The sequence below is a fragment of the Salvelinus fontinalis genome, chromosome 19, assembly GCF_029448725.1.
Source record: "Salvelinus fontinalis isolate EN_2023a chromosome 19, ASM2944872v1, whole genome shotgun sequence".
Taxonomy (NCBI): domain Eukaryota; kingdom Metazoa; phylum Chordata; class Actinopteri; order Salmoniformes; family Salmonidae; genus Salvelinus; species Salvelinus fontinalis.
Window position 1 is genome coordinate 24493698 of NC_074683.1, and position 144179 is coordinate 24637876.

The window sequence follows — 144179 nt, forward strand, 5'->3', positions numbered from 1 at the left end:
GAGGGAGCAGGCGAGCAGTACGCTGATTTGGCCTCAGTCCAGACTCTCTCTCTGACTTTCCTCAACCTGGTAGCCACTCATACAAACAGCTTCCCTCTTCATTACTTTTACTCCTGTTAATTTACAGTACCATCCAGACTTCTCAACAAGCTTCTCTCAATATGTTGAAGTGTGTAGGCTAGTCAGTCATGGCTACCCATGTTGTAGTTTAGTCGGGTCAATTTAGTTTAAATTGTTGACAGGTTGATTTCTTCAAGTAGGTTAGGCTATACTGGTTCGGGTAATACTGTAACCTACGTGTTTGCTGAGGAAAATATTGTTTCGGAATAAAAACATGTTCTGATCACATTATGTGCAAGACAGCTCATACAGACATGGACTATGCGTTGGACATGACACCAGCCAGACAATGTTTAATAAAGCACTCAAATCAGATTTACAATCACAATTGAGTGGTGGTTAGCATTTCATAGATTGATATATGTATGTATGTTGTGTTCGAAGACAAACCAGAGTGATGTATATGAGAAGTATAAAACTACAGTTCAGTTTAGAAAAACCCAAAGCACCAAAAACGACTAGAAGAAAGAAACCTAGCAAATCATCAGAGCTCCAAAGCATGAGACATATAAGAAAGCAATTCAACCTTTTTGTTCCACAGACAGACAGACAGCGCTAAGCCGGGAGACATGTTACATGTAATGCAATCATTATTTCAATAGCTCAATGTTGTCGTGTTTTGTGTTGTCATCAATGACATGATATACTCTGTCTTCTTGGATCATTCGGACTTTTCTTCGCATACTGACAAAAAAATATGTCCCCCTCACACCTTCCTCATCCTTTGTTCATTTTTCTCCTTTGAAACGTGTTAAATCCTCTTGTAGTGGAAAATAGCCAGATTACAACTTGTTTGTGTTTCCTTTAAAAGAAATAAAGCATAACAGAGCACCCCATCATAAAAGCACTTTGGTATCTTAAAGACATCCACTTCATCCCATGTGCAGTCTCTAGCTGCTAGATAAATATCCACCATTTTTCTTTAGAGTGCTTCTAACATAATGCTGTGCTAAGACCTTTGTGCATCCTAAATGACACCCTATTTTCCTATATAGTTCACTACTTTTGACCAGAGCCTGGGTAAATATATAGTAAATAGGGTGCCATGTAGGATGCAGTCCCTGTCACTCTTCCAGTAAAGTCCCTCGCAAGTCTCGTCCAACTGTACACACACTCAGCACTGTTAAATGAACATTTTGTTTGTGCAAAAAATAAAAATAAAAATACACACACAAAAAAGAATTATAAACAAATATAATACAAAACAAAGCAACAACTAAAAAATAATCTACATTCAGCTACAACAGTTTTGAAAAAAAAAACGTGCAATAGTGCAATTTCAGTTTTCTGTCTGCAAACACTTTTCTTTCTATCTCCATATGTTGTCCCATATGTCATCATTTAGGGTTGCAACATTCTGGTAACTTTCCCCAAATTCCCAGAATTCACATTTGGAGGATTACAGATTTCTTGCTTATTCCCTCCTGATTCCAGAAAACTTGGAATTTTGGGAAAGTTGTGGAATTTTGGGGAATTTGGAATTTTGCAACCCGATCATCATTGCACAGGGACGCGTCTTGGTTGATCAGTGGCGGCTCCTCCGCATATTGCTTCTCCCCGAGTTCCCCCGGCTCTGGTCCCAACGCCTCACCTTCCTCCCCATACGGTCCTTCCACTTCTGTGCAATGGAGCCTTCGATGAGCAGAAGCCTACAGACAGGTGGTTGGCATATGAGTTACAATGTGGTATGAATTACATAAAGCTGGAAGTAGGCTACAGTAGGTCCTACTGCCCTCCTTAAAAATGTACAACAGGGTTGGAGTCAATTCCATTTCAATTCAGGAAGTAAACTGAAAGTTCCATTCCAATTCAATTATGAAATTTGGAATTGACAGCTCTGCTGATGTACACAATAATATATACATTATTGCATGAATGATTGTTGCTAATAGAGATACAGTAATACGACTGGCTAAAGACGTACCTGGATCTCTCTTCGTTCTCGTAACCCATGATGATGTACTCGTCGTTGGCAGTGAGAGGAGGACAGGGACAGCCAGAGTTGTAGTACAGTGTGACTGTATCACGAGGGATGTTCACTAAGGAAGACTTCAGGATGTCTTTGACCTCCACGATGGCACTTAGATCATGATTTCTGCTTCTAATCTCCTTCACCCTCGCACGAATCACTGGGAGGAAAAGATTAAACATGATTTTAGTTCATTTGATTATTTTAGGATCCTTTACATTTGAAAGGCAATTTGTTTGACTGAACATTCAGGGCCGGTTTCCTGGATATGAGTTAAGCCTAGTCCAGGACTAAAAAGCGCGTTTGATGGAGATTCCATTGAGAGTGCTTTTTACTCCAGGACTAGGTTTAATCTGTGTCTGGAATAACATCCAGAGTTTTAGGACAATGATAATATCATGTAATCCAATTTGTAAGTCGCTCTGGATAAGAGCGTCTGCTAAATGACTTAAATGTAATGTAAATGTAATAATCAGCTAACTATATCTCTCTCATTCTGGAATCTTCTCTCACTCACTCACTTCAGAACTGCAAAAATAATTGCCTAAAAAATCATACAGAAAATAACCCACCATAGTTGTAATTACTCTTTAGGTAGGTCTTGAGACCCAGTCTTACCGACTTGCACTTGCATCGATCTGAAACAATAAAAGGATGTGATTCATTGTAGAACATCTGGTTTTTGAACAGCAATTTTACATTCTTGAAATGAATGTAATGAAAAACATATGACATCAAAATCTATATCATATTCTAACATAGTACTGTACAGAAAAGATTCTTCAGCACTAAATTCAATAGCCAAAAATGTTGTAGACATACATTTCTAAGCACATTAGGTTACAATTTCAGTATGTTAGGATAAAAACAGCTCCATGCAAAAGTATTCAAATGTTTAGATAAAGCAAAGAAAGTTTGAATATAATTTTACCATTGTTGGCTCCTTTACAGTTGACATTGTGAGAGTCACTTGGAAAGTCAGGAGTTGATTCTGAATAAAAATAACTATGATGAGAACATTTTCACTGAAGAACAGTACAATATATCAACTTCACAAGTAGCCTCTAATAAAATAGGCAACTGTGGTTACATTTTTTTGTCACTTTATTTTGGGAACATATTCAAGGGTCACATGGATCTTACCAGGTGAGCATTTTGAGGGGTCTTGATAATAGGGGTTGTCTGAGGAAGAGAGGAATAATATTTACTTACAAGTGGCTGATGTAGAGAATTGTACAACATCATCATCATCATCATATTTTCCCTTTGATCTCCCTCTCTTTATATTATGTGAGGTATATTTATTCACAATATCTATTTCAGAAATACACCATGGAATCATCATAATCACCCTTATCCTACCTGGTCCTTCTGCTTTGACAATGGCCTCTGGCGAGATACAGACTCCCCGGTCATAGACTGGCAGATCCTCGCAGGCCAAGCTCTCTGGCCAGGTGTGATTATACCGCTTCATCACCGGTTCACAGCCGCACTTCGCCCGTTCACACACCGACTTGCAGGGCTTGATAGGGTCGTGTTGAAAGTCAATAGTGCATATTGGAGCGTACATGGCGCACAGGAAGAACAGTAAATCTGGACTGCACTGAGTGCCAAGAAGCCCTTCAAACTGCTCAATCGCTAGGACTGCGTTCGCCTGGGTGCTGTGGTGGAGGTGGTTGGGCATTTTCGTCATGTTCCAGGGCATGGACTTGCACAGTGGGATCCGGATGGGCTCGCATGCCGCTGCGGACGCTCTGGGTATCCCAAACAGACAGGTAACCGCGAGGAAGGAGACGAAGAACTCGTGTGAAAACATGATCCTCCTCAGTTATATTCAGACAGGTGGTTTAGGATAACAAAATTTAAACAATGAAATCTAAATGCAATGCCTTGTTATGAAGTCGGCATGGATAAACTTCAATGCAATCCTAAAATCTATAGCCCTAAAGTCGCTGTCGAAAGTTGTCTGTCTACCTGGACGTGTCCAAACTTAGCGTCACGTAGAAGGAACGAAAGTCATCTTTCGTGCGTAAAACCAAAACAACAAAGCCTATTCGAATCGAATTCCTAGCGGGAGATAACGTGGAGATTCCTTTAGTTTTCCCACTGTTCTTTTGTTGCTTATTCCATCGGCGCGTGTGTGATCATATTGCGGGTGGAAGTGGGCTGGGGTGGTGGCTCCGCTCTCTCTATCCCTTCCTCCCCAGACCAGTTTGCGCTGCAGTGATTGCTCGCTGGAATCGCAGTGACCGCACAGTGCGGGACCAGCTTTTTTACCCCTCCGCATCATCATCATGGCTCAGTCTGACCCAGGACACTCCTACTCTCCTGCTTCAAGCCAATACCAAGCAGGGCTGGATAGCTTGTCCCACAGCCTTCTTTGAAATGCTTGGTCGTTATGGAATAGGCTATATAGCCTAACTAATTTCAGTAGCTAGGCCTATTCATTTCTATTTGGATTAAAAGTAAAGTCATGAAACCCTTATAAAGTCACACATCTAAAGACATATGAGGACAGTGCTAAGTACACAAGAAACTTTAATCAAGCCTAATTATTAGTGTAAACACCACACAATTGTCTTTGATGAGAGTTAATAGGATCATTGGCTGTTGACAAGATTAAGAATGTTAAATAGCATCCTTTATGCAGTGTTTAAATAATATACAATGAACAGCATGGAGGATTATAAAGGGATCGTTTACATTACATGTGACCAAGAGGTCATATAGGGTCAAATAGTTAATTATAATTAAGATACAGTATTCACCATTTCAGTGTTCACTATTTAATTAATTACCATTTCAGAGTTTTCTGGATCCATACAAAATTAGGCCAAATAGTGGAGCAAATTACTCTGTTATGAAAGCTTCTTAAAGAGCCTTTTCATTTAGTTTCTCACAAATGCTGTACCAGTGGAAAAGAGAGCAGATTTAGGATTTAAGATTTGTAGATCAAAGGGTCGTCTGATTACCTGTCAGCCATTATTAGAATATTCACATTTGTTCCTCCAGTCAAACCTGAACACGGAAACTACTGATCGTGTGTGTGTGTGTGTGTGTGTGTGTGTATGATCACGTGACTGAGGGGGTGTTTAACATGATGACCAGGGGAACGTCAATGTGAGGGCTGCTGGCCGGGACCCTCAGAGCGGAGGAACACTTCCCCACTAATATTTTGACAGCAAAAAAAAAAAGAAGCACGAACCAAGTGACTAAGACCAATATTGGCCTACGAAAATACAACTGTTCTAGGAAAGACCTTCAAGTTCTAGACAACCTTTGTTTCAGAATACTGAGAAGCCAACTCAATAACACAATAAGACAATCAGGTCAATGTGAGTTTGACAATTAGCTGCCAAGTGTGACAGCTTGAACTTTTGTGGACAATTCTCTAAACGAATGTCTCAAATGCAAACTCAAGTTAAAATGATTAGGCTAATCTTAGTACTGTATGTCTGTCTGAGTATGTATAGCATTTTGTGTGCAGTTTGTGTCCTGAAGTTTAGATTCAAACATGTCAACAACAAAGAAATCCCACATTAGGCCAGTAAGTGGATATAGCCTAAGATTTATTGGTCACGTTATGGAGGATACACGGTTCATTGAAACATCGAAAACATATAAAAGTGGTAAAAGGAGAGCTATTTATTAACATTCAATAATTATGAAAGAATGTTTATTATATACCGTACAGACAGGTACAATGGAGTGGTTATGCCAATGCATTTAGTTAAAAAATTATTCTATGCTTTATACAAATATCAACCATCTGTTACCACTTTTCATAATATTTAAGTTTAATACCAACATTTTAGCTTAGCTCCAAATAATATAAATGCTATGGTTTCTCAACAGTTTGGCAAATATCTCAAAAGAACGCAAGAATGTAATTAACACAAATTCACAAATACACATACTGTAATAATCAACAGATGATGATGGTGAATGTAATAACTGTGGATCATCATTTTTCCAAAAATCTGCAATTAGTTTTGCACATTGCAATGCTTCACTTTACCCTTAATAGCAATTTTAGTGTTACATTTTTTTAACCCATTCAATATTTAGAAACTGAAAAACTAAGACAGTATTCAAAAATGTAATTAAGTAGTAGTGTACCACTGATCATTGTCAACAAAGCTTACATCAGATTCATTTAAGTAAACAAATTACTCATTCATACAACTGGGTGAAAAGAAAAAACCCTGATCCCACAAAACCAATAATATTATTTTTTGTTTTCTTTAAGACAGAAAATGAAACACAGCACACCCACAATGGTCATGTCATCATATCAGACTCTCAAGTTGTCCAGAGCCATATATTTATATTCTCAGTATAGGGCTCTGGGGCTGCCTGCATGCATCAAGCGTCTCAGAGTAGGAGTTCTGATCTAGGATCAGGTCCCCTGTCCATGTAACTGCTGGGTGTAACCCTAGCTAGCAAACTGTCATGGTCAAAACATATAGACTAAATGGTTGCTAAAATGGGAAGACTTCTGTTCATGATAAGAAGTTGCTCTGCTTTCTTGGCATCGAAATCAACCAGACAGGTCCTACAGGCCCTAGTTTTGTCACACTTGGACTACTGCCCAGTTGTGTAGACTTGTGTGGCAAAGAAGGACATAGGAAAATTGCAGTTGATCCAGAACAGAGCAGCACATATTGCATTGAAAATGTATACAGAGGGCGGATGTCAGTGGTATGCATGTCAATCTCTCTTGGCTCAAAGTCTTTTTTTGCCAGGTGTTGATTGGTTAAAGGTATCAAACTGTTTGTTCAAGCAGTTGGCACATAGTTCAAACATTCATTGGTACCACACAAGACATGCAGCCAGAAGTATCTTCACAGTCCCCTAGGTCCAGAACAGAGGCTAGGAAATGCACAGTATTAAATAGAGCCATGACTGCATGGAACTCTCTACCACCCAGGATAACTCAAACTAGCAATACAACCAGATTAAAACAAATGGATAAAAGAACACCTTACGGCACAACGGGGACTGTGAAGAGACAGACATTTTTATATATTTTGTATTATATTCTGCATTGTATTAAGTATTGTATTATGTAGTGTATTCTGCATTGTATTAAGTATTGTTTTAAGCATTGTATTATGTAGTGCATTCTGTAGTGTTATGTATATTATGTATTCCATTTGTTGTTTTGTTTCCTGTTTGGACTGCAGGAAGAGATTAGCAGTGGGATCCAAATAAAATATTAAATCAAAACTGATCTCAAATTAGCACTCCTACTCTGAGAAGCTTGATACATAAGGCCCCTGGTGTTGTCTTCTTCACTCTCTGCATGCTAAGGCTCCAGACAAAACCGCTTTCTCTCGCTAGGCAGGGAGCGTCCCCGCCTGCCTCTCTCTCTGCTAGCCTCCCTGCCTCTCTCTCTCTAGCCTCCCTGCCTTTCTCTCTCTAGCCTCCCTGCCTTTCTCTATCTCGCTAGCCTCCCTGCCTTTCTCTCTCGCTAGCCTTCCTGCCTTTCTCGCTCTCGCTAGCCTTCCTGCCTTTCTCGCTCTCGCTAGCCTCCCTGCCTTTCTCGCTCTCGCTAGCCTCCCTGCCTTTCTCTCTCTCTCTCCAGCCTCCCTGCCTCTCTCGCTAGCCTCTCCTCCTCTCTAGCCTCTCCTCCTACTCCTCCTCTCTAGCCTCTCCTCCTCCTCTCTAGCCTCTCCCCCTCCACTCCTCCTCCTCCCTAGCCTCTCATCTCTAGCCTCTCCTCCTCCTCCTCTCTAGCCTCTCCTCCTCCTCCTCTCTAGCCTCTCCTCCTCCTCCTCTCTAGCCTCTCCTCCTCCTCCTCTCTAGCCTCTCCTCCTCCTCTTTTCACCTCCTCTCAGGGCTTTCAGGTTGAGGAAGGCACACTCTGCTTGTAGACGGCGTGGTATGCGTTACGGAGTAGCACATAGGGGAAGCAGGACTCCAGAAGGTCCATGGTCAGGAATGGGGACTCCTGCACAATCTGGTAGAGAAAACACATGGATGGATAAGGATACAACCCAAAATAAACACTGTGAGAATAAAGTTACACATAGAATTCATCCCAAATGGCATTATTCCCTATTCCCTATATAAGTGCACAACTTTTGACCAGGGCCCACATACGGCTCTGGTCAAAAGTAGTGTGCTATATAGGGAATAGGTTGCCATTTGGGATGCAGATTAAGTTTAATCACACTTTTGTGATCTTGCCTTGTTCTCTATGTTATCGGGGCAGAGTATCCCAATGGATAAGACAGAAGGGTGTGTGTGTGAGTGTGTGTGCGTGCCTCCTTGTGTGTGTTCTATCCTATGCCAGGTCCACTGCAGGATAAAGACTGTGGCTGATTCTTCCTTCTTTCCATTACAGTTGTCTTTCTATTCAACAACCTCCCTCCTGTAGATTATTCTTCAAAGGAAAGCAAATCCCACAGACCAATGAGTAAGTATCTCTGATCAAAAGACCATACATGTGTATGCATGACTGCATATGTAATTTTCGATACAGTCAGAAAGAAAATAGTGCTCTGCTCATTTTCCAAGGAAAATAGTGCTCTGCTCATTTTCCAAGGAAAATAGTGCTCTGTTCATTTCCCAAGGAAAATAGTGCTCTGTTCATTTTCCAAGGAAAATAGTGCTCTGTTCATTTTCCAAGGAAAATAGTGCTCTGTTCATTTTCCAAGGAAAATAGTGCTCTGTTCATTTTCCAAGGAAAATAGTGCTCTGTTCATTTTCCAAGGAAAATAGTGCTCTGTTCATTTTCCAAGGAAAATAGTGCTCTGCTCATTTTCCAAGGAAAATAGTGCTCTGCTCATTTCCCAAGGAAAATAGTGCTCTGTTCATTTTCCAGTAGAAAGAGGTTATGCGATTCTCTTCCTTTTCTTTCTACTTTGGACTGGCCAATGCTAGTGAGAATGTTGACCTTGGAACCAACTGGTATATTACATGTGTTAGTTAGGTGATGGCTAGATGATAATTAGATGATGTGACAATGTGTTAGATGATGGCTAGCTTAGTCATAATGCATGTCAAGTTCAAAGTTCAAGTGCTACAGTATACAGTAAAACTCCAATCTACTTGGACTATTGTAATCCTTATTTATAATAACCCTAACTTTATTAATCTGCAACTCTTAGTCATTCGGTTTGATATAGTATCATTCATTTTTAGTATAGGACTCTCTCCTAAATGAATTTCCCAGGTCTCCTTTGAGAAACATTTCTTCTGACCTAAACAGGACTTCCTGGTTAAATAAAGGGTTAAAATAGAACATTAATCTGCATCCCAAATGGCACCCTATTACCTATATACTGCACTACTTTTGACCATGGCCTATAGGGCCCTATATAGCAGTGCACTATATAGGGAATAGGATGCCATTTGGGACTCATTCATACAGTATGTGACTCACCATGTCCAGGAGCAAGTAGACAGATTCTCTGTTCCTTGTTGTGGTTTTGTCAGTCTCCTGGCCGATCTTCAGCAAACTGGAGGAGGCAAGCTGCACAGGAGAGAGAACAGTTTAAATCAGTTTCAACTGACTGTGTAGAAGAATGGTAAAGAACTAGAAGCTTTAAGAACAACTTAAAAATGGGGCGGCAGATAGCCTAGCGGTTAAGAGTGTTGTGCCAGTAGCCAAAATGTCAATGTTCCCTTGAGTAAGGCACTCAACCCTAATTGCTCCTGTAAGTCACTCTGGATAAGATTGTCTTCTAAACGACTCAAATGTCAAATGTAAAGTTTAACACTGAAAGAAGCATGGTGTCTTTTCACAATGTTTCTACAAGTCACCAAGCTGCACCGGAGAAAACAACTCTCACACCAAGGGCCGGTTTCCCAGACACAGATTAATCCTATTTCTGAACTAAACAGCAAACTCAAACTTTTTGTCCTGTAAGATTTATCTGTGTCTGCGGAAACCGGTCCCAAATGTATAGAAGCACTTGTGTCTCTTCTATCCGTTTCACAATGTTACTAGACATTTAAAGCACAATGTTACTAGACATTTAAAGCACAATGTTACTAGACATTTAAAGCACAATGTTACCAGACATTTAAAGCACAATGTTACCAGACATTTAAAGCACAATGTTACCAGACATTTAAAGCACAATGTTACCAGACATTTAAAGCACAATGTTACCAGACATTTAAAGCACAATGTTACCAGACATTTAAAGCACAATGTTACCAGACATTTAAAGCACAATGTTACCAGACATTTAAAGCACAATGTTACCAGACATTTAAAGCACAATGCTACTAGACATTTAAAGCGCAATGCTACTAGACATTTAAAGCGCAATGCTACTAGACATTTAAAGCGCAATGTTACCAGACATTTAAAGCGCAATGTTACCAGACATTTAAAGCGCAATGCTACTAGACATTTAAAGCGCAATGCTACCAGACATTTAAAGCGCAATGCTACCAGACATTTAAAGCGCAATGTTACCAGACATTTAAAGCGCAATGTTACCAGACATTTAAAGCGCAATGTTACCAGACATTTAAAGCGCAATGTTACCAGACATTTAAAGCGCAATGTTACCAGACATTTAAAGCGCAATGTTACCAGACATTTAAAGCGCAATGTTACCAGACATTTAAAGCGCAATGTTACCAGACATTTAAAGCGCAATGTTACCAGACATTTAAAGCGCAATGTTACCAGACATTTAAAGCGCAATGTTACCAGACATTTAAAGCGCAATGTTACCAGACATTTAAAGCGCACTGTTACCAGACATTTAAAGCGCACTGTTACCAGACATTTAAAGCGCACTGTTACCAGACATTTAAAGCGCACTGTTACCAGACATTTAAAGCGCACTGTTACCAGACATTTAAAGCGCACTGTTACCAGACATTTAAAGCGCACTGTTACCAGACATTTAAAGCGCACTGTTACCAGACATTTAAAGCGCAATGTTACCAGACATTTAAAGCGCAATGTTACCAGACATTTAAAGCGCAATGTTACCAGACATTTAAAGCGCAATGTTACCAGACATTTAAAGCGCAATGTTACCAGACATTTAAAGCGCAATGTTACCAGACATTTAAAGCGCAATGTTACCAGACATTTAAAGCGCAATGTTACCAGACATTTAAAGCGCAATGTTACCAGACATTTAAAGCGCAATGTTACCAGACATTTAAAGCGCAATGTTACCAGACATTTAAAGCGCAATGTTACCAGACATTTAAAGCGCAATGTTACCAGACATTTAAAGCGCAATGTTACCAGACATTTAAAGCGCAATGTTACCAGACATTTAAAGCGCAATGTTACCAGACATTTAAAGCGCAATGTTACCAGACATTTAAAGCGCAATGTTACCAGACATTTAAAGCGCAATGTTACCAGACATTTAAAGCGCAATGTTACCAGACATTTAAAGCGCAATGTTACCAGACATTTAAAGCGCAATGTTACTAGACATTTAAAGCGCAATGTTACCAGACATTTAAAGCGCAATGTTACCAGACATTTAAAGCGCAATGTTACTAGACATTTAAAGCTCAATGTTACTAGACATTTAAAGCACAATGTTACTAGACATTTAAAGCACAATGTTACTAGACATTTAAAGCACAATGTTACTAGACATTTAAAGCACAATGTTACTAGACATTTAAAGCACAATGTTACTAGACATTTAAAGCACAATGTTACCAGACATTTAAAGCACAATGTTACCAGACATTTAAAGCACAATGTTACCAGACATTTAAAGCACAATGTTACCAGACATTTAAAGCACAATGTTACCAGACATTTAAAGCACAATGTTACCAGACATTTAAAGCACAATGTTACCAGACATTTAAAGCACAATGTTACCAGACATTTAAAGCACAATGTTACCAGACATTTAAAGCACAATGTTACCAGACATTTAAAGCACAATGTTACCAGACATTTAAAGCACAATGTTACCAGACATTTAAAGCACAATGTTACCAGACATTTAAAGCACAATGTTACTAGACATTTAAAGCACAATGTTACCAGACATTTAAAGCACAATGTTACCAGACATTTAAAGTCTACCACTCTAACCTTGCCTCTTGGATTTTAACTAAACACTGCAGGGTTTCAAAGAGGACGGGGCTTGGGCTGCATCTCACATGGTATCAGACTGGAGACAGCATTACATATTTTAACACGGTTGTAGTAATACAATATTGGAGCGCAATACAAAGTAAGAGACAACATTTTATGAGGAATAATTCCAATGGAAACACAGAGGGGAAAACAAGGTTGGTGGTGTGCTGTACCCTCCTCCGAAGCGATGCAGAAAAAGCCCCGGCATCCAGGAAAACTCATTTCAGATATTAAAATAAAAAATGATTTAGAATCGCAGAAGGTTTATGGAACATTACTGTTTATCAATCCCGGTCATGAAAATAAAAAATGAAATAAAATAAATATCCTGCCTCTTCCCACGCTGTGTGTAATAAATTCTTACACGACCTTGGCTCTGTCCCAAATAGCACCCTATTCCAGGGCCCAAAAGAAGTGCACTATATAGGCAAGTGTGCCATTTAGCATACACTCGCTAGCATTTTGAAAAACCCACCAGAGAGATTAAATAGAAAACAGATGAAAGAAGAGAGCTGCTTATAATAAATAATAAGAAAGGGTGGAGAGAAATGTGTGGTATAAACCAAATGGGCTATTACTATAAAACGTACTGCTAGGAACTCTTTGAGGCGGTCCTCGATGCTGCCCTTGTGGATGGTGAATAAAGCTGCAGCGATCTGGTTAATAGCTTTAGCCAGACAGTGGATGTTGTTGCAGTGACCTGTGAAAGGATGACAGACAAGTAGATATTAGTGTCTCGACTATCTTTAAACACTGTGGGTAAAACTATCTACTATATCTTTCTACAATGTTAACTTGAGACTAAACCACATCAGTCCATATACATGTAACAACAAATGAACATAAAATGTCCTTAATACAATTAAATGTACAATATCAAACAAGATAAATCATAAGACAGTTATGTATATTCTTCTGTATATCAAATTATATATACATGAACTTAATTTCCTTTAAAGACTCAGACATTAGTTAGAATCTAAATATTGCACAATGTTCTCATTTGTGGTTGTGTCACAGCACTGTTAACAAGGACTATTATGAAGGAACCATATCAATAAGTATAACAACAAATAGACTTAAAATGTACATAGAACATTTACTTCATGTAACAGGTACCTTCAATAGCAGGGCTATACTGGGACATGACGTTGCTTGCCAAGGTGGGCATAGAGACTGCCACAAAGACCATCAGCAGGCACGCTATCTTGTACTCCTCCTCAGGACTGATGTTCTCTGTTACCAAAGAAGGGAAATGTCTGTTAACAAACCATCACCATGACAGCTTAACAGCACGCCTTTATCTTGGCATCATGACATAGAGAAAAATATATATAAAAATAGCAGTTTGGGGGAAATCGGGGGGATCCAATTTGGATATTATCTGAACACGAAGACCCTCTAGCCAAGACAAACTGCAATAAGGCTCCGTAATTAACTGTAATTTATATTAACAGGACAACACTGGGAGATGATTCAACTATGTGGAACCAACATGGGGTAGGAGTGCCTCCCAAATGGCATCCTATATTGCACTACTTTTGACCAGACCCTTATGGGTCTCCCTATGGGCCCTGGTCAAAAGTAGTGCACTACATAGTGAAAAGAGTGCCATTTGCATCCTAGGAGATGAAGTTGAGGGTTGATAACTATTTTGATATTAAACAGAGGTTTGTATAAGAACAGCAGGGGCATAATAGACATGTCTTCGCTGGCCAAAAGGCCTGCAGGGCTCTTAATGGCTCTGACAGAGTTAAAGCAATGTTATTGAGTATTTTCCTTAGAGCAACAGAGAGAGGCTGGGAACTTGAGGAGAGCCAGTGGCTTCGTCCCAAATGGCACCCTATTCCCTATATAGTGCACTACTTTTGATCAGACACATATACAGGGGATAGGGTGCCATTTGGGATGCAAACAGAGGAATCTCTGGGAATAGGGTAACATTTGGGACATAGAGTGCATTCGGAAAGTATTAAGACCCCTTGACTTTTTCCACATTTTGTTAAATTACAGCCTAATTCTAAAATCGATTAAATAGCTATTTTCCCCTCAATCTACAAACAATAACCCATAATGACAAAGCAAAAACAGGTTTAGATATTTTTGTAATAAACTCAAAACTAAACTGAAATGAGACATTCACATAAATATTCTGACCGTTTACTTAGTACTTTGTTGAAGCACCTTTGGCAGCTATTAAAGCCTCACGTCTTCTTGGGTATGACGCTACAAGCTTGGCACACCTGTATTTGGAGAGTTTCTCCCATTCTTCTCTGCAGATCTTCTCAAGCTCTGTCAGGTTGGATGGGGAGCGTCGCTGCACAGCTATTTTCAGGTCACTCCAGAGATGTTTGATCAAGTTCAATTCCGGGCTCTGGCTGGGCCACTCAAGGACATTCAGAGACTTGTCCCGAAGTCACTCCTGCGTTGTCTTGGCTGTGTGCTTAGGGTCATTGTCCTGTTGGAAGGTGAACCTTCGCCCCAGTTTGAGAGCCTGAGTTCTCTGGAGCAGGTTTTCATCAAAGATCTCTCGGTACTTTGCTCCGTTCATCTTTGCCTCGATCCTGACTCATTTCCCAGTGCCTGCCACTGAAAAACATCCCCACAGCATGATGCTGCCACCACCATGCTTCACCGTAGGGATGGTGCCAGGTTTTCTCCAGACGTGACACTTGGCATTCAGGATCTTGGTTTCATCAGAACAGAGAATCTTCTTTCTCATGGTCTGAGAGTCCTTTAGGTGTCTTTAGGCAAACTCCAAGCAGACTGTCATGTGCCTTTTACTGAGGAGTGGCTTCCGTCTGGCCGCTCTACCATAAAGGCCTGATTGGTGGAATGCTGCAGCGATGGTTGTCCTTCTGGAAGGTTCTCCCATCTCCACAGAGGAACTCTGGAGCTCTGTCAGTGTGACGATCGGGTTCTTGGTCACGTCCCTGACCAAGGCCCTTCTCCACCGATTGCTCAGTTTGGCTGGTCGGCCAGCTCGAGGAAGAGTCGTGGTGGTTCCAAACTTCTTCCATTTGAGAATGATGGAGGCCACTGTGTCCTTCGGGACCTTTAATGCTTAAGATATTTTTTGGAACCCTTCCCCAGATCTGTGCCTCGACACAATCCTATCTCGGAGCTCTACGGACAATTCCTTCAACCTCGTGTCTTGGTTTTTGCTCTGACATGCACTGTGGGACCTTATTTAGACAGGTGTGTGCCTTTCCAAATCATGTCCAATCAATTGAATTTACCACAGGTGGACTCCAATCAAGTTGTAGAACCTGTCATTATGGGGTATTGTGTGTAGATTGATGAGGACTTATTTTTATTTAATACATTTTAGAATAAGGCTGTAACGTAACAAAATGTGGAAAAAGTGAAGGGACGCACATATGGAATGGACAGCACTTTGTGGATATGGCTGCAGGCTACATGACTTGACAAACTAATACCAGTGTGTATAAGCATCAACATGTCCTGTTAAGTAACACGTCCCTCAGGGGTGCTGGGGTGTTAAAACATTACCTAAACAAAGCCTGGCGTATCTGTTGCGATTATGAAAAATTGACAGGACATGTATTTATTTTTAATTTATGAAAACATTGGTTTGATACATGACTACAACAGGGAATGTAGTTCTAATGCTTGTCCAACTCTCTCTCCCTTTGCCATTATTAACGGATATATTTTCAAACTCTGAGATGTCAACAGCGAATCAGTCATCCCTATACACAGTGTGTGGACATGTAACTCAGGCTATGAGGCATATGATAGCCATCATCATTTCAGCTCAACAACTAAACATATCCATTCATTCAAAATGTAAATTGTAAATGGCTGATTGACTAAATCCAAGATGTGCAGCAAACTAGTTCACATGTGTTCTTGTTACAATTAGTCATTATTCAACAATAATTTCATCGAATACACAATCATAGAGACGTCCTCAACAATGGTGCGTACAGAGAAATGGACTTCCATGTATCAGCTGTGTTAGGACGCGCCATACACTGCTGCATATCTTACCTGACTTCTGGGAGGAGAGGGCCACCACTAAGGCAGGGTCTATCTCACAGGGCAGGCCTGCTGCAGATGACAGCTCATAGACATTCATGGCCACCTGATGATCAACATACAGGACATCAGAGAGTCAGTCTGCTTCAAACACAACAGCCATTTATATATCACATTAATAATATGAATAATAAATTCCACTTAGCAGATGCTTTAATCCAAAGCAATTTACAGTACAGTGTATGTGATCCTTGTGGGAACTGAACCCACAACCTTGACATCATGAAGCATCATTTAAAGGTCCTACTGTGTCTCTCACCTTCATGTCGGTCTCTCTGGGAATGTGATCCTTGAAGTCCTCCACTGAGCTCACCAGGAATGGGATGTGGCACGACAACACCTGTTGACAAGAAGATAATGTGTTACCTTAATACTAAGCCAGAAATATTTGATTTAACTAACTTCAGCACAGGATGAAATATGAGAAACCAGCTTTAAACAACTCAAGATAATTGTGTACTCTATATGATGCCAATTAAGTGGGTGAAAGTTAACCCCCTAGAGTTGATTGATGCACCCTTGCGTCAATATAATTAACATAATGAAATAATCTCCATACAAATCTGTCTGTTTAAGCTAGAGATATCATACGGCTGCGATGTAATCCACTGCATCCACCGATGTCGGCCTCAAACGAACACAATGTGTTTTCCGTTTTGATCTAAGACCTCCACAAGCCCCAAAGGCAGTGGTGGAAAAAGTACCCAAATTTCAAAAGTACCCCATTTTAAATGTACTTAAGTATCAAAAGTAAAAGTATAAATCATTTAAAATGTCTTAAATTAAGCAAACCAAAGCAAATTGTCTTGTTTTTTTTAATTTACGGATAGCCAGGGTCACAGTTCAACACTCAGACATAATTTACAAACGAAGAATTTGTGTTTAGTGAGTCTGCCAGATCAGAGGCAGTAGAGATGACCAAGGACGTTCTCTTAATAAGTGCATGAATTAGACAATTTTCCTGTCCTGCTAAGCATAAAAAAATGTAACGAGTACTTTTGGGTGTCAGGTAAAATGTAAGGAGCAAAAAGTACATTATTTTCTTTATGAATGTAGTGGAGTACAAGTAAAAGTTGTCAAAAATATAAATAGTAAAGTAAATTACAGATACCCCAAAAAACTACTTAAGTAGTACTTAAAAGTATTTTTACTTAAGTACTTTACACCACTGCCCATGGGACACGTCTGAAGTCGGTACCGCCAATGTGCCAACTACTGTCTGTAGCTTCTGAACTGTTTGGGCTACAAACTAATATGAATCCACATGGAAAGGGGAGATTCTCACAAACAAGATGGTGTTCCCCGTTTTGCTCTACGACCCCCACAAGTGTCACAGGACTCATCTGAAGGTAACCTTGTACCGGTAAAAAGAAATGAATGGAAGTAGTTTGGTACCGTACCAAAAAAGGGGCTTTTGTAAAAATCGGAGCTTTTGTATATCTCCTAGATATAGGACAGACACTTTAAAACCTTATTCGTTATGATATCTTTTTTTACTCTCTGTTTTGTCATTCATGAATGTGTTTCTATGAGCTATAGCAGTATTATTATCATTATAATATATATTTTTTATATTGCTACAGGGGTCCTACATTTCAAAATCAAATAACTAAATGATCTGTGGTATGACCATCTTAAAACTATTCCATGTTAGCTTAGTAGAACCCCCCAAAGGCTTAGACTTTTAGGGGGTTTAAAGAGCCGACTTACATCTCGGAGTGCCTCCTGAGCCAGCGATCGGAATGAGAGGATAACGCCGATGATGGTCATCCGTTTCAGAACACTGTCGACTGCTATAACACCAAGACAAAAAACATGTGAGCCTCACAGACAACGGACATGTCTCTAGTCATTTTACTGGTATGCAAATAAGATTTAGATGTTATGTTATGTCACTTTTAACCTTCAGCAGCCACAATCAAAGGTCCGTACGCATAACAGTTTTATTTATGGGAGAATGTATCATGTATCTGTTGCTTATTTGGCCCTTGGCAGCACTGCGCCTAGTGTCTGTCTAGCACAGCAAGACTGACCAGGCCAGTAGAAATACAGACAGACTACCCACATGAGAGCTTCTTGAACAGAGCAGCCATTTCTCCAGGCTTGTCAAAGCTGGTCCTCATCTGGGTCAAAACCTCAACGTTGTCCACCACCAGTTTCTGAAGAGGAGAAGAATAAGTTGAGGGAGACAGGGAGAGGAGTAGGAATGTGAGGGAAAGTGAGAGGGAAAGAGGAAGGAAGAGAAATAGGGATATAAAATGTATTAAATTAACTTTTTTCCTCATCAATCTACACACAATACCCCATAATGACAAAGCGAAAACAAGTTTAGAATTTTTTGCAAATGTATAAAAAAAAATATATACAAAAATACTTTATTTACCTAAGTAAATTCAAACCCTTTGCTATGAGACTCGAAATTGAGCTCAGGTGCATCCTGTTTCAATTGATGATCCTTGAGATGTTTCTCTTGGAGTCCACCTGTTGTAAATTCAATTGATTGGACATGATTTGCAAAGGCACACACCTGTCTATATAAGGTCCCACAGTTGACAGTGCATGTCAGAGCAAAAACCAAGCCATGAGGTCGAAGGAATTGTACATAGAGATCTGAGAAAGGACTGTGTCGAGGCACAGATCTGGGGAAGGGTACCAAAAAGAAACTGCAGCATTGAAGGTCCCCAAAAACACAGTGGCCACACAAACTGAGCAATCAGGGGAGAAGAGCCTTGGTCAGGGAGGTGACCAAGAACCCGATGGTCACTCTAACAGAGCTCCAGTGTTCTTCTGTGGAGATGGGAGAACCTTCCAGAAGGACAACCATCTCTGCAGCACTCCACCAATCAGGCCTTTATGGTAGAGCGGCCAGACGGAAGCCACTCCTCAGTAAAAAGCACATGACAGCCCGCTTGGAGATTGCCAAAAGGCACCTAAAGGACTCTCAAGACCATGAGAAACAAGATTCTCTGGCGTGATGAAACCAAGATTGAGCCCTTTGGCCTGAATACCAAGCGTCACGTCTGGAGGAAACCTGGCAGCATCATGCTATGGGGATGTTTTCAGTGGCAGGGACTGGGAAACTAGTCAGGATCGAGGGAAAGATGAACGGAGCAAAGTACAGAGATATCCTTGATGAAAACCTGCTCCAGATTGCTCAGGACCTCAGACTGGGATGAAGGTTCACCTTTCAGCAGGACAACGACCCCAAGCACACAGCCAAAACAACGCAGGAGTGGCTTCAGGACAAGTCTCTGAATGTCCTTGAGTAGCCCAGCCAGAGCCCGGACTTAAACGCAATCGAACATCTTTGGAGACCTGAAAATAGCTGTTCAGTGAACACGGAGGCCTACAAACCTGACTCAGTTACACCAGCTCTGTCAGGAGGAATGGGCCAAAATCCACTCAACTTATTGTGGGAAGCTTGTGGAAGGCTACCCGAAACGTTTGACCCAAGTTAAACAATTTAAAGGCAATGCTACCAAATACTAACTGAGCGTATGTAAACTTTTGACCCACTGGGAATGTGATGAAAGAAATAAAAGCTGGGGGGGGGGGGGAAATCACTCTCTCTACTATTATTCTGACATTTCACATTCTTCAAATAAAATGGTAATCCTAACTGGCCCAAGACAGGGAATTTTTACTAGGCGTAAATGTCAGGAATTGTGAAAAACTGAGTTTATATGTTTTTGGCTAAGGTGTATGTAAACTTCTGACTTCAAGATCTACTTTGTGCATGACACAAGTCATTTTTACAACAATTGTTTACAGATATATTATTTAACTTATAATTCACTGTATTACAATTCCAGTGGGTCAGAAGTTTACATACACTAAGTTTTATTTTTTTAATTTTTTTTATTTTATCCAATTTTCTCCCCAATTTTCATGGTATCCAATCGCTAGTAATTACTATCTTGTCTCATCGCTACAACTCCCGTACGGGCTCGGGAGAGACGAAGGTCGAAAGCCATGCGTCCTCCGAACCACAACCCAAACAAGCCGCACTGCTTCTTTAACACAGCGCGCCTCCAACCCGGAAGCCAGCCGCACCAATGTGTCGGAGGAAACACTGTGCACCTGGCCCCCTTGGTTAGCACGCACTGCGCCCGGCCCGCCACAGGAGTCGCTGGAGCGCGATGAGACAAGGATATCCCTACCGGCCAAAGCCTCCCTAACCCGGACGACGCTAGCCCAATTGTGCGTCGCCCCACGGACCTCCTGGTCGCGGCCGGCTGCGACAGTACATACACTAAGTTGACTCTGCCTTTAAACAGCTTGGAAAATTCCAGAAAATTATGTCATGGCTTTAGAAGCTTCTGATAGGCTAATTGACATAATTTGAGTCAATTGGAGATCTACCTGTGGATGTATTTCAAGGCCTACCATCAAACTCAGTGCCTCTTTGCTTGACATCATGGGAAAATCAAAAGCAATCAACCAAGACCTCAGAAAAAAATTGTAGACCTCCACAAGTCTGGGTCATCCTTGGGAGCAATTTCCAAACGCCTGAAGGTACCACATTCATCTGTACAAACAATAGTACGCAAGTATAAACACCATGGGACCACGCAGCCGTCATACCGCTCAGGAAGGAGACGCGTTCTGTCTCCTAGAGATGAACGTACTTTGGTGCGAAAAGGGCAAATCAATCCCAGAACAGCACAGTAAAACGACCTTGTGAAGATGCTGGAGGAAACAGGTACAAAAGTATCTATATCCACATTAAAATGAGTCCTATATCGACATAACCTGAAAGGCCGCTCAGCAAGGAAGAAGCCACTGCTCCAAAACCACCATAGAAAAGCCAGACAACAGTTTGCAACTGCACATGGGGACAAAGATCGTACTTTTTGGAGAAATGTCCTCTGGTCTGATGAAACAAAAATAGAACTGTTTGGCCATAATGACCATCGTTATGTTAGGAGGAAAAAGGGGGATGCTTGCAAGCCGAAGAACACCATCCCAACCCGTGAAGCACGGGGTGGCAGCATCATGTTGTGGGGGTGCTTTGCTGCAGGAGGGTCTGGTGCACTTCACAAAATAGATGGCATCATGAGGCAGGAAAACTATGTGGATACATTGAAGCAACATTTCAAGACATCAGTCAGGAAGTTAAAGCTTGGTCACAAATGAGTCTTCCAAATGGACAATGACCCCAAGCATACCTCCAAAGTTGTGGCAAAATGGCTTAAGGACAACAAAGTCAAAGTATTGGAGTGGCCATCACAAAGCCCTGACTTCAATCCTATAGAACATTTGTGGGCAGAACTGAAAAAGTGCGTGCGAGCAAGGAGGCCTAGAAACCTGACTCAGTTACACCAGCTCTGTCAGGACGAATGGCACAAAATTCACACAACTTATTGTGGGAAGCTTGTGGAAGGCTACCCGAAACATTTGACCCAAGTTAAACAATTTAACGGCAATGCTACCAAATACTAATTGAGTGTATGTAAACTTCTGACCCACTGGGAATGTGATGAAAGAAATAAAAGCTCAAATAAATAATTCTCTCTACTATTATTCTGACATTTCACATTCTTAAAATAAAGTGGCGATGCTAACTGACCTAAGACATGGAATTTTTACTCTGATTAAATGTCAGGAATTGTGAAAAACTGAGATTAAATGTATTTGGCTAAGGTGTATGTAAACTTCCGACTTCAACTGTATATAGAGAGAGTGATAGAGACCTCCTGAGTTGTGAGGGGATTATTTGGGGAATCAACTAGGGATCCTAATTCCAAAGACTTTCCCCTTTGTTTGAACAACAGGAAAAGGCCCTTACCACCACCAGATGTTGAACTATGCTGTGATCTTACAATGTGTGTGTCCCAAATGGCACCATATTCTTTATATAGAGCACTACAGAGCCCTACGCAGGGAATTGAGTGCCATTTGGGACACACTCAAAAACAATTAGAGGCGTAGAATTTTCTGTGATGGGTGTCTTGGCGCAACGAGCCAAAGGATTATTTTTGAAATGTTGAGACAGTCATGTGTGCCGCTCGCAATGCCGCACATGTCATCCACTCCTTCAGTTTGCTTTGAGACTATTCGCCAAAAAAGTAACTTGATGACCACGACTCGGTGTGTACAGAGACTGAATAAAACCAATGCTTAATTCCTACATCTGATTGTGAATCAGATACCAAAACAATTTTATTTTCCCAAATTGCTTTCAGATGTGGAGGGAAACGTTTGCATGTTAGAGAATCATAAATATGTACCAGAGCTACGTTGACACACCAATGTGTGCTCTAGAGACTAAACAAATTATATTACAATCCAAAGACCGGTTTGAAAAAACATGCATAATATTTTGTCAGTCTGCTGCAATAAAATAATTTAACATTGATTATCATTCTTTAGGTAAATGACATTCCAACAAGAACTCGTCTAAAACAGTTTCGCAACACTAACAAAGACATTAGTGTCATGTAATGCACACTACCGTTCAAAAGTTTGTGGTCACATACAAATGTTCGTGTTTTTGAAAGAATAAAAATGTGCTTTTGTCCATTAAAATAACATCAAATTGATCAGAAATACAGTGTAGACATTGTTAATGTTGTAAATGACCATTGTAGCTGGAAACTGATGATTTTTAATGGAAAATCTACATAGGTGTACAGAGGCCCATTATCAGCAACCATCACTCCTGTGTTCCAATGGCATGTTGTGTTAACTAATCCAAGTTTATGATTTTCTGTGAAGGGAGTAGTACACAGCGCTGTACGAGATCTTTAGTTTCTTGACAATTTCTTGCATGGAATAGCCTTCATTTCTCAGAACAAGAACAAGACTGACGAGTTTCAGAAGAAAGTTCTTTGTTTCTGGCCATTTTGAGCCTGTAATTGAACCCACAAATACTGATGTTTCAGATACTCAACTAGTCTAAAGAAGGCCAGTTTTATTGATTCTTTAAAATCAGCACAACAGTTTTCAGCTGTGCTAACGTAATTGCAAAATGGTTTTCTAATGATCAATTAGCCTTTTAAAACGATTGGATTAGCTAAAACAACGTGCCATTGGAACACAGGAGTGTTGGTTGCTGATAATGGGCCTCTGTACGCCTATGTAAATATTAAATTAAAAAAGTTTCCAGCTACAATAGTAATTTACGACAATAACAATGTCTACACTGTATTTCTGATCAATTTCATGTTATTTTAATGGACAAAAAAATGTGCTTTTCTTAAAAAAGGACATTTCTAAGTGACCCCAAACTTTTGAACGGCAGGGTATTTCTATAAGGACTGATTTTGTGCCTAACCATAGTACCTTTTAATCCCAGTTAGAATAAATCTAATCAAAGAGATTTTGCAGCTCTAAAGTGCAATACTAAACCAAATAATACGCCATGGAACGCAGAGGTCTACGTATGTACAGTACGTCTATTAGAAGTGATTTTGGTTCTGATATAAGTTTATCAATATGCTGGCTAGCTGCTTTCCTAACACTTACCATGAACCCATTTTGTCCCAGTCTAATATACCGAACAAAAATATAAACACAACATGTAAAGTGTTGGTCCCATGTTTAATGAGCTGAAATAAAAGATCTCAGACATGTTCCATACGCACAAAAAAAATATTTCTCAAAAAATGTGGTGCACAAATTTGTTTACATCCCTGTTAGTGAGCATTTCTCCTTTGCAAAGATAATCCATCTGCCTGACAGGTGTGGCTAATTAAGCTAATTAAACAGCATGGTCATTACACAGGTGCACCTTGTGCTGGGGACAAAAGGCCACTAAAATGTGCAGTTTTGTAACAAAACGCAATGCCACAGATGTGTCTAGTTTTGAGGGAGTGTGTAATTGGCATGCTGACTTCAGGAATGTCCACCAGAGCTGTTTCCAGAGAAGGGTAATGTTCATTTTTCTACCATAAGCCGCCTCCAACGTCATTTTAAAGAATTTGGCAGTACATTTAACTGGCCTCACAAGCACAGACCACATGTAACCATGCCAGCCCAGGACCACCACATCCGGCTTCTTCGGATGAAACTGTGGGTTTGCACAATCGAAGAATCTCTGCACAAACTGTCTGAAAACATCTAATGGAAGCTCATCTGCGTGCTCGTTGTCCTCACCAGGGTCTTGACCTGACTGCTGTTCGGCGTTGTAAACAACTTCAGTGGGAAAATGCTCACCTTCGATGGCCACTGGCACTTTGGAGAAGTGTGATCTTCACGGAAGAAACCAGGGTTTCAACTTTACCGGACAGATGGCAGACAGCGTGTATGGTGTCATGGCGGCAAGTGGTTTTCTGGATGCGGGGAGGTTACTTTATGGGCAGACTTAAGCTACGGACAACAAACACAATTGTATTTTAACAATGGCAATTTGAATGCACAAGGGATACCGTGACGTGATCCTGAGGCCCATTGTAGTGCCATTCATCCGCCTCCATCACCTCATGTTTCCGCATTATAATGCACGGCCCCATGTCGCAAGGATCTGTAGACATTCCTGGAAGCTGAAAATGTCCCCGTTCTTCCATTGCCTGCATACACACCAGACATGTCACCAATTGAGCATGTTTGGGATGCTCTGGATTGCTGTGTACGATAGCGTGTTTCAGTTCCCGCCAATATCCAGCAAATCGTAGTCACTCCAGATACTGACTGGTTTTCTGATCCATGCCCCTACCTTTTTTTTTAAACACATCTGTGACCAACCACCATATTTGTATTCCCAGTCATGTGAAATCCATAGATTAATGGATTTATTTCAATTGATTGATATACTTATATGAACTGTAACTCAGTAAAATCTTTGAAATTGTTGCATATTGAGTTTATATTTTTGTTCAGTGTAAGATCTAATCAAAAAGACTTTGCTGACCTTACAGAATTCAGTCGTCCTCTTTTTTTAATAGAATTCTTATTAGTTACCCAAAATTCAGTGAGGGTAGGGAACCTGATCCATCGTCAGTCAGTCAGCAGTCAGCAGTAAGAGGTTAGCCGTAACCCACACTGCCTCTGCTCTTCTCTGGGAAACACCTTATTAACGAATAATGAAGAAACAACAAAATTGCTCCGCTGTGGGTCTGGCTCTGTTTCCAGGGGAAAAAAACTCTGCTTCTGGAAAGAGCATCTAACCTCTATTGGCTCTTACAAGGCAGTATCTGAAATGGCACCCTATTCCATATATAGTGCACTACTTTTGACCAGAACCCATAGGAGACCGCCATAGGGCCTAGGTCAAAAGTAGTACACTATATAGAGCAGGGGTGTCAAACATACATGTCCAATCCAGCCCGTGGGTGGTTTGAGCAATTTTTTTTTATAAATAATAATAAAACAAATCGATATACTTTAACATTAGTAAAACCAAATCGAAACTGTGTAGAAATGATAATAGACCTACATTCATACAATTTACTGACTGTCCAGCACATTGGCAATGAAATATTTAAAACATTCAGTGCAGCCCTCCGGACTTCATTGAAGACTGATTTACAGCCCGACGCAAAATGAGTTCGACACCCCTGATATAGGGCATAGGGTCTCCTTTTGGACGCACACTAGGAATTAGAGAAGCAAGAAACCAGGGTCGTGTTCATTAGGCACCAAACGGAACAAAGTGGTCCTAAACTGGCATGAGACTATTTAGACCAATAAAACAATATATATATCTTTTTTTTTTTTTTTTTTGCTATGGCGGAGTGCCCTAATGAACATGACCCAGCCTGCCCTGAGTTAACCCTGGATTACCTCTGGGCCGCGACCTGTAACCCCTGACCTCCATGCCCCCTCACCTTGAGCTCGGCCACCTGGGAGGAGATATGCCACATGAGACTCTCACTGAGGAACTTCATCCCATAGGGCCCCAGCAGCTCTGACAGGGACCGCATCTCTGAGAAGAGAAGAAGAAGATAGGAATAAGATGACTTTATTGTCCAATAAATGTCCAACGGAAATTTGGCGTTCTGCTTTAAACCAACACAAGATGTCTTCTTCTGTATACATCGTCTGTATACTTAAGGTGCTTTATCGTCCACAAATGTCGAACATACATGCGTTTTTGTTTTATCCCAATCCTTCCGACATATGATGGTAATGTTTTGTCAGTGATTCCTTGTGTCATCCAACACTGCTATGGCTATAAAAAAGCAATGTTTAAATATGCTAGATAGTAAATCATCAGACTCACTCTCAGTAACATGAATGTATATTGGTGTCTAAAAGGACAATATAACTAATGAAGCTAACCTGAGATATCAGAGTATTCCTCTGCATTGAAGGTGAGCTCGTTCTCCGTAGGCAGGTTGACAAAAGCCTTCATGGCTGGGAAGTAAGCAATGTGTCCGTTACTTACTTGGCGCAGTAAGGTCTCCAGATACCTGTAGCACAGAGAATGTATGGTGTCTGCGTCATTGAATGGAAGGCATGATCAAGGCTGGGATTCAAACCAATCAATTTCTCAGATGTTCACAGAGATCCCGTTCACTGCCTTCCTGAAGACAAACAATGTATACGAAACGCTTCAGTCTGGTTTTAGACCCCATCATAGCACTGAAACTGTACTTGTGAAGGTGGTAAATTACCTTTTAATGGCGTCAGACCGAGGCTCTGCATCTGTCCTCGTGCTCCTAGACCTTAGTGCTGCTTTTGATACCATCAATCACAACATTCTTTTGGGGAGATTGAAAACCCAAATTGGTCTACACGGACAAGTTCTGGCCTGGTTTAGATCTTACCTGTCGGAAAGATATCAGTTTGTCTCTGTGGATGGTTTGTCCTCTGACAAATCTACTGTAAATTTCGGTGTTCCTCAAGGCTCCGTTTTAGGACCACTATTGTTTTCACTATATACACTGCTCAAAAAAAAAAAAGGGAACACTTAAACAACACAATGTAACTCCAAGTCAATCACACTTCTGTGAAATCAAACTGTCCACTTAGGAAGCAACACTGATTGACAATAAATTTCGCATGCTGTTGGATGGAAATGGAATAGACAAAAGGTGGAAATTATAGGCAATTAGCAAGACACCCCCAAAAAAGGAGTGATTCTGCAGGTGGTGACCACAGACCACTTCTCAGTTCCTATGCTTCCTGGCTGATGTTTTGGTCACTTTTGAATGCTGGCGGTGCTCTCACTCTAGTGGTAGCATGAGACGGAGTCTACAACCCACACAAGTGGCTCAGGTAGTGCAGTTCATCCAGGATGGCACATCAATGCGAGCTGTGGCAAAAAGTTTTGCTGTGTCTGTCAGCGTAGTGTCCAGAGCATGGAGGCGCTACCAGGAGACAGGCCAGTACATCAGGAGACGTGGAGGAGGCCGTAGGAGGGCAACAACCCAGCAGCAGGACCGCTACCTCCGCCTTTGTGCAAGGAGGTGCACTGCCAGAGCCCTGCAAAATGACCTCCAGCAGGCCACAAATGTGCATGTGTCAGCATATGGTCTCACAAGGGGTCTGAGGATCTCATCTCGGTACCTATTGGCAGTCAGGCTACCTCTGGCGAGCACATGGAGGGCTGTGCGGCCCCACAAAGAAATGCCACCCCACACCATGACTGACCCATCGCCAAACCGGTCATGCTGGAGGATGTTGCAGGCAGCAGAGCATTCTCCACGGCGTCTCCAGACTCTGTCACGTCTGTCACATGTGCTCAGTGTGAACCTGCTTTCATCTGTGACGAGCACAGGGCGCCAGTGGCGAATTTGCCAATCTTGGTGTTCTCTGGCAAATGCCAAACGTCCTGCACGGTGTTGGGCTGTAAGCACAACCCCCACCTGTGGACGTCGGGCCCTCATACCACCCTCATGGAGTCTGTTTCTGACCGTTTGAGCAGACACATGCACATTTGTGGCCTGCTGGAGGTCATTTTGCAGGGCGCTGGCAGTGCACCTCCTTGCACAAAGGCGGAGGTAGCGGTCCTGCTGCTGGGTTGTTGCCTTCCTACGGCCTCCTCCACGTCTCCTGATGTACTGGCCTGTCTCCTGGTAGCGCCTCCATGCTCTGGACACTACGCTGACAGACACAGCAAACCTTCTTGCCACAGCTCGCATTGATGTGCCATCCTGGATGAGCTGCACTACCTGAGCCACTTGTGTGGGTTGTAGACTCCGTCTCATGCTACCACTAGAGTGAGAGCACCGCCAGCATTCAAAAGTGACCAAAACATCAGCCAGGAAGCATAGGAACTGAGAAGTGGTCTGTGGTCACCACCTGCAGAATCACTCCTTTTTTGGGGGTGTCTTGCTAATTGCCTATAATTTCCACCTTTTGTCTATTCCATTTGCACAACAGCATGTGAAATTTATTGTCAATCAGTGTTGCTTCCTAAGTGGACAGTTTGATTTCACAGAAGTGTGATTGACTTGGAGTTACATTGTGCTGTTTAAGTGTTCCCTTTATTTTTTTGAGCAGTGTATTTTACCTATAGGGTATGTCATTCGGAAACATAATGTTAACTTTCACTGCTATGCGGAGACACACATCTGTACATTTCGATGAAACATGGTGAAACCCCAAAATTTCCCTCCCTGGAAGCCTGTGTTTCAGACATTAGGAAGTGGATGGCGGCAAATGTTCTACTTTTAAACTCGTACAAAACAGAGATGCTTGTTCTAGGTCCCAAGAAACAAAGAGATCTTCTGTTGAATCTGACAATTAATCGTGATGGGTGTACAGTCGTCTCTAAATAAAACTGTGTAGGACCTCGGCCTTACTCTGGACCCTGATCTCTCTTTTGACGAACATATCAAGACTGTTTCAAGGACAGCTTTTTTCCATCTAAGTAACATTGCAAAAATTAGAAACTTTCTGTCCAAAAATGATGCAGAAAAATGTATCCATGATTTTGTCACTTCTAGGTTAGACTACTGCAATGCTCTATTTTCAGGCTACCCAGATAAAGCAATAAATAAACTTCAGTTAGTGCTAAATACGGGTGCTAGAATCATATTACTTCAGTGCTAGCCTCTCTACACTGTCTTCCTGTTAAGGGGGTTAAAGAGTTAAGGGGGTTAAGGAGTTAAGGGGGCTAAAGAGTGCAGGGGTTAAATAGTTTGGGGGTTAAGGAGTTAAGGGGATTAAAGAGTTAAGGAGTTCAGGGGGTTAAGGCGTTCGGGGGTTAAGGAGTTAAGGGGGTTTAGGGGTTAAAGAGTTTAGGGGGGGGTAAAGATTTAAGGGGGGTTAAGGGGTTTAACTTCTCTAGGGTAGAGGGCAGCATTCGGAATTTTGGATGAAAAGCAGGCCCAAATTAAACTGCCTGCTTCTCGGGCCCAGAAGATATGATATGCATATAACTGGTAGATTTGGATAGAAAACACTCTAAAGTTTCCAAAACTGTTAAAATAGTGTCTGTGAGTATAACAGAACTGATATGGCAGGCGAAAACCTGAGAAAAATCCATCCGGGAAGCAGTTTTTTATTTATTTATTTATTTTCTATTCAATGACATTACAGTATCCTTAGGACTCAAATTGCAGTTCCTATGCCTTCCACTAGATGTTAACTGTCTTTAGAAATTGTTTCAGGCTTGTATTCTGAAAAATGAGGAAGTAAGAGCAGTCTGAATGAGTGGACCCTAAAGTGTGTCAGAGCTTTTTCATGCGCACGACTGAGAGAGTGCCTTGTTTACCTTTTATATTGACGACGTTATTGTCAGGTTGAAATATTATTGATTATTTAGGCTAAAAACAACCTGAGGATTGAATATAAACATCGTTTGACATGTTTCTATGAACTTTACGGATACAATTAGGATTTTTTGTCTGCCTGTTTTGACTGCGTTTGAGCCTGTGGATAACTGAAGAAAACGTGCAAACAAAACTGAGGTTTTTGGATATAAAGAGACTTTATCGAACAAAAGGAACATTTATTGAGTAAATTAATGTCTGCTGAGTGCAACCATATGAAGATCATCAAAGGTAAGGGATTAATTTTATCTCTGACTTGTGTAACTCTTCTACTTGGCTGGTTACTGTTTGTAATGATTAGTCTGCTGGGCTATGTTCTCAAATAATCGTAAGGTATGCTTTCGCCGTAAAGCATTTTTAAAATCTGACACCGTGGTTGGATTCACAAGAAGTTAATCTTTAAACCTATGTAAAATATGTTTTGTTTTCTGAATTTTTATAATGAGTATTTCTGTATTTGAATTTGGCGCCCAGCAGTTTCACTGGCTGTTGAAGAGGTGGGACGCTAACGTCTCACGTGTTCAGGGGGTTAAAGAGTTATGGGGGGGTTAAGGAGTTATGGGGGGGTTAAGGAGTTAGGGAGGTAAGGAGTTTGGGGAGTTAAGGGGTTAGGGTTAAGGGCTCACCAGTTGGTGTAGAGGCTGGTGATGGTTGGTTCTCCGTGACTGTCCAGATGTTGTGTCTGCTGCAGTAGCACATTGTTGAACACCCTGGTGATATCTATTTGAACATAGTTCTCTATGCTCTGGAGCACAGTCATGTAGGCCCTGACACTGGTCAGCAGCTCAGACGGTTTGGCTATCTCCTGGGTCGACTGGTTATACATGGTCATCCCCACGATAGACCTAGAGAAGGAACAAAACACGATCAGTCAATCACTCAAAGGCACGATGAACAATTCTTTATATTTCACTGACAGAGATGCAGAGAGGGAATTCATCATGTCCAGGAATTTGATATTTGACTGACAGATCCAACAGTTAAGATTGGAATAATAGGGATCAATCAATCAAATGTACTTATAAAGTCCTATTTACAACAGCAAATGATCCCTGTTACTGTTAGTTACATGGACTCCAGGGAGTTTGGGCGACTCTTCAACAACGTTCAACAATGGCTGTATTGTTTTCCCTAATGCCTAACCTTTCCGTATTTCTACGTAGATAACTTGGTGTGGAGTGGGCAGATCTGATCCAACATGGCAGGGTTAAAAAACTATGGCGCAACAAGTGGTAAAATGCTTTTTCACACCCTGACCGAGCATTAGGAACATTTTGTAAATAACTAGCCACTTTTCCCTTCTGTCTGAAGTGTGCTGGGAACTGGGAACCTAAGAGCAGTAAAACTTTTATCCTGCGCTGATCTGGAGGAGCAGGGCGGAGTGGTAAGTGGCGGTAATGGGGTATGTGTGTGAACCCTCTACTCACTGGGAAGCCTGGACAGTGGAGGGGTTCACGGCACTGTGGAGAGGGGCCAGCCAGCCAGCGTACGCACGCACGCACGCACACACACACACCAGCCAAATCACCAACGTCACAACCCCAACTCCCACAGTGGAAAATACCTGTTACTCTCCAGCACAATGTTTATTTCATTGGACCGGTCAGGCCCCATTCTGGATGCATGTCAAAAATCACTCTGACCCAAAAAAAACGTTTGTCCTTTGGACCAATAAATCACAGATAAAATCATAAACCCCAGAGTTTTTTGTTAAACTCTGGAGATTTGAATTAAAATGAACAAATGGATGACAATGTTCCTTGATTTATAACAATAAACTAAGCCTCCTTTCTTTTGCATGAGCTAGTCAATGGATTGGTGTTTGGGGAGGAGAGACAGGTTTCATAACTGACCAGCTAACGTTACAACACAGTGGGAAGCAGTCAGACTATCTGCAGGAATTCACTCATAGCCTCCTGTGAGGATTGGTGTTTTAATAGGAGAGTGGATTCCCTAAGTTTGTGTGTGTGTGTGTGTGTGTGTGTGTGTGTGTGTGTGTGTGTGTGTGTGTGTGTGTGTGTGTGTGTGTGTGTGTGTGTGTGTGTGTGTGTGTGTGTGTGTGTGTGTGTGTGTGTGTTCGTGCACGATCATACATATGCGTGTGTGTGTACTCACTTGGTGAAGCGGATCTCCAGGTGTGAGGTGAGGTACTCCCTGGGAGTGAAGGTGTGTTCCCATATCACCATGTTGGGTACATAATTGATGGAGAAACACAGCTCGGATAGAGCTGTGTGAAGCTTATCCAGGCTAGGAACACAGACAGTTAGGCAGACATTAAAACCTAATTTCGTTCAGATTAAAGGGGAAATCTGTGACAGAGCAGATGGATTAAGTTCCTCCAGAACCACAGCTAATGTTGTTTTTACACATCACTTTTTTAGCCCAGACCTGAATCTATTTGATCCTAGCCTTGGCCATGGTATGTTTCTATGCAGCTTACTGGAAGCTGTGAATTAGGAGTAGAGTAGTAGAGTTAGAACCAAATTCAAGTGGAATACCCAGAGCAGGGAGGGCAAGTGATGGCAGTAAATCTTAGCATGGTATTTTTAACACACAGTGGAAGATGAGGTTGCAAAACCATGTCTGCATCCCAAATGGCATCCTATTCCCTATGCAGCGCATTACGTTTTACCAGTGTCCCCACAGAGCTCTGGTCAAAAGTAGTGCACTTTGTAGAGAATAGGGTGCCATTTGGGACACACAGACCATGACTTACAAAACCATCCAATAACAGTGCGCTGTTGAAAATATCTGAAAGTGGAAAGGTGGTCATGGAGGGGGAGGGGGACAGGTAGCCTAGTGGTTAAGAGCGTTGGGCCAGTAACAAAAGGTCGCTGGTTCGAATACCCGAGCAGACTTGGTGAAAAATCTGTCGATGTGCCCTTGAGCAAGTCACTTAACCGTAATTGCTCCTGTGGCTGTATGGAAAAAAGCTTCTGCTAAATGACAAAAAATGTAAATGTCTCCATTTCATCTTTCCTTGATTCCTCGAAATTGGAGGAGAATATCCAAAGTTACCTTCCAGTGGATGTTCCCCTCCAACTTGTTTTGAGAAAGAGCAGAGGACGAATCGAGCATAGACACATTGGGAGAGTCCCTAACCTTACTTAGGGACCCTACAGAGTGTACACTACTTACTTGGTGACCAGCAGCCTGTTCTTCCTCATGCTCTCTACTCCAGGCTTCTCTCTCTCAGGCTCTCCTTTCTTCCCAGTCTGCTTCTTTGACTTCTTGTTCACCGCCTGACTGATGGTTTTGGCACAATGTTTTGGCAGCAGCTGCAACAGGAGCACAGCAGGGACAGGAAAACCCCTTTAACACCCACAGACCAATAAGGAATGAAGTGACAAATTATGTTTCCAAGGCACTTAGTTGGAACGTGCACGATGTAGGCTATATCGTGTTCTATTTACTAGGCTTGGGCGGTATACCGTATACAAATAATTTTTTTGAAGTTTTTCAATAAATGTGAATATTTGTAGCTACTTAAGATATTACCTGCAGTCAACTTGTGCAATACGTTAGGAGATAAAGCAGACTGCATTCTTCATTTTACCTGTCACATTATTTTAAATGATGAAGCTTACCATAGTTCCCCAGAACAGTTGAGCCAGTCGGGTGTTTGTTAGTAAATAGCACAACAGGAGACAGCAGGAGCTGGTGAACCCAGTGTTCTATATCCATCAGAGTCTCTGCTGTGCGGCGCATATGAGCTGATTAACTTACACTTGGACACAATTCACTACTAAATGTTTGCCATCAGATATCTTAATGTCTTTCTGCCAGAAGTCAAAGAGATCTGGATGAGTTCTGTACAGCTGCCATTTTTTCCCTGTGCTTCCTACTAGTGTTTTCCTCCTCCGTTCTTCTCCCATCTGCTCCATGTACACACGCTGCTCTTCTTTCAGTAAAGCATGCATCACAATTTTCTCCATGTGCACAATTTCTCCCGTCCACTTTCACTTGTAAAATGTCCAAACTCACTGAAAATGACATTCAGTAACAACAGGCTATGCTTTTATAACTTTATGAGCTGGATTTGCCGGTCTTTGCAATTAGCTTATGTTTGGTTTCGCACGTTAGCATTTAGCTAACAGCGTCTATATGATTTTGCTATTAGTTCGTGCTAATTCTGTTAGCATTCTGGCAATAGAGGCCCAATGGGCTTTTCTTGTGTTTTTAGCGCACCCTTGTGTGTTATCTGGTAATACAGTAAATCCCAGGATGCGAGAAGGATGGTATAGCAATATGAAAATCTGGATATCGCCGAAGCCTATTTACTTGTACATGACAGAAATAGAATTTTGAAGAGTATCTGACTTAAGACCTACATTGAGTCATCAGTTGAAAAACTTAAATGGCTAGTAAATAGGTCCAACATACTAACATACAATAGTTCCAACACACAGATAACAAGGCATGAACTCAATGTACCTTACGGGCTTGTTTTCCAGACTCAGATTAGGCCTAAATTACGAGCCTTAACCTGTGTCTGGGAGACCGGCCCTTCTCAGTAATTATAATAAATGAGATGGCTAGGAATGACACGAGAGCAGACCTAGACCACTCCTAACAAACAGTAAAAAAAAAAAAAAATGTTAAAATACATTACACATTTCGTAATGACAGAATGCATTTGAAACTTCACGCACAGTAAAACTTGTGTATGACTTTGGCCTAATTATTTTATCGACAGGAGAGGGAAAAAGGTACTTGTACATTAATAAGCAAAGACGAAGACGGCCTTAACGATGCGTAATAAAATAAAGACGGCCTTAACGATGCGTAATAAAATAAAGACGGCCTTAACGATATGTAATAAAATAAAGACGGCCTTAACGATACGTAATAAAATAAAGACGGCCTTAACGATACGTAATAAAATAAAGACGGCCTTAACGATACGTAATAAAATAAAGACGGCCTTAACGATACGTAATAAAATAAAGACGGCCTTAACGATACGTAATAAAATAAAGACGGCCTTAACGATACGTAATAAAATAAAGACGGCCTTAACGATACGTAATAAAATAAAGACGGCCTTAACGATACGTAATAAAATAAAGACGGCCTTAACGATGCGTAATAAAATAAAGACGGCCTTAACGATATGTAATAAAATAAAGACGGCCTTAACGATACGTAATAAAATAAAGACGGCCTTAACGATACGTAATAAAATAAAGACGGCCTTAACGATATGTAATAAAATAAAGACGGCCTTAACGATACGTAATAAAATAAAGACGGCCTTAACGATACGTAATAAAATAAAGACGGCCTTAACGATACATAATAAAATAAAGACGGCCTTTCTGATGCGTAATAAAATAAAGACGGCCTTAACGATACGTAATAAAATAAAGACGGCCTTAACGATACGTAATAAAATAAAGACGGCCTTAACGATACGTAATAAAATAAAGACGGCCTTAACGATACGTAATAAAATAAAGACGGCCTTAACGATACGTAATAAAATAAAGACGGCCTTAACGATACGTAATAAAATAAAGACGGCCTTAACGATACATAATAAAATAAAGACGGCCTTTCTGATGCGTAATAAAATAAAGACGGCCTTAACGATACGTAATAAAATAAAGACGGCCTTAACGATACGTAATAAAATAAAGACGGCCTTAACGATACGTAATAAAATAAAGACGACACTTGAACAAGCCTATTTCACACCATAGCCTGCTGAATTTGCAAGACAACTCGTCTTTCATTTTGATTTTGGCACAAATTAAAATGTGGCACTGACTCGCCCATAGACTGATGTTTCAGCATTGTATCAATTAAGAGTTCAGCCTTCGACTAGCCACGTGCGACATGCACGAGCAGTTACAAGCCTGCTCGAGTTAGCGGCAGGTGGACGAACAATATCCACCATTGTAGTGTGGCTGAAGCCTGATCTGGAAAGTGAAGCTAACTGAAGCTGGCTAGCTTAATTTTTTAGAAAATCCTGAGTAGATCAAGCTTGTATCGTAATATAGCCCTCTGGTCACTTAGTGTGGACTTTGATTAATCACAATGACAACAGAACCTCACCTGGTCGCTGAGCGTGCATTGCTCGGTGCAGATGTCTGTGATGAGGTTGCGGGCCTGTTTAGCCATCTCATCCAGAAACATGTTGCACAGGGACAAGCTACGGTCGCCTATGTGATGCCTCTGTAGGAAGGAGGGGAAAAGGGAAGGACATTTTATCCAGGGTAAAGCAGTTTGCACTTTAGGAGATTGGCTGGTGGATGGTTAGGTGAACGGCTGTTTGTTAGTCTGGTTAGTCTCCTTCAGTATTTGTCAATGCCAAACAGATCTAGGACCAGACTAGCTGTTTGTGAATAGCAAAAAGTTCTAGGTAGGTAGAGAGGTCTGAGTGAACCTGTCATTCATAGGTAGCCAACACTTAACAGTACACACTGAATGAACAGCACACACTGCCACGCTCTAAAACTGGTCACACAATCTCTACAAACAACTCTGGTCAAACAGAATAACTCACAGAATAGGGCGGCGGGCAGCTGAGCGGAAACGGAGGAAAACTAAACTTCCGGAGGACCTATCATGCTTCCACTTCCTCCTCTCTACCTTCTCTTCCTCTTTGTCCGTGCTAAAGCTGCTTTCTATCACTCTAAATTTCAAGCTTCTGCCTTTAACCCAAGGAAACTGTTTTCCACCTTCTCTTCCCTACTTAATCTTCCACCTCCTCCAACCACTTTGAAAAGAAGGTCGACAATATCCACTCATTCACTCAGCCTACGGAGTCCACTGGTCCGACTCTCACAGAACTACCCTACGCCTTGACCTCCTTCTCCCCTCTCTCTCCAGATTAAATCCTGCAACTAGTAATGTCCAGCCGCCTGACAACCTGCTCGCTCGACCCCATCCCCTTCATCTCTGGAAACCTTCTCCCATTCCTCATCAAGATGGCCAATGTTGCTCCCCTCCTCAAGAAACCAACTCTTGACCCCTCTGATGTCAAAAGCTATAGACCAGTACCCCTTCTTTCCTCTTTCCAAAAACCTGAGCGTGCTTTTGTGAGTGAAATGTTATGTTTGTGTATCAAATCAGTGCTTCGAATCCCCGAGCTGACAAAGTAAAAATCTGCCGTTCTGCCCCTGAGCAAGGCAGTTAACCTACTGTTCCCCGGGCGCCGAAGACGTGGATGTCGATTATGGCAGTCCCCCGCACCTCTCTGATTCAGAGGGGTTGGGTTAAATGCGGAAGACATATTTCATTTGAATGCATTCAGTTATACAACTGACTAGGTATCCCCCTTTCCCCAAATCAATGCTACTTTTCTAACCAATTAGATAGGTTCATGCAGGTGACTGACTGATTGTGTATGGAGGAATCCTCACTATCACTGATAAGCAACTTGGCAGGACTCCCAGAATGTTGCTATGGGAACAACCAAGGTATCTCAGTTTAAAGGTCTCAACTTGGAGAGAGAAATCCTCGTGAGCTATCGGTCAGCCACATGTGCAAACCACCGGTAATGATTAATTAATTATGCAAAATCATGCAAATATAACTTTGTCTGTGTTCAGTATAGCTGTATATAAGACAACTGCTGCAACTGCACCAAGGGAGCTTCTGATAGACCTGTACGGTGTGCAGAGTTTGTTGTTGACATGACCATCGACAACACCCTGTCATTCTCTGCAAACATCAAAGCAGTGACTCGCTCCTGCAAGTTCATGCTCTAGTCCACAACATCCATAGAGGTCCCCTGTTGCTCAGTTGGTAGAGCATGGCGCTTGCAATGCCAAGATAGTGTGTTCGATTCCAGGGACCACCCATACATAAAAATGCATGCATGACTAAGTCGCTTTGGATAAAAGTCTCTGCTAAATGGCATATATTACACTGAGTGTACAAAACATTAAGAACGCCTTCCTTATATTGAGTGGCACCCCCTTTTTCCTTCAGGACAGCCTCAAATTGTCGGGACATGGACTCTATTAGGTGTCGAAAGCATTCCACAGGCATGCTGGCCCATGTTGACTTCAAAGCTTCCCACAGTTGTGTCAAGTTGGCTGGATGTCCTTTGGGTGGTGAATCATGTTGAGCGTGAAAAACCCAGCAGCGTTGCAGTTCCCAATTACCCCATTCAAAAAGGCACTTAAATATTTTGTCTTGACCATTCACCCTCAAATGGTACACATACACAATCCATGTCTCAAGGCTTAAAAATCCTTCTTTAACCCGTCTCCTCTCCTTCATCTACACTTATTGAAGTGGATTTAACAAGTGACATCAATAAGGGATCATAGCTTTCACCTGGATTCACATGGTCAGTCAATGTCATGGAAACAGCAGATGTTCCTAATGTTTTGTATACTCAGTTGATTATTATAATAGAGTATGACCCTTCCTCACACAGGAAGCAGCAAAGATCCTAATCCAGGCTCTGGTCATCTCCAGTCTAGACTACCGCAACTCTCTGTTGGCTGGGCTCCCTGCTTGTGCCACCAAACACCTGCAACTTATCCAGAATGCCGCAGCCCACTTGTTGTTCAACCTTCCCAAGTTCTCCAATGTCACCCCGCTACTCCACACACGCCACTGGCTTCCAGTCGAGGCTCACATCCACTACAGGACCATGGTGCTTGTCTACGGAGCAGCAAGGGGAACCTCCCTATCTTCAGGCTATGCTGAACTGAAACCCTACACCCCAACCCAAGCACTCTGTTCTGCCACCTCTGGTCTCTTGGCTGTCCCACCCCTACGGGTCAGCTCAGTCCATTGTTCATTTTGGATTTAGTCGAGTCTTAGTCATTTTGACAAAAATATAATTAAGTCTTAATCATTATTCAAATGACAAAAATGTGACTGAGTCTAGTTATTGTCGAAACGACAAAAGCAGCAGGCAATTTTAGTAAACTAAATGCCCTTTCATTTTAGTCACATCACATTTGTATTGTCTCATCAACCTATAGTAAACAAAATCACTGACTTCCATGTGCAGAAACACACAATACATAGCCTTGTCCTACCAACATATTTTTCTGCATAACATCATATTCTCTTCCCAACAGCAGAAATATGACAAACATATACAGTGCTGTGAAAAAGTATTTGCCTCCTTTCTGATTTTCTCTATTTTTGATATTGAACATTAACAGATCAAGCAAAACCTAATATTAGATAAAAGGGAACCAGAGTTTAGATATAGCAAAAAATATATTTAGTTATTTTAGTTATTTTAAAAAGTTGTGCAACACCCAATTCCCCTGTGTGAAAAAGTAATTGCTCCCTTACACTCTAACTCATTGTGCCACCTTTAGCTGCAATGACAGCAACCAAATGCTTCCTGTAGTTGTTGATCAGTCTCTCACATCGCTGTGGAGGAATTTTGGCCCACTCTTGCTTTAACTCAGTGACATTTGTGAGTTTAAGCATGAAGTGCTTGTTTCAAGTCTAGCCACAACATCTCAATTGGGATCAGGTCTGGACTTTGACTAGGCTATTCCAAAACTTCAAATGTGTTGCTTTTTAACCATATTCATGTAGACTTGATTGTGTGTTTTGGATCATTGTCTTGCTGCATGACCCAGCTGCGCTTCAGCTCACAGACGGATGACCTGACATTCTCCTGTAGAATTCTCTGATGCAGAGCAGAATTCATGGTTCCTTCTATTAAGGCAAGTCATCCAGGTCTGGAGGCAGCAAAGGATCTCCAAACCATCACACTACCACCACCATGCTTGACCGTTGGTTGAAGATCTGATAACATTCGGAATCAAAAATAGAGAAAATCAGAAAGAGGGCAAATATTTTTTCATGGCACTGTATTAGAATATATGAGAATTATCTGGCCATGTAAATGCCTATTTCAGCCTACATTGATATTACACATTACATACAAAACAAACAGACACACGCAAGCACAGACAGAGAGACAGAGAGAGAGAGAGGCACAATCACCAGATGGTGGTGTAAAGTATTTGCAAAGTAGTATGGGTTACACCTCCATCACTCATCCCGTCATTGACATTGTTATCATCATTTCGCAGCCACATTGATGCCTAAAAGTATAACGGGAGCTAATGACTGTTTCATCCAATGATGTAGTTGAGTCACTAAACTAAAAGTCTTTAGACCCAGTGCTTGAGTCCTGGTCCAAGTGATCAAGTCTGAGTCTCTGGGTCCACATTAACTCAAAATAAAGATATTTACCCAGTCAGATATAGTGTAGTGGCGAGAGGAATTTAGTCAATCAATTGTTTGCTCTCCCTTTCCTTTCTTTTATGTTCCACAAAATGTTTGCATATAGGCTGCATATAGGCTACTGGTAACGTTACCAGGGCCACGTTCAGTTGAAAAATGTTCTCGAATGTTGAAGATAGAAATACCATGAATAGAGCCAACGTTATTCGTTACTCAACATGTCAGAGAGGCAGGTTTGTTCTACATTGCATATTTCTATCTGAACGTTCTAAACGCTGCGTTCTACTGAACGCGCCCCCAGGTTGTTAGCTATATCTAGCTAATAAGGTAACCTGACTGAACAAGGTGTAGCCTAAACCAATGGTTAACAGTCCTGTCCGCAAGTAGCTAAGTTTTAAAACAGCCCGCGATATGCTTAATGAATGTAAAATGCAGCCCACCAATGCATGATAGAAAGAAAAAAAAGTAGTGCCAGTATTATGGGTCATGTCTTTTGAACGGTAACCTAAGGGCTATTTTCTCTGAATAAAAGAGCGGGAATTGTCTACTTTGGCTACATAACCTATATATGAAATGCAGTGGGAAAAGTGGGAGGGTTGAGCGAGACTACATTTACTGTTTGGACATAGGCGGCAGAAAAAGCGCTTAGGCGGTCCGCCCAATACTTTTTTTAATGCAGAAAAAACACTGCCAATGGTGGAACCATCTTCCCCCTGAAGCTAGAACAGCCGATTCCCTGCCCATCTTCCAAAAACATCTGAAACCCTACCTCTTCAAAGAGTATCTTAAATGAATCCCATGGCAGTTTGCTCTTTAAACCATTCAGTTTGGTCTTTTTGAAAGCCATAGAGGGTGAGGGAGTTATTTGTTCCCCCAGGCATGGAAGACATGAACAAAGGTTGAAATTTAAAGCTGTGAGTGACAGGTCTCATTTCTCCCTCAGGCAATTGCTAACCGGCAGACTCTATATTAATACTGTGTGTGTGTGTGCTCCTTACACAACATACTTCAATTATTATCTAGTCACTCAACATTTTCCGAGAAGAGTTCACATGGAATAGCTTTCTTTCTAACAATTGTTGCATTTTCATTTTTGTTGAAATGATTATGGCCTAAAAAGGTTAAAATGCTGAGGATTTTTCAAAATAAATAAATCGGATGTAAAATGACGTTTAGCTACCAAAAGAATAAGACAAACATTTTTAATCAGATGCCTTTCGCTGAAGTTCTGTGACCTTGGTTGCGTCCCAAATGGCATCCTATTCCTTATGTAGTGCACTACTTTTGACCAGGGAACTATGTAGGGAATAGGGTGCCATTTGAGATTTATGAGGCCCAGAGGTGGGGACCAAGTCACTATTATTTGAGTCACAAGGTCCAAGTCTCAAGTCGAGTCCCAAGTCCAAGTCGTGCATTCTAAGAGCAAGTCAAGTTGAGTCAAGTCACACGCTTTTTCAAGTCAAGTAAAAAAAAATGTATACAGGCAACGACTTGTTCAACTAAAAATCTGTCTATTTATGGAGGCTACTAGACAGCCCTTTATTTAGTCTACAACACATTGATTATGTAATAATACATTAACAACCAATTCCAAACACAAGCTTCACAAGTACATTTTGACATAGCAAAATACCAGTAGGTCTATGTTAGTAATTGTTGCTTGATGCCCCATTGCTGGTGAGCTTGCAAAGTAAACAGTTCATATTCTTGATCCCCAAATCACTTGATTTTCAGAGCCGCATATTTTTTATTTTACCTTTATTTAAATAGGCATATGAGACTATTTTATTTGATATGAATTTATGATTTGATATTAATTTGTCAATCATCTCTCCCTACAATTTGACGTTTGTGCTGCACCCGATCCTATAGCTGTACAGCAAATCAGCAAGCAGTTCACTCAGCAGTTTTCAAACTTTTTGACCTGCGAAGCCCAAAAAGGATTGGTTCAAAGCTTGCGACCCCTCGTGCATGCGCGCACATGGCGAACACAATCACTCCGCAAATGTAGCCTGTCATTACAGCCATAAACGGTGATGCATTTTCAAAACACAAGATACAGAAATAAACTGCGTTTTACATTTGGAGCTGAAAGTCATTCATGTTAGCAGTCAATATCAACTGGGGATATTATGTCACTGTCACTTCTCTGGAGGTCAGAGCAAGCAGGATCATAGGCTTAACTGTATGCAGCGGAGGTTGCAGGATCGGATGGAAAGCATGATCTGTCTGTAGCCTTTTTCTTACTCATTAATTCTCCAGAATGTAACATCTTCCTCCCGTAAGTATTGAAGGTAGTGCGATGTTACAGCTATCTTTAGACATATAGCCAGTACCAAAACTGAGGTATACAATTATAAACCACCCAAACTAGGCCTATCTGAAATTTGAAAATGATCAATGAAATCACCAGCTTGTTGTGGCAAAGATGCGTCCGTAGCAGATTGCTAAACGGTACTTTATATGGATAATATGAATGTAGGTATGCTACTCTCTTTTTGCCAGGCAAAACTGGAGAATATCAAACAAGCGCTTTCTGGTCACTAATTTGAATATGTGCGTCTGCCTTTGCACGCCAATGCTGGTGACTGGTCAACAGTTAAGACGCACAACATTTTGGTTCTGAAGCACAGATTAGAAGTTTTTGAAACAAGAATTTGGTCCAATGCCGTAGGCTAACGTTAGGTGACCAGATCGAATAAGCAAAGGTATAAATATAAAACACAAACAGTATATATGTACCCTATTAAAATATGTATGAAAAAAATATATTTTCCCATTCAGTTTCACACTCACAATCCCCCAAAACCTTCTCACTGTGCTAGCTCAGCCGACCTGTGTTGAATGACAGTTTGCAGGTTCAATCAGAGGGCAGAGTGTGCGTTTCACTAGCCAATCATTTTTTTTGCAATTGCGATACTGTCTCTGGCTGCGTGTAGAGCAATCCACGAAGACTCTGTGCCACAAAATGAGTGACAAGACGTTACAAAACCTGCCCAGATAATTTAAAGTAATCAGTCTCAAGTCAAAGTCGAGTCCCGAGTCTTGAGGCTCGAAGTCCAAGTCATGTCTCAAGTTATTTTATTTTATATCAAGCCGAGTCTCAAGTCATCAAATTTGTGACTCGAGTCAGACTCACATCTCTGATAAGCCCTGGTCAAAAATAGAATAGGGTGCCATTTGGGAAACAGACCTTTTACAGTTAATACAAACCACTGTAAAAAGTTCTGTGCAAGATGGAAATATTCTTGGAAACATTTAATGCTTTTCCAACATAAATAAAGTTTGCAGCTGCCCAAAGCTATGAGGAGTGGACATAGGAAGAGGAACATTTTGAAAACACGCTGAGAGAGGGAGTTTTGTGAAATCCAAGCCTATGGCTCAATAAATCTATTTTATTTCTCTAAGTGCACTCAGACAGCTCCTAAGCAAAAGGCCCTCCTTTGACCACTCTGCTCAGCCACATGAGAACGCCCATTGTGCCACTTCTTTTGGTACTGTTTGTCAACCAATTAGGAGTGAAAATATGCCTTATTTACCAAACTAAATGGATATTGGGCTCCATGTTTGACAGGAACAAACGTGAATGTGCCTGTTGTATTTCAGCAGAGAGGGAAACAGAAATCTGTTGTGGAGGCTGAGTGAGCGGAGGGCTTCCACATCCCCTTGGGAGTAGCTAGTAGCTGCACCAGTGTATGGTTCAACTACAGATTTAATAAATCATGCTTTTCAGCCCTCTACTTCTCAGTACACATCCGGGTACATGGACCACAGCGCTGGACGCTTCGTTACACAACATTCCACAACCCCAGAAAACTTGCAGTTACTTTCCTGATTCTCTGTATGACTCCATCCTGCTGCTGCGGAAGGAGACAGAGGCTGTGTCCCAAATGGCACACTATTCCCTATTAGTGAGCTACTTTTGACCAGGCAAAAGTTGTGGCCAAAAGTAGTGCACTAATAGGGAATAGCTTGCCATTTGGGATGCTGCCATGGGCCCTAGCAGCACTGAGACAGAGCTGAATGAGACTTTCCCAGCCTGTGTGAGACATCCTGTGAAATGGCCTGTTTCTCTGAGACTAGCAGTACCCCATAAGAGCTACAAAACTAATGAGGGAGTCCAAATGGAATAGGCTGCTACTGCACCAATATATTTTACTTAAGATTCCAATTCTTGGAAAGACATCTAAAAAACTATCATCTTTACATTACATGTATTATACATGAACATGTCAGGGGCCATTACATGTATTTTATGTATTCATTTATTTAAGTAGGAAAGACCCTTAAAAACATATTTTGCAAGGGCGACCTGATCAATTGAATATGAGTTATGTTGAAAATACATTTCTTTAATAAATGACTATCGCAGAGTGACCTGCCAGACCTTAGTGATGCTTACTGTGATATTTTGTGACACAGTGGTAACATCATATCTCAATGTGACACTCACCTCCTCAGGACAGAGCTCATGGGTGCAGCTCATGAAGTGGGTACAGAGCAGAGGGAAGGAGATGGAGTGACGAGACTGGGATGGCAGCTCCAAACACTGCTGGAACATCTTCTCAAACGCACGACTGTAAAAGCTATCAGATGGGAGAAGGAGAGAGAGAGAGTGGGAAAGAGGAGAGGGAGAGAGAGAGAGGAAAAGAGGAGGACAGAAAGAGGGAAAGAGGAAGAGACAGAGGGAGAAAGAGGATGAGAGAGAGAAAGAGGATGAGAGAGAGAGAGAGAGAAAAGAGGAGGAGAGGAATAGAACGAGCATGAGCTGCAAACTTCAAACATCCATCTGGTACAATCATATTTAAATCTGTCCAACCCTCTCCTCTCCTTTGCTGTCTCCACCAAACATAAAGAAAAATAACATAACAAAACCTCTAACAGACAGTTACCATGGGGTTTTAGAGGATGAGTGATGGCTATATAGCCTATTAGCTTTTACAATGTTTTCCTTGTAAACGACTTTAACTGAATATGGAGGTAGATGTAAATGTAGCCTCCAGAGGTAAACCTCCCACTTGCACACTGCACCTTTGATCCAATCTATTTCTATTGATGACGCGTCTTCCTGTTTTTACTTTTATATGTACATTTGATGTGTTTTTATTAATATTTTACTTTTTCAATTAAATTGCCCAGCAATGGCTCTAACTGACTCTGAATTCATTATTTTAGGAGATTTGAAGTGGGGCATAATTACATCTGTATCGGACTCTTTTAAAGAACTGTGTGACTCTCTGAATCTTGCATAATTAATTAATGCACCTACAAGATCAAATCTCAGAGCACCTAACAAACCAACGCTATTGGACATTCTTCTAACGAATACCCCTCACAAATACACATGGACTGGGATATTCTGTAATAATGTCAGTGATCACTGTGCAATAGCTTGTGTTAGAAATACAAAAATTACCCTGTTACATTTTAAAGACATTTTAGACAGCTCGATAAGTAGGCGTTTACATGATCTGATTCCCAATGTTGACACTACCTGGGAATATTTTTATATTACATTTTTGATCAGCATGCCCCTGTGAAGAAATTTAGAATCAGTGGAAGGGACCATCCCTGTTTTTCTGATAACTTAGCAGAATAAATTAGAAACAGAAATGTCTCTTGGGCTCAAGCTAGACATATAAATCAAATCAAATTTTATTAGTCACATGCACCGAATACCACAGGTGTAGACCTTACAGTGAAATGCTTATTTACGAGCCCCTAAACGACAGTTCATTAAAAAAAAATATGGATAACAATAAGAGAGAAAAGTAACAAGTAATTAAAGAGGAGCAGTAAACAATAACAATATATACAGGGGGGTGCCGGTACAGAGTCAATGTGCTGGTGTACCGGTTAGTTGATGTAGTATGTACATTTACATTTACATTTAAGTCATTTAGCAGACGCTCTTATCCAGAGCGACTTACAAATTGGTGCATTCACCTTATGACATCCAGTGGAACAGCCACTTTACAATAGTGCATCTAGATCATTTTAAGGGGGGGGGGGGGCAGAAGGATTGCTTTATCCTAGGTATTCCTTGAAGAGGTGGGGTTTCAGGTGTCTCCGGAAGGTGGTGATTGACTCCGCTGTCCTGGCGTCGTGAGGGAGTTTGTTCCACCATTGGGGTGCCAGAGCAGCGAACAGTTTTGACTGGGCTGAGCGGGAACTGTACTTCCTCAGTGGTAGGGAGGCGAGCAGGCCAGAGGTGGATGAACGCAGTGCCCTTGTTTGGGTGTAGGGCCTGATCAGAGCCTGAAGGTACTGAGGTGCCGTTCCCCTCACAGCTCCGTAGGCAAGCACCATGGTCTTGTAGCGGATGCGAGCTTCAACTGGAAGCCAGTGGAGAGAGCGGAGGAGCGGGGTGACGTGAGAGAACTTGGGAAGGTTGAACACCAGACGGGCTGCGGCGTTCTGGATGAGTTGTAGGGGTTTAATGGCACAGGCAGGGAGCCCAGCCAACAGCGAGTTGCAGTAATCCAGACGGGAGATGACAAGTGCCTGGATTAGGACCTGCGCCGCTTCCTGTGTGAGGCAGGGTCGTACTCTGCGGATGTTGTAGAGCATGAACCTACAGGAACGGGCCACCGCCTTGATGTTGGTGGAGAACGACAGGGTGTTGTCCAGGATCACGCCAAGGTTCTTAGCGCTCTGGGAGGAGGACACAATGGAGTTGTCAACCGTGATGGCGAGATCATGGAACGGACAGTCCTTCCCCGGGAGGAAGAGCAGCTCCGTCTTGCCGAGGTTCAGCTTGAGGTGGTGATCCGTCATCCACACTGATATGTCTGCCAGACATGCAGAGATGCGATTCGCCACCTGGTCATCAGAAGGGGGAAAGGAGAAGATTAATTGTGTGTCGTCTGCATAGCAATGATAGGAGAGACCATGTGAGGTTATGACAGAGCCAAGTGACTTGGTGTATAGCGAGAATAGGAGAGGGCCTAGAACAGAGCCCTGGGGGACACCAGTGGTGAGAGCGCGTGGTGAGGAGACAGATTCTCGCCACGCCACCTGGTAGGAGCAACCTGTCAGGTAGGACGCAATCCAAGCGTGGGCCGCGCCGGAGATGCCCAACTCGGAGAGGGTGGAGAGGAGGATCTGATGGTTCACAGTATCGAAGGCAGCCGATAGGTCTAGAAGGATGAGAGCAGAGGAGAGAGAGTTAGCTTTAGCAGTGCGGAGCGCCTCCGTGATACAGAGAAGAGCAGTCTCAGTTGAGTGACTAGTCTTGAAACCTGACTGATTTGGATCAAGAAGGTCATTCTGAGAGAGATAGCAGGAGAGCTGGCCAAGGACGGCACGTTCAAGAGTTTTGGAGAGAAAAGAAAGAAGGGATACTGGTCTGTAGTTGTTGAGATCGGAGGGATCGAGTGTAGGTTTTTTCAGAAGGGGTGCAACTCTCGCTCTCTTGAAGACGGAAGGGACGTAGCCAGCGGTCAGGGATGAGTTGATGAGCGAGGTGAGGTAAGGTAGAAGGTCTCCGGAAATGGTCTGGAGAAGAGAGGAGGGGATAGGGTCAAGCGGGCAGGTTGTTGGGCGGCCGGCCGTCACAAGACGCGAGATTTCATCTGGAGAGAGAGGGGAGAAAGAGGTCAAAGCACAGGGTTGGGCAGTGTGAGCAGAACCAGCGGTGTCGTTTGACTTAGCAAACGAGGATCGGATGTCGTCGACCTTCTTTTCAAAATGGTTGACGAAGTCGTCTGCAGAGAGGGAGGAGGGGGGGGGAGGGGGAGGAGGATTCAGGAGGGAGGAGAAGGTGGCAAAGAGCTTCCTAGGGTTAGAGGCAGATGCTTGGAATTTAGAGTGGTAGAAAGTGGCTTTAGCAGCAGAGACAGAAGAGGAAAATGTAGAGAGGAGGGAGTGAAAGGATGCCAGGTCCGCAGGGAGGCGAGTTTTCCTCCATTTCCGCTCGGCTGCCCGGAGCCCTGTACATGTAGATAGAGTTAATTAAAGTGACTATGCATAGATGACAACAGAGAGTGGCAGTGATGTGGAGAGGGGAGGGGGGCGATGTGAATAGTTTGGGTAGCCATTTGACTAGATGTTCAGGAGTCTTATGGCTTGGGGGTAGAAGCTGTTTAGAAGCCTCTTGGACCTAGACCTGGCGCTCCGCTACCGCTTGCCGTGTGGTAGCAGAGAGAACAGTCGATGACTAGGGTGGCTGGAGTCTTTGATACTTTAGGGCTTTCCTCTGACACCGCCTGGTATAGAGGTCCTGGATGGCAGGAAGCTTGGCCCCAGGGATGTACTGGGCTGTTCGCACTACCCTCTGTAGTGCCTTGCGGTCGGAGGCCGAGAAATCGCCATACCAGGCAGTAATGCAACCAGTCAGGATGCTCTCGATGGTGCAGCTGTAGAACCTTTTGAGGATCTGAGGACCCATGCCAAATCTTTTCAGTCTCCTGAGGGGGAATAGGTTTTGTCGTGCCCGCTTCAGGACTGTCATGGTGTGCTTGGACCATGTTAGTTTGTTGGTGATGTGGACACCAAGGAACTTGAAGCTCTCAACCTACTCCACTACAGCCCCGTCGATGAGAATGGGGGTGTGCTCAGTCCTCTTTTTCCTGTAGTCCACAATCATCTCCTTTGTCTTGATCACGTTGAGGGAGAGGTTGTTGTCCTGGCACCACATTGCCAGGTCTCTGACCTCCTCCCTAAAGGCTGTCTCGTTGTTGACGGTGATCACTGTTGTGTCATCGGCAAATTTAATGATGGTGTTGGAGTCGTGCCTGGCCGTGCAGTCATGAGTGAACAGGGAGTACAGGAGGGGACTGAGCAAGCACCCCTGAGGGGCCCCTGTGCTGAGGATCAGCGTGGCGGATGTGTTGTTACCTACCCTTACCACCTGGGGGCGGCCCGTCAGGAAGTCCAGAATCCAGCTGCAGAGGGAGATGTTTAGTCCCAGGGTTCTTAAGCTTAGTGATGAGCTTTGAGGGCACTATGGTGTTGAACGCTGAGCTGTAGTCAATGAATAGCATTCTCACATAGGTGTTCCTTTTGTCCAGGTGGGAAAGGGCAGTGTGGAGTGCAATAGAGACTGCATCATCTGTTGAGGTGGTATGCAAATTGGAGTGGGTCTAGGGTTTCTGGGATGATGGTGTTGATGTGAGCCATGACCAGCCTTTCAAAGCACTTCATGGCTACAGACGTGAGTGCTACGGGTCAGTAGTCATTTAGGCAGTTTACCTTCGTGTTCTTGGGTAGAGGCACTATGGTGGTCTGCTTAAAACATGTTGGTATTACAGACTCCGACACGGAGAGGTTGAAAATGTCAGTGAAGACACTTGCTAGTTTGTCAGCGCATGCTCGCAGTACAAGTCCTGGTAATCCGTCTGGCCCTGCGGCCTTGTGAATGTTGACCTGTCTAAAGGTCTTACTCACATCGGCTACGGAGAGCGTGATCACACAGTCTTCCGGTACAGCTGGTGCCCTCATGCATGTTTCAGTGTTATTTGCCTCGAAGCGAGCATAGATGTAGTTTAGCTCATCCGGTAGGTTCGTGTCACTGGGCAACTCTCGGCTGTGCTTCCCTTTGTAGTCTGTTATGGTTTGGTTTTACCTGGTCTTACCAGACGCCGCTGTTCTATCCTACCGGTACACCGTATAACCAGCCACCTGTAAGTGAGATTGTTGTCGTTCAGCCACAACTCCGTGAAGCATAAGATGTAACAGTTTTTAATGTCCCGTTGGTAGTTTAATCTTCCCAATAACTCGTCCATTTTATTGTCCAAAGATTGCATGTTTGCGAGCAGATTTAAGGGTTGTGGGGGTTTATTCGATCGCCTCCTACTCCTCAGAAGGCAGCCCGCCCTCCGGCCTCTCTTTCTCTGCCTCCTCTTCACACAGATCACTGGGGTCGGGGCCTGTTCCCGAGGGAGCCATATATCCTCCGCCTCGGGCTCGTCAGAGTCGTGAAAGGAGAAAAGGGATTCTGCTAGTCCGTGGTGAGTAATCGCAGTCCTGATGTCTCCCCTACTACTTCCGGCGCCGAGCGAGATGGCAGCCTCGCTTCGCGTTCCTTGGAAAATATGCAGTATTTTGTTTTTTTATGTGTTATTTCTTACATTGGTACCCCAGGTGATCTTAGATTTCATTACATACAGTGGGGAGGAACTACTGAATATACGAGTAACGTCAACTAACCACCGTTCCTACCAGGAATATGACTTTCCCGAAACGGATCCAGTGTTTTGCCTTCCACCCAATACAATGGACCTGATCCCAGCCGGGGAGCCTACGCGACGCCGTAAAAGGGGCAAACGTAGCGGTCTCCTGGTCAGGCTTCGGAGACGGGCACATCGCGCTCCACTCCCTAGCATACTACTCGCCAATGTCCAGTCTCTTGACAATAAGGTCGATGAAATCCGAGCACGGGTAAGATTCCAGAGAGACATCAGGGATTGCAACGTGCTCTGCTTCACGGAAACATGGCTAACTCAAAAGACGCTAACGGAGTCGGTGCAGCCAGCTGGTTTCTTCACGCATCGCGCAGACAGAAACAAACATCTTTCTGGTAAGAAGAGGGGCGGGGGGGTATGCCTCATGATTAACGAGACGTGGTGTGATCATCATAACAACACTCAGGAACTCAAGTCATTCTGTTCACCTGATCTAGAACTCCTCACAATCAAATGTCGACCGCATTATCTACCAAGGGAATTCTCTTCGGTCATAATCACAGCCGTATATATTCCCCCCCAAGCAGACACATCGATGGCCCTGAACGAACTCTATCTGACTCTCTGTAAACTGGAAACCACACACCCTGAGGCTGCATTCATCGTAGCTGGGGATTTTAACAAGGCTAATCTAAAAACAAAACTCCCTAAATTCTATCAGCACATCGATTGTCCTACCAGGGCTGGCAAAACTCTGGATCACTGTTATACTAACTTCCGCGACGCATATAAGGCCCTCCCCCGCCCCCCTTTCGGAAAAGCTGACCACGACTCCATTTTGTTGATTCCAGCCTACAAACAGAAATTAAAACAACAAGCTCCCGCACTCAGGTCTGTTCAACGCTGGTCCGACCAATCTGATTCCACGCTTCAAGACTGCTTCGATCACGCGGATTGGAATATGTTCCGCATTGCGTCCAACAACAACATTGAAGAATATGCTGATTCGGTGAGCGAGTTCATTAGGAAGTGCATTGACGATGTCGTACCCACAGCAACGATTAAAACATTCCCAAACCAGAAACCGTGGATTGACGGCAGCATTCGCGTGAAACTGAAAGCGCGAACCACTGCTTTTAACCAGGGCAAGGTGACCGGAAACATGACCGAATACACACAGTGTAGCTATTCTCTCCGCAAGGCTATCAAACAGGCAAAGTCCCAGTACAGAGACAAAATAGAATCGCAATTGAACAGCTCAGATACAAGAGGTATGTGGCAGGGTCTACAGTCTATCACGGATTACAAAAAGAAAACCAGCCCCGTCGCGGACCAGGATGTCTTGCTCCCAGACAGGCTAAATATCTTTTTTGCCCGCTTTGAGGACAATACAGTGCCACTGACACGGCCCGCTACCAAAACCTGCGGGCTCTCCTTCACTGCAGCCGAGGTGAGTAAAACATTTAAACGTGTTAACCCTCGCAAGGCTGCAGGCCCAGACGGCATTCCCAGCCGCGTCCTCAGAGCATGCGCAGACCAGCTGGCTGGTGTGTTTACAGAACATATTCAATCAATCCTTATCCCAGTCTGCTGTTCCCACATGCTTCAAGAGGGCCACCATTGTTCCTGTTCCCAAGAAAGCTAAGGTAACTGAGCTAAACGACTACCGCCCCGTAGCACTCACTTCCGTCATCATGAAGTGTTTTGAGAGACTAGTCAAGGACCATATCACCTCCACCCTACCGGACACCCTAGACCCACTCCAATTTGCTTACCGACCCAATAGGTCCACAGACGACGCAATCGCAACCACACTGCACACTGCCCTAACCCATCTGGACAAGAGGAATACCTATGTGAGAATGCTGTTCATCGACTACAGCTCAGCATTTAACACCATAGTACCCTCCAAACTCGTCATCAAGCTCGAGACCCTGGGTCTCGACCCCGCCCTGTGCAACTGGGTCCTGGACTTTCTGACGGGCCGCCCCCAGGTGGTGAGGGTAGGTAACAACATCTCCACCCCGCTGATCCTCAACACTGGGGCCCCACAAGGGTGCGTTCTGAGCCCTCTCCTGTACTCCCTGTTCACCCACGACTGCGTGGCCATGCACACCTCCAACTCAATCATCAAGTTTGCGGACGACACTACAGTGGTAGGCTTGATTACCAACAACGACGAGACGGCCTACAGGGAGGAGGTGAGGGCCCTCGGAGTGTGGTGTCAGGAAAATAACCTCACACTCACACTCAACGTCAACAAAACAAAGGAGATGATTGTGGACTTCAGGAAACAGCAGAGGGAGTACCCCCCTATCCACATCGACGGGTCAGTAGTGGAGAAGGTGGAAAGTTTTAAGTTCCTCGGTGTACACATCACGGACAAACTGAATTGGTCCACCCACACAGACAGCATTGTGAAGAAGGCGCAGCAGCGCCTCTTCAACCTCAGGAGGTTGAAGAAATTCGGCTTGTCACCAAAAGCACTCACAAACTTCTACAGATGCACAATCGAGAGCATCCTGTCGGGCTGTATCACCGCCTGGTACGGCAACTGCTCCGCCCACAACCGTAAGGCTCTCCAGAGGGTAGTGAGGTCTGCAGAACGCATCACCCGGGGCAAACTACCTGCCCTCCAGGACACCTACACCACCCGATGTCACAGGAAGGCCATAAAGATCATCAAGGACAACAACCACCCAAGCCACTGCCTGTTCACCCCGCTATCATCCAGAAGGCGAGGTCAGTACAGGTGCATCAATGCAGGGACCGAGAGACTGAAAAACAGCTTCTATCTCAAGGCCATCAGACTGTTAAACAGCCACCACTAACATTTAGCGGCCGCTGCCAACATACTGACTCAACTCCAGCCACTTTAAAAATGGGAATTGATGGAAATTATGTAAAAACGTACCACCAGCCACTTTAAACAATGCCACCTAATATAATGTTTACATACCCTACATTACACATCTCTTATGTATATGTATATACTGTACTCTATATCATCTACTGCATCTTGCCATCTTATGTAATACATGGACCACTAGCCACTTTATACTATGCCACTTTATGTTTACATACCCTACAGTACTCATCTCATAGGTATATACCGTACTCTATACCATGTACTGCATCTTGCCTATGCCGTTCTGTACCATCACTCATTCATATATCTTTATGTACATATTCTTTATCCCTTTACACTTGCGTGTATAAGGTAGTAGTTGTGGAATTGTTAGGTTAGATTACTTGTTGTTATTACTGCATTGTCGGAACTAGAAGCACAAGCATTTCGCTACACTCGCATTAACATCTGCTAACCATGTGTATGTGACTAATAAAATTTGATTTGATTTGATTTGATTTAGAAGTTATTTTCAGTCATAAGAGACGGTAGCGGCAACATTATGTGCAAAAATATTTAAAAAAAATACATTTCAAACAACACAGATAAACAAACAAAAAAACAATCGGTTAGGGGCACGTAAAACGTCTGCCATCTGCTCCGGCGCCATTTCACTCAATGCTCCTGTTGACTGGGCCTCCTTCAGAGCGCTAAGAAACAAATGTACAGGATTGATCAGGAAGTCCAAATCAGATTTCTATCTAAATACAGTCACAGAGAACCTTAACAACCCTACCAAGTTTTGGAAGCTAATAAAATCAGTGTCAGGTTCTAATGTATCCTCTGGCCTTCCTGACCATTTAATGATGGATTCTAAAGAAGTGAAGGACAGAGACGATATTGTAGAGGTTTTTAACAAGCACTTCATATCTGCTGGTTCAGTTTTTGATAATGGTGGGGCCCAGGTCTCTAATGTAAGCTCTGTTACAGTAAACTATGATATAGGCCCTCATGTGAACCATTAACTTTGAGCCTGTTTCTTATGCCGAGGTCTATAAAGCATTAAAGGCAGACACAAAGTCTGCAGGCCCAGAAAACCTGGATCCCTACCTCTTTAAGATAGCAGCTGGTATTATTACTGAACGTGTGGGTCACATTTTCAACTTGAGTCTCTTGACCAATTCCATAACAAGCATTTGGAAATCAGCTTATGTCCTCCCACTGCTAAAGGAAGGAGATCCCTCAGATGCTAAAAACTATTGTCCTATCTCCAAACTCCTTATCCTGGCCAAAGTCTATGAATCCCTAGTGAACCCAGTTAAAAAATGTCTTAATTAAAAATAACATGCTGAACGGGGTTCAGTCTGGCTTTAGATCGGGGAACAACACCACAACTGCAGCTATGGCAGTGGCAAATGACAAACGCACCTGATAAAAAACAACATTGTGCTGCTCTGTTTGTGGATTCATCAAAGGCCTTTGATTCAGTTGACCATGAATTGTTGCAAGCTAGACTCAGTAACATTGGTCTCAGTAAAGGGGCAGTAAATTGGTTTAGGAACTATCTTTCTGACAGAACACAATGTGGATATACTGACAATCACAAGTCTAGCTTTCTTGAGATTAATAGAGGTGTGCCCCAGGGTTCCATTTTAGCTCCTGTGTTGTTCTCAATTTTTATTTATGATTTGGGAACTGGGATGCAACCAGCAAAGTTGTATCTATATGCAAATAATAGTCATATATTCATGTGCCCCTTCTCTGGTTCAGGCTGTTGAAGAGCTCCAGACTGCTTTCAGTCACTGTAGGCCTCCCTTTATGGTGTCAAACTGGTCTTGAACATAGAAAAAAATTAATTAATGAACTTCACCAGAGCTCACACTCAGCCAAAGAAGGTTAGCGTTGTCACATCTGGTGGCTTATAAATTGAAAAAAAGTGGCATCCTACAAATACCTAGGTATATACACTGCTCAAAAAAATAAAGGGAACACTTAAACAACACAATGTAACTCCAAGTCAATCACACTTCTGTGAAATCAAACTGTCCACTTAGGAAGCAACACTGATTGACAATAAATTTCACATGCTGTTGTGCAAATGGAATAGACAACAGGTGGAAATTATAGGCAATTAGCAAGACACCCCAATAAAGGAGTGATTCTGCAGGTGGTGACCACAGACCACTTCTCAGTTCCTATGCTTCCTGGCTGATGTTTTGGTCACTTTTGAATGCTGGCGGTGCTTTCACTCTAGTGGTAGCATGAGACGGAGTCTACAACCCACACAAGTGGCTCAGGTAGTGCAGTTCATCCAGGATGGCACATCAATGCGAGCTGTGGCAACAAGGTTTGCTGTGTCTGTCAGCGTAGTGTCCAGAGCATGGAGGCGCTACCAGGAGACAGGCCAGTACATCAAGAGACGTGGAGGAGGCCGTAGGAGGGCAACAACCCAGCAGCAGGACCGCTACCTCCGCCTTTGTGCAAGGAGGAGCAGGAGGAGCACTGCCAGAGCCCTGCAAAAGGACCTCCAGCAGGCCACAAATGTGCATGTGTCTGCTCAAACGATCAGAAACAGACTCCATGAGGGTGGTATGAGGGCCCGACGTCCACAGGTGGGGGTTGTGCTTACAGCCCAACACCGTGCAGGAAGTTTGGCATTTGCCAGAGAACACCAAGATTGGCAAATTCGCCACTGGCGCCCTGTGCTGTTCACAGATGAAAGCAGGCTCACACTGAGCACATGTGACAGACGTGAGAGTCTGGAGACACCGTAGAGAACGTTCTGCTGCCTGCAACATCCTCCAGCATGACCGGTTTGGCGGTGGGTCAGTCATGGTGTGGGGTGGCATTTCTTTGGGGGGCCGCACAGCCCTCCATGTGCTTGCCAGAGGTAGCCTGACTGTCATTAGGTACCGAGATGAGATCCTTAGACCCCTTGTGAGACCATACGCTGGTGCGGTTGGTCCTGGGTTCCTCCTAATGCAAGACAATGCTAGACCTCATGTGGCTGGAGTGTGTCAGCAGTTCCTGCAAGAGGAAGGCATTGATGCTATGGACTGGCCCGCCCGTTCCCCAGACCTGAATCCAATTGAGCACATCTGGGACATCATGTCTCGCTCCATCCACCAACGCCACGTTGCACCACAGACTGTCCAGGAGTTGACGGATGCTTTAGTCCAGGTCTGGGAGGAGATCCCTCAGGAGACCATCCGCCACCTCATCAGGAGCATGCCCAGGCGTTGTAGGGAGGTCATACAGGCACGTGGAGGCCACACACACTACTGAGCCTCATTTTGACTTGTTTTAAGGACATTACATCAAAGTTGGATTAGCCTGTAGTGTGGTTTTCCACTTTAATTTTGAGTGTGACTCCAAATGCAGACCTCCATGGGTTGATAAATTTGATTTCCATTGATAATTTTTGTGTGATTTTGTTGTCAGCACATTCAACCATGTAAAGAAAAAAGTATTTAATAAGAATATTTCATTCATTCAGATCTAGGATGTGTTATTTTAGTGTTCCCTTTTTTTTTTTTGAGCAGTGTAGTTGGATGACATGTCCTTTGAAGTTCATATGGATAATCTTGTGAAGAAACTGAAATTGGGTTTTTATTTTAATAATAAGCCTTTCTTCCTGCTTATGGCTAGAAAGAAGCTTGTTCAGGCCACATTTCTCTCTGTAATTGACTATGGTGACTTGTTGTATAGGCATGCAGCCTCCTCTGTCTTACAGAAACTGGACTCTGTTTATCATGCATCCATTGCGCTTTATTACAAATGCCAAGTCACTCACCCATTGCACCTTGTACCAAAATGGTGGGTTGGACCTCACTTTATATGTGCAGAAAGCTACATTTGTATGTGTTCGTCTACAAAGCCCTTTTGGATAAACTCCCTCTTTACCTCTGTAGTCTGGTCTCCTTCACCACCAGCAGTTACCATACTCGGTCTGCTAGGTGGTTTCTACTTAAGACCCCAGGACATTTACAGTATTAGGTAAGACTGCCTTCTCGTCTTGTGCACCAGAGGCATGGAATAGTCTACAATCCATGCTGCATCTAGATATGTTTGTGCCACTGAATTCATTTACATTTTTTATGGGAGAATGTTACAGGAGTGTAAATGCTTATTATAGGCTGGATCATGCTGGTGAATTGTATTGTAATGCTGTATGTTTTAATTTTGTAATGTATTGATTGTTGCTGCCTCCATTGAAAAAGAGACTCTGGATCTCAATGGGCTTTTCCTGGTAACATTTTATTTTATTTTATTTTAAATGGAACATGTACGTTTTTCTAAATAGGAATCCGAATCCCAAATGTAGACGCCTACCAGAAGATGGAGTCCACATAACCTAATACCTTTTACTGTTTTAAACGGCTGTGTAACTGAACTGGACACGGACGTAAATGTCAACGTAGACCCTTACCAGAATAGGCCCTGCTGCAAACTAGCGTCTTGTCCAGGGGGTGTACTTCTACACCAAGCTGCCTCACGCTATGGAAACAGGAGATATGCTCCTGCCCTTTGGGTTGTTCTGGCGCAAACAAGGTTTACTTACCAGAATATGGAGAGGTCAGACGTCTCCACCAGCATCTCCACCAGGGAATCCACCATCTTGGTGTGGAATATAATGGTATTCATCATCTTGCCTAGCTCACGGTGGTCTGCGATGCCCAGAGAAGCCTTGGACACGCTAGTATACGCCTAACCAAGAGATAAACAAGGCATTATTGGTAGGTCTGACCAGAGGAAAACACAACACGTACCTTCTCATCCAAGGGTTTTTCTTATTTTTACTATGTTCTACATTGTAGAAAAATAGTGAAGACATAACTATGAAATTACATATGGAATCATGCAGTAACCAAAAGTGTTAAACAAAATCAAAATATATTTTATATTTGAGATTCTTCAAAGTAGCCACCCTTTACATGACAGCTTTGCACAATTGGCATTCTCTCAACCAGCTTCATGGGGAATGCTTTTCCAACAGTCCCACATATGCTGAGCACTTTTTGGCTGCTTTTCCTTCACTCTGCAGTCCAACTCATCCAAAACCATCTCAATTGGGTTGAGGTCGGGTAAACCATCTCAATTGGGTTGAGGTTGGGTGATTGTGGAGACCCGGACATCTGATGCAGCACTCCACCACTCTCCTTCTTGGTCAAATAGCCTTCACACAGCCTGGAGCTTTGTTTTGGGTCATTGTCCTGTTGAAAAACAAAATGGCAGTCCCACTACGCGCAAACCAGATGGGATGGCGTATCACTTGAACTCTGTGAAGCATTTATTTGGGTTGCAATCTGAGATGCAGTTAACTCTAATGAACGTATCCTCTGCAGCAGAGGTAACTCTGGGTCTTCCTTTCCTGTGGTGGTCCTCATGAGACAGTTTCATCATTGCGCTTGATGGTTTTGCGAATGCACTTGAAAAAACGTTAAAAGTTCTTGAAATGTTCTGTATTTTGTTTCTCTTTGCTTATTGGAGCTGTTCTTGCCATAATATGGGCTTGGTATTTTACCAAATAGGGCTATCTTCTGTATACCACCCCTACCATGTCACAACACAACTGATTGGCTCAAACGCATTAAGAAGGTAAGAAATTCCACAAATGAACAAGGCAACCTGATAATTGAAATGCATTCCAGGTGACTACCTCACGAAGATGATTGAGAGAATGCCAAGAGTGTGCAAAGCTGTCATCAAGGCAAAGGGTGGCTACTTTGAAGGATTTCTATTTGTTTAAAATGTTTTTGGTTACTACATGATTCCATATGTGTTATTTCATAGTTTTGATGTCTTCACTATTATTCTACAATGTAGAAAATGAGTAGATGTCCAAACTTTTGACTGGTACTGTATGTAATGTTGTCTACAGCTGAAGCGGCTTTATATCTGTTTTATTTGTCAAATATATCAAATCAACAGATTTCTGGCTTCATGCAGTTTGAAGTCTTTTAAAGAATCATTTTCCTATTAGTAGCGTTCCTTTGCCACTTTCCCAAAAACTGCCTCTTTCCTAGGAATTAAAGAAAAAGCTGATTCAATTTGGAAGTCAGTGGGAGTCTGGAAGGAAAAGTGTGGTTGGATGAGTTACCATATCATTAACATCTAAGGAAAGATTTCTGGGAAGACGTCCGTGTTAACTTGATACCGCTGATACTGACAATAGCCAAATAACACAATTTCCTCCCAAAGCATATGGTATCAAACCAAGACTGTATGCAAAACAGATTCTCTCTGGTGTCTTTGCAAAGTTCAAGACAATGCTTTCTTTGATTGTCGAGATCGTCAAAAGGAAAATGGCTACAGTTCTGAAACTGCGTCCCAAATGGCACCCTATTCACATAGTGCACTACTTTTGACCAGAGCCCTATGGCGCAATATGTAGGGAATAGGGTGTAATTTGGGCAACACAACAATAGCAGTGAAACATCTGCGTTACCAGGGTACAACTAGGCCTTAGAGAATCAATCTGAGAGTCCAAAAATAAAAGCACATACTTTTTGGAAAGAAGTCATTGTGAGCTACACAAGTGTGAGAAAATGCAGCGAAAGTGTTGACTCGAACATGTTCCACCGGGTTTCAACATCTCTAAATTCCTGCCAACTTAAAGAGCATTCGATGCCAACCTGGTACCACAGCCACAAAGACATTTAGCAGGTGCTAAACCCACACAACCGTTGTTCAAACGTCTGAGCAAGGACAATATATTGAAAAATTAGGCAAGGGGAAAGCTTAAAATGATTGAAATTTAAGGCCTATTTCGAAACGTAAAGTGCTGTTGCATGATGTTCATGGTGCCATTGTCAGAACTGAATTAGAAAACAGCACCGTGGAGAAAAGAGACATGACAAGAGAAAAACAGAGAAAGAGAGAGGGTTAGGGTTTCTCTTCCCTCAATCCAGTCCAACTGTGGCTCAACCAACATCTGCTAGTTGGAGTTAGATCATGACACGATGCAAGACTCAGTTTAGATTACAATCACTAACATGATCTTACTGTGGTAATGGCAGCTTGTGTTTCTCATCCAACATGTTCACTTAATGGATCAGACAAACAACAAGAGTTTCCAAAACAAAACTATGAGAGATTTAAAGAAAATAAAGAAAAGTACTTGATAGATAGAAAGAACATTGATATGGCTTATGACACGGTCTGTGTCTGCCATAGTGCTGTAACCGCTCACATGGCTTGTGGGTTGTGGTTGACAAGCAGCTCGGAGGAGAAGAGAGCACATGTGGTAGAACCTTTAGAAGTAGTGTTCTTGATGCTTGTGGAACAGACAGGTTTAGGTTCTGATCCAAACATGAAGCTTTCAGGACCATCTTGATAAACGAGGATTATTCGCTGACACATTCTTATTTACAACCATCTATTTTCTAGGGACCACAGTGACACCTGAATATGTAGATATAGGCATATACTGTGTATACAGTATAGCTGTTCATACATTTGTCAGCTGTTCTTGTACATAATGTTTAAAGTACTTTCTGAATTTGCTTTGACCCTGGCAAACACTGAACGCAAAAACACAGTGAATAAACCAACATCCTGCTTCTTGTAATCTGAGCAGTTCTGTTTTTGCTATCATAGTGTTAAGAGGTTGGCTGTGAAGGGTGTAGCGCAGTCAGTAGAAAAACCATGAGACTTGAGAAAAGAGTTGTTCAGCTGTGTTGGGAAAACAGTCCCCATTCCACACATGGAAGCTTTTCTCTTTTCCCCTTGCCTGCTGACTAAACGGAGAAACTTTTCAGAGTTGAAGAATTTCTTGCCGAGGCCCTGAGCTAAGATCAAACATCTCAGAGGGAGTTGAGTGGGATGGTACGTCACTAATGGCACCCAATTCCCTATGTAGTGCACTACTTTTGACCAGGGCCTAAAGACCTAACTCGTAAGGCCCTGGTCAAAAGTAATGTGAACAGGGCGCCATTTGGGACGCACCCTGAAATATCCATCTGAGTTGAGGGCTGGGCGAATCGGAAGGCAGCGAAACGGCGAGCCGACCAACGGGTCAGGGAGAGTGATGTGGGTCCCTGACAGCAGGGATGGTTGTGTTGATCTCAGCAGAGTACTGAGGAGTCAAGCGTGATTGAGAGAGAAAAAAAAAGCGAGAGAGCGAGAGCTCAACTCAACCACACTTGAAAATAATATGCCATCTCTCTTTTCTGGGGTGAGTTGCGATTTATTTGGGACAGGATAAAAGACGTGCAACGATTCTTAAACAAACACTGCTTCAAAGAAGAATATTTATTGTCATTCATTCCAAATTCATTTTTAAGAAATGGTTAGGGAATGGGGCCCAGAATCTATCTTCCAATATCCATAAGTTATTTTCCCTGAGAACATGGACATTTCTTTTTCATCACTTCAAATAACATGTACATCATGCACATGAATAAAAAAAGAAAACAGATGTCTTTATGATGAATAGACATTTGTCCTCCTCACAATATCTCAGGCCATATTCTCTATTACTAGTCTGTTAAATGAATGTGCAGTGGGGCTTCTCACACAGGTATACAGAACATCGCTCTGGGCCTGTATTCACAAAGTGGAGTGTGGATCTAGGAACAGGTCCCCCCTCTTATTCATTACGATCTAAAAGACTAAACTGTCCTATATCAGTTATATATTGGTTCCCCTCCCCCACATGTCTCACACACACAGGCCTACAGATAGGAAACAGTAAGACAGGAGTAGGGTAACTGGAGTAGTGTAGCATGCTAAACACTGCTCTCTCATTACTAGCTAATTATGAGCGCTAATTACGACACACACACAGAGCACAGTGGCCTTTCAGCCAGACCTGGGTTCAAAAAATATTCAAAATCTTTCAAAATACTTTAGGCCTTTACTCTAGCCTGCCTGGAGTGCCAGATGGGCTGGGTTTGACACTTTTGAGACTATTATAGTTGTTCCATTGCACCAAACAAGCTCAATTGAGCAGAGATAAAGTATTGTGAAATTATTTCAAATACTCTTTGAACCCACGTCTGCCTCCCAGCTCCAGCCGCAAAGCTGGTCTCATTTTCCTGATGGCTTCTTACCTGCAATCTGAACCAGTCCAGCCTCATGCCCCTGAAATCAAACACGTCCCCGTCTTCCACTGTAACACCGACAGAGACAATTCACTCAGATATGGGATCACCGTGACACAGGAAGGAGGGAGGGCAGAGTCGCCATCTGCCCTCCCTCCTTTCATCTGTCCTTCACTCAGCCATTACCAAAACAACAGACAATGGCTTTTAGTTCTCAAGACTAACATGGCTAGATAAAAAACAACTAAGCATGATCAAGTAGACATTTCTTAACCTGGAATATTTACTGTACAGCAACAGGATGGATTGAACTGTGTTATCAACAACAGTCTCAATGAGAAACGATTTATTGTTGATGATATTTCTGTAATATGAGTGGCAGGCCGTGTTAGGTTGAATACCTTGTTTGACGCCGAGGGAAGTCATGGTGTTGACGAAGGAGGACATGATAATGGACTCATCCTCAGGACAGACGGACAGATTCTAGAGGAGAGGAAAATGAGGAGAGGACAGGGCATCAGTTAGACACTGTTTAAAGTAGGAATTCACACTGCATATCAGAGAGCGAGACATGGCCAAGCAAAAAATAAAATCAAGAAAATACTTGGTCTCCATCTAGTGGTCAGCTCTGTTGTTTTTCTTCAAAATAGAAACCAGCATATAACATAGTACAGTACACTGGATCATCAGTCAATACCCTAGATCATAAATACTAAGATATTATGAAACCAAAGGGAGAACATTGACAATGAGTTCCTCTGAAATGGCACCCTAATCCCTTCTTAGTAAACTACTTTTGACCTGGGCACTATGGACCATGGTCATATGTCGTGCAATACATACAGTGCATTCGGAAATAATTCAGACCCTTCACATTTTGATACGTTACAGCCTTATTCTAAAATTAAAATTAAAATCATCAATCTACACACAATAGCCCATAATGACAAAGTGAACACAGGTTAATAGACATTTTTGCAAAAGTATTTAAAAAAATAAATTTAAAAAATGAAATTATTCAGGCCCTTTGCTATGAGACTTGAAAATGAGCTCAGGTGCGTCCTGTTTCCATTGACCATACTTGAGATGTTTCTACAACTTGATTGGAGTCCACCTGTGGTAAATTCAAATGATTGGACATTATTTAGAAAGGCAGCATTGAAGGTCCCCCAAATAACAGTGGCCTCCATCATTCTTAAATGTAAGAAGTTTGGAACCACCAAGACTCTTCCAAGAGCTGGCCTCCCGGCCTAACTGAGCAATCAGGGGAGAAGGGCATTGGCCCCCGATGGTCACTCTGACAGAGCCCCATCTGTGGAGATGGGAGAACCTTCCAGAAGGACAACCATCTATACAGCACTCTACCAATCAGGCCTTTATGGTAGAGTGGCCAGATGGAAGCCACTCCTCAGTAAAAGGCATATGACAGCCCATTTGGAGTTTGCCAAAAGGCACCTAAAGGACTCTCAGACCATGAGAAAGAAGATTATCTAGCCTGAATGCCTGGCATCAAACCTGGCATCATCCTCACGGTGAAGCATGGGGGTAGCAGCATCATGCTGTGGGAATGTTTTTCAGCGACAGGGACGGGGAAACTAGTCAGGATCGAGGGAAAGATGAACGGAGCAAAGTATAGAGATATCCTTGATGAAAACCTGCTCCAGAGCGCTCAGGACCTCAGACCGGGGGCGAAGGTTCACCTTTCAACAGGACAACCACCTTAAGCACACAGCTAAGACAACGCAGGAGTGGCTTTGGAACATCTCTGAATGTATTTGAGTGGACCAGCCAGAGCCCGGAATTGAACCCGATCGAGCATCTTTGGAGAGACCTGAAAATAGCTGTGCAGCGACGCTCCCCATCCAACCTGACAGAACTTGAGAGGCTCTGCAGAGAAGAATGGGAGAAACTCCACAAATACAGGTGTGTCAAGCTTGTAGCGTCATACCCAAAAAGACTCGAGGCTGTAATCACTGCCAACAATCCTTCAACAAAATACTGAGTAAAGGGTCCGAATACTTATGTAAATGTGATATTTAAATAAAAATAAAAAACTATTTTTGCCTTGTGGTATTGTGTGTAGATTGATGACGAAAAAAACGATTTAATACATATTAGAATAAGTCTAACGTACCAAAATGTGTAAAAAGTCAAGGGGTCTGAATACTTTCAGTATGTGCTGTATAGGGAATACAGTGCCATTTGAGAGGGAGCCCATGTGAGCTTCAGCTAGCAGTCTTTACCTGTACTAGCTCGTTGAGCACCACGGCATCGAAGCCAGACAGGTACTGGACATAGTACCTCTGCATGACAGGACCATACTTCCTCACATGGGCCCTTAGCTCCTCCATGTAGAAGATCAGCTCTGCAATGTGCCTGAGGACATAGAATAGCAAAAATGATCTATACAAAACATAAACGCAAAATGTAAAGTGTTGGTCCCATGTTTGATTAGCTGAAATAAAAGATCCCAGAAACTTTCCATATACACAAATCTTATTTCTCTTCAATTTTGTGCACAAATGTCTTTACATCCCTGTTCGTGAGCATTTCTCCTTTGCCAAAATAATCCATCCACCTGACAGGTGTGGCATATCAAGAAGCTGATTAAACAGCATGATCATTACCCAGGTGCACCTTGTGCTGGGGACTATAAAATGCCACTCTAAAATGTGCAGTTTTGCCATAGAACACAATGCCACAGATGTCTCAAGTTGAGGGAGCGTGCAATTGGCATGTTGACTGCACGAATGTCCACCAGAGCCGTTGCCAGAGAATTGAATGTTAATTTCTCAAATGTTGTTTTAGAGAATTTGGCAGTACTTCCAACCGGCCTCACAACCGCAGACCATGTGTAACCACGCCAGCCCAGGAACCTCCACATACAGCTTCTTCACTTGAGAAATCATCTGAGACCAGCCACCCGGACAGCTGATGAAACTGAGGAGTATTTATGTCTGTAATAAAGCCCTTTTATGGGGAAAAACTCCATTCTTATTGGCTGGGCCTGGCTCCCTAGTGGGTGGGGGTCTATGCCCTGCCAGGCCCCACCCATGGCTGCGCCCCTGCCCAGTCATGTGAAATCCATAGATTAGGGCCTAATTTATTTATTTCAATTGACTGATTCCCTTATATGAACTGTAACTCAGTAAAATCATTGAAATTGTTGCATATTGCGTATTATTTTTTATTTAGTATAAGAGAATAGAAGACCTAAACTTCATTAGCATGCTCAATACTCCTACACACCACGGCTTTCCTTAAAGGGTAATTTTATTTAAAAATCTTTGAGACATCGCACTTTTAGCCTCCTGATGGCAGTCAAGCAAGAGAAAAACGTGTCGCGGAGATGCATTTTTACACAGGACCACTACATTTCATGAGGGGAAACCCCATAGTTACAAGTTGAGTCAGTAGGATGTCTTACTTGTCAATAAAGTCATCTGTGCTCTTCTTCTGGATGTTGTCTGCATGTCGTAGCAGCCAAATGATCTCATCCCGAGCGAACGACAGAGCCATGAATACAAACAGGGCCTAGGCAGGGGACAGGAGTCAGGTTTTATAGTTAATATCACCCATCAATTAGACACGACAGCCCACTTAGAGAGTGTAAGGACTACTGGATCTAAACAGGTCATTCAGGATTTGAATCCCAATCCTCTGACCCCTTTAAAGTTAGTCCAACTCGCATTATCATGTCAACACAACTAGAGTGCCTATAGTGTCAGTCCAACTATCATTATCATGTTAACACAACGAGTGTATAGTGTCAGCCCAACTAGCATTATCATGTTAACACAACGAGTGTATAGTGTCAGTCCAACTAGCATTATCATGTTAACACAACTAGAGTTCCTTTAGTGTCAGTCCAACTAGCATTATCATGTTAACACAACGAGTGTAGTGTCAGTCCAACTAGCATTATCATGTTAACACAACTAGAGTTCCTTTAGTGTCAGTCCAACTAGCATTATCATGTTAACACAACTAGAGTTCCTTTAGTGTCAGTCCAACTAGCATTATCATGTTAACACAACTAGAGTTCCTTTAGTGTCAGTCCAACTAGCATTATCATGTTAACACAACGAGTGTATAGTGTTAGTCCAACTAGCATTATCATGTTAACACAACGAGTGTAGTGTCAGTCCAACTAGCATTATCATGTTAACACAACGAGTGTATAGTGTTACTCCAACTAGCATTACCATGTTAACACAACTAGAGTGCCAATAGTGTCAGTCCAACTATCATTATCATGTTAACACAACGAGTGTATAGTGTCAGTCCAACTAGCATTATCATGTTAACACAACGAGTGTATAGTGTTAGTCCAACTAGCATTATCATGTTAACACAACTAGAGTGTCAATAGTGTCAGTCCAACTATCATTATCATGTTAACACAACGAGTGTATAGTGTCAGTCCAACTAGCATTATTATGTTAACACAACTAGAGTGCCTATACTATACTGTTAGTTCAACTATCATTATCATGTTAACACAACGAGTGTATAGTGTTAGTCCAACTAGCATTATCATGTTAACACAACTAGAGTGCCTATACTATACTGTTAGTTCAACTAGCATTATCATGTTAACACAACGAGTGTATAGTGTTAGTCCAACTAGCATTATCATGTTAACACAACGAGTGTATAGTGTTACTCCAACTAGCATTATCATGTTAACACAACGAGTGTATAGTGTCAGTCCAACTAGCATTATTATGTTAACACAACGAGTGTATAGTGTTAGTCCAACTAGCATTATCATGTTAACACAACTAGAGTTCCTTTAGTGTCAGTCCAACTACCATTATCATGTTAACACAACGAGTGTATAGTGTCAGTCCAACTAGCATTATTATGTTTACACAACGAGTGTATAGTGTTAGTCCAACTAGCATTATCATGTTAACACAACTAGAGTTCCTTTAGTGTCAGTCCAACTAGCATTATCATGTTAACACAACAAGTGTATAGTGTCAGTCCAACTAGCATTATCATGTTAACACAACTAGAGTTGCTTTAGTGTCAGTCCAACTAGCATTATCATGTTAACACAACTAGAGTGCCTATACTATACTGTTAGTTCAACTAGCATTATCATGTTAACACAACGAGTGTATAGTGTTAATCCAACTAGCATTATCATGTTAACACAACGAGTGTATAGTGTTACTCCAACTAGCATTATCATGTTAACACAACGAGTGTATAGTGTTAGTCCAACTAGCATTATCATGTTAACACAACGAGTGTATAGTGTTAGTCCAACACAGGAGGTGGTCGCACCTTAATTGGGGAGGACGGGCTCGTGGTATTGGCTGGAGCGGAATGATATCAAATACATCTAACACATGGTTTCCATGTGTTTGATGCCATTCCATTTACTCAGTTCCAGACATTATTATAAGCCATCCTCCCCTCAGCAGCCTCCACTGTAGTCCAACTAGCATTATCATGTTAACACAACTAGAGTGCCTATAGTGTTAGTCCAACTAGAGAGCAGTAGCGCAGGTCCAGAGCTGTGGTTGAGTGGCAACACTCCCAGCAGAAGCCACATATACAAATCTCCCTAACTGAGACTGGGGTTCAATTCCTGTGTCCACCCTTCCCACTGTTTCTCCCACCTGCCTGTATCCCCTTCTGATTTCAAAACTGTCTAAATGGTGCCGTGATGAAAGAGCAGTGGTGCAGTACCTTAGGGCCCAGTAATCCTGGCTGGTCAGATAGGACTGTGGCCAGCTCCTTCAGGGCAGATCTCAAGAACTTGCGTCTTTCTCTGTGCATCAAGCCTCTGTAACAAAACAATCACATTCTGAGAGGATAGTGTGGCAAATTCCATTTAAAATCTCTGTGCTGAATTGTATCCTAAACAGTCAATGAGATACATTTGAGGGGCACTTACGCATGTGACAGAGCTTGTTCTTTGCACTCTTTGATGTCATTCACACGCTTATTGTAGCTGTGAAATTAAAAGGAAGAATAGTTCATTTACTCATAGACACTTAAAATTCCTGGGTATATTCTTAAACTGTCCCTCATTGAGGATGCTTTTCAGTCCAGGACTACGCTTAATCTGAGTGCAGGAAAGCTGTTAATGTGTGATCCCTCACCCGCGGATGTTGATGAAGAGGTCCTCAGCAGCCTTGTGGATGTGGAACACCTCGTCTCTGAAGAGACAGAGGCAGGTGCTGCTCTGAAGAGCCAACTTCCACAGGCTCAGAGCTGCCTGGTCGCTGTTCAAGACCCCATGACACAAGATGAAGCCAACTGACACACAAACACAAGGACAGAGAGTTAGATGCATAGAAATAAGATTGTGAAACATTCAAAACAAATACGGTACTTGTGGGGAATACGAATATTTAGACTGATTTATATTTTTACCTGTGTTTTAAAGTGTTATGCTTTTAGATATGTACATTGATGTTAAATACACCTGTACCTGAACCATGAATTACAATTTAAAAAATGATCATGCTCCCCATTCCCTCCAATGGTATAAACCTATCAAATCAATTAGGTCAGACTGTACTCTACAAGCAAACACTTACATACTATCCACTTCTCCATGGCGTCCAGGGACAAGTATTCACAGGGCATCTAGAAGAAAGAATCATAGGTCAATGCATGTGGCTGTGAGTAGGAAACAGTGTGATTGGAGATCCTCAGTGCCTATAGCAAGTCTACACCATTGAACTGTTTTCATATTTTGTTGCATTACAAAGAGGGATTTAAATAGATTACATTTTCATTTTTGATCCACACAAAATATTCCATAATTTCAAAGTGAAAAGAAAATTCAAATGAAATAACTAAAATACACGGAACCAGTCAAAAGTTTGAACACACCTACTCATTCAATTTTCCCCCCCTTATTTTTACTATTTTCTACATTGTAGAAAAATAGTGAAGACACTAAAAAAAAAAAACACATATGGAATCATGTAATAACCTAAACAAAAAGTGTGAAACAAAATCAAAATATATTTTATATTTGAGATTCTTAAAAGTAGCCACCCTTTGCCTCGATGACAGCTTTGCACACTCTTGGCATTTTCTCAACCAGCTTCATGAGGAATGCTTTTCCAACAGTCTTGAAGGAGTTTCCACATATGTTCAGCACTTGTTGGCTGCTTTTCCTTCACTCTGCAGTCCAACTCATCCCAAACCATCTCAATTGGGTTGAGGTCGGGTGATTGTGGAGGCCAGGTCTTCTGATGGAGCACTGCATCACTCTCCTTCTTGGTCAAATAGCCCTTACACAGCCTGGAGGTGTGTTAGGTCATTGTCCAGTTGACAAAAAAATTATAGTCCCACTAAGCTCAAACCAGATGGGAAGGCATATCGCTGCAGAATGCTGTGGTAGCCATGCTGGTTAAGTGTGCCTTGAATTCTAAATAAATCACAGACAGTGTCACCAGCAAAGCACCCCCACACCTCCTCCTCCATGCTTCACGTTGGGAACCACACATGCAGAGATCATCTGTTCACCTACTCTGCATCTCACAAAGACATGGCGTTTGGTACCAAAAACCTCAACATTTGGACTCATCAGATGTCCATTGCTCGTGTTTCTTGGCCCAAGCAAGTCTCTTCTTGTTGGTGTTCTTTAGCTGTGGTTTCTTTGCAGCAATTTGACCACGAAGCCCTGATTCACGCAGTCTCCTCTGAACAGTTGATGTTGAGATGTGTCTGTTACTTGAACTCTGTGAAGCATTTATTTGGGCTGCAATTTCTGAGGCTGGTAACTCTAATGAACTCATCCTCTGCAGCAGAGGTAACTCTGGGTCTTCCTTTCCTGTGGTGGGTCCTCATGAGAGCCAGTTTCATCATAGCGCTTGATGGTTTTTGCCACTGAACTTGAAGAAACTTTCAAAGTTCTTGAAATGTTCCATATTGACTGACCTTCATGTCCTAAAGTAATGATGGACTGTTGTTTCCCTTTGCTTATTTGAGCTTATCTTCTGTATACCACCCCTACCTTGCCACAACACAAGTGATTGGCTCAAACGCATTAAGAAGGAAAGAAATTCCACCCATAACTTTTAACAAGGCACACTTGTTAATTGAAATGCATTACAGGTGACTACTTCATGAAGCTGGTTGAGAGAATGCCAAGAATATGCAAAGCTTTCATCAAGGCAAAGGGTGGCTACTTTTAAGAATCTCAAATCTAAAATATATTTTGATTTGTTTAACACTTTTTTGGTTACTACATGATTCCATATGTGTTATTTCATAGTTTTGATGTCTTCACCATTACAATGTAGAAAATAGTAAAATAAAGAAAAATCCTTGAAAGAGTAGGTGTGTCCAAACTTTTGACTGGTACTGTAGCTGTTACACAAGTACTCACCCCCTTTGTTCTGACAAGCATAAATTAGTTCAGAAGTAAAATGTGACTTAACAAATCACACAAATAAATTATTTGTACTCACACTGTGTGAAATAATACAGGTTCACATGATTTTTGAATGACTACCCCTTCTTCTGGACCGTAAGGTCCCTCAGTTAAATATTGAATTTCAACTACAAAGACCAGGGAGTTTCAAAAGCCTCAAAGAAGGGCAGTGATTGGTAGATGGGTAACAATAACACATCAGACATTGAATATCTCTTTAAGAATGGTCAAGTTAATAATTATGTGGATGATGTATTAAAGTACCCAGACACATCAAAGATCCAGTCATCCTTCTGAACTGAGCTCCAGGACAGGAAGGAAACTGCTCAGGGATGTAACCATGAGGACATTGGTGATTTTAAAACAGCTACAGTGTTCAAAGGCTGTGATGGGAGAACACTGAGAATGGTTTAACAACATTGTAGTGATTCCACAATAATGACCTAAATGACAGTGAAAAGAAGAATACAAATATACAGAATACAAATATTCCAAAACATGCATCTTGTATGCAACAAGGCACTAAAGTAATACTGCCCGAAAAAATCCTAGAGGAAAACCTGCTTCAGCCGGCTTTACACCAGACACTGGGAGAGGATTTCACCTTTTAGCAGGACAATCTACATCACAAAGCCAAATCTACACTGGAGTTACTTACCAAGATGACAGTGAATGTTCCTGAGAGGCCAAATTACAGTTTTGACTTAAATCTGCTTGAAAATCCATGGCAAGACTTGAACATTATTGTATAGCTATGATCCGTGACAGACCTTGAAGAATTTTGAAAATAATACTGGGCAAATATTGCACAATACTTGTGTGCAAAGTTCTTATGAGACTTTCCCAAGAAGACTCATAGCTGTAATCGCTGCCAAAGGTGATTCGAACATGTATTGACTCAGTGGGGTGAATACTTATCTAATTAAGATATTAGTGTTTTATTTTTCATTAAGCTAAAATAAAAAATGTTTGGGCTGGGTTGAGCACGGTAACTCACTGTGTCTGACTGGGCCGGGTTGGGCACGGTAACTCACTGTGTCTGACTGGGCCGGGTTGAGCACGGTAACTCAGTGTGACTGGGCTGGGTTGAGCACGGTAACTCACGGTGTCTGACTGGGCCGGGTTGAGCACGGTAACTCACTGTGTCTGACTGGGCCGGGTTGAGCACGGTAACTCACGGTGTCTGACTGGGCCGGGTTGAGCACGGTAACTCACTGTGTCTGACTGGGCCGGGTTGAGCACGGTAACTCACTGTGTCTGACTGGGCCGGGTTGAGCACGGTAACTCACTGTGTCTGACTGGGCCGGGTTGAGCACGGTAACTCACTGTGTCTGACTGGGCCGGGTTGAGCACGGTAACTCACTGTGTCTGACTGGGCCGGGTTGAGCACGGTAACTCACTGTGTCTGACTGGGCCGGGTTGAGCACGGTAACTCACTGTGTCTGACTGGGCCGGGTTGAGCACGGTAACTCACTGTGTCTGACTGGGCCGGGTTGAGCACGGTAACTCACTGTGTCTGACTGTGCCGGGTTGAGCACGGTAACTCACTGTGTCTGACTGGGCCGGGTTGAGCACGGTAACTCACTGTGTGACTGGGCCGGGTTGAGCACGGTAACTCACTGTGTCTGACTGGGCCGGGTTGAGCACGGTAACTCAGTGTGACTGGGCTGGGTTGAGCACGGTAACTCACTGTGTCTGACTGGGCCGGGTTGAGCACGGTAACTCACTGTGTCTGACTGGGCCGGGTTGAGCACGGTAACTCACTGTGTCTGACTGGGCCGGGTTGAGCACGGTAACTCACTGTGTCTGACTGGGCCGGGTTGAGCACGGTAACTCACTGTGTCTGACTGGGCCGGGTTGAGCACGGTAACTCACTGTGTCTGACTGGGCCGGGTTGAGCACGGTAACTCACTGTGTCTGACTGGGCCGGGTTGAGCACGGTAACTCACTGTGTCTGACTGGGCCGGGTTGAGCACGGTAACTCACTGTGTCTGACTGGGCCGGGTTGAGCACGGTAACTCACTGTGTCTGACTGTGCCGGGTTGAGCACGGTAACTCACTGTGTCTGACTGGGCCGGGTTGAGCACGGTAACTCACTGTGTGACTGGGCCGGGTTGAGCACGGTAACTCACTGTGTCTGACTGGGCCGGGTTGAGCACGGTAACTCAGTGTGACTGGGCTGGGTTGAGCACGGTAACTCACTGTGTCTGACTGGGCCGGGTTGAGCACCGTAACTCACTGTGTCTGACTGGGCCGGGTTGAGCACCGTAACTCACTGTGTCTGACTGGGCCGGGTTGAGCACGGTAACTCACTGTGTCTGACTGGGCCGGGTTGAGCACGGTAACTCACTGTGTCTGACTGGGCTGGGTTGAGCACGGTAACTCACTGTGTCTGACTGGGCCGGGTTGAGCACGGTAACTCACTGTGTCTGACTGGGCCGGGTTGAGCACGGTAACTCACTGTGTCTGACTGGGCCGGGTTGAGCACGGTAACTCACTGTGTCTGACTGGGCCGGGTTGAGCACGGTAACTCACTGTGTCTGACTGGGCCGGGTTGAGCACGGTAACTCACTGTGTCTGACTGGGCCGGGTTGAGCACGGTAACTCACTGTGTCTGACTGGGCTGGGTTGAGCATGGTGCTAGGAGCACTGATGAGACTGAGTAGCTGGGCGTTCCTCCACTGGTCAGCAGACAGGTTTCTCCTGGGGTACACCATCTGGAGGGAGAGCAGGGCGTCTGACAACGACTACAGGGGAGGGAGGGAGAGATTGTTTTAGGACAGTTTATATTAACTTTCATGAACAAGCATTAATCAATGCTATGTATTTTATATACAAATACATATGTATTTTATTATTGGTAAACATTTAAAAACAATATAAGCATTTATAAACATGGCTTAAACATACAAGTTATAATACAGTGTAACCAAAAGATGTGTTATCATTGTCAGTGCTCAGGACAAGAACATAACATGTTGAGATATAGGTGACAATATTCACCTTCCCATGTGGAACAAACTCCTCCATCATCTTTTTCAGCGGGTTCTCGTAGTCAACGATCATCTGTCCCAGCCTAGGGTACTCTCGATCACTAGATGGGGAACAAACATACAACAATGTTGTTGATATTTCTAGTTCTAAGGGATTTCTAAGTCAGAATCAACAATACAAAGAGTGTTTTAGTCATGCATTACATTTTCCATATAATACTATGCAATTTTAATATAATGCCACTGGAACTGTACGTATAAAAGCTTTAAGCTTAACTTATTTGAATATTAATATTGTTTTACCTTGATCCATGTGTCATTTCATGGGCATAGTTGTAGAGGCCAATGATAGCTTTCCTCTCTTCAATCCGAGACAGTAGCATCATTAGGTTAGTGTAGGTCACTACTAAGTCAAGGTAGTTTTTGGTCAGGTCAAAGTTTACAGTCTGTAGAAAGATATGGGAACAAAATTAGGAACAACATCAAGACCAATCTACTTCGCCCCTTAGAGTCAGCGTACTTATCTAATCCAAGTAAAAACATAACATCTTTGAGATATAATCTTGGAGGAATAATCAAAAGCATCCTGTAATTACATGTACTGTATAAATAAATGTGTCTTACAATATCAAAGAATACTTGGCAAGCATCGATAGTGTTCAGCAGCTCACAGACATGGTCCTGGAAGCAGAGAAAGAAAACCATATTTATATATATATTTATATATATAAAACCTGTTCTCTATTTTCACTACATTGAATGATGCTTAGTTGCACATACCTTAAACTCCATCACATCTACGAATGTGAAGTAATACAACGCTAGATTCTTAAGGATTTCAGACTTCTCTTTTTGTAGTTGTGCAAGCTGTTGCTGTAGAAGAAAAATACATGATTGTAACAAAAAGGTGCTCTAGGGTTAAACATAGGACAGACAAAGGTTCAATGTATGGATGCTATGGAACAATGAGCACAGTCAAATAGGCTGACGGAATCTGGTATAAGAGTTCAAACATTGTATAGAGGTCGACCGATTAATCGGAATGGCCGATTAATTAGGGCCGATTTCAAGTTTTCATAACAATCGGAAATCGGTATTTTTGGGCGCCGATTTGCAGATCATTTTTTTTATTTTTTATATATATACCTTTATTTAACTAGGCAAGTCAGTTAAGAACACATTCTTATTTTCAATGACGGCCTAGGAACGGTGGGTTAACTGCCTTGTTCAGGGGCAGAACGACAGATTTTCACCTTGTCAGCTCGGGGGATCCAATCTTGCAACCTTACAGTTAACTAGTCCAACGCAATAACGACCTGCCTCTCTCTCGTTGCACTCCACAAGGAGATGTTACGCGAATGCAGTAAGCCAAGGTAAGTTGCTAGCTAGCATTAAACTTATCTTATAAAAAACAAATCAATCATAATCACTAAACATTCATTCAAACAGCACTTTCGTGTGTTTTGCCAGCAGCTCTTCGTTGTGCGTCAAGCATTGCGCTGTTTATGACTTCAAGCCTTTCAACTCCCGAGATGAGGCTGGTGTACCCGAAGTGAAATGGCTAGCTAGTTAGCGCGCGCTAATAGCGTTTCAAACGTCACTCGCTCTGAGCCTTCTAGTAGTTGTTCCCCTTGCTCTGCATGGGTAACGCTGCTTCGATGGTGGCTGTTGTCGTTGTGTTGCTGGTTCGAGCCCAGGGAGGAGCGAGGAGAGGGACTGAAGCTATACTGTTACACTTGCAATACTAAAGTGCCTATAAGAACATCCAATAGTCAAAGGTTAATGAAATACAAATGCTATAGAGGGAAATAGTCCTATAATTCCTATAATAACTACAACCTAAAACTTATTACCTGGGAATATTGAAGACTCATGTTAAAAGGAACCACCAGCTTTCATATGTTCTCATGTTCTGAGCAAGGAACTGAAACGTTAGCTTTCTTACATAGCACATATTGCACTTTCTTCTCCAACACTATGTTTTTGCATTATTTAAACCAAATTGAACAGGTTTCATTATTTACTTGAGGCTAAATTGATTTTATTGATGTATTATATTAAGTTAAAATAAGTGTTCATTCAGTATTGTTGTAATTGTCATTATTACAAATAAATGTAAAAAATATCGGCCGACTAATCGGTATCGGCTTTTTTGGTCCTCCAATAATCGGTATCGGCGTTGAAAAATCATAATCGGTCGACCTCTGGTTTGGTAATTCATGTTTGGTAGAACAGTGAGAGGTCTCAATTTGTTACAATAACTAGATATCCTGAGAAATAATACCAAGGACATCACACAATGGGTCAGGGTGACATTTTGACAACGCTAAACTGTAGAGCTCTAACTAAAAACCCCTTTCCAAAATACTTCATGTCGCCTTCGATAACATGACTGCATTTTTAGCACTGTCACAATGGGGGCTTTATTTAACCAATGATAGCCTCTCACAAGCCAAAAATGAAGTCATGTTTTCTGGATTGTTATCTTTGGGATTCATCCCAAATGGCACCCTATTCTCTATGTAGTGTGCTTCTTTTGACCAAGGTTCATAGGGCTCTAGGTAAAAGTAGTGCACTATAATGAGAATTGGGTGCTATTTGGGACACTCACTTGGTCTCTTGCCCATAAATGTTACTTATTCTAACTATTAACAGTTACCTAACAGTATTGAAAAACTTGAGTGTGAAAGATAATACAAATATGAATAATTAGCAACAAATTAAATGAAAATCTGCTACATAGAGAATACGACATGCAAAACATAGAAAAAAAGGAACTCTGAGGAGCTTCAACTTACCAAAAGAATATTCCAGAAAAAAAGCCAAGAAGTTAAGCATGCAAAACAAAAACACAGACCAAGTAAAACATGAACCACTGCAGCAAAAAGTACAACATAGCAAACCACATGACAGCTACACCATAGAAGCAGTTAAACATTTCAAATGAAATAGAAAGCCGGCCAATGGTGATAGATAAGTATCGGGTGTAAAAACAATTGAAAAGACAAACATGGTGAGAATGAATTAGTTGTACTGAAAAAGGCTAGCTATAAAAAGATTGTCATACAGAACATAACATTTATGGAAATGTACATGTGGTTGATACATCTATAGTGAAGAGATAGGATGATGGATCTCAGATGGAATTTCATTTACATGAACAATTCCTATTTTATCTCAAAAGAGTAAAATACTATTAATAAAATATGACTAATTACAACAATTATTGCAATTAATAAATGCACATTATTGCACAGACCTTGTAATGCAATAGGTAAAGGACTACATATAGATACCAAGCAGCATTCAAATGAGCTGAAATAACATGGAATAGATATGGAAAATACATGCAATAGACAGACTTACATTGTTGTTGCGTGTTTCAACCGCTGGGAATTTTCTGACAATGAACTTGACAGCAGACTCCAGGTTCTTGTCTATTAGATAGGATGGTTTGGCTTTGGGGTCACCACATGCCTATAATGAAGAGGGTCAAAAACACAGACAAATGCTAAAGAAGCATCGACAATAATACTAACAACAACAAAACATTGGCAGAAAACTGATAGGATGATGAGGTAGTATTTTGGTCACGTTTTGAGTGAGTGAGTGTATGAGAGAGTGAGAGAGCAAGAGACGGACACAGAGGGAGAGACTGAGATAGAGTATGAATACATTTCCACTGACATAGTGCTGTATGGGAGGTTGGAGAGCAGTTAGTGAGAAAGCAGTGCATGGGTATACTCCTACTGGGAGAGAAGATAGTTGAACTGTGTGTTACAATATAGATGTTAGAAGCAACAAAAAGTTAGCAGATGTATGTTTGAGGTAGGGTGGTGTATGGTATATGACACTGGGCATGCACAGCTACCTGACAAAACAGGAATAGTTATGTTTTAGTATTCAGTCAGTCTATAACACATACGAGTGAGGTTCGCAATACAATAAAACTAAAACAGTGACAAACATATAAGGAAAGAGTATGTTCAAATTCTCATATCATCAAAACTGGATTCAAGATTAGTGATACGATGTGATGGATCCATGCAGGGAACACTTTCATTTTGCAGAGGAGAGCAGGGTAGTGTTGAATTGCATAATGAAGTGTCAGTGAATTCAACCAGGCCCTATCTTTTCCCATTGCCTGATCGTCAATCCCTAAAAAAATACAAACTTTTTGTTTTTGTGGTGCAAATGTCCGGGAACTGTGAATTTGATGCTCACAAACCAAAGGATGACCATGGTTAAAGCTTTAATGTATTATGATCTAGTTGTTGGACTATAGGTGCTCACATTTTTTAATAACAAGCTAGAGATAACTAACAGTTGCAAAGTCTATCTTGTAAGAAATAAACGGGAAAATATTATATCTATTTTAACCTAATAAAATTATTCCAGCGATTCAATTGCACTTTGGGATGGGCCTGTTTGTTGAATTGTGAACGTTGTGAGTACTGAGTAGTATACAAGTAATTCTTGGACATGATGCTGGTAAGGATAGCAGGGAGGGGTAGAACGAGGGGGAGTGATTTAGGGAAGAGCTGAGCAAACCTTCCAAACTTGTCCTTGCTGAGGGAAGCATTGACAGAAAGAGAGAAAACCACACAGGTAAACACAGGTAAACACAGGTAAAGTCAGGTTTAAAACATAGAACCATGCATCGCTACATTAAAAAGGCTTCGGGTTTTACTTCCGGGATATTTGTTGAGGGATAGTTTGGCTTTACACTGTGCACAATAATGAATGTGTTGCCTGTCAAAGCATTGTTCAATCACTATCTCACACCATGCTGGGGACACTCCTCCTAGAGTAGCAACACCGTAGAGTATTAAGGCTTTAAGTTTAAGAGAGGACATAACGTATTGTTTGATTAGTACAAGTAGGAACAGAAACATGCAAGTAAAACCAAGGAAAAGGCTAAGCCAGTGCATCTACCAATGAACAAAAAAAGAATATGGCCTGAAACATTTCATGCACAGACCCCGTAAAGTATTTAGGCAACATATTGATCATTTCACTCAGCTCATATAGGCAGTTAGGCACTTCATTGTTCATTTCCAAGATAAATTCACAACATAAAAAAATAACAGAACATGTCTAACAGTACAATGACATACAGTAATTAGCTTTGTTGTAAATATTTTGTTTAAAAGTTTGCAAAATCAAAAGGAGTAAAATAAAATATGTTTCTCTGCTTCATCCAACACAACCTTGGCCTGAGACCGGTTAAGTTAAGATAACTTGGTCTAATTTAGTGAGCAGCACTTCCTCTCTAGTGCTAGCAGTGCTTCCCCCATGCTAACAATGCTTCCCCCATGCTAACAGTGCATCCGCCTTCCCCAGTGTCAACTGCTCCTCCCCAGTGATAACAGTGCTTCTCCAGTGATAACAGTGCTTCCCCAGTGATAACAGTGCTTCCCCAGTGATAACAGTGCTTCCCCAGTGATAACAGTGCTTCCACCAGTGATAACCGTGCTTCCACCAGTGATAACAGTGCTTCCCCAATGATAACAGTGCTTCCACCAGTGATAACAGTGCTTCCCCAATGATAACAGTGCTTCCACCAGTGATAACAGTGCTTCCCCAGTGATAACAGTGCTTCCCCAGTGATAACAGTGCTTCCACCAGTGATAACGGTGCTTCCACCAGTGATAACAGTGCTTCCCCAGTGATAACAGTGCTTCCCCAGTGATAACAGTGCTTCCCCAGTGATAACAGTGCTTCCCCAGTGATAACAGTGCTTTCCCAGTGATAACAGTGCTTCCCCAATGATAACAGTGCTTCCACCAGTGCTAACAGTGCTAACATGGTCATAAGAGAGTGAATAATAGATTGAGGTAGAGATTGTGTACTCATAGGAGACCCTCCCCTCTGACCTCATAGATGCGGTAAAGACATCAATAGAACTTGACCCAAACAATGGAAATTCCATGGAAATACGTGGGGGAAATATCCCAAGTCTTCTCATTGCCCACCCAGTAAAATTAGCCTGCATTTAGGCTATTGTTCATTTCACACTATGTTGAGGTAATAATCTGAGTATAAATGCTTGTATGGATGTCAACCCCAACACATGTTCATGTCATCGTCACCAATCAACTGCATTGCAGTTAAAAACAACTTTGACGAGCACCACTGATGTCTGTATGACAGCTATGCTACCAGCTTATACAAAAAGGAGTTATCATTTATCAGTCACTTCTTCTATACCTGAAAAGAAACAACTTCTACATGTTATGCAGCAAAAACAGCAAAATATATCCAAATCAGACTTTAGTAACCACATTGTGGGGCTGTTACAATACATCAATCATGACGGATTAGACAAATATCCACTTTGTTAGATCAGATTTCTTCTATCCTCTTCAGTCTGCGTTCCATTGACCTCTTTTACTGAGTTCCATTGACCTCTTTTACTGCATCTATAGGAGACCTCTTCCCACCCTCTATCAGGACCCTCCGTCTATCAGGACCCTCCGTCTATCAGGACCCTCCGTCTATCAGGACTCTCTGTCTATAAGGACTTGGACTGAAACACACAATACCAAGGAGCTGACTGAATTCCTATTGCACTCACTACATCAATGTACTGATAAAGTCTTGATCTGGTTATTGACATATGGATGGATGATTTGTGTTTTTTCTGCAGTACTGCTATCCAATGTTCAACCCAGTGACCAGAATCTCTGTTGAATGTTGTGAGTCTTTCAGCAGGACAACAACCCAAAACACACATAAAAAGCACCCTGGAATGTTTCAAGAACAGATGCTGGACTGTTCTGGAGTGGTCTGAATCTGAATCACATCCAAAACCTATGGCGAGATCTGAAAACAGCAGTTGGTGGGAGGCACCCCTCAAACATTGAAGAATTAGAGCAGTTTGCTGCTGAAGAGTGGGCCAAATGGTCAGTAGAAAGGTGAAGCTAGCTCATTGATGGCTACTAGAAGCATTTGTTGGCAGGTATCTTGACCAATTTTTTATTAAAATTGTAAACTTAAGTTTACAAAAATAAAATTGGTTCTGCAATGTTGAAAATCCAATAAGGTGTTGTCATGACGTTGACCTGGGGGTAGGTTTATGACAGTCATAAATACCTCTCCCCCCCTTTTTCCTCTCTCTACACTACTGATGTGACATTTGAACATCCTTTGGTTAACATAGAGATTCTGGGAAAATCAGAAGGTGGGTGAAAATTAACTATATTCTGGTAATCCGACCAATTGAACATATGCGGTGGTACTTGATGAATATGATGTCAGTTCGGTTGTCATCTGAGACATTCTCATCAATGATAGGATGACAAACTCTACAGTGGAAAGTCTGCACATTGTAGTTATCGGCGTCACATGGAATTGTTGTTCAATTTAAATGTTTGAATATAAAATTATTGGTTAAGAGATTAAATGTAATTTTAGCTTCCAAATGAAAGATTTGGGTTTTCATAAGGTTAGGGCTCTGCTCAATCAGTGGCCCGCCCCTGTGAAGAGACATGTGTTATAAAACTATGAAGACACACCCTTCTCCCTCCACTATATAAAGCCTTGACGAAAATGTAACCTGTGCCAAGTACGTGAGGTCTGCGTTAAAAGGACTAACATGTCAACTACAGAACTAAGCCAACCTCAGCGTGAGCTTTGGTTGCGAATGGTATGAACTTTGAACTCTTATTCACTACAGAAGTGATACCTCCTAGCCGTTGAGTTAGCAACAGCAGCTGAAAACGTGGGCTAGGAAAGAACAGAGTATACCGTCTACCACACAACGTCGTTACTACAACATATCCAATTTACCACCAGAGACATTCTTCAAAGGACAATGGACTCGGTTGGCAACACGGCCTTCATCTACCACCAACCTACCGAAGCGCAGCTCAGAGTAAATATTTATTGCATTTTCCTTTACCAAATGGGCGGTAATTTAGAATGCATAAGATACTGTATGTACGATAGAGACATCGCTTCTCCCTTTGTTCCTCAGTCTTCCCGCTCTTTCACTCAAACCCAGCCCCTTTTCTTTGTGTAACCAGCTTTCATATCTGTTCCGCCTACTAGGGACGTTTTCCTTTATGATGTAATTTGTAATCAAGGTATGATTCATTCTGTGTATATGTAATTCTGTGTGATTAGTTAGGTATTTAGTAAATAAATAATTAAACCCAATTTTGTTTTGCTGATTCAACTTGTTAGCCAGGGTTCGTGAAGATTTTACAACTTTCAGATGAGACTGAATTAAGGTGACGATTAATATTGACTGCTATTGATGTAAAATATTACTAGGTCTTTAAGAGTTTATTCGGAAGATAACAGCTCTATAAATATTATTTTGTGGTGCCCCGACTTTCTAGTTAATTACATTTACATAATTAGCTCAATCAGGTAATATTAATTACGGAGACAGGATTTTATAGAATAGCATGTCATATTACTTAATCCGGCATATCTCTGAAACTGGAAACACCTATCTCCCTCACTAGCTTTAAGCACGAGCTGTCAGAGCAGCTCATAGATTACTGCACCTGTACATAACCCATCTACAATTTAGCCCAAACAACTACCTCTTTACCTACTGTATTTATTTATTAATTTATTTTGCTCCTTTGCACCCCATTATTTCTGTCTCTACTTTGCACTTTCTTCCAATGCAAACCAACCATTCCAGTGTTTTTTTTAGTTTTTATTTTACTTGCTGTGTTGTACTCACTTCGCCTCCATGGCCTTTTTATATTTTTATTTATTTATACATATATCTGTTTGCCTTCACCTCCCTTATCTCACCTCACTTGCTCACATTGTATATAGACTTATTTATTTTTTTCACTGTATTATTGACTATATGTTTGTTTTTACTCCATGTGTAACTATGTGTTGTTGTATGTGTCGAACTGCTTTGCTTTATCTTGGCCAGGTCGCAATTGTAAATGAGAACGTGTTCTCAATTTGCCTACCTGGTTAAATAAAGGTTAAATAAATAAATAAATAAAATAGCCAAAGACACAACAGTGTGAAGAACAAAAGTTATTTTCAATTTAAATTCATTGAAATAGGACATTTAAGAAAAGTGCAAGGGTGCCAATAATTTGGCCGCAACTGTATGTTCGACTCGAGGACAATTTGAGCTAACCCTAACTCTTTTCCTTAACCTACTTAACCTAGCCTGCCACAGGTAATTATCCTAACCTGCTGCAAAAAGTCCCGTCTGCTAGTGAAAACCAGCAGGCTTGCCCCTGAGAGCAGCAGGAGTTTCGACTATGCGATACACGTTCATTTATGACATCATAAGAAGCTCTCTCCTCTCCACAAACATGGTTATTTTTATCAATTTGAAAACCTATATTTGAAAGGTAAATGTTTCAGCAAGTAGTCTATTTTTCTGAACACATAAATTGCTACATTGCAATATAAGGGGGGCATACATGCTTATGACAAGTCTTACACTTTTCAAACAAATATTGCACTGTGACACTGATACACTACATAAGCATTATTGTGAGGTGACAGAAATATCATCAGAAATATTTTATCATGAAAAGCTAGGCGGTTGTGTAAGTCAGGGGTTTTCAAACTCTTTGGGCCCAGGGACCACTTATGCGATAGCAAATTTATCAGGGACCACTTCATAATCAGAACACAACTTGAGTTAGATAAAAATAGCATACAAAGAGTTTTACTAATTTCCTAAAATTCTACACATTTTGTCATGGGCCAGAGAGATTGTGTTGTTGTTGCAGCTTCAAAGCTAATATCCTGCAATTCTACACATTTTGTCATGGGTCAGAGAGATTGTGTTGTTGTTGCAGCTTCAAAGCTAATATCCTGCAATTCTACACATTTTGTCATGGGTCAGAGAGATTGTGTTGTTGTTGCAGCTTCAAAGCTAATATCCTGCAATTCTACACATTTTACCATAAGGAAAGGAGAAAACGGTGCAGTTTTACATCTTCAATTACAGCGCATTTATGTAAAAAATGTTTTATAATAATTGGGTGGGAATACAAGAAGTATTGAGTTGAAAAATGTATAATTGGTGGAGTCCTGTGGATACCAATATCCAGCTGAGCCTCCCAGTCCCATGTTGCCCAGGGTTAAGAACATGAATTGTAATTTAAATATATTGTACTACATCCTCTAAACTTATTCCCGGATCCATTTGCAAAAATGTGTTTAATCTGTTATTGTTAGTAATATTCATAAAAAAATGCAAAGTCAAAAATGTAAAAAATATATATTAAAAAAATATATTGAGATCTGGCCGCGGACCCCCTGCAGTAACTCTGCGGACCCCACTTTGAGAACCCCTGGTGTAAGTTACATCAATATAATGAGAAATACTGCTGGCCCAGACAGTGGTGTCCCACTTGAGCCAGCAGCATACCACCCTGCATACCACTACTGGCTTGCTTCTGAAGCTAAGCAGGGTTGGTCCTGGTCAGTCCCTGGATGGGAGACCAGATGCTGCTGGAAGTGGTGTTGGAGGGCCAGTAGGAGGCACTCTTTCCTCTGGTCTAAAAAAAAAAAATATCCCAATGCCCCAGGGCAGTGATTGGGGACACTGCCTTGTGTAGGGTGCCGTCTTTCGGATGGGACGTTAAACGGGTGTCCTGACTCTCTGAGGTCATTAAAGATCCCATGGCACTTATCGTAAGAGTAGGGGTGCTAACCCCGGTGTCCTGGCTAAATTCCCAATCTGGCCCTCAAACCATCATGGTCACCTAATAATCCCCAGTTTACAATTGGCTCATTCATCCCCCTCCTCTCCCCTGTAACTATTCCCCAGGTCGTTGCTGCAAATGAGAACGTGTTCTCAGTCAACTTACCTGGTAAAATAACGGTAAAATAAATAAATAAAAAATATCAGTGGTCCCATTGTTTTGCTGTCAACAATTCTAATGCTAAGCTATAAACTGTTCTTGGTAAATAATCCCATATTGTTGGCCACTGAATCTTCAGATTCACATGTTACTCGCTGAGTGGGTATCAACAAAATACATCTCTATTTTGGATGAACGCTCCAATGAATTGTGTTTGATAAAGTTGCTAGTCTAAGCAGTTTGATTTACTGAGGTAGTCCTAGTAGACTTGTGCAGTAGACTACAGTAATGGGCTTTACTGGGGTAGACCTGTGGCAGTAGTAGGAGTGTGCAGTAGGCCAATGATATAGGCCTGTGGTAGGACTGTATGCCTTAGGCATGTGCAGAAGCCTACAGCTGTTTGATTTACTAAGGTAGGCCTGTATGCCTTAGGCCTGTGCAGAAGCATCCAGTTGTTTGATTTACTAAGGTAGGCCTGTGTGCCTTAGGCATGTGCAGAAGCCTACAGCTGTTTGATTTACTAAGGTAGGCCTGTGCAGAAGCCTCCAGTTGTTTGATTTACTAAGGTGGGCCTGTGTGCCTTAGGCCTGTGCAGAAGCATCCAGTTGTTTGATTTACTAAGGTAGGCCTGTGTGCCTTAGGCATGTGCAGAAGCCTACAGCTGTTTGATTTACTAAGGTAGGCCTGTGCAGAAGCCTCCAGTTGTTTGATTTACTAAGGTAGGCCTGTGTGCCTTAGGCATGTGCAGAAGCCTACAGCTGTTTGATTTACTAAGGTAGGCCTGTGTGCCTTAGGCCTGTGCAGAAGCCTCCAGTTGTTTGATTTACTAAGGTAGGCCTGTGTGCCTTAGGCCTGTGCAGAAGCCTACAGCTGTTTGATTTACTGAGGTAGTCCTGTGCCGCAGCCTACAATCACAGCACGCTACAATCACAGCCGAAACAAAAAAGCCATCTGAAATTCTTCATAAGTGCTATCAATGCCTACCAGTTGCCAAGCAACAGATCTGCTAGTTCAATGCACAAGCATCGAACGCCGCCACAGTTTCAATAAAGTACATTTTCCCAATAACAAGAAATGTTAGGCCTATATAATAACAAGAAATGTTAGGCCTATATAATAACAAGAAATGTTAGGCCTATATAATAACAAGAAATGTTAGGCCTATATAATAACAAGAAATGTTATTGGAAGCATGAAAATGGAGGTTTATAAATGGAACTGTATGAGTAAAAGGCCTAATAATACTCATAGATTGTCTGCAAAACTGCTGCTCTTTAATTATTTGTTACTTTTATTTGTTACTTCTTTGGAGGTATTTTCTTAAAATTGCATTGTTGATTAAGGGCTTGTAAGTAAGCATTTCACTGTAAGGTCTACACAAGTTGTATTCGGCGCATGTGACAAATAAAATTTCATTTCATTTGAAATGGCAGACAACTCAACTCTTGCGTGTTGTGACAATCCTGTACCTTATAGTCATTTTGATTGTCATCCTGTGTTCTGAGGAAAGTTTATTTTCCTTCTGAATCCTGTATCTAACTTGGGCTGCATAATGTTTTTATGCTAATGTGTCTGTATCACCATCTAACTTAAATTGAGAGTTTAGAGAAAGAGAGAGACACAGATGATTCTGTGGTGCCTATTAAGGGCTAAGCCTTCTAGCCCGGGTAGGCCGTCAGCACAAGGGTTGATTGGCTGGCAGACAGACAGGCAGGCAAGGCAAAGAGGCATTATTCTCCACCAGCCTCCTTTCAGCTACACGCTGGACTGCCTCCAGCTATCTTCTATCTGCTGCCATGTTCCCAAAGTGGTCCAAGCATCTCCGATACCCAGTCTGTCCCCCAAATGGCACCCTATTCCCTACACAGTGCACCTCTTTTGACCAGAGCATAGGAATAGGTTGCGATTTGAAACAGTCACAGTACTCTCTTCTCATTGAAGGACTGACTGTATCAAGGCCATTAATATGGACAGATACACTAAGAATGCTCTTTTCTGTTACACTGAATGAAAGTCTTGTATGGAATCTGCATTTTATGACACCTCCCCAGTCCCCACTATGAATAAGTAATAATGAATAGTGAATAGTATTAAACTAGTAATACTACTAAGAATGTTTTTCTCCGTAGGGGTTTAAAATAAGTCAATTAAACATCATGGGCCAGTTTCCCAGACACAGATGAAGTCTAGTCCTGGACTAAAAAGCACTTTCATTTAATGTTTCTTTAGTCCAGGACTAGGCTTAATTAGTCTCTAGGAAACTGGTTCTAGTGTGGAATCTGTATCATAATGTCCCCACTTTTACAAGTGTAATAAACAAATCATTATAATCTCTAAAACGGTGCCTTCTGTTAGGTACTTCTCCCTTCTATCCTGCAAAAATGTGTTTTGTTGTGTGATTTTAAAATCAGGACCTATGTGCTACTACGCATCAGGCATTAAATAACTCTACAATAACTGTATAACAAACATATCCAATACATGTACAACGACTGTAGATACTGCCGTGCCATTGGTTAGTATCCTACAGTCATGATGTGCAATTTGCCCAATGATGTGTTGATTTGTGCTGGGTGTTTAGTGAGTGTTTAGGCCTACTGGGTGATGTGATGGCTGAATAGAATGGTCTATATCAACAACTGACTGCTGTCAGACCTAGGGCCTAGGCCTAATGTGTGTCAGATAGTGTTAATATTATTACTCTAGTATCTACTAATCCGACACATTATGTGTTCACATTAAATTGATTGATCTCCGATGTCAATCTCACCAACAATAGCTCAAGAATCTAAAACAGCATTCCATTCTTAATTTGATTGAACATTATATTAGCAATGTGGTGAACGAGAAACTGTGTAACGTTAACTAACGTTAGCTAGCAGCAATCACAAAAAAAAATTGCACATCTAGGCATGTAGGCTATTTCAGTGAGATACTATTTTATTTCAAAGGCAGTGAGCAACATCTTTCAAATATCCCATGAGTTTTTATTATTGTTATACGAAAATTGAAATATATCAATCTCAGAAAACAGTGATTTGGCATTTTGATGCTATTGATGACAGAGCTTGGCTAGCCACATAGCTAACTTATACTGCAACACATTTCAGGAGGGCCTTGACTGGAATTCTACAGCTCTAGCCGTCATCCTTTGGATTTCAAATGAAGGCTTCTGCCATACATCACAGATCATTTTGGGGTTTGATCTTTAATTTCTCTTCAATGTAGTTACAATTTGAAACTGAAGAATTACACTGAGTACCTTACCTTCTTGATATTATAGACACGAGTGAGCATCCCGATGCCCCGGTCGTTCAGAATGGTAAATTTCTCGGCCAGCTTCTGCTGGCCCGGTTGGAGCGAGCCGCGCGACAATGTTGCCGACATAGCTACTGAATCTTGTAAAATAATCGTTGTAGAATTTGTTTGTTGTGAAAATAGTGACACTCGAGTGTTAAAATGTTATAAATCGCCCATTCTGTGGGTTGAGCGGTTTCGCCAAGCCCCACTCCTCTCTCCCGTCGCAGATTCGGTTTTTACTAGGTGTTGTCCTATCTGACGAAAACGAGGCTGTTTCCTGCAATCCAGAGGCACGTCACGTGACCAGCTAGGGACGGAACATGCTATTTTATATGTAGGCTGCACCCACACTACACCCACGACAAAATAGTTCTAAATTATAGATTTGTATTATTCAATTTGTTTGGGCGAGTCATGCGTGCATACATGTTTAATAATGGGAGGTCCCAGGAATCGAATCCACTATCCTGGCGTTGCAATGCTCTACCAACTGAGCTACAGAGGACCAGCATGCATTCCTTGCATTCTTGTGGTGGTCATTATCATTAGTGTGACATTTTATTATATTATTTTCTTAAATATTTGTCATTTGCTATGGTATCAAGAACATACTCTTGCTAAACCGGTTTTTAAAACTGGTTTTTAAAACTCATCTCAACCAATCACAATGCTTGTTTTGACCCACCTGTTGTAGAATACATTATTTAAACATAAATACTGTTCATGTGTAAAACTTCATATGGGCAAGCCCTTTAGGTCAATCCTCGATTCAATGGTATCTCGGTTGTGTTGGAAAATGATGATGACAGAATGTAAAATAGACTTTGAAATAAAATACCACTGCACCAGCATATTGGACACACACACACACACAGACACACACACACACACACACACACACACACACACACACACACACACACACACACACACACACACACACACACACACACACACACACACACACACACACACACACACACACACACGCAGACACACACACACACACACACACACAGAGGCTTTAGAATGGCATCATGTGATAGTGACAGAAAGAAAGCCCAGGGACCCATATGGGTTGATTGACTGATAGGAGTTCTCAATTTTCAAATTGGGGTTGACAAAATCTGTCCAGAAAACATGCAGGAGTCCATTTGAACCAGGAGCTAGGCACTGTTCACAGTACATCCAAGGGAGTAGCATACCAATTATTCTTTGCTTTGTTTTGAGAGGACAAATGTGATGCAGTCTCTTACCCAGGAAATAAAGACATTTTCCAAGACCAATTTGAGAAAACAATGCACCCGCGTGACAACATTGAGTGCCAGGAGGATTATTGAGACATGGAAAGGGTCAACTATTCATGTTGTAGAGGATACAACTCAGCCTGAGACAGCATGCGGCTATGTACAGGACAACAGCTGGGACTTACAAGTTGGAGTTATTTAACCTTATTTAATATTAGGTGAGTGGATGAGATGTGTGTTTTTGACAGGGGACACTTAGCTGTCATAATACAATTGACAGGTGCCTACAGACACACAGAGGTATCAATAAATGACATGGGGGTTTTAAGTTTGTTGCCAATGAGACTCTGAGTCCACTCGATTATTGCATGTAAACACATGTATTTTTCCCTTCAGACAGTTTAAACTTTTACAGTATCATTACTGTAGTAAGTCATTATAAACATATCTGCCAAATCTCTATAGACTCAGTTATATTTCCATTACAAAATGCCTCACAGGTTACAAAATGCCTCACAATTTGATGATTGTTAATTATTGTTGTAGGCTCACAAGATGCTGCACATGACTTTGGAACTCTGAAAAATATAAGGTATTGGTTTTATGTAATAGAGACATGTTTATATAATTTTCTGTCTACTTCTGTTTTGTTTTGGCGTTTCATAAATGTTCTTCTTCCATTTCAGGTGTCCCACATATTGAATGTAGCCTATGGTGTTGAAAACGCCTTTCCAGACCTGTTCATTTATAAAACACTGAGCATTCTGGATGTTCCTGATAATGACATAACATCCTATTTCCAAGAGTGCTCAAAATTCATAGACCAAGCAAATACAGAGGTAAGTTGTTAATGTTCTCACGACCTTGTAGGCTAATGTAGAGTAATGTAGACTAATGTAGACTAATGTAGGCTAATTGGGGGCAGTAATATCCAGTTAAATGTATTTTTCTTCATATTTTGTTTTTATGCTTTAATACCCTATATTTCACTGCATTCATCTTACCTGACAGTAAACATTCCTAAGCATCATGAATGGTGACACACGTTTTTTCCACTTGCTAACTTTTATTATTAATAAGCACTCCACTGTGTACAGCACATAGGTCAAATTACTTTACTTTACGTTAAGCTACTTTGTTTAACTTTACTTTAGTAATTTCCTTGACTGTTCAAGTTTATTACCTGGCCTATATCTGATACTGGACAGCAGTGAGCAAATGCAAAGCCTCCCTCACTACCTCTAGTTATCCCCAATGGGTAATAAATAATACACGGCAGAGTTTTCACCATGCATAATTTATGTTGTAGAAATATCATATATATAGTGGCCCTATGTTTGCTATACAACCTTTTAGCAAAATGCTGTGCTGGTTACCCAACAACCTGACACTGCCACATGCTGAAAATTAACCAAAGGTTTATGATTACAATAACTTGGCCTATTGGAAATAACTTTCCACTCTCAGTTGAATGGAGGTTTGTGGCTACTGGCTATTTTATTTCCCTATGTAACCTGTGATACCATGCAGGGGTAACTCCAATTTGGCTAATCCAACCATCAATGATGCTTAGCTGACTGGGAGAATAATTATATCACCTTACAGCTTGTAATTGTGCCATTGTGTGTGATTAGCATAAGAGTATTTTATTAGTGTAATGATTTTCGTCTGGTGAAGGAGAAGAGGACCAAGGTGCAGCATGGTAAGTGTTCATTTTAATAAACAAAATAAACTGAACACTGAAATTACAAAAATAATAAAGCGCGAGAACGAAACCGAAACAGTTCTGTAAGGTACACGCACAAAACAGAAAACAATCACCCACACCCAAAATGGGGAAAACAGGCTACCTAAGTATGATTCTCAATCAGAGACAACGATCGACAGCTGCCTCTGATTGAGAACACAGAAATGGAAAACATAGAAAAACAACATAGAATGCCCACCCCAACTCACGCCCTGACCAAACCAAAATAAAGACATAAAAAAGGAACCAAGGTCAGAACGTGACAATTAGACAACCATGAAGTGCAGGATGATGTAATTGATCTTGTGTTACTGGGGCTGAGTGAATTGAAGCGATGGGATTAATATTTGAAGCAGCTGAGCACCTCATGTCTCATGCTTTTGGACTAGATAGCACTAAACTGACATAATGCTTTATAAAAATTAAATTAAAAAATCCCAGAACACTTCTAAAGTTTTTTTTGATTATCAAGTCCCTCAGTTGAGCTATTAATTCCCTTTTTTGTTCAAACTGGGCTGAAGTGCTTTTGGGTATGCCTTCATTCTACTGGCATAAGGCTTGTTTCCCTCTTCTTCCCTCTCAGAAAGGAGTTGTGTTGGTTCACTGCAATTCCGGAGTCTCGAGGTCCGCCTCGGTTGTCATTGGATACCTGATGTCCAGGGAAGGGAAGCCTTTTGATGACGCATTTGCCTTGGTAAAATCAGCCCGGCCAGCCACATGCCCAAACCCAGGCTTTGTTGAACAGTTGAAAGGTTTCAAACCTAAATGGGGCATACAAGCCAATGGTGGGGACTATGAATGAGCAACAACAGCAACACCTGCAGCTCCAGAGTAATGCATTTCATCATCAGCCACTGTTTCTCATAAAAAGATAATTCTGATAAAGATCCTTGGCTGTGTCCGAAATAGCACTCTATTCCCTATACAGTATTGTGCACTGGGGCCCTGGTCAAACGTAATGCACTATATAGGGAATTGGGTGACATTATGGATCTTAATATGGCCCCTAATCCCCTAATCCAAGGGACCCCACCATCATGTTGAGGTGTTCATTATCTGTCATTTTTAAATGCCCTACAATGCCCTGTCAATTTACACTGTGGGGCCAGTGTTATCCAATAGTTAAACATTCCCGTCATCAATTTTTATAAACCACTGAGGGTGGTTTGAGGCCACAATGGAATTGAAAATAATCTAATTTGAATAGGAAAGGTATAAATATACAATTCTCAACTTTATGAACGATGCCATGTCTGTGCAACAATTCTTAAATAAATTTTGAGTCTTTCTTTTTTTGTACAAAAAATGTGTGGGGTGACAGGTAAAGAAAAACTGACTAAACTGATACAAAAATATTATTGTTTAATGTAGAGTTTTAATTTGATTAACGTTAATTTTGGTTTAAGAAATATTACGGACATCCTTAGATGTATTATTGTAAAAATCTATGGGATGTTGAATAACAGATGTATTCTACTGGAGGCAAGATTGTGAGGGTGTTGGTGAATGGATAAATGCAGAGTCAGGCGCAGGACACAGATATGAGTAATAGTCCAAATTTACTCAAAATATAAGTAAAGTTCCAAACAAGGAACAAACACAATATTCCAAAGCACTATCAACACGAGCCCACATGACAAACAATAACACACAAAACAGAGAGGGAAGTCAGAGGGTTAAATAAGGAACATAATTAATGGAATGAAAACCAGGTGTGTATGATCAAGACAAAACGAAAATGAAACATGGATCGGTGGTGACCGCCGAACGCCGTCAAGGAGAGGGACCAACTTCGACCGAAGTTGTGACAGTACCCCCCCCCTTGACGTGCGGCTCCAGCAGCACGCCGACACCGGTGTCGGGGACGACCCGGAGGACGAGGCGCAGGGCGATCCGGATGGAGGCGGTGAAATTCCTGCAGTAATGATGGATCCAGGATGTCCTCCACCGGCACCCAGCATCTCTCCTCCGGACCGTACCCCTCCCACTCCACGAGGTACTGAAGGCTCCTCGCCCGACGCCTTGAGTCCATGATGGCTCGCACAGTATACGCCGGGGCCCCCTCGATGTTCAGAGGGGGCGGAGGAACCTCCCGCACCTCAGACTGCTGGAGCGGACCAGCCACCACCAGCCTGAGGAGAGACACATGGAATGAGGGGTTAATACGGTAATCAGGGGGAAGTTGTAACCTATAACAAACCTCGTTCAACCTCCCCAGGACTTTAAATGGCCCCACAAACCGCGGACCCAGCTTCCGGCAGGGCAGGTGAAGGGGCAGGTTTCGGGTCGAGAGCCAGACCCGATCCCCCGGTGCATACACCGGGGCCTCACTGTGGTGGCGGTTGGCACTCGCCTTCTGGCAGCTGATGGCCCGTTGTAGACGCACATGAGCAGCATCCCATGTCGCCTCCGAGTGCCGAAACCATTCATCCACCACAGGAGCCTCGATCTGGCTCTGATGCCAAGGTGCCAGGACCGGCTGATAACCTAGCACACACTGGAAAGGGGATAGGTTAATGGAAGAGTGGCGAAGGGAGTTTTGGGCCATCTCCGCCCAGGGGATGAAAACCGACCCCTCCCCCGTCCGGTCCTGGCAATAGAACCGCAGAAACCTATCCACATCCTGGTTTACTCTCTCCACCTGCCCGTTACAAACGATCGCGGACATCAAACGGAATGTACAGACGCCCAACTGGACACTGTGGGGGAGTGGGCTCTGCACGTGACGCCCACTCGATGTTCGCGTCCACCTCCCATACCACCAGTGCCACCAGGCAAGAAGCTGGAATTATGGGAGTGAGATCCGCGGACCGCTCCTCCGTGTCATACATCCGGGACAGTGCGTCTGCCTTAACGTTCTGGGAACCTGGTCTGTAGGATAGAGTGAAAACAAAGCGGGTGAAAAACATGGCCAACCTCGCCTGGCGAGAGTTTAGTCTCCTAGCTGCCCGAATGTACTCCAGATTGCGGCGGTCAGTCCAAATGAGGAAAGGGTGTTTAGCCCCCTCAAGCCAATGTCTCCACGCCTTCAGAGCCCTGACAACAGTCAACAGCTCCCGGTCCCCCACATCATAATTTCGCTCCACCGGGCTGACCAAATTCGAGAAGAAACCACAGGGGCGGAGCTTTAGTGACATACCCAGCGCTGAGACAGCACAGCCCCTATCCCAGCCTCAGACGCATCCATCTCAACCATGAATGCTAAGGAAGGATCAGGATGAGCCAGCACGGGAGCCGAGGTAAACATAGCCTTCAGTTGACAATAAGCCCTGTCCGCCTCCGCTGACCACTGCAGTCGCACCGGTCCCCCCTTCAGCAAGGAGGTAATGGGAGTCGCTACCTCCGGTAGTAGTTGGCAAACCCTAAGAACCGCTGCACCTCCTTTACCGTGGATGGAGTCGGCCAATTACACACGGCTGAAATGCGGTCATTCTCCATCTCCACCCCTGACGCGGAAAAGCGATACTCTAGAAGAAGATGGACTGTTGGAAGATCAGACATTTCTCAGCCTTGACGTACAGGTCATGCTCCAACAGTCGACCAAGCACCCTGCGCACCAGAGACACATGCTCGGCGCGTGTAGTGGAGTATATTAAAATGTCATCTATATACACCACTACACCCTGCCCTTGCAGGTCCCTGAAAATCTCGTCTACAAACGATTGGAAGACTGATGGAGCATTCATTAACCCGTATGGCATGACGAGATACTCATAGTGCCCAGATGTAGTGCTAAATGCCGTCTTCCACTCATCCCCCGCCTTGATACGCACCAGGTTGTAAGCGCTCCTGAGGTCCAATTTTGTGAAGAAGCGCGCCCAGTGCAATGACTCTGTCATACTGGCTATGAGAGGTAGTGGGTAACTGTATTTTACCGTGATCTTATTCAAACCTCGATAGTCAATACACGGGCGCAAACCTCCATCCTTCTTCACAAAAAAGAACTCGAGGAGACAGGTGAAATGGAAGGCCGAATGTATCCCTGTCCCAGAGATTCGGTGACATATGTTTCCATAGCCGCCGTCTCCTCCTGTGACAGAGGATACACGTGACTCCTGGGAAGTGCAGCGTCTACCAGGAGATTTATCGCACAACCCCCCTGTCGATGGGGTGGTAATTGAGTCGCCTTCTTTTTACAGAAGACGAGTGTCAAATCGGCATATTCTGGGGGAATGTGCATGGTGGATACCTGGTTTGGACTCTCCATCGTAGTGGCACCTAAGGAAACACCAACACACCTCCCTGAGCACTGACGAGACCATCCCTTGAGAGCCCTCTGTTGCCACGAAATATTGGGATCATGAGAGGCCAACCAGGGAAGGCCCAACACAACAGGAAACGCAGGAGAGTTGATCAGAAAGAGACTAATTCTCTCCTCATGACTCTCCCGAGTTATCATACGGAGTGGAGCTGTGACCTCCCTGATTAGCCCTGACCCCAAAGGACGACTATCTAAGGCATGTACAGGGAAGGGGACATCAACAGGAACAATAGGGATCCCTAAACTAAGTGCAAAGGTACGGTCAATAAAGTTCCCAGCTGCGCCTGAATCTACTAGCGCCTTATGCTGGGAATGCTGGGAAATCTCAGGAAATGCTATATACAACCACATGTGTGCAACAGGGAGCTCTGGATGAGGTTTGTGCCTACTCACCTGAGATGATCCACCAGTGCTCCGCCTGCCACCTCGCTTACCTGGGGAACCTCCCCAGCACCGACCAGCAGTGTGTCCTCTGCGGCCACAGGTGGTGCAGGGAACGGTCCCCACTCCGGTCCCCCTCATAGCAGCACCTCCCAGCTCCATCGGGGTAGGATCAGAGGTGCTGGGGGATGGAACTGACAGACCCCGATTTGGACGTCCGCGGGAGGCCAACAGGTTATCCAGCCGGATGGATAGGTCCACTAGCTGGTCCAGGTTAAGTTTGGTGTCCCTGCAGGCTAACTCCCTATGAACGTCCTCACGTAAACTACACCTGTAGTGGTCGATCAGGGCCCGCTCACTCCATCCCGCGCCGGCGGTCAGAGTTCTAAAATCCAGAGCGAACTCTTGAGCGCTGCTCATCCCCTGTCTTAAATGGAACAAACGTTCCCCCGCCGCTCTCCCCTCAGGTGGATGATCGAAAACCGGGTGAAATCTTCGTAGTGGTCCAACTTCGGGCCTTCTTCTCCCCAGATGGCGTTGGCCCAGACCAGTGCTTTTCCAGTCAGACAAAAGATGAGGGCGCTCACTCTCTCGCATCCCGAGGGGGCCGGCTGAACAGCTGCTAGGTAGAGCTCCAGCTGGAGTAGGAACCCCTGGCACCCGGCAGTCGTTCCATCATATGCTCCCGGGACAGAGAGCCGAATCCCACTGGATCCTGATGAAGGAGGTGTGGACATCTGGGTCGGTTGTTGTGGGAGCTGGGGAGGTGCTGATGGGTGATCCGGAAAACCCCCTCTCTCCCATCGGTCCCTGGTTTGCAGCACGCGATCCATGGCTGTACAGAGATTCTGTAACATGGTCGCGTGCTGCTGAACACTCTCCTCCATTGGGAGAGGAGGGCTGGCTGTACCTGCTGACTCCATTATTGGTGCGTTATTCTGTGAGGGTGTTGGTGAATGGAAAAATGCAGAGTCAGGCGCAGGACACAGATATGAGTAATAGTCCAAATTTACTCAAAATATAAGTACAGTTCCAAACAAGGAACAAACACAATATTCCAGAGCACTATCAACACAAACCCACATGACAAACAATAACACACAAAACAGAGAGGGAAGTCAGAGGGTTAAATAAGGAACATAATTAATGGAATGAAAACCAGGTGTGTATGATCAAGACAAAACAAAACGAAAATGAAACATGGATCGGTGGTGACTAGAAAGCCGGTGACGTCGACCGCCGAACGCCGCCCGAACAAGGAGAGGGACCAACTTCGGCCGAAGTCGTGACACAGATTTTAAATGTTATAATGTACTTCCATGATTTTGTAACAGACATATTATTTTAGATGTTATTATCTTTAGTTTAAAATGTGTTTTTTATTGTAAAAAATATGACTATCCTTCAAGAAGTTCTTTTAAATATTTAATGATTATGGGTATATGAAATGAGTTGTTTACTAATGTTAATTTGTTCTATATGAACATGTTTGACTGCAAAATAAAAATGTTGTGAACTCTTGTTCAAGAACAGGGATAAGCAACTTCGATGGGGGTGGGGGCCACAAAAACATCAGTGCCCACAATGGCTTGCGGGTCTGCGTACCCACATCCATACAGGCATGCAGTCAAACTGATTTGTGCAATCAATCTATTTACGCTGTTCACATTTTTGTTTTGAAGTTAATTTCCTGCAATTCTACACATTTGGCCATGGGGTGTGGAGAAAATGTTGCAGTTTTAAAGCAAGTTTTCTGCAATTCTACTCATTTTGCCATGGGGCGGAGAGAACTTTTTGCAATTTTATGACACATTTCATGCAATTCTACTCATTTTGTCATAGGGCAGGGCGAAAGAATGTGTAGTTTTACAGCTGATTTTCTCATGCATTTTGCCATGGGGTGGAGAGAAATTGTTGCCGTTTTAAAGCAAATTTCCTGCAAATCTACACATTTTACCGTGACATATGTCATGTTAATATGATATCTGAGTGAGAGTGACTAACCTTTTAGGTCAAGGCCATTGGGCATGTGTCCTGCGTGCCAGGTGGATATTCGGCCATGATAACCATATGTTTAGATAGCTGGCTAGACTAATTTACCAATCTAAAAATTGTTAGCTGACATGGCTAATTCAGTGACTGTCAGTGACTGACATAACAAGAGAAAAACTGCTGATTCACAACCAAATGTTCACCTTGTGCATTCTATTATTCTAACTCTCAACAGTAAGTTGAGACCACAACTCAGTAAAAAAATGAAGATTAAAAAAAAAAAACATTTTTCAATGTTGGTCGGGGGCCCGTTTTTGGAAATTGATCTGAGGGACTACAAAAGGTGGGCCGTGGGCCGCATGGGCCGCCAGTTGCAGATCCCTATTCTAGAATGTAAACTTATTTTATTTGAGTTTCTTGGACTTTTGTCGCCCATGAGGAAATCGGGAAGGGGACTGTGGATATGTCTCTGTCCGTATAGTACATTTGTATGTTCGTTCATCACACGTGATTTCTCAGACAGCACTTGCCCGATTTTGACTAAACTTTGGTGAATGATGCGTCTTGCCATAGAGATCCACCTTTTACAAAATTACACTGATTGGCCCAAGGGGACGTTATAGTAATCAACTGTACGTACATTAGTCACACGTGATATCTCAAACACCACTGGCCCGATTTTGATGAAACTTGGATGAATGAAGCGTCATGCCATAGAGATCTGTCATTGACAAAATTACACTGATTGGCCCAAGGGTGGCACTGCATCAATCGTAATGGATGACATGTTTACTGTTGCCTTGCTTTATTTTGGCTTCCATACACAATGTACTGCTTACATTTCCTCCATAATATTTGTTTAGGCAACTAGTGTGAATTATTCGTCAAGAACCTATCTCTTGATTAATGCAAGAATTCACCCTTTTGATCAATGTGCGTGTGTATTCAGAATATATAGTGCCGTCACAAAGTTTTCATATGGTCACGCCCTGACCTTAGAGAGCCTTTTTATTCTCTATTTTGGTTAGGTCAGGGTGTGACTAGGGTGGGTACTCTAGTTTGTATATTTCTATGTTGGCCTGGTATGGTTCCCAATCAGAGGCAGCTGTCTTTCGTTGTCTCTAATTGGGGATCATATCAAGGCAGCCTTTTCCCACCTGTTGTTTGTGGGATCTTGATTATGTATTGTTGCTTGTTAGCACTACAAAGCTGTACGTTTTGTTTTGTTACTCTTTATTGTTTTGTTGCTGGTTCACATTAATAAAATGTATGAACGCCTTCCACGCTGAACCTTGGTCCAATCCTTCAAACAACGATCGTTACACATATCCATTGACTTATTCCACATTTTGTTGGGTTACAGCATGTATTCAAAATTGATTAAATAGATTTGTTTCAACCATCCACACACGATACCCGATAATGCCAAAGTGAAAACATATTTTTGAAAATGTAGCACATTTATTGAAAATGAAATACAGAAACATCTAATTTACATAAGTATTCACCCCAGAGTCAATACTTTGTAGAAGCACCTTTGGCAGCGATTACCACTGTGAGTCTTTTTGGGTAAGTCTCTAAGAGCTTTCTACACCTGGATTGTGTAACATCTGCCCATTATTCTTTTCAAAATTATTCAAGTTCTGTCAAATTGGTTGTTGCTCTTTGCTAGACAGCTATTTTCAGGTCTTGCCATAGATTTTCAACTAGATGTAAGTCAAAACTGTAATTTGGCCATTCAGGAACATTCACCGTCTTCTTAGTAAGCAACTCCAGTGTAGATGTGTTTTTGGTTATTGTCCTGCTGAAAGGTGAATTTATCTTCCAGTGTCTGGTGGAAAGCAGACTCAACAAGGTTTTTTTCTAGGATTTTGCCTGTGCTTAGCTCCATTCCATTTAATTTATATCCTGAAACTCTCCAGTCCTTAATGATTACAAGCATACCCAGAACATGATGCAGCCACCACTATGCTTAAAAATATGGAGAGAGGTACTCAGTAATGTGTTGTATTGTATTTGCCACAAATATAACACTTTGTATTCAGGATAAAAAGTGAATTGCTATGCCACATTTTTTGCAGGATTACTTTATTGCCTTGTTGCAAACAGGATGCATGTTTTGGAATATTTTTATTCTGTACAGGCTTCCTTTTTTTTCACTCTGTCCCTTAGGTTAGTATTGTGGAGTAACTACAATGTTGTTGATCCATCCTCACTTTTCTCCTATCACAGCCATTAAACTCTGTAAATGTTTTAAAGTCACCATTGTCCTCATGGTGAAATCCCTGAGCGATTTCCATTCTCTCCGGCAACCGAGTTAGGATGGATGCCTGTATCTTTGTAGTGACTGGGTGCATTGAAACACCATCCAAAGTGTAATTAAGAACTTCACCATGCTCCAAGGGATATTCAACGAATGCTTTTTTTATTTTACCCATCTACTAATAGGTGCATTGGACAACCTCCCTGGTCTTTGTGGATGAATCTGTGTTTGAAATTCACAGCTTGACTGAGGGACCTTACAGATAATTGTATGTGTGGAGTACAGAGATGAGGTAGTCATTAAAAAAACAGGTTAAACTCTATTACTGCACACATAGTTCATGCAATTTATTATGTGACTTGTTAAGCACATTTGTATTCCTGAATTTATTTAGGCTTGCAATAACAAAGGGGTTGAATACTTATTGACTCAAGATGTTTTATTAATTTGGGAAAATTTTGAAAAACACAATACCACTTTGACATTATGGGTCATTGTGTGTAGTAGGCCAGTGACAAAAGAAATCCAAATGTAATACATTTTTAATTCAGGCTGTAACACAACATAATGTGGAAAAGGTCAAGGGGTGTGAATACTTTCTGAAGACACTGTATATATTGAATAAAATACTGCTACTGAAGAGTTCATCTCCATTCAATTAAAATGATAAAGTTATTATATTATATTATTTTTGGCTGTTGATCTTCATATCAATTACATCCCTAACACAGCACATCTGATTACAATTACAATATTATGTCCTCATGCATAATAACCACTTAAAAACCTGTTATAATCATGAAATATAACATTTAGTATATGGGCTACTTATGTAAACTCTGCTACACCATTGGACAGATGTACCCTGATTAATGGGCTAAATATCACACATCATCAAAGCAGTGTAATTTGATGAATACATTTTTATTAGCCTACTCTGTCACATCTGTAAATAAGGCACCATGATGCCAAATGCTGTTGGCGCGTTTGCTTGTCATGTTTAATCACAAGAGAGCGGCTCAAATATTGCCGCCTAATCAAGGCGATGCTGTGGTAGACAAGACAACTAACTGTATTTAGACTACTGAACATCAATAGCAGCGAGCTGGGAAATGAGAAGACAAAACAGACTGACCAGTACTAGACTCTAACTACATGGCATGGATTTTGCATCCAACAGAACAGGTGTGGCCATGGCCATAGGCTCTCCGTCGCTGTGAGGAGTCGCTCGCGGGAAAGCTTAACCTCTCACATGTAGACAGGCTTCGGCGGGGATTTCTTTATTCTACATGGGCACGCTGTCTTCGACGCTCACGCGACGGAAGACGGCAGTTGTCTCGGTCATAGTCACCGAGCGGGATGATCCGGTGTGGACAGCAGCGAACGAGAACCACCTGACCGAAACTGGACCGAACGCCGTAATTAAAAATGCGGTTCAAAAGGTCGCTCCAGAGATGCAGAATGTTTCTGTCATCAGCGAGGAAGGCAAGTGCTGAAACTTTCGTTGCCCTTATCAACGCAGCATATACCCTGTTGTCAGGGTGAATGTCAGCGCGGCTGAATAGAGAGAATAAGAAAATGTCATGTTGCTTTATTTTGTAAAGACAACTTAATACTTGATATTTAAAATATTTAATTAGTTAGGCAGGTATTAATGTCAGTCAGTTACTTCTCTCGTTCAGTAGGCCTATTTCAACTAAACATACTGTAATGAAACAGGCAGGGAGCAGGTCTCGAACCCTCGACCTTCTAGCCCGAAGTCCAGCGCGCTATTGACTGTGCCCCAAAAGCATGCTCGTGCGGCAGTCTCACGTTGCCTATGACAGACTACACTTGCTGATTATTAGATAGTACATTTTAAACTGTAAAGTAAGCAAGATGAGTCTCACAGTTTGCAGCAGCCTGAACACTATTCCATATAGACCTCATGATTTCCCTAGATACAGTATATAACCTATCATTACCAGTGTTTGAAACTGCATGGACAATCTTTAAAATTGTAGGGTAAAACCCCAGTGACTTCTAGTCAAACCAAACTGTATTTACAAAGATTTAGGCTAACATGTTGACCACTTCATGTCAGTTTTTGGTTATCTCAACATTTACTGTGCAATGCCCACAGGACCTTGTTGCACCCTGCAACACACCCACATTGGAGTTTGCAAGCTACATAATCGCTTCCAAGGCTTTGACAACATCATGCAGCTTGCACATCAGAGTCTAATATTGAAGTAATGTTTCTAATGTGTATGGCCTCCCCTGTAGCCTACAAAAATACCCACCAAATTGAACATTGTTATAGCCCTTACAGCTGAGGTCACTGAAATATTTTTTCTTGGGGGATAATATTATACCACCCTTATACCTATTATACCACCATCAATTGAAGTTACAAATCGTTCTTAACAGCATGGGTTGGACATGAGACAGGACTCATTTACATCATCTTCAGAATACAATGAAAACACACTTATGAAAGATTGTAAATCACGATTAGCCTGTAATATACATCAGAGGAGGCTGGTGGCGGGAGCTATAGGAGTAATCAATGGAACAGAGTCAAACCGTTGTTTCCATGTGTTTTGAGGTGTTTGGTACCATTCCTTCACTTTCTCCACAATTTCTTACGATACATCCTTATTCTAAAATGTATTAAATTGTTTTGTTTCCTCATCAATCTGCACACAATACCCCATAAAGACGAAGCAAAAACTGTTTTTTAGACATTTTAGAAAATGTATTTTAAAAAAATCAAAAACTGAAATATACCATTTGCATAAGTATTCAGACCCTTTATTCAGTACTTTGTTGCAGCACCTTTGGCAGCAAATACAGCCTCGAGTCTTCTTGGCTATGACGCTACAAGCGTTGCACCTGTATTTGGGGAGTTTCTCCATACCTCTCTGCAGAACCTCTCAAGCTCTGTCAGGTTGGATGGGGAGCGTTGCTGCACAGCTATTTTCAGGTCTCTCAAGAGATGTTTGATCGGGTTCAAGTCCGGGCTCTGGCTGGGCCACTCAAGGACATTCAGAGACTTGTCCCTACACCACTCCTGTGTTGTCTTGGCTGTGTGCTTAGGGGCGTTGTCCTGTTGGAAGGTGAACCTTTGCCCCAGTCTGAGGTCAAAATCAAATCAAATTGTAATTGTCACATGCGCCAAATACATCAGGTGTAGACCTTACAATGAAATACTTACTTATAAGCCCTTAACCAACAACGCTTTAAGAAGTTTTAAGAAAAAAAGTGTTCACAAAAATTTTGAAAATAAAAGTAACAAATATTTAAACAGCAGCAGTAAAATAACAATAGCGAGGCTATATACAGGGGGTACCGGTACAGAGTCAATGTGTGGGGGCACCAGTTAGTCGAGGTAATTGAGGTAATATGTACATGTAGGTAGAGTTAAAGTGACTATGCATAGATAATAAACAGAGAGTAGCAGCAGCATAAAAGAGGGGTCTGGGTAGCCCTTTGATTAGCTGTTCAGGAGTCTTATGGCTTGGAGGTAGAAGCTGTTAAGAAGCCATTTGGACCTAGACTTGGCGCTACCGTACCGCTTGCCGTGCAATAGCAGAGAGAACAGTCCATGACTAGGGTGGCTGGAGTCTTTGATACTTTTTAGGGCCTTCCTCTGATACCTCGTGGTATAGAGGTCCTGGATTGCAGGAAGCTTGGCCCCAGTGATGTACTGGGCCGTACGCACTACCGTCTGTAGTGCCTTGCGGTCGGAGGCCGAGCAGTTGCCATACCAGGCAGTGATGCGACCAGTCAGGATGCTCTCGATGGTGCAGCTGTAGAACCTTTTGAGGATCTGAGGACCATTGCCAAATCTTTTCAGTCTCCTGAGGGGAAATAGGCTTTGTTGTGCCCTCTTCACGACTGTCTTAGTGTGCTTGGACCATGATAGTCTGTTGGTGATGTGGACGCCAAGGAACTTGACGCTCTCAACCTGCTCCACTGCAGCCCCATCGATGAGAATGGGGGCGTGCTCGGTCCTCCTTTTCCTGTAGTCCACAATCATCTCCTTTGTCTTGATCACATTGAGGGAGAGGTTGTTGTCCTGTTGTCCTGATCACTGTTGTGTCATCGGAATGCTTAATGATGGTGTTGGAGTCGTGCCTGGCCATGCAGTCATGAGTGAACAGGGAGTTCAGGACTGGACTGAGCACGTACCCCTGAGGGGCCCCTATGTTGAGGATCAGCGTGGTGGATGTGTTGATACCTACCCTTACCACCTGGGGGCGGCCCGTCAGGAAGTCCAGGATCCAGTTGCAGAGGGAGGTTTTTAGTCCCAAGGTCCTTAGCTTAGTGATTAGCTTTGAGGGCACGATGGTATTGAACACTGAGCTGTAGTTAATGAATAGCATTCTCACATACAGTTTAAGTCAGAAGTTTACATTCACCTTAGCCAAATACATTTAAACTCAGCTTTTCACAATTCCTGACATTTAATCAGAGTAAAAATTCCCTGTCTTAGGTCAGTTAGGATCACCACTTTATTTTAAGAATGTGAAATGTCAGAATAATAGTAGAGAGAATGATTTATTTCAGCTTTTATTTCTTTCATCACATTCCCAGTGGGTCAGAAGTTTACATACACTCAATTAGTATTTGGTGGCATTGCCAGTAAATTGTTTATCTTGCATCAAATGTCTCGGGTAGCCTTCCACAAGCTTCCCAAAATAAGTTGGGTGAATTTTGGCCCATTCCTCCTGACAGAGCTGGTGTAACTGTGTCAGGTTTGTAGGCCTCCATGCTCGCACACGCTTTTTCAGTTCTGCCCACAAATGTTCTATAGGATTGAGGTCAGGGTTTTGTGTATACCTTGACTTTGTTGTCCTTAAGCCATTTTGTCACAACTTTGGAAGTATGCTTGGGGTCATTGTCCATTTGGAAGACCCATTTGTGACCAAGCTTTAACTTCCTGACTGATGTCTTGAGATATTGCTTCAATATTCAATATTCCACATAATTTCCCTTCCTCGGGATGCCATCTATTTTGTGAAGCGCACCAGACCCTCCTGCAGAAAAGCACCCCTGCAGCAAAGCAAGATGCTGCCACTCCCGTGCTTCATGGTTGGGATGGTGTTCTTCAGCTTGTAAGCTTCCCCCTTTTTCCTCCAAACATAACGATGGTCATTATGGCCAAACAGTTCTATTTTTGTTTCATCAGACCAGAGGACATTTCTCCAAAAAGTACAATCTTTGTCCCCATGTGCAGTTGCAAACCGTAGTGTGGCTTTTTTATGGCGGTTTTGGAGCAGTGGCTTCTTCCTTGCTGAGCGGCCTTTTAGGTTATGTCGATATAGGACTCGTTTTACTGTGGATATAGATACTTTTGTACCGGTTTCCTCCATCATCTTCACAAGGTCCTTTATTGTTGTTCTGGGATTGACTTGCACTTTTCACATCAAAGTACGTTCATCTCTAGTAGACAGAACGCATCTCCTTTCTGAGCGGTATGACGGCTGCGTGGTCCCATGGTGTTTATACTTGCGTACTATTGTTTGTACAGATGAATATGGTACCTTCAGGTGTTTGGAAATTACTCCCAAATATGAACCAGACTTGTGGTCTATAATTGTTTTTCTGAGGTCTGATTTCTTTTGATTTTCCCATGATGTCAAGCAAAGAGGCACTGACTTTGAAGGTAGGCCTTGAAATACATCCACAGGTACACCTCCAATTGACTCAAATTATGTCAATTAGCCTATCAGAAGATTTGAAAGCCATGACATCATTTTCTGGAATTTTCCAAGCTGTTTAAAGGCACAGTCAACTTAGTGTATGTAAACTTCTGACCCACTGGAATTGTGATACAGTGAATTATAAGTGAAATAATCTGTCTGTAAACAATTTTTTGAAAAATGACTTGTGTCATGCACAAGGTAGATGTCCTAACCGACAGTTTGTTTGTTAACAAGAAATTTGTGGAGTGGTTGAAAAACAAGTTTTAATGACTCCAACCTAATTTTATGTAAACTTCCGACTTCAACTGTAGGTGTCTCTTTTGTCCAGGTGGGAAAGGGCAGTGTTGAGTGCAATAGAGATTGCATCATCTGTAGATCTGTTGGGGCGATATGCAAATTGGAGTGGGTCTAGGGTTTCTGGGATAATGTTGATGTGAGCCATGACCAGACTTTCAAAGCACGTCATGGCTACAGACTTGAGTGCTACGGGTCGGTAGTCATTTAGGCAGGTTACCTTAGTGTTCTTGCGCACGGGGACTATGGTGGTCTGCTTGAAACATGTTGGTATTACAGATTCAGTCAGGGACAGGTTGAAAATGTCAGTGACACTTGCCAGTTGGTCAGCGCATGCTCGCAGTACACATCCTGGTAATCCGTCTGGCCCTGCGGCCTTGTGAATGTTGATCTGTTTAAAGGTCTACCTCATTTCGGCTACGGAAAGCGTGATCACACACCGTCCGGAACAGCTGATGCTCTCATGCATGCTTCAGTGTTACTTGCCTCAAAGTGAGCATAGAAATAATTTAGGTTGTCTGCTAGGCTTGTGTCACTGGGCAGCTCGCGGCTGTGCTTCCCTTTATGTTCTGTAATAGTTTGCAAGCCCTGCCACATCCGACGAGCATCGGAGCAGGTGTAGTATGATTCAATCTTAGTCCTGTGACTATTTGATGGTTCGTTGGAGGGCATAGCGGGATTTCTTATAAGCTTCCGGGTTAGAGTCCCGCTTGTTGAAAGCAGCAGCTCTACGCTTTAGCGCAGTGCAGATGTTGCCTGTAATCCATTGCTTCTGATTGGGATATGTACGTACGGTCACTGTGGGGAAGACGTCATCGATGCACTTATTGATGAAGCCAGTGACGGATGTGATGTTTCGGAAGAATCCTGTAACATATTCCAGTCTGTGCTAGAAAAACAGTCCTGTATCTTAGCATCTGTTTCATCTGACCACTATCTTATTGACCGAGTCACTGGTGCTTCCTGCTTTAGTTTTTGCTTGTAAGCAGGAATCAGGAGGATAGAATTATGGTCAGATTTGCCAAATGGAGAGCGAGGGAGAGCTTTGAATGCATATCTGTGTGTGGAGTAAAGGTGGTCTAGAGTTTTTTGTCCCTCTGGTTGCACATTTAACATGCTTGTATTAATTAGGCAAAACGGATTTGAGTTTCCCTGCATTAAAGTCCCCGGCCACTAGGAGCGCCGCCTCTGGATGCATTTTTTCCTGTTTGCTTATGGCCGTGTACAGCTTATTGAGTGCGGTCTTTGTGCCACCATCGGTTTGTGGTGGTATATAGACAACTACGAAAACTGCAGGTGAAAACTATCTTGGTAAATAGTGTTTTCTACAGCTTATCATGAGATCCTCTACCTCAGGCTATCAAAACCTCGAGACTTCCTTAGATTTCTAGCTGTTGTTTACAAATATACATAGACCGCCACCCCTTGTCTTACCAGAGGCTGCTGTTCTATCCTGCCGAAAAGCTTAAACCCCGCCAGCTGAATGTTATTCATGTCGTCGTTCAGCCACGACACGATGAAACATAAGATATTACAGTTTTTAATGTCCCGTTGGTAGGATATACGTGATCGAAGCTTGTCTATTTTATTATTGATTGATTGTACGTTGGCTAATAGGACCGATGGTAAAGGTAAATGACCCTCTCCGCGACGGAACCTTACATGGCACCCGGACCGTCATCCCCGATACCTCCATCTCTTTCTCCTGCCAATGACGGGATGAGGGCATTGTCGGGCGTCTGAAGTAAATCCTTCCTGTCCTACTCATTGAAGAAAAAGTATTCCTCAGTACGGGGTAAGTAATCGCTGTCCTGATATCTAAAAGCTATTTTCGGTCATAAGACACAGTGGCAGAAACATTATGTACAAAATAAGTTACAAATAACGTGAAAAAACAAACAGAATAGCATAACTGGTTACGGGATCGTAAAACGGCAACCATCTCCTTCGGCGTCACTATAGTGTAGAGCGCTCTGGAGCAGGGTTTCATCAAGGATCTCTATGTACTTACAGTAGCTCCATTCATCTTTCCCGCGATCCTGACTAGTCTCCCAGTCCCTGCCACTGAAATACATCCCCACAGCATGATGCTGCCATCAACATGCTTCACCGTAGGGATGATATTGGCCAGGTGATGAGCGGTGCCTGGTTTCCTCCAGACATGAAGCTTGACATTCAGGCCAAAGAGTTCATTCTTGGTGTCATCAGACCAAAGAATCTTGTTTATCATGGTCTGAGAGTCCTTTAGGGTCCTTTTGGCAATTGGGCTGTCATGTGCCTTTTACTAAGGAGTGGCTTCCTTCTGGCCACTCTACCATAAAGGCCTGATTGATGGAGCGCTGCAGAGATCGTTGTCCTTCTGGAAGGTTTTCCCCATCTTCACAGAGGAACTCTGGAGCTCTGTCACCTCTCTGACCAAGGCCCTTCTCCCGCGATTGCTATGTTTTGTCCGGGCAGATAGCTTTAGGAAGAATCTTGGTGGTTCCAAACTTCTTCCGTTTAAGAATGATGGAGGCCACTGCATTCTTGGGGACCTTCAATTCTGCAAAAATGTTTTTGGTACCCTTCCCCAGATCTGTGCCTCAACACAATCCTGTCTCAGGGCTCCACGGACAATTCCTTCAACCTCATGGTTTGGTTTCTGCTCTGACATGCACTGTCAACTGTAGGACTTTATATAGACAGGTTTGTGCCTTTCCAAATCATGTCCAATCAATTGAATTCATCATAGGTGGACTCCAACAAAGTTGCTTTTAGATAGTTACTTTTGGCCACCTGTGAGAGTAAATGTAATTCCTGTTGGTCAGGTTAAGTTTGTGCACTGCAATGTTACATTTTTCTTGAATATTATTGGACATTACATATTCTAATACAAAACTATTAACATGATCATTTACACATTGCAACAAAGTGGTTACTATTAGCGTTGATACGTTTGATACTGGAGCTCCGAGGCATGCATAGAAATCGCTTAGACGTTTACTTTCGAAGCAGTGTGCCGATACCTGCATCACTTTATCAGAGTGAAGTGATCAATGATGTCCAAAGCTTTGTTTCGTTGAAACAACCACCTGATTGGTTTTGTTGATAATTCGTTTTACTTGAGACAGGAGACCAAGTGGAGACATAGGACGAGGTGGATAATTTTATAATAAGGCAGGTTTATTCAAGTGTAAAAATATTATGCAAAGCGTGCAGCACGGCTCTTTCTATCTGATCCGTATGGGGTCGTCAGGAAAAGAGGGAGTTTCCACAGTTGTACAGTTTTATATATAGACAACAAGCAAAGTAGGTTGATCTGCGAGTCTGGCCTTCCGATTGGTCGGTCTGGGTCTTGGGTAGTCCTGTACAGGCCTGGTGTCCACGTTCCATTGGTTCCTGAGGTAGTTCTTTGTCTGGAGCTCCAACCCTGAGTTGTGTGTGTCTGAGTGATTGTCATGGGGGAGGGGAGTTGTGGGTGTCGTGCATTTGTCCAATGAGTCCAGCATATGTCCAATATAAAAGGGAGTGTGTATATTGTGTCAACCATAGCTAATGTTGAGAAGTTGTTAAAACAAGTTACCAATATCTAATACAATTCCTTACAAATCCCCCTCTTCACGTCTCACAAGAGACGTGACATAAAGTATATAAAAAGACAAAACTAAAGGATAAAATTTGTCAGAAGACAAATTTTTGATTCCCTCTCTTCACGTCTCACAAGAGACGTGACATAAAAGTATATAAAAAGACAAAGCTAAAGGATAAAATTTGTCAGAAGACAATTTTTTTTAAATTCCCTCTCTTCACGTCTCACAAGAGACGTGACATAAAAGTATCTTAGTCCTCAAATAGATAGACAGGTCCAGCTTCCCCATCCTCAAGCAATGGGAACATTTGGGCCCTTTCCTGATTAGGGTCTATGGCTGCAGTTATAACACGGCTAGCAAGCGTGCGCGCACATGGAATGCAACAGCATCCACAAAGTACAAGAATGGCCGCAAAAACAGAAATTGATACTAGGATGGAGGAAACCAGCGTCTTATATTTACCAAAAGCATCCATCCATGAGTCCCACATAGTAGTGTCCACTCCAGAATGCTGTTTCATCTTACCATTAAGGGTACGAAGTCCCTCCAATGCTACAGTCAGACTCCCATCCGTAGCTGTGTTATTGGGAATGAAAGTACAACACTGTTCACCAAACATTTGCACAGACCCCCCCCCGTTCAGCCAATAACATATCAACCGCGATTCTATTTTGAAATGCCATCAGGGACGTAGCTGCCAATTGTCCATGGACCGCCTCGAAGCCTTGTTGAGTCCAATTGCCCAGTTTCTGGACATTAAAATGAATGTAGTTAATTCTGTCCACATTTTTATTAACTGTACACCACCAACAAAATGATGATTCAAACCCAGCTGTCACTTGGTCCGCCAGTTTATATTCATCTGGCACCCCCTAGGGACACCAATAGCATCAATGTAAGTTGAGTCGTAAATGAGCAAGGACCAAAAAGGAGACCACTCCAATAACTACCCCTGGAGTGGCCAACCACACATTAGTAAACCAAAAAACGAGAATATGTTAAACCCTCCGGTCCATCCCTCTATACAACCTGTACCAGGTGGGCTCGTCGCCACCCGGGAACTTCAAACCTTCACAACAGGGAGGACAAACATCACTTTTTATTCATTCAACAACATCATCTACAGCAAACCAAGGGTCCTCCTCTGTCAGCCAACTCTCCTGCGGAAGCTCGTTTTCGTATCAGCCTCTCCAACTGGAGCATCAACCAGGCCCCTTACACATCTGTAACAAACTTCTTCAAACAAGGTATGATACAGGCAACACAGAAATGAAAAACCACAACTAGTGTCAGAAATCCAGTAATCGTCCTTGCAGTGTACTTACCAAAACAACCACCCAGCCAGGGGAACAGTCCACTCTCCTCCACACCTGCAAGACCCTTCATCTCCACTGATAACCTTGCCAACCCACTCAGAGCTTTTGAAATGCTCCCATCCGGACTAGTATTGTTAGGAACAAACGTGCAACACTGTTACTCCTCCCTTGTTGGCCAGACTTATGTCCAGTGTTAGTCTATTGTGTCTACTGGTTTGTGAGGCAGCATCCAATTGTTCAGCCATCCCTGTAAGTCCTGTGTGGGTGTGTTTATAATTGATCCAGACCTTTTGTTTTAACATCAACAATAGCTGGGCCAATGATGGGCATCAGATGCCACAGGCCATCATTCCTGGTTAATGTCTGGAATTCGTGGGGGACCCCTATTGGGACCCCCAACAGGTTGGTGTGCATGTTATCTGTACCCTCGGACCAAGGAGCGTCACGTTTCTGCCGTCTCCTGGGTTGGTCCCAAGCCTCTGTGTCCTGTGTAGCTTCCCAGAAGTTGATTAGCTATCATAATAGGCAACGGTGGTATCAGACTGGCCAAAACACATGAGCAACGACAATTTCCTTTCAGAAAATGGGGTCAACCGCCTGGCAGGTCCACACATCCACCATACATCAGCAACACCTCTAGTTAATAGTGGTATTAGTGATGCAGGTAGTAGCAGGGAGCCTTCCATAGTCTATACCTCTACCTGTACCAGTGTTACAGCTGTTATGTCCCCCATATGCCTTAACTCCCCACGGTCCTTCTGGGGAGGGACTTCTGGGAACACAAGACTCAGAGTTTTGCACAGGGTTAAATTTGGATGCACATCCAACCTTCCCCATTACTTAGGACAAATGGGTGAGCAGCCAGAATAGGTCTGGCATGTCCACATACGACACAGTCCTTTCTATTAAGTGTTTTGTAGGCCAAACACATATTCTCCCTTTCCTCATAAACAGTTTCAGTCCCCAAATGTTCACTATCTGAGATGTCTTTTATATTTATTATCTGTACCAGATTGGAGAGCTTAGGTGATGGCGTGGGACTTGGTCTTGAAGTGGTGGAGTAGGCCGGCTGAACCCTGGTCCGTTGGAACTGGTGGTGGTTCTGGCAGCACTGCGATGGTAACCTCCCCATCATATCCTTATCAGACAGCTCAGGACTACAGGCAGTCCTGTAAAACCCCACCCTCTCCCAGAGAACACATCATCAGCCAGAGATCAAGCAACACTTTCACTTCTATGAACGAACACAGTGAGGAAAGGTCAGGGGCAGGGAATTCTTCATTAAGGAGTTGATCCCCGAGCTCTATTAGCAACAGTTCTTCTCCTTAACTCTGTGATCATTCGGCAGTGTCAGTGTGTCTCACCCTCCAAGTGCGATATGCCCCCAGGTCGAGTGATTCACCTTCTCCCTTAATTCACCTGCAATGTATAAACTCTTAGACATACAGGTTTGGTTAGCAAACAGTTCCTCATTTGTTCTTTCTGATTATATATTTAACTTCTATGCCTAATTATTTATTTTTATTTTTTTAGCTATAAATGTTTAATTTTAAATAAATTTATTATCCAATAGGCCCCATCCTTTCCTAGTCCACAATGTACCCTCCTTCGTTTGATACCTGGCTCTGGCCAGGTATCAACCTTACCTACTCTAAATAATAACTTAGTACATCATATTCTAGGAACGTCCCTTTTATTCCCCGCATATCCAATTCTCCCTTTGGCGTACATTCATATCTATTCTTTTCTAATTCTCTGTCAAGTGACTTATCTACTTTGAAATGTATCTGTGCTGCTTAAATATGTTAACCCCTTTCTCTCCTATCTTATTTCACAGCCTACCTTGCTCATTTCCTGGTCCACCCTCCCCACTCTGCTCTCAAACCTTCAAGGTCTGAACAGTGCGGGGTAGACCCATCTGTCTGCCTTTTTGTAATAATAGTCAATAACAACTGTGTGTTCCTTTACAATATTAACTAAGTGTCTCACTGTTTTGACTTTATCTGCATGGATTTAAAAATAACCACAGGTCTTATAGTGTCAACCTTTAAAGTCCTAACATAACCTTAATTAACCTATCTCTATCTTCTAATGGCCAATACAAATGCTTACCTTATGGTCAAGAGTTATAAACTCTATTATAATCAATTTACCTCAAAACTAGTATCCCAAATGACACAATCTCATTATTCTCACCACATTTCCCCGCGAGTGATCAAGTCGCCGGAAAATGCAATGGAAACAGAAAACAGGTCAAAATGTTACACCTACATTCGTGTTCCATATCTAAACATACCAAAAGAACCCTTTATCTTCTCAAAGTCCCTTGCCTAAATAAAACTCAGAAAGTAAAACTCCTATTCCCATATGAGTGTATTCTTTTAAGATATCTTATCTCTGGGTACACGGAAACCCTTAACCTTAATGTTTACTCCAAAAAACAAAATTATGTCACCAGCATTCAACCAGTCGGCTGGGAGACCATTTGGGTGCTGCAATACTGCCATCTTCTGTCCATTCTCTGCATAGCTCTCCACCCACTCTTATTCAACCTTCTCAATTTGAGCCATATTAGTTTCTTATTTTAACTATTGTTTTCTAAATTTTTGATTTTTTTTAAATTTTTTAATCTATTATTACCTAGTTAGACTAGAGTGTCCGTGACATACATCCATGGGGATCCGGTTATAGTTATTCTATTAACCATGTGAAAGTGCCCAGGGACACCCCAAATGTCAAATAAGGGGCCAGATATCCCTAGCCTTGCCCAGGGAGGGAGAAATATCCCTCTAACTGGGCGAGGTTCCTTTATCAGGGGAGGCGGAGTTTGATACCGCATCACCTGAGTCAGGAATGTCTTCATTTGGAATCGAATTTAAGCTGTTTAAATCAGCTCTGACTTCTGTCCGTGTTCTAGAAGGGATTGGGGCTGGAGTGCAATGTGTGAGGTGGTGCCAAGGTGCGCCTGATTTACCTTTGACCTGGACTGAGTGTGAAGTAACCTCCCTCACTTCGTACTGTCCAGTCCACCTGGGTTCTAGCCACTTTCTCTTGTGGACATTAACCCCACCCAGTCACCAATTTTTACCTTCCGTGTGCCAGATCTCCCTTCTGCTTCCCCGTTGGACCTTGTGAATCTGTGTGGAGAGAGCTGCAGAAAGTTCCGTCAATTATCAAACATTACAATTTGTTGTACATCAAGGGCGGGCATATGACCTCCCTTCCTTGGTGAACCCAGCATGACTCCTCCAGCCATTGTCTCATGAGGAGAGAGATGGGTGCCTGCACCTGGAGAGGCTATCATGGCCAGCAACGCCAGGGGCAGGACTTTAACCCAAATCAACTTCAAACCTGCACATACATTTGATTGGCGCGTTCCACGAGACCTATGAGATTGTGGCCTGTACACTAACCCCATCATTAAACCACATCCATTAATCAGTTGACATTTACACATCCGACCCTATTGGTACATGGAGCGTTTGTCATTAAACAACACACATGAGTTCGGTTTGCAGCCACTTAATGACCTATTTTGCATCCTCCCCTGCTGTTGGTATTGCCTCAACCCATTTAGAGAACCTGTCTACCATAACTAACAGGTACCTTTTTTCATTTGTCACATTGTCTTTCCCCATATCTGTGTGTGTTGGTGAGTGGTTCGTTCCCCAGGTCAGGTCTCCGTTTCAGTTCCTGTGCAGCTCTTTCTGCACAGGAGTGGGGTAGACCTTCAGCATTGAGTGCGTCTGCCGTGTTTTTGTCAGTGTTGACAAATGTGATGTGTGATTGTGTGCATTTATTCTGGATTTTCGTTTTCCTTTCAGCGCTGAACGTGAATTCTTTGCTCATCAGATATGCTGCAACCCCATGGTGGGTGTGGATTTCCAATGGATGGCACATTATCATGTGGGCTGTTTTCCCAATAGCTTTTGCCACTGCAGCCACATACCTGGAGCATGTGGTTTGTCCTGCTTCAATGTGGTCCAGTTTGGAGGAGTGATACCTCAACACTCTTCTCTCCCCCTCTAGGTTCTGGAAAAGGATGGATGATGTAAATCCTTCTTTTTCAGAAACATCCAGATGGAACTTGTTTTTTTTTAGTCAGGTGCTGTTAGGGCTACTGCCACTTAGAGATCTGTTTTCAAGAGTGCAAAAGCCTTTGATGCTTCAGTAGTTCAGGTCAATGATGAGTGTAGGTTAGTGGTGAGCAGCTTCAGGGCCATGGGGCATATTCGTCAGCCATGCCCTGAAAAGGGGGAGGTGATTGCTGATTCGGGTCTGGATTGGGGTGATTGTATGCGGGTTGAAGGGCCGCACGTGGTTGATACATCATTGGCCTGACTCCCCCTTAGTCTAGGGGCGTATCCTCGTCCCCTTTTGGCCAGAAACTGGCTTTGGGCCGGGGTTATTGGGTGCGGACACTGTCGCACCATATGCCCAGCTTGTTTACAATTATGACAGCTTCCATAAGATCCAGAGTACCTCTGGGGCTGTCCCCATGTGGGTGAATAGTTTGATTGTGGTAGTGGGTAGTAGGGTTGTAGTGGTGGTTCCGATGAAGGGTATGGCTGAAACGGGTAGGCATACGGCAGTTGGAATGGCTGCTCCTGGGGTGGGTGTATAGGTGGTCCCTGCTGGGTGAAGATGGGTAGTTGTTGTTGCTGTATCATTCGGGAAACAGTTTTTTCAATGATTTGTGAGATTTCTTGTTGGTCTTCAGCCACCATCTGTTTCTTGGGTTTCTCTCCTTTCTGGGCCTCTTTCAATTGTAGTTTCAAAAGTTGTACCTGTAGGGACTGGATTTGTGTTTCAGCCCCTCCCTTACCCTTATTGTATTGGGTAATGTGGTGATGCACATGGGAGTTGAACTGAGCCTGGGGAATTGCCATTAACCCCACAGTGCCCCTGAGATGGGTTGGGGCCGATGGGGCTGCTGTGGTGGTAGGTGGGGCGTCATTATTGTTGGGCCTGCCCTCTTTGGTGTCAGTTGGTGCTCCAGTGACCACTCCCATCGTATCAGGTTTCCGGTAAGGGAGAGCTTTTCTAATTTCCTCAATTGCCCATAATCCTATTTTCATCTCAGCCTCTGCCTTCTCCCTCTGCTTTGTCCCTTCTTTTTTAAATAAGTGAATTTGTGTTTGGGGACGATAGTCGTGGTCATTTTGTCGTTGAGCTATGTCTGGGTCTATTATTATCTTTGTATACTTTAGCCCGTCACTGCTCGAAACCAGCGATGTATTTTTCTTCCTCTAACCTCCCCCAGTCTGGTGTCCGACTCGCGTGGACAAAGGATTTTATTGCCGTGTATTCGATGAATTATTTTCGTTTTCCAACAATATTTCAGCTATCTCTTTTTGAAACAATATACGAATGTATTCATGCGCTCCTGTTATAATTGGAATGACAGTTTTGGGTATTTATAATAAAAAAAATATTATTGCTTTTCGCTAAATTAATTAATTAAATACTTTGGCAAAATATTTCAGAAGTTTCCTTTGGGGACAATATACTAATGAATTCAGGCGCTCCTGATATAATTGGAATGGCAATTATAAGACCTTTAACTCGAGAGATATTATTTCTTTTAACTTTCCCGTTTAATTTAAACTTTTTCCGATTAATTAAATACTTTGCCAAAACATTTCAGAAATTTTCCTTTGGGGACAATATACTAGTAATTCACGCGCTTCTATAATAATTTTCAAATGAATTCTATCCCTTAAGGATTTACCAACAGTATAAGAGGGGAAAACCAGGTCAACTCATCAACCGTAAATGGCTGCTTCACCGTGGCACACAGATTCTGACTCGGCGGTCACCACTAACGGAGCCTGAACTTAGCTTATAGCTAATTAGTAGCAATAGATCTCGTGGAACGCTCAATCACACACATTAATTTGGAGAGTTTCAGGTTTAATACCCTTGCTCCTATTTCAAGCTTAGATTTATCACCGATGCTCCTAGTTGAAAAATGTTTCAACTAGTCCCAGATTACTAATGCGACTTGAATCCCAATACGCCAAGCTTAGATTTCTCACTGATGCTCCTAGAGGGGTGCCATTTCCACTAGTCCCAGATTACTAATACGACTTGAACAGATCACATTACATTTCAAATACATTTGAGTTTCAAGTTTAATACCATTACTCCTAGTTCAAGCTTAGATTTATCACCGATACTCCTAGTTGAAGAATAATTCAACTAGTTCCAGATTACTAATTCGACTTGAACAGCATCAAGCTTAGATTTATCCCCAATACTCCTAGTTGAAGAATAATTCAACTAGTTCCAGATTACTAATACGACTTGATTTTATACTTCGCAAATATCTTTACACAATGCCTTAGATTCTAAACAATTCCACATAAATTTAGCAACAATTCACTCACCTCAGTACTTCTGATCATTGAATTTAGATATTGGCTATAATACAATATGCAGATTTTGATTAAACCGGCTCTGCTTACCTTAATATTTTCGAGCTCTTTGATCAGTTTCCTGGGTGAGTTGAATCGCCGACGTCTCCCTCGAGCGGGTCACCTCTCCTTCTTGAATCTTTCTCCCTCTCGTCTCCTGTCCGATGAATTTTCTATTGGGCCGAATTCAAATATGTTTTGACCATCCTCTGCTTACCAAGTTTGTTGATAATTCGTTTTACTTGAGACAGGAGACCAAGTGGAGACATAGGACGAGGTGGATAATTTTATAATAAGGCAGGTTTATTCAAGTGTAAAAATATTATGCAAAGCGTGCAGCACGGCTCTTTCTATCTGATCCGTATGGGGTCGTCAGGAAAAGAGGGAGTTTCCACAGTTGTACAGTTTTATATATAGACAACAAGCAAAGTAGGTTGATCTGCGAGTCTGGCCTTCCGATTGGTCGGTCTGGGTCTTGGGTAGTCCTGTACAGGCCTGGTGTCCACGTTCCATTGGTTCCTGAGGTAGTTCTTTGTCTGGAGCTCCAACCCTGAGTTGTGTGTGTCTGAGTGATTGTCATGGGGGAGGGGAGTTGTGGGTGTCGTGCATTTGTCCAATGAGTCCAGCATATGTCCAATATATAAGGGAGTGTGTATATTGTGTCAACCATAGCTAATGTTGAGAAGTTGTTAAAACAAGTTACCAATATCTAATACAATTCCTTACAGTTTGGTATTTGTTTCAGTAGAAGATAAAAACAATACCCTTCGTACGCGCTATGTCGTGCGGGACATCATATATAATTATTTGGCTGCTCTAAATTCTTTTGACCAGCAGGTCCCACTAGTGTACACTGTTTTGCTCAAAGCCTCAAGTAATGAAACTATTTCGACACAATTGTCTGGACTGCCTCAATGCATCAAGAAGCTTTGTTTTCCCATCACTAGTTACAAACCGATTGGGGATATAACATTGGGATTTGGATAGGTTTTTAAGGAACTCATACACTTCTGTAAGCTTCGTTAATGCTACAAACGTGCCAGTATTCAACCGTAATGTGATACAATTCAACAGAAGAGATGAACCGGACTGACATTTACTCTCACGGGTGACCAACAATAACTTCCTGAGCAGCCAAATTATTATAGATGACGTCCCACACCCTGTAGCATGTGCGCAGCCTTTATGTCTATTACCAAGCCAATACCAAACCAATTAGGTGTTTTTTTGATGAAACATGTTTCAGACATCATTGATCACGTGCTTGTAAAAAAGTGATACAGGCATCGGTACACTGCTTAGAAGTAAACTGCTTAGCGATTTCGACACATGCCTTGGAGTGCCGGCATCAAACGTAACATCACTACTTGCAACCCAGCAGTTGGGTCATCCAAACAACCCAATATTTTTTTAGAGTGTAAGCCCTCAAAATAAAGCCTAAGGAAATACATATTCTATTGTGTTAAATAATAATTATAGCATATTCACTTAGGTTCTCACTTGGTGAAGCCTATAGGACTGAAAATGGAAGTATGCAACAAGCATGTCTCTGTCACTAACAAATTCAGTCATAGGTGGTAACTCTACAATGCACTCGAAAAGCAAGGCATTCTGGGAAATATGCAAATAAAGCTTTACGCTAATGTTAATTCAACACTGTTCAGTGTCTATATAGTAGTGGTGCATGGGTCAGCTGTTTGCTCAACCACACCCGCCCTCAATTGCTAATAACCTATCTGCAACCACCTGACTGTGGTAATAAAGTAAAAATCTGAGGCCCACACCCAACCACAACCCGCAAATATAGAAAATGCGCTATAGGCTACAGTCAAAGACAGTGAAATGATTTTTTGACAGGGGATGCAGGATTTTCTTTTAGATATGTTTCTGTTTATAATTTCCGATATTTTGGTAGGCTATTTGTTAGTCAACTTGTCTATAATTAGATATATGTAGCTTCTCTTTTGTCATTATATGTTGCCCTAGATGACTAAATAAACCCTTTTTCACCATGTCATAAATGAATGCTTCAATCTAGCTGACATCGGTAAAGTTTTCTCTTTCATCTTCTTTTGCGGAGCAAAGAAGTTTACTGACCGGTGAAGATATTCTGTGCAAAATTTCCAAATGACATCAGGAAATAGAAAGCTATGAAAATGACCCAACATGTTTCTGCTAACATTTCCGTTTGGCTTAGATGCATATTTTATGTGGTTGAAATACTATCAGCGTTTATGATGCTGATAAAGATAGGACATCTACAGATGGTATCTGAGCATTAGCATTCTCTCAAGATGCTGAAAGAAAGAAATCATATTTCTCCCCTCCTGTTCCAGTAACATTTTTGCCTACATTTGGTGTAGCATTTTACTGCAAGAAATGCTTAATTCTGCAGGAGTTAATATTAAGGCTATGTGAGAGGTTAGAGACCTACATTCAATGTCCAGATAACATTTTCCATTGTACCCAACTGACAGTAGGCTTCAGTTCCCTTGACGTGCCATAGGCCTATTTGAAGTCCCTGTCTTTTGATTATTTCTATAGTGCCTCAATCGTCACACATAACATAGCCGACATTGCTATCATCCTCTTCTACCGCTTCACAAAATCTTTCCAAAACATTACTTTTCTGTCCCTCCTTTCTCTTTATTTTCAACTCTTCTTTCGCAGATTTTCTCTTATTGAAATAAACTCCGCCATTGTCCTTTTTGTCTCCATGGATTGGCGTTAAGTTTTTCTGCCCATTCCCAAAAGCATTTGGTGATTTCCGTGTATAGGCTATTTGGCGTGCATACAGTTAGGCCAGAAAGCTTAGTCTAATGCCCTAATGCCAGAGAGCCTAAAACAATGAAAGAAAAAACACAATGTAGCCTATAGATGTAAAGATACAACAGCTCACCACCCACCTGCCCTTCATAAAGATATAACCACCCACCTGCCCTTAATTAAGATATAACCGCCCACCTGCCCTTCATAAAGATATAACCGCCCCCCACCACTCACCTGCCCTTCATAAAGATATAACCGCCCCCCACCACCCACCTGCCCTTCATAAAGATATAACCGCCCCCCACCACTCACCTGCCCTTCATAAAGATATAACCGCCGCCCACCACCCACCTGCCCTTCATAAAGATATAACCGCCCCCCACCACTCACCTGCCCTTCATAAAGATATAACCGCCCCCCACCACCCACCTGCCCTTCATAAAGATATAACCGCCCCCCACCACCCACCTGCCCTTCATAAAGATATAACCGCCCCCCACCACTCACCTGCCCTTCATAAAGATATAACCGCCCCCCACCACCCACCTGCCCTTCATAAAGATATAACCGCCCCTCACCACTCACCTGCCCTTCATAAAGATATAACCGCCCCCCACCACCCACCTGCCCTTCATAAAGATATAACCGCCCCTCACCACTCACCTGCCCTTCATAAAGATATAACTGCCCACCTGCCCTTCATAAAGATATAACCGCCCCCCACCGCCCACCTGCCCTTCATAAAGATATAACTGCCCACCTGCCCTTCATAAAGATATAACCGCTCACCACCCACCTGCCCTTCATAAAGATATAAACGCCCCCCCCACCACCCACCTGCCCTTCATAAAGATATAACCGCCCCCCACCACCCACCTGCCCTTCATAAAGATATAACCGCCCACCATCCACCTGCCCTTCATAAAGATATAAACGCCCCCCCACCACCCACCTGCCCTTCATAAAGATATAACCGCCCACCACCCACCTGCCCTTCATAAAGATATAACCAACCACCACCCACCTGCCCTTCATAAAGATATAACCGCCCACCACCCACCTGTCCTTCATAAAGATATAACCACCCCCCACCACCCACCTGCCATTCATAAAGATATAACCGCCCCTCACCACCCACCTGCCCTTCATAAAGATATAACCGCCCCCCACTGCCCACCTGCCCTTCATAAAGATATAACCGCCCCCCACCACTCACCTGCCCTTCATAAAGATATAACCGCCCCCCACCACCCACCTGCCCTTCATAAAGATATAACCGCCCCCCACCACCCACCTGCCCTTCATAAAGATATAACCGCCCACCACCCACCTGCTCTTCATAAAGATATAACCGCCCACCACCCACCTGCCCTTCATAAAGATATAACCGCCCACCACCCACCTGCCCTTCATAAAGATATAACCGCCCACCACCCACCTGCCCTTCATAAAGATATAACCGCCCACCACCCACCTGACCTTCATAAAGATATAACCGCCCCCCACCACCCACCTGCCCTTCATAAAGATATAACCGCCCACCACCCACCTGCCCTTCATAAAGATATAACCGCCCCCCACCACCCACCTGCCCTTCATAAAGATATAACCGCCCACCACCCACCTGCCCTTCATAAAGATATAACCGCCCCCCACCACCCACCTGCCCTTCATAAAGATATAACCGCCCACCACCCACCTGCCCTTCATAAAGATATAACCGCCCACCACCCACCTGCCCTTCATAAAGATATAACCGCCCACCACCCACCTGCCCTTCATAAAGATATAACCGCCCACCACCCACCTGCCCTTCATAAAGATATAACCGCCCTCCACCACCCACCCGCCCTTCATAAAGATATAACCGCCCACCACCCACCTGCCCTTCATAAAGATATAACCGCCCACCACCCACCTGCCCTTCATAAAGATATAACCGCCCACCACCCACCTGCCCTTCATAAAGATATAACCGCCCTCCACCACCCACCCGCCCTTCATAAAGATATAAACGCCCACCACCCACCTGCCCTTCATAAAGATATAACCGCCCACCACCCACCTGCCCTTCATAAAGATATAACCGCCCTCCACCACCCACCCACCCGCCCTTCATAAAGATATAACCGCCCACCACCCACCTGCCCTTCATAAAGATATATCCGCCCCCCACCACCCACCTGCCCTTCATAAAGATATAACCGCCCACCACCCACCTGCCCTTCATAAAGATATAACCGCCCCCCACCACCCACCTGCCCTTCATAAAGATATAACCGCCCACCACCCACCTGCCCTTCATAAAGATATAACCGCCCACAGCCCACCTGCCCTTCATAAAGATATAACTGCCCACCACCCACCTGCCCTTCATAAAGATATAAACTCCCCCCCCACCACCCACCTGCCTTTCATAAAGATATAACCGCTCACCACCTACCTGCCCTTTATAAAGATATAACCGCCCCCCACCACCCACCTGCCCTTCATAAAGATATAACCGCCCTCCACCACCCACCTGCGCTTCATAAAGATATAACCGCCCACCACCCACCTGCCCTTCATAAAGATATAAATGCCCCCCCCACCACCCACCTGCCCTTCATAAAGATATAACCGCTCACCACCCACCTGCCCTTCATAAAGATATAACCGCCCCCCACCACCCACCTGCCCTTCATAAAGATATAACCGCCCCCCACCACCCACCCACCCTTCATAAAGATATAACCGCCCACCACCCACCTGCCCTTCATAAAGATATAACCGCCCCCCACCTCCCACCCGCTCTTCACAAAGATATAACCGCCCCCCACCACCCACCTGCCCTTCATAAAGATATAACCGCCACCCACCACCCACCTGCCCTTCATAAAGATATAACCGCCCACCTGCCCTTCATAAAGATATAACCAACCCCCACCCACCTGCCCTTCATAAAGATATAACCGCCCCCCACTACCCACCCGCCCTTCATAAAGATTTAACCGCCCACCACCCACCACCCACCTGCCCTTCATAAAGATATAACCGCTCACCGCCCACCCGCCCTTCATAAAGATATAACTGCTCACCGCCCACCCGCCCTTCATAAAGATATAACCGCCCGCCCGCCCCCCACCACCCACCTGCCCTTCATAAAGATATAACCACACACCTGCCCTTCATAAAGATATAACCACCCACCATCCACCTGCCCTTCATAAAGATATACCCGCCCACCACCCACCTGCCCTTCATAAAGATATAACCGCCTACCACCCACCTGCCCTTCATATAGATATAACCGCCCACCACCCACCTGCCCTTCATAAAGATATATCCGCCCCCCACCACCCACCTGCCCTTCATAAAGATATAACCGCCCCCCACCACCCACTTGCCCTTCATAAAGATATAAACGCCCACCACCCACCTGCCCTTCATAAAGTTATAACCGCCCACCACCCACCTGCCCTTCATAAAGATATAACCGCCCACCACCCACCTGCCCTTCATAAAGATATAACCGCCAACCACCCACCTGCCCTTCATAAAGATATAACCACCCACCTGCCCTTCATAAAGATATAAACGCTCACCGCCCACCCCCCCATCATAAAGATATAACCGCTCACTGCCCACCTGCCCTTCATAAAGATATAACCGCTCACCACCCCCATGCCCTTCATAAAGATTTAACCGCTCACCCGCCCTTCATAAAGATATAACCGCTCACCGCCCACCCGCCCTTCATAAAGATATAACCGCCCACCCGCCCTTCATAAAGATATAACCGCTCACTGCCCTTCATAAAGATATAACCGCCCACCACCCACCTGCCCTTCATAAAGATATAACCGCCCACCACCCACCTGCCCTTCATAAAGATATAACCGCCCTCCACCACCCACCCGTCCTTCATAAAGATATAACCGCCCACCACCCACCTGCCCTTCATAAAGATATAACCGCCCTCCACCACCACCCGTCCTTCATAAAGATATAACCGCCCACCACCCACCTGCCCTTCATAAAGATATAAACGCCCCTCACCACCCACCTGCCCTTCATAAAGATATAACCGCCCACCACCCACCTGCTCTTTATAAAGATATTACCGCTCACCGCCCTTCATAAAGATATAACCGCTCACCGCCCACCCGCCCTTCATAAAGATATAACCTCTCACCGCCCACCCGCCCTTCATAGAGATTTAACCGCCCACCACCCACCCGCCCTTTATAAAGATATAACCGCTCACCGCCCACCCGCCCTTCATAAAGATATAACCGCTCACCGCCCACCCGCCCTTCATAAAGATATAACCGCCCACCCGCCCTTCATAGAGATATAACCGCCTCACCACCCACCCGCCCTTCATAAAGATATAACCGCCCACCACCCACCTGCCCTTCATAAAGTTATAACCGCCCACCACCCACCTGCCCTTCATAAAGATATAACCGCCCACCACCCACCTGCCCTTCATAAAGATATAACCGCCCACCACCCACCTGCCCTTCATAAAGTTATAACCGCCCACCACCCACCTGCCCTTCATAAAGATATAACCGCCCACCACCCACCTGCCCTTCATAAAGATATAAACGCCCCTCACCACCCACCTGCCCTTCATAAAGATATAACCGCCCACCACCCACCTGCCCTTTATAAAGATATAACCGCCCACCTGCCCTTCATAAAGATATAACCGCCCCTCACCACCCACCTGCCCTTCATAAAGATATAACCGCCCCCCACCACCCACCTGCCCTTCATAAAGATATAACCGCCCCCCACCACCCACCTGCCCTTCATAAAGATATAACCGCCCACCACCCACCTGCCCTTCATAAAGATATAACCGCCCCCCACCACCCACCTGCCTTTCATAAAGATATAACCGCCCACCACCCACCTGCCCTTCATAAAGATATATCCGCCCCCCACCACCCACCTGCCCTTCATAAAGATATAACCGCCCCCCACCACCCAACTGCCCTTCATAAAGATATAACCGCCCCCCACCACCCACTTGCCCTTCATAAAGATATAAACGCCCACCACCCACCTGCCCTTCATAAAGATATAACCGCCCCCCCCACCACCCACCTGCCCTTCATAAAGATATAACCGCCCACCTGCCCTTCATAAAGATATACCCGCTCACCACCCACCTGCCCTTTATAAAGATATAACCGCCCACCACCCACCTGCTCTTCATAAAGATATAACCGCCCACCACCCACCTGCCCTTCATAAAGATATAACCACCCACCACCCACCTGCCCTTCATAAAGATATAACCGCCCCCCCACCACCCACCTGCCCTTCATAAAGATATAACCGCCCACCTGCCCTTCATAAAGATATACCCGCCCACCACCCACCTGCCCTTCATAAAGATATAACCGCCCCCCCACCACCCACCTGCCCTTCATAAAGATATGACCGCCCACCTGCCCTTCATAAAGATATAACCGCTCACCACCAACCTGCCCTTCATAAAGATATAACCGCCCCCCACCACCCACCTGCCCTTCATAAAGATATAACCACACACCTGCCCTTCATAAAGATATAACCGCCCACCATCCACCTGCCCTTCATAAAGATATACCCGCCCACCACCCAACTGCCCTTCATAAAGATATAACCGCCTACCAACCACCTGCCCTTCATAAAGATATAACCGCTCACCGCCCACCCGCCCTTCATAAAGATATAACCGCTCACCGCCCACCCGCCCTTCATAAAGATATAACCTCCCCCCACCACCCACCTGCCCTTCATAAAGATATAACCGCCCCTCACCACTCACCTGCCCTTCATAAAGATATAACCGCCCCCCACCACCCACCTGCCCTTCATAAAGATATAACCGCCCCTCACCACTCACCTGCCCTTCATAAAGATATAACTGCCCACCTGCCCTTCATAAAGATATAACCGCCCCCCACCGCCCACCTGCCCTTCATAAAGATATAACTGCCCACCTGCCCTTCATAAAGATATAACCGCTCACCACCCACCTGCCCTTCATAAAGATATAAACGCCCCCCCACCACCCACCTGCCCTTCATAAAGATATAACTGCCCACCTGCCCTTCATAAAGATATAACCGCCCACCATCCACCTGCCCTTCATAAAGATATAACCGCCCACCACCCACCTGCCCTTCATAAAGATATAACCAACCACCACCCACCTGCCCTTCATAAAGATATAACCGCCCACCACCCACCTGTCCTTCATAAAGATATAACCACCCCCCACCACCCACCTGCCATTCATAAAGATATAACCGCCCCTCACCACCCACCTGCCCTTCATAAAGAAATAACCGCCCCCCACTGCCCACCTGCCCTTCATAAAGATATAACCGCCCCCCACCACTCACCTGCCCTTCATAAAGATATAACCGCCCCCCACCACCCACCTGCCCTTCATAAAGATATAACCGCCCCCCACCACCCACCTGCCCTTCATAAAGATATAACCGCCCACCACCCACCTGCTCTTCATAAAGATATAACCGCCCACCACCCACCTGCCCTTCATAAAGATATAACCGCCCACCACCCACCTGCCCTTCATAAAGATATAACTGCCCACCACCCACCTGCCCTTCATAAAGATATAACCGCCCACCACCCACCTGACCTTCATAAAGATATAACCGCCCCCCACCACCCACCTGCCCTTCATAAAGATATAACCGCCCACCACCCACCTGCCCTTCATAAAGATATAACCGCCCACCACCCACCTGCCCTTCATAAAGATATAACTGCCCACCACCCACCTGCCCTTCATAAAGATATAAACGCCCCCCCCCACCACCCACCTGCCCTTCATAAAGATATAACCGCTCACCACCCACCTGCCCTTTATAAAGATATAACCGCCCCCCACCACCCACCTGCCCTTCATAAAGATATAACCGCCCTCCACCACCCACATGCCCTTCATAAAGATATAACCGCCCACCACCCACCTGCCCTTCATAAAGATATAAATGCCCCCCCCACCACCCACCTGCCCTTCATAAAGATATAACCGCTCACCACCCACCTGCCCTTCATAAAGATATAACCGCCCCCCACCACCCACCTGCCCTTCATAAAGATATAACCGCCCCCCACCACCCACCTGCCCTTCATAAAGATATAACCGCCCACCACCCACCTGCCCTTCATAAAGATATAACCGCCCACCACCCACCTGCCCTTCATAAAGATATAACCGCCCACCACCCACCTGCCCTTCATAAAGATATAACCGCCCTCCACCACCCACCCGCCCTTCATAAATATATAACCGCCCACCACCCACCTGCCCTTCATAAAGATATAACCGCCCACCATCCACCTGCCCTTCATAAAGATATAACCGCCCACCACCACCTGCCCTTTATAAAGATATAACCGCCCACCTGCCCTTCATAAAGATATAACCGCCCCTCACCACCCACCTGCCCTTCATAAAGATATAACCGCCCCCCACCACCCACCTGCCCTTAATAAAGATATAACCGCCCCCCACCACCCACCTGCCCTTCATAAAGATATAACCGCCCACCACCCACCTGCCCTTCATAAAGATATAACCGCCCACCACCCACCTGCCCTTCATAAAGATATAACCGCCCCCCACCACCCACCTGCCCTTCATAAAGATATAACCGCCCACCACCCACCTGCCCTTCATAAAGATATAACCGCCCACCACCCACCTGCCCTTCATAAAGATATAACCGCCCCCCACCACCCACCTGCCCTTCATAAAGATATAACCGCCCACCACCCACCTTCCCTTCATAAAGATATAACCGCCCCCCACCACCCACCTGCCCTTCATAAAGATATAACCGCCCCCCACCACCCACCTGCCCTTCATAAAGATATAACCGCCCACCACCCACCTGCCCTTCATAAAGATATAACCGCCCACCACCCACCTGCCCTTCATAAAGATATAACCGCCCACCACCCACCTGCCCTTCATAAAGATATAACCGCCCTCCACCACCCACCCGCCCTTCATAAAGATATAACCGCCCACCACCCACCTGCCCTTCATAAAGATATAACCGCCCACCACCCACTTGCCCTTCATAAAGATATAACCGCCCACCACCCACCTGCCCTTCATAAAGATATAACCGCCCTCCACCACCCACCCGCCCTTCATAAAGATATAAACGCCCACCACCCACCTGCCCTTCATAAAGATATAACCGCCCACCACCCACCTGCCCTTCATAAAGATATAACCGCCCACCACCCACCTGCCCTTCATAAAGATATAACCGCCCTCCACCACCCACCCACCCGCCCTTCATAAAGATATAACCGCCCACCACCCACCTGCCCTTCATAAAGATATAACCGCCCACCACCCACCTGCCCTTCATAAAGATATATCCGCCCCCCACCACCCACCTGCCCTTCATAAAGATATAACCGCCCACCACCCACCTGCCCTTCATAAAGATATAACCGCCCCCCACCACCCACCTGCCCTTCATAAAGATATAACCGCCCACCACCCACCTGCCCTTCATAAAGATATAACCGCCCACCACCCACCTGCCCTTCATAAAGATATAACTGCCCACCACCCACCTGCCCTTCATAAAGATATAAACTCCCCCCCCACCACCCACCTGCCTTTCATAAAGATATAACCGCTCACCACCTACCTGCCCTTTATAAAGATATAACCGCCCCCCACCACCCACCTGCCCTTCATAAAGATATAACCGCCCTCCACCACCCACCTGCGCTTCATAAAGATATAACCGCACACCACCCACCTGCCCTTCATAAAGATATAAATGCCCCCCCCACCACCCACCTGCCCTTCATAAAGATATAACCGCTCACCACCCACCTGCCCTTCATAAAGATATAACCGCCCCCCACCACCCACCTGCCCTTCATAAAGATATAACCGCCCCCCACCACCCACCTGCCCTTCATAAAGATATAGCCGCCCACCACCCACCTGCCCTTCATAAAGATATAACCGCCCCCCACCTCCCACCCGCTCTTCACAAAGATATAACCGCCCCCCACCACCCACCTGCCCTTCATAAAGATATAACCGCCACCCACCACCCACCTGCCCTTCATAAAGATATAACCGCCCACCTGCCCTTCATAAAGATATAACCAACCCCCACCCACCTGCCCTTCATAAAGATATAACCGCCCCCCACTACCCACCCGCCCTTCATAAAGATTTAACCGCCCACCACCCACCACCCACCTGCCCTTCATAAAGATATAACCGCTCACCGCCCACCCGCCCTTCATAAAGATATAACCGCCCCTCACCACTCACCTGCCCTTCATAAAGATATAACCGTCCCCCACCACCCACCTGCCCTTCATAATGATATAACCGCCCCTCACCACTCACCTGCCCTTCATAAAGATATAACTGCCCACCTGCCCTTCATAAAGATATAACCGCCCCCCACCGCCCACCTGCCCTTCATAAAGATATAACTGCCCACCTGCCCTTCATAAAGATATAACCGCTCACCACCCACCTGCCCTTCATAAAGATATAAACGCCCCCCCACCACCCACCTGCCCTTCATAAAGATATAACTGCCCACCTGCCCTTCATAAAGATATAACCGCCCACCATCCACCTGCCCTTCATAAAGATATAACCGCCCACCACCCACCTGCCCTTCATAAAGATATAACCAACCACCACCCACCTGCCCTTCATAAAGATATAACCGCCCACCACCCACCTGTCCTTCATAAAGATATAACCACCCCCCACCACCCACCTGCCATTCATAAAGATATAACCGCCCCTCACCACCCACCTGCCCTTCATAAAGAAATAACCGCCCCCCACTGCCCACCTGCCCTTCATAAAGATATAACCGCCCCCCACCACTCACCTGCCCTTCATAAAGATATAACCGCCCCCCACCACCCACCTGCCCTTCATAAAGATATAACCGCCCCCCACCACCCACCTGCCCTTCATAAAGATATAACCGCCCACCACCCACCTGCTCTTCACAAAGATATAACCGCCCACCACCCACCTGCCCTTCATAAAGATATAACCGCCCACCACCCACCTGCCCTTCATAAAGATATAACTGCCCACCACCCACCTGCCCTTCATAAAGATATAACCGCCCACCACCCACCTGACCTTCATAAAGATATAACCGCCCCCCACCACCCACCTGCCCTTCATAAAGATATAACCGCCCACCACCCACCTGCCCTTCATAAAGATATAACCGCCCACCACCCACCTGCCCTTCATAAAGATATAACTGCCCACCACCCACCTGCCCTTCATAAAGATATAAACGCCCCCCCCCACCACCCACCTGCCCTTCATAAAGATATAACCGCTCACCACCCACCTGCCCTTTATAAAGATATAACCGCCCCCCACCACCCACCTGCCCTTCATAAAGATATAACCGCCCTCCACCACCCACATGCCCTTCATAAAGATATAACCGCCCACCACCCACCTGCCCTTCATAAAGATATAAATGCCCCCCCCACCACCCACCTGCCCTTCATAAAGATATAACCGCTCACCACCCACCTGCCCTTCATAAAGATATAACCGCCCCCCACCACCCACCTGCCCTTCATAAAGATATAACCGCCCCCCACCACCCACCTGCCCTTCATAAAGATATAACCGCCCACCACCCACCTGCCCTTCATAAAGATATAACCGCCCACCACCCACCTGCCCTTCATAAAGATATAACCGCCCACCACCCACCTGCCCTTCATAAAGATATAACCGCCCTCCACCACCCACCCGCCCTTCATAAAGATATAACCGCCCACCACCCACCTGCCCTTCATAAAGATATAACCGCCCACCATCCACCTGCCCTTCATAAAGATATAACCGCCCACCACCACCTGCCCTTTATAAAGATATAACCGCCCACCTGCCCTTCATAAAGATATAACCGCCCCTCACCACCCACCTGCCCTTCATAAAGATATAACCGCCCCCCACCACCCACCTGCCCTTAATAAAGATATAACCGCCCCCCACCACCCACCTGCCCTTCATAAAGATATAACCGCCCACCACCCACCTGCCCTTCATAAAGATATAACCGCCCACCACCCACCTGCCCTTCATAAAGATATAACCGCCCCCCACCACCCACCTGCCCTTCATAAAGATATAACCGCCCACCACCCACCTGCCCTTCATAAAGATATAACCGCCCACCACCCACCTGCCCTTCATAAAGATATAACCGCCCCCCACCACCCACCTGCCCTTCATAAAGATATAACCGCCCACCACCCACCTGCCCTTCATAAAGATATAACCGCCCCCCACCACCCACCTGCCCTTCATAAAGATATAACCGCCCCCCACCACCCACCTGCCCTTCATAAAGATATAACCGCCCACCACCCACCTGCCCTTCATAAAGATATAACCGCCCACCACCCACCTGCCCTTCATAAAGATATAACCGCCCACCACCCACCTGCCCTTCATAAAGATATAACCGCCCTCCACCACCCACCCGCCCTTCATAAAGATATAACCGCCCACCACCCACCTGCCCTTCATAAAGATATAACCGCCCACCACCCACCTGCCCTTCATAAAGATATAACCGCCCACCACCCACCTGCCCTTCATAAAGATATAACCGCCCTCCACCACCCACCCGCCCTTCATAAAGATATAAACGCCCACCACCCACCTGCCCTTCATAAAGATATAACCGCCCACCACCCACCTGCCCTTCATAAAGATATAACCGCCCTCCACCACCCACCCACCCGCCCTTCATAAAGATATAACCGCCCACCACCCACCTGCCCTTCATAAAGATATAACCGCCCACCACCCACCTGCCCTTCATAAAGATATATCCGCCCCCCACCACCCACCTGCCCTTCATAAAGATATAACCGCCCACCACCCACCTGCCCTTCATAAAGATATAACCGCCCCCCACCACCCACCTGCCCTTCATAAAGATATAACCGCCCACCACCCACCTGCCCTTCATAAAGATATAACCGCCCACCACCCACCTGCCCTTCATAAAGATATAACTGCCCACCACCCACCTGCCCTTCATAAAGATATAAACTCCCCCCCCACCACCCACCTGCCTTTCATAAAGATATAACCGCTCACCACCTACCTGCCCTTTATAAAGATATAACCGCCCCCCACCACCCACCTGCCCTTCATAAAGATATAACCGCCCTCCACCACCCACCTGCGCTTCATAAAGATATAACCGCACACCACCCACCTGCCCTTCATAAAGATATAAATGCCCCCCCCACCACCCACCTGCCCTTCATAAAGATATAACCGCTCACCACCCACCTGCCCTTCATAAAGATATAACCGCCCCCCACCACCCACCTGCCCTTCATAAAGATATAACCGCCCCCCACCACCCACCTGCCCTTCATAAAGATATAGCCGCCCACCACCCACCTGCCCTTCATAAAGATATAACCGCCCCCCACCTCCCACCCGCTCTTCACAAAGATATAACCGCCCCCCACCACCCACCTGCCCTTCATAAAGATATAACCGCCACCCACCACCCACCTGCCCTTCATAAAGATATAACCGCCCACCTGCCCTTCATAAAGATATAACCAACCCCCACCCACCTGCCCTTCATAAAGATATAACCGCCCCCCACTACCCACCCGCCCTTCATAAAGATTTAACCGCCCACCACCCACCACCCACCTGCCCTTCATAAAGATATAACCGCTCACCGCCCACCCGCCCTTCATAAAGATATAACTGCTCACCGCCCACCCGCCCTTCATAAAGATATAACCGCCCGCCCGCCCCCCACCACCCACCTGCCCTTCATAAAGATATAACCACACACCTGCCCTTCATAAAGATATAACCGCCCACCATCCACCTGCCCTTCATAAAGATATACCCGCCCACCACCCACCTGCCCTTCATAAAGATATAACCGCCTACCACCCACCTGCCCTTCATATAGATATAACCGCCCACCACCCACCTGCCCTTCATAAAGATATAACCGCCCTCCACCACCCACCCGCCCTTCATAAAGATATAAACGCCCACCACCCACCTGCCCTTCATAAAGATATAACCGCCCACCACCCACCTGCCCTTCATAAAGATATAACCGCCCTCCACCACCCACCCACCCGCCCTTCATAAAGATATAACCGCCCACCACCCACCTGCCCTTCATAAAGATATAACCGCCCACCACCCACCTGCCCTTCATAAAGATATATCCGCCCCCCACCACCCACCTGCCCTTCATAAAGATATAACCGCCCACCACCCACCTGCCCTTCATAAAGATATAACCGCCCCCCACCACCCACCTGCCCTTCATAAAGATATAACCGCCCACCACCCACCTGCCCTTCATAAAGATATAACCGCCCACCACCCACCTGCCCTTCATAAAGATATAACTGCCCACCACCCACCTGCCCTTCATAAAGATATAAACTCCCCCCCCACCACCCACCTGCCTTTCATAAAGATATAACCGCTCACCACCTACCTGCCCTTTATAAAGATATAACCGCCCCCCACCACCCACCTGCCCTTCATAAAGATATAACCGCCCTCCACCACCCACCTGCGCTTCATAAAGATATAACCGCACACCACCCACCTGCCCTTCATAAAGATATAAATGCCCCCCCCACCACCCACCTGCCCTTCATAAAGATATAACCGCTCACCACCCACCTGCCCTTCATAAAGATATAACCGCCCCCCACCACCCACCTGCCCTTCATAAAGATATAACCGCCCCCCACCACCCACCTGCCCTTCATAAAGATATAGCCGCCCACCACCCACCTGCCCTTCATAAAGATATAACCGCCCCCCACCTCCCACCCGCTCTTCACAAAGATATAACCGCCCCCCACCACCCACCTGCCCTTCATAAAGATATAACCGCCACCCACCACCCACCTGCCCTTCATAAAGATATAACCGCCCACCTGCCCTTCATAAAGATATAACCAACCCCCACCCACCTGCCCTTCATAAAGATATAACCGCCCCCCACTACCCACCCGCCCTTCATAAAGATTTAACCGCCCACCACCCACCACCCACCTGCCCTTCATAAAGATATTACCGCTCACCGCCCACCCGCCCTTCATAAAGATATAACTGCTCACCGCCCACCCGCCCTTCATAAAGATATAACCGCCCGCCCGCCCCCCACCACCCACCTGCCCTTCATAAAGATATAACCACACACCTGCCCTTCATAAAGATATAACCACCCACCATCCACCTGCCCTTCATAAAGATATACCCGCCCACCACCCACCTGCCCTTCATAAAGATATAACCGCCTACCACCCACCTGCCCTTCATATAGATATAACCGCCCACCACCCACCTGCCCTTCATAAAGATATATCCGCCCCCCACCACCCACCTGCCCTTCATAAAGATATAACCGCCCCCCACCACCCACTTGCCCTTCATAAAGATATAAACGCCCACCACCCACCTGCCCTTCATAAAGTTATAACCGCCCACCACCCACCTGCCCTTCATAAAGATATAACCGCCCACCACCCACCTGCCCTTCATAAAGATATAACCGCCAACCACCCACCTGCCCTTCATAAAGATATAACCACCCACCTGCCCTTCATAAAGATATAAACCCTCACCGCCCACCCCCCCATCATAAAGATATAACCGCTCACTGCCCACCTGCCCTTCATAAAGATATAACCGCTCACCACCCCCATGCCCTTCATAAAGATTTAACCGCTCACCCGCCCTTCATAAAGATATAACCGCTCACCGCCCACCCGCCCTTCATAAAGATATAACCGCCCACCCGCCCTTCATAAAGACATAACCGCTCACCGCCCACCCGCCCTTCATAAAGATATAACCTCTCACTGCCCTTCATAAAGATATAACCGCCCACCACCCACCTGCCCTTCATAAAGATATAACCGCCCACCACCCACCCGTCCTTCATAAAGATATAACCGCCCACCACCCACCTGCCCTTCATAAAGATATAACCGCCCTCCACCACCACCCGTCCTTCATAAAGATATAACCGCCCACCACCCACCTGCCCTTCATAAAGATATAAACGCCCCTCACCACCCACCTGCCCTTCATAAAGATATAACCGCCCACCACCCACCTGCCCTTTATAAAGATATTACCGCTCACCGCCCTTCATAAAGATATAACCGCTCACCGCCCACCCGCCCTTCATAAAGATATAACCTCTCACCGCCCACCCGCCCTTCATAGAGATTTAACCGCCCACCACCCACCCGCCCTTTATAAAGATATAACCGCTCACCGCCCACCCGCCCTTCATAAAGATATAACCGCTCACCGCCCACCCGCCCTTCATAAAGATATAACCGCCCACCCGCCCTTCATAGAGATATAACCGCCTCACCACCCACCCGCCCTTCATAAAGATATAACCGCCCACCACCCACCTGCCCTTCATAAAGTTATAACCGCCCACCACCCACCTGCCCTTCATAAAGATATAACCGCCCACCACCCACCTGCCCTTCATAAAGATATAACCGCCCACCACCCACCTGCCCTTCATAAAGTTATAACCGCCCACCACCCACCTGCCCTTCATAAAGATATAACCGCCCACCACCCACCTGCCCTTCATAAAGATATAAACGCCCCTCACCACCCACCTGCCCTTCATAAAGATATAACCGCCCACCACCCACCTGCCCTTTATAAAGATATAACCGCCCACCTGCCCTTCATAAAGATATAACCGCCCCTCACCACCCACCTGCCCTTCATAAAGATATAACCGCCCCCCACCACCCACCTGCCCTTCATAAAGATATAACCGCCCCTCACCACCCACCTGCCCTTCATAAAGATATAACCGCCCCCCACCACCCACCTGCCCTTCATAAAGATATAACCGCCCCCCACCACCCACCTGCCTTTCATAAAGATATAACCGCCCACCACCCACCTGCCCTTCATAAAGATATATCCGCCCCCCACCACCCACCTGCCCTTCATAAAGATATAACCGCCCCCCACCACCCACCTGCCCTTCATAAAGATATAACCGCCCCCCACCACCCACTTGCCCTTCATAAAGATATAAACGCCCACCACCCACCTGCCCTTCATAAAGATATAAACGCCCACCACCCACCTGCCCTTCATAAAGATATAACCGCCCCCCCCACCACCCACCTGCCCTTCATAAAGATATAACCGCCCACCTGCCCTTCATAAAGATATACCCGCTCACCACCCACCTGCCCTTTATAAAGATATAACCGCCCACCACCCACCTGCTCTTCATAAAGATATAACCGCCCACCACCCACCTGCCCTTCATAAAGATATAACCACCCACCACCCACCTGCCCTTCATAAAGATATAACCGCCCCCCCACCACCCACTTGCCCTTCATAAAGATATAACCGCCCACCTGCCCTTCATAAAGATATACCCGCCCACCACCCACCTGCCCTTCATAAAGATATAACCGCCCCCCCACCACCCACCTGCCCTTCATAAAGATATGACCGCCCACCTGCCCTTCATAAAGATATAACCGCTCACCACCAACCTGCCCTTCATAAAGATATAACCGCCCCCCACCACCCACCTGCCCTTCATAAAGATATAACCGCCCCCCACCACCCACCTGCCCTTCATAAAGATATAACCACACACCTGCCCTTCATAAAGATATAACCGCCCTCCATCCACCTGCCCTTCATAAAGATATACCCGCCCACCACCCAACTGCCCTTCATAAAGATATAACCGCCTACCAACCACCTGCCCTTCATAAAGATATAACCGCTCACCGCCCACCCGCCCTTCATAAAGATATAACCTCTCACCGCCCACCCGCCCTTCATAAAGATATAACCTCCCATCGCCCAACTGCCCTTCATAAAGATATAACCGCTCACCACCCACCCGCCCTTCATAAAGATATAACCTCCCATCGCCCAACTGCCCTTCATAAAGATATAACCGCCCTCCACCACCCACCCGCCTTTCATAAAGATATAACCGCCCACCACCCACCTGCCCTTCATAAAGATATAACCGCCCACCACCCACCTGCCCTTCATAAAGATATAACCTCCCACCACCCACCCGCCCTTCATAAAGATATAACCGCTCACCGCCCACCCGCCCTTCATAAAGATATAACCGCACACCACCCACCTGCCCTTCATAAAGATATAACCGCCCACCTGCCCTTCATAAAGATATAATCGCTCACCACCCACCTGCCCTTCATAAAGATATAACCTCCCCCCACCACCCACCTGCCCTTCATAAAGATATAACCGCCCACCACCACCCACCTGCCCTTCATAAAGATATAACCGCCCACCACCACCCACCTGCCCTTCATAAAGATATAACCGCCCACCTGCCCTTCATAAAGATATAACCGCTCACCACCCACCCGCCCTTCATAAAGATATAACCGCCCCCCACCACCCACCTGCCCTTCATAAAGATATAACCGCCCCCCACCACCCACCTGCCCTTCATAAAGATATAACCGCCCCCCACCTCCCACCCGCCCTTCATAAAGATATAACCGCCCCCCACCACCCACCTGCCCTTCATAAAGATATAACCGCCCCCCACCACCCACCTGCCCTTCATAAAGATATAACCGCCCACCTGCCCTTCATAAAGATATAACCAACCCCCACCCACCTGCCCTTCATAAAGATATAACCGCCCCCCACTACCCACCCGCCCTTCATAAAGATTTAACCGCCCACCACCCACCACCCACCTGCCCTTCATAAAGATATAACCGCTCACCGCCCACCCGCCCTTCGTAAAGATATAACTGCTCACCGCCCACCCGCCCTTCATAAAGATATAACCAACCGCCCGCCGCCCGCCACCCACCTGCCCTTCATAAAGATATAACCGCTCACCGCCCACCCGCTCTTCATAAAGATATAACCGCTCACCGCCCACCTGCCCTTCATAAAGATATAATCGCTCACCACCCCCCGCCCTTCATAAAGATATAACCGCTCACCCGCCCTTCATAAGGATATAACCGCTCACCGCACACCCGCCCTTCATAAAGATATAACCGCCCACCCGCCCTTCATAAAGATATAACCGCTCACCGCCCACCCGCCCTTCATAAAGATATTACCGCTCACCGCCCTTCATAAAGATATAACCGCTCACCGCCCACCCGCCCTTCATAAAGATATAACCGCTCACCGCCCACCCGCCCTTCATAGAGATTTAACCGCCCACCACCCACCCGCCCTTCATAAAGATATAACCGCTCTCCGCCCACCCGCCCTTCATAAAGATATAACCGCTCACCGCCCACCCGCCCTTCATAAAGATATAACCGCCCACCCGCCCTTCATAGAGATATAACCGCCTCACCACCCACCCGCCCTTCATAAAGATATAACCGCCCACCACCCACCTGCCCTTCATAAAGTTATAACCGCTTACCACCCACCTGCCCTTCATAAAGATATAACCGCCCACCAACCACCTGCCCTTCATAAAGATATAACCGCTCACCCGCCCTTCATAAGGATATAACCGCTCACCGCCCACCCGCCCTTCATAAAGATATAACCGCCCACCCGCCCTTCATAAAGATATAACCGCTCACCGCCCACCCGCCCTTCATAAAGATATTACCGCTCACCGCCCTTCATAAAGATATAACCGCTCACCGCCCACCCGCCCTTCATAAAGATATAACCGCTCACCGCCCACCGCCCTTCATAGAGATTTAACCGCCCACCACCCACCCGCCCTTCATAAAGATATAACCGCTCTCCGCCCACCCGCCCTTCATAAAGATATAACCGCTCACCGCCCACCCGCCCTTCATAAAGATATAACCGCCCACCCGCCCTTCATAGAGATATAACCGCCTCACCACCCACCCGCCCTTCATAAAGATATAACCGCCCACCACCCACCTGCCCTTCATAAAGTTATAACTGCCCACCACCCACCTGCCCTTCATAAAGATATAACCGCCCACCACCCACCTGCCCTTCATAAAGATATAACCGCCCACCACCCACCTGCCCTTCATAAAGATATAACCGCCCTCCACCACCCACCTGCCCTTCATAAAGATATAACCGCCCACCACCCACCTGCCCTTCATAAAGATATAACCGCCCACCACCCACATGCCCTTCATAAAGTTATAACCGCCCACCACCCACCTGCCCTTCATAAAGATATAACCGCCTACCACCCACCCGCCCTTCATAAAGATATAACCGCCCACCACCCACCTGCCCTTCATAAAGATATAACCGCCCTCCACCACCCAACTGCCCTTCATAAAGATATAACCGCCCTCCACCACCCACCCGCCTTTCATAAAGATATAACCGCCCACCACCCACCTGCCCTTCATAAAGATATAACCGCCCACCACCCACCTGCCCTTCATAAAGATATAACCGCCCACCACCCACCTGCCCTTCATAAAGATATAACCGCCTACCACCCACCCGCCCTTCATAAAGATATAACCGCCCACCACCCACCTGCCCTTCATAAAGATATAACCGCCCTCCACCACCCAACTGCCCTTCATAAAGATATAACCGCCCTCCACCACCCACCCGCCTTTCATAAAGTTATAACTGCCCACCACCCACCTGCCCTTCATAAAGATATAACCGCCCACCACCCACCTGCCCTTCATAAAGATATAACCGCCCACCACCCACCTGCCCTTCATAAAGATATAACCGCCCTCCACCACCCACCTGCCCTTCATAAAGATATAACCGCCCACCACCCACCTGCCCTTCATAAAGATATAACCGCCCACCACCCACATGCCCTTCATAAAGTTATAACCGCCCACCACCCACCTGCCCTTCATAAAGATATAACCGCCTACCACCCACCCGCCCTTCATAAAGATATAACCGCCCACCACCCACCTGCCCTTCATAAAGATATAACCGCCCTCCACCACCCAACTGCCCTTCATAAAGATATAACCGCCCTCCACCACCCACCCGCCTTTCATAAAGATATAACCGCCCACCACCCACCTGCCCTTCATAAAGATATAACCGCCCACCACCCACCTGCCCTTCATAAAGATATAACCTCCCACCACCCACCCGCCCTTCATAAAGATATAACCGCTCACCGCCCACCCGCCCTTCATAAAGATATAACCGCACACCTGCCCTTCATAAAGATATAATCGCTCACCACCCACCTGCCCATCATAAAGATATAACCGCCCCCCACCACCCACCTGCCCTTCATAAAGATATAACCGCCCACCACCACCCACCTGCCCTTCATAAAGATATAACCGCCCACCACCACCCACCTGCCCTTCATAAAGATATAACCGCCCACCACCCACCTGCCCTTCATAAAGATATAACCGCTCACCACCCACCCGCCCTTCATAAAGATATAACCGCCCCCCACCACCCACCTGCCCTTCATAAAGATATAACTGACCCCCACCACCCACCTGCCCTTCATAAAGATATAACCGCCCCCCACCTCCCACCCGCCCTTCATAAAGATATAACCGCCCCCCACCACCCACCTGCCCTTCATAAAGATATAACCGCCCCCCACCACCCACCTGCCCTTCATAAAGATATAACCGCCCACCTGCCCTTCATAAAGATATAACCAACCCCCACCCACCTGCCCTTCATAAAGATATAACCGCCCCCCACTACCCACCTGCCCTTCATAAAGATTTAACCGCCCACCACCCACCACCCACCTGCCCTTCATAAAGATATAACCGCTCACCGCCCACCCGCCCTTCATAAAGATATAACTGCTCACCGCCCACCCGCCCTTCATAAAGATATAACCAACCGCCCGCCACCCACCACCCACCCGCCCTTCATAAAGATATAACCGCTCTCCGCCCACCCGCCCTTCATAAAGATATAACCGCTCACCGCCCACCTGCCCTTCATAAAGATATAACCGCCCACCCGCCCTTCATAGAGATATAACCGCCTCACCACCCACCCGCCCTTCATAAAGATATAACCGCCCACCACCCACCTGCCCTTCATAAAGTTATAACTGCCCACCACCCACCTGCCCTTCATAAAGATATAACCGCCCACCACCCACCTGCCCTTCATAAAGATATAACCGCCCACCACCCACCTGCCCTTCATAAAGATATAACCGCCCTCCACCACCCACCTGCCCTTCATAAAGATATAACCGCCCACCACCCACCTGCCCTTCATTAAGATATAACCGCCCACCACCCACATGCCCTTCATAAAGTTATAACCGCCCACCACCCACCTGCCCTTCATAAAGATATAACCGCCCACCACCCACCCGCCCTTCATAAAGATATAACCGCCCACCACCCACCTGCCCTTCATAAAGATATAACCGCCCTCCACCACCCAACTGCCCTTCATAAAGATATAACCGCCCTCCACCACCCACCCGCCTTTCATAAAGATATAACCGCCCACCACCCACCTGCCCTTCATAAAGATATAACCGCCCACCACCCACCTGCCCTTCATAAAGATATAACCTCCCACCACCCACCCGCCCTTCATAAAGATATAACCGCTCACCGCCCACCCGCCCTTCATAAAGATATAACCGCACACCACCCACCTGCCCTTCATAAAGATATAACCGCCCACCTGCCCTTCATAAAGATATAATCGCTCACCACCCACCTGCCCTTCATAAAGATATAACCGCCCCCCACCACCCACCTGCCCTTCATAAAGATATAACCGCCCACCACCACCCACCTGCCCTTCATAAAGATATAACCGCCCACCACCACCCACCTGCCCTTCATAAAGATATAACCGCCCACCACCCACCTGCCCTTCATAAAGATATAACCGCTCACCACCCACCCGCCCTTCATAAAGATATAACCGCCCCCCACCACCCACCTGCCCTTCATAAATATATAACTGACCCCCACCACCCACCTGCCCTTCATAAAGATATAACCACCCCCCACCTCCCACCCGCCCTTCATAAAGATATAACCGCCCCCCACCACCCACCTGCCCTTCATAAAGATATAACCGCCCCCCACCACCCACCTGCCCTTCATAAAGATATAACCGCCCACCTGCCCTTCATAAAGATATAACCAACCCCCACCCACCTGCCCTTCATAAAGATATAACCGCCCCCCACTACCCACCTGCCCTTCATAAAGATTTAACCGCCCACCACCCACCACCCACCTGCCCTTCATAAAGATATAACCGCTCACCGCCCACCCGCCCTTCATAAAGATATAACTGCTCACCGCCCACCCGCCCTTCATAAAGATATAACCAACCGCCCGCCACCCACCACCCACCTGCCCTTCATAAAGATATAACCGCTCACCGCCCACCCGCCCTTCATAAAGATATAACCGCTCACCGCCCACCTGCCCTTCATAAAGATATAATCGCTCACCACCCCCCGCCCTTCATAAAGATATAACCGCTCACCCGCCCTTCATAAGGATATAACCGCTCACCGCCCACCCGCCCTTCATAAAGATATAACCGCCCACCCGCCCTTCATAAAGCTATAACCGCTCACCGCCCACCCGCCCTTCATAAAGATATAACCGCTCACCGCCCACCCGCCCTTCATAGAGATTTAACCGCCCACCACCCACCCGCCCTTCATAAAGATATAACCGCTCTCCGCCCACCCGCCCTTCATAAAGATATAACCGCCCACCCGCCCTTCATAGAGATATAACCGCCTCACCACCCACCCGCCCTTCATAAAGTTATAACCGCCCACCACCCACCTGCCCTTCATAAAGTTATAACCGCCCACCACCCACCTGCCCTTCATAAAGATATAACCGCCCACCACCCACCTGCCCTTCATAAAGATATAACCGCCCACCACCCACCTGCTCTTCATAAAGATATAACCGCCCTCCACCACCCACCTGCCCTTCATAAAGATATAACCGCCCACCACCCACCTGCCCTTCATAAAGATATAACCGCCCACCACCCACCTGCCCTTCATAAAGTTATAACCGCCCACCACCCACCTGCCCTTCATAAAGATATAACCGCCCACCACCCACCCGCCCTTCATAAAGATATAACCGCCCACCACCCACCTGCCCTTCATAAAGATATAACCGCCCTCCACCACCCACCTGCCCTTCATAAAGATATAACCGCCCACCACCCACCTGCCCTTCATAAAGATATAACCGCCCACCACCCACCTGCCCTTCATAAAGATATAACCGCCCACCACCCACCTGCCCTTCATAAAGATATAACCGCCCACCACCCACCTGCTCTTCATAAAGATATAACCGCCCTCCACCACCCACCTGCCCTTCATAAAGATATAAACGCCCCTCACCACCCACCTGCCCTTCATAAAGATATAACCGCCCACCACCCACCTGCCCTTTATAAAGATATAACCGCCCACCTGCCCTTCATAAAGATATAACCGCCCACCACCCACCTGCTCTTCATAAAGATATAACCGCCCTCCACCACCCACCTGCCCTTCATAAAGATATAAACGCCCCTCACCACCCACCTGCCCTTCATAAAGATATAACCGCCCACCACCCACCTGCCCTTCATAAAGATATATCCGCCCCCCACCACCCACCTGCCCTTCATAAAGATATAACCGCCCCCCACCACCCACCTGCCCTTCATAAAGATATAACCGCCCACCACCCACCTGCCCTTCATAAAGATATAACCGCCCCCCACCACCCACCTGCCCTTCATAATGATATAAACGCCCACCACCCACCTGCCCTTCATAAAGATATAACCGCCCACCACCCACCTGCCCTTCATAAAGATATAACCGCCCACCACCCACCTGCCCTTCATAAAGATATACCCGCTCACCACCCACCTGCCCTTCATAAAGATATAACCGCCCCCCCACCACCCACCTGCCCTTCATAAAGATATAAACGCCCACCACCCACCTGCCCTTCATAAAGATATAACCGCCCACCACCCACCTGCCCTTCATAAAGATATAACCGCCCACCAACCACCTGCCCTTCATAAAGATATAACCGCCCACCACCCACCTGCCCTTCATAAAGATATAACCGCCCTCCACCACCCACCTGCCCTTCATAAAGATATAACCGTCCACCACCCACCTGCCCTTCATAAAGATATAACCGCCCACCACCCACCTGCCCTTCATAAAGATATAACCGCCCACCACCCACCTGCCCTTCATAAAGATATAACCGCCCACCACCCACCTGCTCTTCATAAAGATATAACCGCCCACCACCCCTTCATAAAGATATAACCGCCCACCACCCACCTGCCCTTCATAAAGATATAACCGCCCACCACCCACCTGCCCTTCATAAAGATATAACCACCCACCACCCACCTGCCCTTCATAAAGATATAACCGCCCACCACCCACCTGCCCTTCATAAAGATATAACCGCCCCCCACCACCCACCTGCCCTTCATAAAGATATAACCGCCCACCACCCACCTGCCCTTCATAAAGATATAACCGCCCCCTACCACCCACCTG

The 144179-nt window shown here is 44.2% G+C and overlaps 2 protein-coding genes across 7 annotated transcripts; both read right to left on the reverse strand.

Annotated features, from left to right (window-relative positions):
- Positions 1-386: 386 nt before the first annotated feature.
- LOC129816542 (secreted frizzled-related protein 3-like) lies at positions 387-4351 on the reverse strand. Its single transcript, XM_055871119.1, has 6 exons — positions 3452-4351; positions 3233-3271; positions 3021-3080; positions 2662-2727; positions 2045-2249; positions 387-1769 (listed from the first exon to the last, which is right to left on the reverse strand). Exons 1-6 carry the CDS (start codon positions 3903-3905, stop codon positions 1646-1648), a joined length of 948 nt encoding a protein of 315 aa, XP_055727094.1. The 5' UTR covers positions 3906-4351; the 3' UTR covers positions 387-1645.
- A 1286-nt stretch (positions 4352-5637) lies between these two features.
- Positions 5638-87888, reverse strand: LOC129816543 (nck-associated protein 1-like). 6 transcript variants are annotated; one of them, XM_055871121.1, is made up of 32 exons: positions 87576-87888; positions 78052-78069; positions 76867-76977; positions 74281-74367; positions 74125-74181; positions 73804-73946; positions 73511-73601; positions 73117-73254; positions 68658-68706; positions 68217-68373; positions 68009-68065; positions 67801-67897; positions 65525-65631; positions 64341-64473; positions 62497-62580; positions 62107-62172; positions 57615-57760; positions 44535-44667; positions 35960-36079; positions 33041-33180; positions 32018-32149; positions 30529-30747; positions 26463-26593; positions 26009-26106; positions 18307-18400; positions 17952-18034; positions 16501-16581; positions 16194-16287; positions 13299-13415; positions 12770-12879; positions 9480-9569; positions 5638-8051 (listed from the first exon to the last, which is right to left on the reverse strand). In XM_055871121.1, the coding sequence occupies exons 1-32, from the start codon at positions 87693-87695 to the stop codon at positions 7935-7937; spliced, it is 3420 nt and encodes a 1139-aa protein (XP_055727096.1). In that variant the 5' UTR covers positions 87696-87888; the 3' UTR covers positions 5638-7934. The 6 variants fall into 6 exon arrangements, with proteins under 6 accessions (XP_055727096.1, XP_055727095.1, XP_055727097.1 ...); XM_055871120.1 differs by having other exon boundaries at positions 74281-74373; XM_055871122.1 differs by having other exon boundaries at positions 62107-62165; positions 62499-62580; positions 74281-74373; positions 87576-87887.
- Positions 87889-144179: the final 56291 nt, after the last annotated feature.

Excerpts from the sequence above, each read along its gene's own strand:
- LOC129816543 (XM_055871120.1), bottom strand. The coding sequence starts at position 87,695 with ATGTCGGCAACATTGTCGCGCGGCTCGCTCCAACCGGGCCAGCAGAAG. Across the intron at positions 33,181-35,959 it reads AATGCACGCTCAGCGACCAG|CTGCTGCCAAAACATTGTGC; the intron begins GTGAGGTTCTGT and ends CTCCTGTTGCAG. Across the intron at positions 32,150-33,040 it reads AACAGGCTGCTGGTCACCAA|CCTGGATAAGCTTCACACAG; the intron begins GTAAGTAGTGTA and ends CTGTGTTCCTAG.
- LOC129816542 (XM_055871119.1), bottom strand. The coding sequence starts at position 3,905 with ATGTTTTCACACGAGTTCTTCGTCTCCTTCCTCGCGGTTACCTGTCTG. Across the intron at positions 3,081-3,232 it reads CCCCTCAAAATGCTCACCTG|AATCAACTCCTGACTTTCCA; the intron begins GTAAGATCCATG and ends ATTTTTATTCAG. Across the intron at positions 2,250-2,661 it reads AAAGAGTAATTACAACTATG|TGATTCGTGCGAGGGTGAAG; the intron begins GTGGGTTATTTT and ends TTTTCCTCCCAG.